Source organism: Aythya ferina (assembly GCF_964211825.1).
Source record: "Aythya ferina genome assembly, chromosome: 2".
In the NCBI taxonomy this organism is placed as follows: domain Eukaryota; kingdom Metazoa; phylum Chordata; class Aves; order Anseriformes; family Anatidae; genus Aythya; species Aythya ferina.
The window spans coordinates 70,414,344-70,558,522 of NC_140297.1; the positions used below are offsets into that span (position 1 = coordinate 70,414,344).

At 41.9% G+C, this 144,179-nt stretch overlaps 2 protein-coding genes across 3 annotated transcripts; one reads left to right on the forward strand and one right to left on the reverse strand.

Moving 5' to 3' along the window:
* The first annotated feature begins 5,124 nt into the window (after positions 1-5,124).
* TXNDC5 (thioredoxin domain containing 5) lies at positions 5,125-27,716 on the forward strand. 2 transcript variants are annotated; one of them, XM_084508775.1, is made up of 10 exons: positions 5,125-5,405; positions 10,554-10,703; positions 12,647-12,752; positions 14,077-14,173; positions 16,049-16,164; positions 18,374-18,460; positions 20,013-20,153; positions 23,602-23,687; positions 26,843-26,972; positions 27,575-27,716. In XM_084508775.1, exons 1-10 carry the CDS (start codon positions 5,191-5,193, stop codon positions 27,695-27,697), a joined length of 1,251 nt encoding a protein of 416 aa, XP_084364901.1. In that variant the 5' UTR covers positions 5,125-5,190; the 3' UTR covers positions 27,698-27,716. The 2 variants fall into 2 exon arrangements, with proteins under 2 accessions (XP_084364901.1, XP_084364902.1); XM_084508776.1 differs by having other exon boundaries at positions 23,605-23,687.
* Positions 27,717-29,125: 1,409 nt separating this feature from the next.
* On the reverse strand, positions 29,126-119,910 carry BMP6 (bone morphogenetic protein 6). Its single transcript, XM_084508774.1, has 7 exons — positions 119,342-119,910; positions 56,717-56,909; positions 41,463-41,611; positions 40,424-40,621; positions 32,451-32,527; positions 30,670-30,780; positions 29,126-30,581 (listed from the first exon to the last, which is right to left on the reverse strand). The coding sequence occupies exons 1-7, from the start codon at positions 119,781-119,783 to the stop codon at positions 30,432-30,434; spliced, it is 1,320 nt and encodes a 439-aa protein (XP_084364900.1). The 5' UTR covers positions 119,784-119,910; the 3' UTR covers positions 29,126-30,431.
* Positions 119,911-144,179: the final 24,269 nt, after the last annotated feature.

A 144,179-nucleotide genomic window follows, 5' to 3' on the forward strand; every position in this document is an offset into this window, starting at 1 on the left:
TATGTACTCCTCTCCTGCAGCCAGTGTAGAGAGCAGCTATTGAAAGTGGGTTTTGTGGCCATCGTGGTCAGAGTCCCACAGAGATGGTGGTTGGCCATCACAATGAGAATACATTTCCTCCAGAAGCAAGAGTGCTCCCTTACCATGAGATTGCTCTTTCCTTTCTGTGCCATTTTCTAGGCTGTCAAACTCCTAATGTTTTGTGGGTGGCAAAATGACGTCATTTTCTTCAACAGCTTGTAGTAATTTCCACTCCCAACCCTCCATGAGAGGTACAAATTACCAAAGAAAAAGGGCTATAAGCTTACAGATGGCAGTATCGCTTTTCTTTTCCATTGAGATCACAATATCCTTCTTTCTAGCTGAATGACAATTGTGCTGTCACAAAAATTACATAATGCTATGTCCCCTGAGAGGTTATGCTTTAGGATTCAAAGGACAGCTGTCAAAATACAACATGCTCTATTCTGGGCTTTGGAAGTCTCCTAAGGAGGTTGTGCAGATGAGGCTGGCTTTTATTTTTTTATTTTCCGCATGGACTATAGATAGAGTTAACAGAGGAATGTAAATTAGAAAACTAGATTTACATGGCAAGTTAAGTGATATGCCTGAGATACAAATGACACACTGAAATAACCCGTGTTTGCTGTGAATCATGGGGGCCGCAATCACGGCTAACACAAATTGCAGCACTCCATTGAAACAGTGCAGTTTAGTAATGTACAGTAAAATGGACTTTTCCCCTTATTTTGTATACTTTCATGCCATCCAATGTGTAGTGAAAACGTCTCTGATTTTCTGGGCATTGTCTGATATCTCAAAATCAGCTGTGCTGTAATATAGTCCACTGCTGTGCACTGGTACCGAGTACTGCTAGTTGCTATGAAGAAGCACTAAATCAGAGAGCCACAGTGTGGTCTCCCAGCATGATTGGGTGGGAAATAATCCTATAGATTTAGACATTTCCCCAGACAAAAGAAAAAAAAAAAAAGAGGAAAAATGTTGGAAAATAATCTTGGCTCTTGGCTTGGATAAGCCAAATACAGAGTTACATTTCTATTTGAATTAATAGAACAGAACAGGGCAATTTTATGAAAACCACAGTGACTCCTAAAAGGTGATTTTTATTTCATTTAAGCTGAGTTTTATAAAGAAGTGTGTATACACTGTTTTCATAAGATACAAAGATTTATTTAAAACATTTCTAAGTGACAGAAGGCAGCAAAGCTAAACAAGGCCAATGCAGATTGTAAACCTTGAGGCTCAGCTTTTCCTGCACAAATGATTCTTAACTGGACTGGATGACGCCTCTGGCATTTCTTCCCTGAGGGTCTCGGGCAACTTCATGTTTTTCCTCACTGCTTCCAGATATGAGTATTCGCTGTTGACAAAACTTTAGCTGTTATTGTAAAACATGTCGCAGAAACAGGAAGCTCTTAACAAAACAAGCCTGCTTGTAGCAAAGTCCTCAAAACTGAAGAAAATAGAAGTGTGTAATGAGAAGCGGAGAAAAATAGAGCAACAAAATTGCTTCAAAGGGGTCATTTTTCCCACCTGCAAATGGGGGAGGGAGGGAATTCTATGTTAGGTGGGAAAAAAAAAAATCTAAATTGAGTAACATAGAATAGTATCAAGTATGGCACAGAGGTGTGTGTATGAAACTTTGGTTTGCAGCGCATCTATTTCTAGACTTTAGCATGCAAGCCAGTCACTGTAGACTGTTTTGGTTGCCAGCAAGCAAATCACATTAAGAAAACAACACAAAACAAAACAAAACAGAACCATAAACTGAATGCATACATAATATCATATTTTCAAGTGATGGCTATAAAACGGAAGTAGTTGTCTGTGGCATGAATGGAAGGGGAAACATCTGCAAAATACACAAGCTCTTAGATAAGATGTTAATCATATTTTAGGGATACATTTAAAATCAGGGATGAGGCATCTAAGATGTACAGGCATTAAAAGACATTTGCTGCTTAGCTGTATGGGAATAGATGAGAGCATGATTTATTTTTTATTTGCCAGTCTGACTTGTGCAGAAGATTTGTGGGACAGTATTCATGAATGAATGAATGGGAGACGTTGGCTTGTTTAGTCTAGCAGAACAAAAGTTGAGAAAGGATGCTATTGCTACCTCCAAACACTATCAGCAAGAGGAAAAAAGTATTTCACCTAAAGGGCAATGCAGGCACAGGAATGTCCTGGTATAATTAGCAATTATAGTTCATAATCCTAGGCAAGGAACTAACTTTCAGAGTAGTGTAGGCAAAACTATCTCACTCATCTTAAAATAGAGGTAAGAACATTTATAAACAGGATTATATGGTGCCATTATCTGGCAGAACAAGGACCAACCTCTGTAACCTCTAAGGTCCTTTCCAGTCCTCAGTTTCCTTGGTCCTATCAAACACTTTTGTCATGCCTATTGTGATGTATGTTCTCCCTGACCACCAAGCATGTTCCTTGGCCAACCACCACATGCAGAGAAATAACTTGTTTGTAGTGTGTATCCTCTGTGTATCACGCAGCCTGCAAAGGTTTCAAGATTAGTTCTGCTTCCGAAAGTGAGTTCAAGCACATGGAGTAGGTCAGGAGATAGGGACTGGGGTGCATGTGCGGGGGTTGTAGGAGTCTCTGTGAGTCAAAATCAGCAGTTCATATCCTAAGACAAGCAACTCTTGCTGATAAGCAATGTAGATTAATTGCAGTGTATTTGCAATTTCCTCTCAATTAAGTGATTAGTATAGATCAGTTGTTGTGAATATCAGCTATGACCCACAGCCTGACAGGCGTTGACACTTCTTCCCCCAGTTGTATGTTGTCACCCAGGACCAGCTGCTATGAACTACTGAGCAGCGAGGAACAAAGGCAGCAAGTGTAACCAGTCACTGCTGATCCATCCCTGAGCAGAAGCAGCAGCTGCTGGTGACTCTTTGTCCTTGGGACTGTTCACCCCAGGTTCTGCCTGCTCAGCTGCTCTGTGGTGGGATCATGTCTGCGAAGAACAGCTCCTGGGTATTGTTTGCAGCTGTGAGGATCCCCCTGCTGATGGATTATCCTTGGGGAAACATCTGCGTTATGTGAGGCAGAGGATGGAGAAGCAAGAGGTGCAGTGGTGTTGGCACACTGCCCTTGGAGATGATAACAAGGTGGAAAACTGCAGCGAGGGAGAGGGAACAAGGGTGTTGGTGACTGGGTGAGGTCTTCTGCGCACTTATCTGACATGTGATGAGACGTGAGTACAGCTTGGGTTGGGTGACACCTCTGTGGGTGATCCTCCACATTAGCTAAGGAGGTGGCAGCTGCCCGCAGGCCTACTACAAAGGTACGGCCACCGTTCTTCTTCCCCAGCTCTGCTGCAGTCCCAGCACAGTTAATGGAAGTGGGAAGATGAGAGGTAAAAAGAAAGCTTACTAGTTCCAAAGACAGAGGGAGCAAGGGGCTGGAGCGAGGTGGCAGATGAAAAAAAATTCATAATCTGTATTAATTTTATTAGCTTTTTAATGGAGAAAAAAAAGATGTATTTACAAAGGAAATTTTATTCTTACTGTCAGTTCTGACCTAGCAGCACCCCTCTCTGATTAGCGAGAGCTCAGCTGTACTCTGTCCCTATTCACCCGGGGAATTTTGAACAATGATATTTGTTTTTCTACTACATCTCAAAGTAATGCTTATTGCTGTTATTTTTATCTGTTTTGTTTCTTATTGCACATAGGTGGAGACCTTAGTTTTTTAAATGTATTAAAAACGATTTAAAAATAACTTTTCAGTAGCCTATTTTTTAATTAAGATAATAGGATTAAGATTCTAATTTAATTAAAAACTCTATTTTTAAATGCGCTAGAGAACACAGGAAAAATGTACAGAGAAATGTACAGGAAAAAAAGGTATGGAGGAAAGCAGAACAAAAATATACTTGCAGTGAAAAGAAACTAGTGTGCTTAACTAGAGGAGGTGCTTTCTGTGGTTAGAGAACTCACCTGGTTGTATCAGGACACTGTCCTTCAAGGTCTTAAAATTAGTCATTCTCAACCCCTCTTAAGTGTTTTTTTTTTTTTTTTTTTGGGGGGGGGGGGGGATTTGTTGCTATTTTTTCATGCACTAGAGACAGGAAATAATCTACATTTATATTTTTTTCTTTTTGAAATCATGATTAGTCAAACATTGACTTTAATTTGGTTAGTACAGAATTAAGAAAACTTAAACTTGTTTAAAGAAAAGGTTACTGTTACAAAACCTAAATTTGTACTCTGATACTGGTAAGTAATGTACTGGAGAATCTGGCTTTTTTTTTTTTTTCCTAGCTTGGTGATAAATATAGTATTGCAATTGTTTCACGTATATACACAGTAAAGATTTTTTGGAATCTTGATTTTGAGAGAGATAGTAGCTTTCAAAAGCAATTTAAATTTTTCAAATGAAATTATATTTAGTTTTCATTTTTTACTTTTTAATAAGTGATTCTTGTGAGCTCTAATGACGGCCCTCACAAACGTGCTGTTCGGAGGTTGCAGCGTAAGCGACCAGAGGCAGTGTTTGCTCTTTGGGCAAAGAAGAGATGGGTGCTGCACGAGGTGCATGCTGAGGGCAAAGCAAGCTCGCTTCTACCACTGCTCCTGTGGAAGATGCTGGTAGGGAGGCGAAGAGGAAATGTGAGAGAGACGTGTTCAGAAAAGAAGAGCCTGGAAGACACGACATGAAGTGAATTCTACTGCTCTGGACACACCAACATGCAGGCTCCTGGGGAAAGTGGCCAGGCTTTCCTTTTATTTTTTATTTTTAGCGGCCTGCATTGCTGTGTCACAGGCACATGGGCAATGGCAGAGGGGGCCGCACGAGGCCCACAGGCCAGCCTTCGTGCGTGTTTATAGGAATCCATCGGGTCGCGTGTCCACTTTACCAAAACGCCCTTTTTCTTTAAGCAAGGTGGGCCGTCCGCTTACCCCCCCTCACCGCCGCAAACCCCAGGACCTGCAGCGAAGACACAGCACCCACAGCACCCACCCATCTCCCCGCACCGCTCAGCGCCCACCATCGCGGGGTCAGCGTGCCGGGGCTGCCGGAGGGCGGTAGCGAGAGGCGGGGGCTGGCGAGGGGCGGGCAGGGAAGGAGGGAAAGAGGGAGGGAAGAAGGAGGTGGCGGCGGCCGCCCGGGGCTTTCGCCGCTCGCCGCCTCGCCGCTGCCATGGCTCCGCTGCGCTCCGGCCCGGCCTGGTGGCGCCTCCTGTCCTGGGCCGCTCTCGGCCCCGTCCTCTGCGGCGTGCCGGGGCGAGCCGAGCCGGAGCCGGGCAAGGAGCCGCAGCCGGAGCCGGACCCGCACGGGCGGCACCTTTACAGCGCCGAGATGCTGCGGCACGGCGCCGCCGCCGCCCCGCACTTCGTCATGTTCTTCGCCCCGTGGTGGGTATCCCGAGCGCCGGGCGGGCGGGAGGCCGTGCCCTGCCCTGCCCTGCCCTGCTGGGCTGTGCTGTGCCCTGCAGCGCCCGGCCCGGCTCGGCTCGGCTCGGCATGGCCCGGCGCGGCGCGGCGCCCTCCCCGCCCGCCTCTTCCCCCGTTGACGTGGCGGCGGGAGGCGGCCGGGCCGGCGCGGAGGCCGGGGGGCGCTCCCCGAGCCCCAGGGGCCGGGGCTGGGGCTGGGGGCGGGGGGCGGCCGGTGTGAAATGGCGGCCGGCGGCGGCGGAGGGCCCGGGCCGGGCCGGCTGCGGGGCCGCGCGTTTGGCAGCCGGCACGGCCCCGGGCTGGCACGGTCCCGGCCGCTGCTGTGGGACGAGGCACCCCGGCTCCTCACGGCCCTGCCAGGGGGTGCTGCTGAGGGTTTTGTCATAGCGGTGTTTAAAAACTGCTGACTTACGGTTTTCCCGTGCCTCTGGCCTTGCAGATACTTTCTTGAAGAGGTTGTGTGCTCTCTGCTCCGGCAAATAAAAGGATAAGTTTGCTACAAAAGCAGTAGGAAGGGTGGCGTGGTGTCCCCGAAGCCACAGGTCACTGTAGCACGTTATCAGAGCTGGAGTTGTCGCATCTGTGAGACATCTGCTGGGATTTTGCCCTAGGCTGGTACTCCTCACGCAAGAGTAGTTGAGAAGACTCTGACGATAGGGCTTTGTTGGATATTACAGGTATCAAGAGGACAGTGTTCCTTACCTCCGCACATTTCCAGCAGTTGCTCATATTCATCTTTTTTCATCATCTCTTCTACCATTTAAAAAAAAAAATCTGTTTCTGACTTACCGATACTAGTAGAGTTATTAGGAGTTTTGTTGTAGGTGTTCCCCCTCTCCAAGTTCTCTTAAATTTAGATAAAGTTCGTGAAATGATGCCTTTGCAAAAGACACATTTCAATCCTAAGGTAGCCTGTTGGTACATGGTGCCATTGAGGCATACATGTGTCATGCTTCTACTCGAAATGAACTCTAGAAAAGAATTTCCTTTCAAAACTGAAAAAAAATAATTTATTTTGTTATTGCAATCAGCTTGTTAATGCCATACAGAGATATTAAGCAAACACTTGAAAGAGCATAGACCCATAGAATATCCTGAGTTGGAAGGGACCCATAAGGATCTTCAAGTCCAACTCCTGGCACCGCACAGGTCTACCTGAAAGTTTAGACCATGTGACTAAGTGCACAGTCCAAATGTCTCTTAATTTCAGACAGGCTCGGTGCAGTGACTACATCCCTGGGGAGCCTGTTCCAGTGTGCAACCACCCTCTCTGTGAAGAACCTCTTCCTGATGTCCAGCCTAAACTTCCCCTGCCACAGCTTAACACCATTCCCGTGGGTCCTATCACTGGTGTTTATAGAGAATAGGTCACCTGCCTCTCCGCTCCCCCTCGTGAGGAAGCTGTAGACCGCAATGAGGGATGAGCAGATGTCTTCCTCTGAAGATCACGAAAGTGGAGGAAGCCCAACTTGCTAGCAGAGGACCCTTGACTGAGAATAAGGTCAAAGAAATTCCTATGCAGAGCAGCAGTGCTTCTGCTCTGGTCTCTTCTCGGGTGATAATACCTTTGTGTCCTCAAACTTTGACTGACCGTTTCACAGGCATCTGTAAAACCAGATGAACTTTTGTCTTGGCACGCGGTTTATTGGAGACCCTCTGCCAAGTAGGCTGTTGCAAAGTCTAGCATGTGCTTTGTCCTCAGAGTGCATCAGAGAGAGCTCTGGTCTTGCAAACTTGGACCATTCTGTGCCCTTGGGAGGGCTGAGGATCTCTGCCCAACACAAGCATGAGGGAGCGGCGTCATTTGCCAGACTTGTTGCAGCTTCTGCATTTGTTACTCTCACCTTTAGCAGGCCTCATCAACATCTCTGGGTTTCAGCTCCAGGGCCTGAGTCTGGACTCCGCGCGCCTTTTGACTAGCAGCAACAGGTCCAGGTTTCAGGTCCAAGGGGAAGAGAAGGAAAGAGGGAACATCCAAGTGGTTCAGAAAAGGTGCTTAGGTACACCAGTAGTTTTGTCATCAGTGGGATCAGATGATGGTTTGACAGCCCTGGCGTCTATATTAGAACCCCCTGCCCTGTTCGTAGGTGATTCTAATGTACTAATCTAATGCTTCTCACTGGTGCACACATTTTGTCAGTGCTCCCTGCAGCTGTGAGGGAGAGGCCTAGCAAGCAAATTGAGTTAGAATTTTCTTTCAGATTGTTACAGGTGCTGCTGATGTTAGATAATGAATACTATCAGTGAGTTGAGTTGGACAGAGCAAAACTCTTTAATACAGAATTCTTGAAACAAACTTTGCCACAGGCCTCACACACCCTTTTGGTAGCAACAGTAGAGATGACATCCTGCATTTGTTTTAAATATGGTGAGCTACACCAAAAAATAATTAAAAAAAAAAAGTGTACTCCAAGTCATTTACCATCAGATGTCTAAGATTTTTCATGATCAGGCTGTCCTCCTTTGTATCTACAGGTGACAAGGCACAGAACCACGAACAAGTGGCACTAAATATTCTTAAAATTTTAGCCATGCCTATTGCGTGCCTACAGAGAGAGGAGGTTTCACTTAGTTGAACTGAGTCTCAAACAAGTAGGCTATTTTTATTTTTATTTTGACGAGTATAGGTCTTTTCAACATACTCTGGAAGTCCACTGAGCTGAAGCAGACTTGATTGCCACAGTTTGTTGTGGCTGAATTGAACTCTGTTGACTGGATTTTATCTTTGCTGTACTCATTTGTCCAGAGCGGACTGGTCCTTTGTTGCCTGTACAATTATACCTATCCTCAGGCATACAGAACTTTTTTAATTGGGTAATGATTTGCACTATGTCTTGCTATGAAGCTGCCCTAGCTAACTGCAGAACTGTAGCTGTACTGGTGACCTCCAAAAATGTCCTTGCTGCACACTAACTTCTCATAGCCCAGGAAATACACCATCAGGTCCTCTAGGGTAGAAGCACTGATAGTATAAGCAGAGCACTCATCTGTCTGCGTTAGGTAAAGCAGCATGGTGTTCTGGAGATACTGATGCAGCAAAATAATCTCCAGGCACAAGCAATTGTGATACATGGTTGCTCTGAGTTAAAATCAGCAACCAATCTCCAAAATCTTACAAAAAATGTCTTTTCACCCTTATCTCCTTATCTATGTTAGTAGTATAAAAGAAGAAGAGTTTTTGTTGTTGTTTTGTTTGTTTGTTTTTCCAGCAAGCTGGGTCTTTCCTATAGTGCTGCCAGTCTCTTTTGGATCATTTATGATCCAAACATCTTCATTTATGTTTCTATGCAGAGATTATGAACTCTTGCACCTGCCTAGCCCATGCAGGGAAGGAATAGCAGGACTCCTCATTGACTCTCAGGTATCTGCCATCCCCAGTGGGAAAACTAGCTGTTTCTCCAGTCCCACTGATTGATAGGGAGTGATAGCAACAAATGACTGTGTAGGTACATGGGCCTAAGAGAGACAAGTTACATGGTCTTGCTCTCTTTGTTTTTGACTTCTCAATTTTATGTTGTTCATAGCAACACCTTATGAATTCTAGAAAAAGATCTTCCAGGGACTGTCTTGCATTCTGCTTCCTTATGTATAATACTGAATTTATATGTAAACCAAGAATGACTAACAAGTCAGTTACTGATTCAGATATGAACCTTCTTCATGCTTTATTTTCAATTTCAGCTCATATAATCCGAAGAAGAAGGAAGGGAGTGGGGAACTGCATATAGCAGAGATCATAGCGTTAAATATGGATAAGGCAGCTCTGTTCTGTGCTTAAAAAAGGTTTATTACTTGAAATTTCCCAACATAGATTTCCACACTCAGTTCTATATCACCAGGCAGTACTCATTATGTTTAAAATTTCCACAGACATTAGGGAAGGGGACCAGAGAATCCAAAATTCTCCTCTTCAAGCTCCATGATGAGTTGACTGTGGAGGAAGTTCAGTCTGAAGTTAAATATTTAAGGAATACTTAATTTTGGTAGTAGTACATTGTATTCCTTCACCATTACAGTTCAGAATGAGATCGTATTCCTCCACACAGCGGGAATATGTTACCCCCCCCAACCAACTGCAACAACCTTGTTAAGATTGAAAGATGGTTTTATTTTGTGTTAATGATATCAGGGTACCTGTGGAAAGGTGTGAATCCATGCAGCTTTTCTATAAATTGACTCAAAACCATCTGTATATGTGAAATTTTTAAATGGGATCTTTGGAGAGCCTAAGAAGCAATTTACTCTGGAGTCCTAATGCTGTTTTAATTGTTTTTTTTTAAAAGTAGACTTTCTAGGTCATGTCAAGGGCAAAAACAGCTTTCAAACTGCCAGGTTGAAAATGTTTTTAGTTAATCCAATTATGTATTTCTAGATGTCTTGAAGGATTGGCAAAAGCAGCTGTTAAAGATAACTGGAAATCCATTCCTTAGCATTTTTCATCATAGTTATTTACAGGAATAGGGTACTGCTATAATGGCTAGAACTACTAGAAAATTAATGAGAAGAATAATAGCCATTTTCTACTTCCAGAGAGTTGCTGTTAACAGCAACTACAGTAGGCCACTTTTCCATGTATATGCAAACATAGTTTATAGTGTGCTGCAGGGGCAAAACACAGCATTGGAGGATTTTGAGAAACCCTGTTGAGATTTTTAGTGCCTGATGTGCTTCATGACCCATGAGTTACAGTTCCAGTGATGCACACAAAGAGACTTGCAAAGAGACCACGAACCATAAACTTCTTGCCTGCTGCTTAAAAAAACAGTATTTTGAAATGTTGAATTAAAAAAGCTGGACAGCCTCATGTGATCTTTTTCTAGATGGTTAGAAAATGCAGAGAGCTTTTCTAAATAGCCTCACTAAGTTCAGAGGGTGCTCAATAGGCTTTCTCTTGACAATTTTTACAAGGTGTGTTTGCAATGTTGTTCTACATTGCATAGTAGTATTTGCTGTTACTTACTGTAACAGTGCTCAAGTATGGAAGATTTCTAACTTAACTATTTTTAAATTTATCAAAATCTTTGACTGTTCGGTGTATGACTTCTCCATCGAATCATTGCCCTGTAAACAGAGCAGCTACTTGAAAATATTTTGTTCATTCTGTCACAGGTGTGGACATTGCCAGCGTCTGCAGCCAACTTGGAATGATTTGGGAGATAAATACAACAACATGGAAAACCCGCAGGTCTATGTTGTTAAAGTGGATTGTACCATAGACATTCCACTGTGCTCTGAATTTGGTGTCCGAGGATACCCTACGTAAGTATAAAAGGTGGTCTGGTCCTGTTTCTTTTTTTTTTTTTGGTTTTCCATGATCCTCTGCCAGCTTGGTGAAGTTAACTTTTATGCTCTATTTTTTGGTATTTTGGATCACATCTATGTTCAATTTAAGCCCTTTTACCATGTTGCCAAGTATCATGTGATGTATACTACTCTTACTCTTTTTTTTTTTTTTTTTCTATTGAAGATACTGTTTCATGTCCTGACTGTTTAAATAAAGTCCAGAATTTGTCCACTTTTTCTCTTAGAGTACCACTTTCTCAAGCAATAGTACATTTATGCAGCCGTGATGTGTGTCATAGAACTGGTCTGGTCTGTCTAACCACATAGAACTGGTATTTTAAAAAAATAATTTGTCACAAGTTTGTCAAGTACACTGCACCATTCTGAAATAACGCATGGGTGATCCGTTAAATTTTTGAGGGAACTGGGTCCTCATAAAATTATAAATTAATAGCAGAATTTAGCATAGTAGTGGTGATGCTGTACAGACTTTTCTGGGTAATTTTGCTTATATTGGCCTGGGAGAAGTTCAGTTGGAGTTTAAGGTGTTTAAGCTTGTCCTGTTAATAGTGATAAATGTCTTACTGCCTTGGCTTTGATAGGCAGAAGGTGATCTAGAACATCTATGAGAGGTCAGCCTAGTTAGTGCTTTTAGTACAGGTCAGATACCTGTACTCCCTTTTTCCCTGCTAAAAAGGAGCAAGGGGATTTTTTTTTCATTTGTGTCTTCTTTAAAGCTTCTTGAAAAAATTGATTCAACTGCTTTGCTAGTAACTCATCTTAGTGGGTAAATGGAGAATGTAGTCTTCCATAGCCCTTCCTCAGCCTGTGTTTTTCCTTCTCTTGGCTCACTTTGTCTAGTGTTACTGCTGACCCCAGCAATGGACTGAACTTGACGTACACTCATGGCTACACTTGCTTTGACGCAGATGAGTGCCACTGATTACAAGTTGAGAGTTATAAATAGCAAAGTCCTCACTGAAGTAGGAATTGTTCTGAAGGGCAATTTGTGGCTTAGTTCCACTAGAAATATCAAGAAACAATGAATTTTACAACTTGATTTTAATATCCCCAGAAGCAAACACTGGTTGTGTTTGTGTATTTGAATAGTTTATATTGTGGTGCTGTTCCTTATAAAATAGAATGAATGGCAGACACATTGAGTAAGAAAAGAAACTAATGGATATGTATTATCATTTTTGGATAAGTAATGGCTGTGTAATATCACTTGCATTATGTGGCTTTTTCAACATATTCATGTGTTTGTTTTTCCCAACCTGTGGAATGAGCAGAGAGGAAAAACATTTAAAGAACGAAAAAAAAATAGGAAAATGTAATGCAAAATAACAGCTTGGCAAGGGAAGCTGAATCTGGGTGACAGCAGTAATTGAATCTAATTATGATTTGCTTTAAAAGATAAGACTAGGTCAGAAGTTTGGTATTGACCCTTCAGCAAATGCATTTCCAATTTTAACTAAAATATTTAATAGTAAAAGCTTTGGGTAGTTTATGTAGGTAGGTGATGGAGAGGGGAGAGCAAAACAAAAATAATGTTTTTTTGGTGAACTGAAATAGGATTCATAAGCATAACAAGTGATTATCCCCAGACCTGAACTCTGCAGTGTTTTATTTGCTCTTGCTTATTGGTCAAAGTAATATTAAGATACATTGATTTTTAACATGGCATTTCTGTTTACTGTTTTTAAAATCCTCTTTAAAAGCTTACATGGGAATGAAAAAGGTGTCTTAAGTTGTGGACATGTTCTTTCTAGCTGAGAGCAATTTCAGATGCTGATGTGAATAATCAAGAGAGCTGCTAAGCCTGAATTGCTGTGAATTAGTAAAGTATGTTAACACTCTGGGAATGTTTCATGTGCAAAAATTTTTATCTCACTCTTTTCTACATTTTAATCCTTTAGTTTAAAGCTGCTTAAACCAGGACAAGAACCTCTGAAATACCAAGGCCCTAGAGACCTCCAGGCACTGGAAAACTGGATGTTGGAGAAACTAAACGAGGAACCATCTGTAAGTGAAATGGGAATAGGAAAAGGAAATACTTCCTTCTGCAGACTTGCTGATCTGTCGTGTCTATAGGTTAGGTTTCCCTCACTAAGAGCAAATCTGCTTCTGAATATAAAAGTCTGATGGTAGTAACAATATGGAACAATTTTTGTGTCTATCAGAATAATAATTAAAACTGCCATCCTATGACCTGCCCTTGGTTCCTATATTTAAAACTAAAGTGCATAGTGCAATTTTTAATGTGTAGCATTTTGACATTTTAAGATACAATTTGTTGTGTAAATTCCATTAACACCAGTAGTCTATAATGTCTCTAGAGTAAGAAAAGCAATTTAGCTGTAATACAGGATAAACTACATTTATATTGGGCTTAATTTCCTCTTAACAACATGCAATGTCGTCTTTAGCTCAGTTATTAGCTGATAATGTTGTAGCCTACAGAAAGGGTTTTAAATAATCAGTTAAGTAAGTTAAACGAGTATCATCACTAGGGAAAACTAGGAGTTTAGTATTTGTGTATATTAGGTAAGCCTTGTCTAAAATTAATTTTGTTAACTTGCCTAAAATTAACTTTGTAATAGCTGTTTCTAATCAAGATGAATCTATAGTCATTGCTGGTCACAGTTTGAACGTTTATATTCAAATAAAAGAAATTACGATCTTTTTTAATAGCTAAGCATTAAATCCTAAACTAAGAAATAGAAATGTACTTCGCAGTTTTAAAATTATTATTTCCAGTTCTCACCTAGTATCTAGAAAGTCATCTTTTGCTTTTGCCAAGTGCCAATGAGTTTGCTGCAACTTACCTATAAAGTATTTGCACTTTTTCTGTTGTTGCTACCTTCACAGGACCATTAGGTCCTCTTTCCTGCATTAGGGCAGCAGAAAATAGCTTTTTCACTACCTATTTTTAAATAGCGAAAATATCACCAAAACTGGTGGTATTTTTGAGACATCAGCAGATGTGGCTGATATATGAAGCTATAGAGTAAAGTAATCTAAGCATATTAATATACGGTGATGTTTCAAATGCCATAGTAATTAAATAAATGTGGACTGTGACTGTACTACAGCACAGTGAAAGACTGTTATTCCAGTAATTGTTTTATTGTGTCTTTTCTATTTGGTATGCTATTTTGCATTTTGCTTTCAAGTAATAGTTTAGTAGGAAATGTTAAGATACCTAAATCAAGGTAAATTAGGAAGATAGCTTTAGGAATTTAAATTTTCAGAGTGCGGGGTTTATAGCACTACCACAGAAGGGCATGATACAGGAATCAAATACTGTGCATTTACTGAATGAGACAAAAACTTTTCTCATGAATAGGATCCAGAAGCTGTTGCGGAACCACCCAAAGCCCCTGAACCTAAGCAGGGAATGTATGAACTCTCATCAGACAATTTCAAGATGCACATAGCAGAAGGTAACTGTTTTTTCATAAGCACAAGATACCTGCTTACAGAGACATAACTAGTGGGAAGTATGCAACAGAAATGTTAGTTTTCTAGGTACTTCCTTCCCACTTTATTTTCCAGTAACACCTTATGAAAGAGGATGAAACTACACACCGTGTAAAAAGGCTGTAGTTTAATTATGCATTGCACACCATGAGAAAATTTAAGAACAGTATTCCAGAAGACAGTAGAGTTAAGGCCAGATTTACTGTCTGTGCCCATGTGATAACACGAGTGAGATAGATACTAAAGCTTACTAAACTAACCATTAATTAATTAGAAATATTGTCAAGTGTAAAGGAATGTTTTGTGCAGTGAACTTAAAAAAAAAAAAAAATTCCCTGTATGTGTGGCTTAACAGGGAATTACATCAAAATTCTTTATGGATTCTTCTCTCTACCCTCAGGGATACACTGAGCATTAAACAAGTTTACAGTCTGAGAAGATAGTGTCAATTGTTAAGTGTAGTGTATGTGTAAATGTTTTTAAGTTGTATCCATTGGCATTCATACACAAGCGGAGGAGGTATTCTTATGGCGATACCCAGGAGCTGATCAGGTTTATAACCATCTGTAAAGCTTTTGTTGTCTCTGGACTTCGATTACAGAAAGTTCGGTGCTTAAATTTAGCTGGAGGCTTAGCAGTTCTGCTTGGAAGGTTTACTTTTCTTCTTAAAAATAGCCTTTATGTTTTTTTGTGCTCTAGGGATAAAAGATTTTATTTTTGTTTCTATCAGAGAGGAGTGTATATCACAGAGTATGTGATACAGAATAGATGATTTTGACTAGATGTTCTTAATTCCTTTATAAGAAATTTCATTATTCTCTTTATGTGACCAAAGCAAAGCAAGCCAATCAGTATGAAAGTATTTCTGATGCAGAATAGACAAGTTAAACTGCTGCAGTTTACATTTCCTAGTGTTTTTGTGGTATTTTTCATCTGACATTCTTCTGTGAACAAGCCCTCAGACTAGAAGGAAATTCTAGTAATATCAGCCCCAAAGTAGTCTTCAAAGGATTGTAATTCTATTAAAAAGAGTTTTCCCACAATAGCTGTTTTTTCCTTCAAATTATTTTTTTTCTTGTTTTAATTAACTGTATTTTATTTTGCAGTAACAGAGACTTGCTTTGATGTGTGCAGAAGCATGCAGCATCTTGAATTAATAGTGATTCTAATTAAAGGAAATTACATATTCTGCTTCTCTGCAATTAAGATAATACTTTTAAATGAAGCATTAGTATGAGAGCACAAAGACTCTCCTCTCTATGAAACACTATGAAATTCTACAAAAAATTTCTATTCGTGGAAACTGTACAGCACTTTCTGAATAGTTAACATGAAAACACAAAGAGCAGGGCTGGAAGAGGGTGCATTGAAAGCTGAACAAAATTAGTTTGGTAGCTCAGGGACTCAATGCAGTGGTGTTTGCTTAGAGATCTGTAAGTTGAAATCTAATATTTACTTGGATTTATGCTGTTATAAATACATGCTCCTTGGTGGTTCTTTCTACTCTGTAATAGGGAAGTGATTGATGTAATAGAATTAGACATTCTAGCAAGTGGTAAGGTTAAAAATGCCATAGTTTTAATATCTCATTTGTTGGCTCAAGGTTGTGATGCTGTTTGGATTTTCAGGGAATTTGGCAATGCTTTGGGACTGCGTACAATATCAAAAACCTAATTGCAGAAATATTTTGCCCTGGTCTTTTATTCAGAGTATTTCCTATCTTTAACCCAGGAAATACCATGATAAATTTGCAGACTGAGATTAATACCTAGCCTTTAATGGCAGCCAAATTAATTTCAAACGGGTTACATCTTTTTTTATTTTCTTTGACTTCAAAGGTAATCACTTTATCAAATTCTTTGCTCCTTGGTGTGGTCATTGCAAGGCTTTGGCCCCAACCTGGGAGCAGCTGGCTCAAGCCTTTGAACATTCAGAGAGCGTAAAGATTGGCAAGGTAAGTGAAGTAATCTTTTCTTAATCTGAAAATGTGTTTTATGCGAATGAATTTTTCATTCAAGTATCATGATATTCGTTCTGTGATTTAAAAATAACATTCATTTTCTTTGTCAGCTCTTAAATACTTTTATATTCGTAGTTCCTATTTTAATTTTGTGGTGGTTATTTTTTCTTGCACATTCCATATTTCACTCTGTTTTGAAGAGATGTCTGTTTTGTTACAATTGACAGGACTCCCTCATTTTAAGCAAGGACTTGTTAGAAACATCAAATGCTGCTCCTTGTTTTTCAGAGAGTGTTGGGAAAAAGTCTAAATATTTCAGAGGCAGTGAATAATATTTTGAGATTTCTTTTCTTAGGCTTCCCCTCTGTCAGAACTTGATAGACTTAACTGTTCATTTTGAGTGGGAAAGTGACTTGTAGTTTGCCTTTTACAGCATTGGATTTCTTAGCAAGTTTCAGACCTACAGGGTTCTTTAATTTTTTTTTTTTATTTTATTTTTTCTGTTTACCCCCATTGAACTTTCTAAAGGTTTCAGGGGGTCTTTCACCCTAAAAACTGATATCTTGTCCTACTTTGCTATTTCCCTTAGGGATGATAACCAGATTCTGTGGTGTATTTACCATGGGAACTTGTTACTTGTACGTGGAGAGACATCTGTGCAGAGGTATGGAGGTGGTCTGGCAGTTGCAGTTACTGGCTTTATTTGCTGACCCATACCTAAGTCCAGGTGGCTAATGCTGCAAATCTCCCTGTATGTGCCAGCAGTGGAAAACTGACTGGGCTCAGCTTCTGTATCTTTAAACTTTCAGATCAAGCAGTGGTGTCAGTCCTGCAGAGGGACAGGAAATTGGCAATCTCATGTCTCTGCCCTCATGAGTTTTTTGGCTATTACTAGGGGTGATGAGCTTGACTTTTTTATTTGTTGTTTTTTCTTTTTTTTTCCCATGAAACCCTTTTGAAAATTCTCTAGTTCAGATATGCTGTAGATGTACAGAACAGGTCAGCATGGTTAAACTTTAGAGAAGACATATATATACACTTTTTGAGACCTGGTAGATATAAAGCATGATTCCTTCTAAGAGTAAAATATCAGAGGCTAATGCTCCTTTGATACCCTTTGTACAAAATATCCGTATGCTGATTTACTTCTTGCAAACCTGGAATGCCTGATAAAATCATTTCTTAGCTTAATTATTTTCTTGAAGCTGCCATTCTCTGTTATCCAGAGAAGAAAAAAATAAATCCCAAATTTATGTTGTATTCAATTGTCTGTCATGTTCACAGCTACTGTTGCTGATATTTGCTGTGTAATAAAGCCACTAAGGTTTGTCTCCATGCCTAGTCAATTTTGTGTAACTGTATACCTTACAAAACTAATTGAAACACATGCTGGTTGAGATTGTAGGTCGGTAAGTAAACAGGAAACACAACTGTTTCTAAGAAGGCTGAACCATGACCTTCATGTAATCTGGAGAAATAGTGTCTTAACAGCAATGCTATCTACTGGCAGGATTGTGTTTAATCCTTAGAACTGATCTTCAGTGATCTGAAGCAAAGTGTTTTTAATGTCAAATACAAAATCCAAGTCTAGAGAAAAGGCTGCAGTGCTTAATTTATATTTTTTCTTTGCTTCAAAAAAGATCATGAACTGGTAACTTTATAGATTGTTTTATGACAAATTAGAATTGAATGTTGCTGTGCACTTGGAATTTCGCTTGGAATACAGTTAATTTGGTAGCTGTTGACATTTATTCTGATTTTAAAGAGTAGTCGTACATTTTACAAAATGGATGAGCCAATAAATCTTCACTTAAAAGCTCTCTCACATTAGTGTTTTGTGTTGTCTTCGCGGCAATTTTATTCAGATAATTTCCAAGTGCTTATCTCTGATATTTAGTTATGTTTCTGTTGTTCCTTGCTACTGTTTCTACTTCCGTCTATCCATACCTCGCTCCTTGATCCCTCCTGAAATAAAAACAAACATCCACACAGCCTCCCAATTCTATAACCAAACCACTATTTGGAAGAAGACCTAACTGTTCCCAAGACGGTACTTCGCATCAGCTTTTGCCGAGCCGTGTTCATGTATTGTTCATGTATTTTGTTTGTTCATGTATTTTTCTGAGACTTTTAAACATAAGATGATGTTTAACATGTATCTATTTTATACATGGAATGTTTTTTTTTTTTTTTCAAAATGTAGGTTGACTGTACCCAGCATTATGAGGTCTGCTCTGACAACCAAGTTCGTGGCTATCCCACACTCCTCTGGTTTAGGAATGGTGAAAAGGTGAGTCTGCAAGCTCAGCAGAAGATCAGACCATTTTTTCCTGGATAATACGTGGGCTATGCTTAGATCCCGGGGGGGAAAAAATATCAATTTCATATTTGAAAATCCCCTTGTGACACAGAAGATGTTTGAGGTTCAGACTGTTACTGGAAGAGGTATACTTGATCCACAGATAAAAGTTAGAGCTGTTCCGTGCACCCAGTTGACGTTTTTCCTTGTAGCAATTCAAAGAAATATACTGAAGTTATAGGAAAGTAAAATATTTATAAATACCGCATACTTGAACAGCAGCGAACAAACGTATATAAATAGTAGTGTTACTTATCACATGTAACTTGAGAGAGTGCTCAAGTTAGACAAGGTGGCACATCCAAGGTTAGAGGCATTTTCAGTTAGATATACTTTGGTCTGTAAATAGATTGAGTCTGAAGAACAAGAAATGTTCTGCTGTTACTTCGGAATTATTTTCCAGCTTTTTTTATTTTTATTTTTCAAATAGCTACAAAAGGCATGACACCTTGCAAGAACTAATGCCTCAGTGTAGAAAAGTTAGCTGTGTTTTTTTCTCAACAAGCAAGATCATTTTTTTTGGACCCTTTGTAATCACTGAAGTTTAAGTTGCTCTGACTTACTTGAATCAAGTGGAAGAAGAAGACAGGTCACTGCTGTTGTATTTGGTCAAGATGAATCTCAGCTGTTAGTCTGAACAATATATTTCTGTTGACATCAAATTGTTTTTTCTCCATTGGCAGTGTTGGTATTCCCTGGTGACATGCTGCCATCAGAATCATATGTTCCTTCATTGCCTGATACAATACATTTAAAAGTAAAAAACCACAAAACTAAGTCCAACAACTTTCCAATAATGTGACACAGAGATTCCTGGAAATCTCTTCAGCCGCTATTGTAGTTTTCAGTAAGGAGGGGGCGGAGGAGGGCTGCTTCAGCCTTCCAGCATTGTTGTCCATAGTACCATCATCCCCGTTGTCATAACTGAAATCTGGCATCACAACATTCATGTCGGTTAGAGGTAGCAGCAGCCCTGGGAGGAATGAATTGGCATTGACCTCACTCTGCTGAAATGGATACGAACAAGCAGGTACAGGCTTCCTGCATTATTTTAAATTAAAATTCCTTTGTGATATAGACCCCTGCATTGGACAGGGCTCTCACGGTAACAGAGACTACCACCAGATAGCAATGGGTATTTTATTATTCCTTGCAGTAGCTTTAGGTTCACAAAAATAAAACATTAAGAATGCTGACTAGAGAGAGAGAAAGATTAAAGTGGAGAAGTTTCTGAAATTTACTTCTAGATGCTCACTTCTAAAATACCTTTCTCCAAAAGAAATTTTAACTTATTTCCTTCTGGTACAACAGAATCTATGGCAAATCCTGAAGACATGGGGTGAGTAGAATGCCGTGGAGAGGTTTAAAGGCTAGCTAATCAAATTATAAATATGTTTGCAGTTAGCAATCTTACGTTCTTCTGATAAGTATTTGCTAGATTATCTACATATGTACGCTTATGCAAACTATTTGCTACTTGTAGGGTGACCAGTACAAAGGGAAGAGGGACTTTGATTCCTTAAAGGAGTATGTGGATTCCCAACTACAGAGCTCTGAGAAAGAACCACCAGCAAGTAAACCCACAGAAGCCCCACAGCCGCCTGCGGAACCACCCCAGGCAGAGGTAGGTGTTCCCGCACTCTGCGATTGTATAGAAACTGTTCAGACTGTTTCAGCAGCTTGTCCAAGTCTTCCATGTGTTTCTCCCTCTGATAGATTGAACATTTTTAGGTGTAAATGGTACCAAATATCTTCCTACTTTTTAAAAAAGCAAATAATGAGTGGAATCAGACCATAAATCTTGGTGATACTTTTACTAACCCGCTGAATTGGAGAAGGTGAAAAATATCTGCCTCCTTTTTTAATGGTTGCAATAAGTGGTTTAGCCAGAGTGGCATAAATGCAGTCTTTTTTGGTGTGCTGAATTACGGGCACCTGTCTGTGTGACAGCATACTTTGTTGCTATGGAGATGAGTGTCACTTGCAAGGTTCTCACTTGAACCTAAGGAGACAGCAAACAGCACTGAGCCTCTAAAAAAAGTCACTGTCCCATTCTTTCAGCCTATCTGCAGAAACAACAAACAAGCAAAGATTATGAAGACTGATCTAGATGTGTCAGGGTAATGTGTGCCGTGGCAATAAAACTCTTGGGTTTGGAGACTTGGTTGCAGGAGCTACAGGGGTTATGAATGTTGCCAAGGAATTGTCAGGAATAACTTAATCACCTCTGCACAGCTGTACTTCATGTCACGTAATTTTCTGTCTTTTTTAATAACGTCTGCTTTTCATCTGTCATTTTTCTTGCAGCTGAATGTAAAATTGGCAAGGCTGAAAGATCAGGGGTCATTTTAAAGCATAGCTTGTTATCAAACGTGGAGAACACAACTCTGTCCAGAAAATAAGGATGGTGACTTACACTCCCTTGTGATGTAGAATGAACTTATATAATTAAAAAGTGTCTATATTATTAATATAAATACAGTTTAGACCCAGTTTCTCACAAGAGAATATTATCCTTCCCATTTCACTTCTTCCATTTGGGTTACTCGTCTTATATAAGATGGCTAACAAAAAGTGATGTTAGTTTTGCAATTTTTATGTCCCTCAAAAATTATATTTTTTTTAAATCGGCCTCATATTTGGAAGACAATAACAATCTGGTGTTAGTACAATGCAGAAAGTAATCAGTCTTCTTTTTGTTTTTAGAGAAATAACAAGCCACATGTGATGCAAATTCCCACTTATGCCGTGATTGCACCACCATACATGCAAACAGGAAGAGATTGTTGGAGGATTTTTTTTTTCCAAATAATAGTAGATACGGTATAGAACTAAGGTTAGTCTTTGCAGTTTTACACCCCAGCTGTGGATGCCCCCATTTCTTTGTTGCTCACCTTCAGACACTTTGGTTCTGCTTTTCTTTTCATGAGGTTTGAAACAAGGGGCTAGCCCACAGCTGGCACCACAGGCAGCAAATCAATGAGTTCTGGCTCCAAATGTGTGTCCCATTGTGGATTCTCCAATTATATGGGCCAAGTACATGCTAGTACTTTGGCCAAAATTGAACTTTTACATCCATTCAGTTCAGCCACACTTCACTAAATTTACTCAAAAATGATCCAGATGTATTAAGGCAGGGTGACCAACAGATGCCCAGATTAAGTGGTTGCATAAGCTGTATTTTCCTGGCGAAACCAAGCTAAAATGTAGCTGTCTGATATTATACTTAGTTTTGTGGTTGTATAGCTCACAATGCTATTCTGATAGTAATCTACACGTCTTTGAAATGTGTTTTACTATGTGGATCATGGAGAGGACATTTTTTATGGGTTTTGCAGATTTGGTATCTTAGATTGTAAATGATGGATATCATGGTGGATAGTCAGCTGAATATGAGCCGGCAGTGTGCTCAGGTGGCCAAGAAGGCCAACGGCATCCTGGCTTGTATCAGGAACAGTGTGACCAGCAGGGCTAGGGAGGTGATCGTCCCCCTGTACTCAGCTCTGGTGAGGCCGCACCTCGAGTACTGTGTTCAGTTTTGGGCCCCTCGCTACAAGAAGGACATCGAGGTGCTTGAGCGGGTGCAGAGAAGGGCGACGAAGCTGGTGAGGGGCCTGGAGAACAAGTCCTACGAGGAGCGGCTGAGGGAGCTGGGCTTGTTCAGCCTGGAGAAGAGGAGGCTCAGGGGCGACCTTATCGCTCTCTATAGGTACCTCAAGGGAGGCTGTAGCGAGGTGGGGGTTGGTCTGTTCTCCCACGTGCCTGGTGACAGGACGAGGGGGAATGGGCTTAAGTTGAGCCAGGGGAGTTTTAGGTTAGATGTTAGGAAGAACTTCTTCACTGAAAGGGTTGTGAGGCATTGGAACAGGCTGCCCAGGGAAGTGGTGGAGTCACCATCCCTGGAAGTCTTCAAAAGACGTTTAGATGTAGAGCTTAGGGATATGGTTTAGTGGGGACTGCTAGCGTTAGATCAGAGGTTGGACTCGATGATCTTGAGGTCTCTTCCAACCTAGAAATTCTGTGATTCTGTGATTCTGATGTTTGGAACAGCTCGTAATAGAGGAATACGTCTTTACTGTCATTTTTATTAATTTAAGATTTTGTAATTAATAATTAAGTATGATTTCTAGTTTACAAATAATTTTTTAGAGGCGATACCACTTCAACTTAATGGAATAACTTAATTTGGTGAACTAACAGTCATTTACAGTAAAAGTTTATCTAGTACCTTTAATTTGTAATTTCAAGTCTCTCTTTGGCATCCTTTCTTAAAACTCTTACTGGGTTAAAAGTAGAATTGAAAATCCTGTCAGCTGCACTCTTGTTTTTTGCTTTGCTTTCATTTGAATTTGAAGCCTTTACAGGCATGAGATTCACTCATTTATTTATTTTGAATCCCTCCCACCCATAAAAGTGTCACACAGAAATTAAGTTTGTTCTGGTTCTGTGCTGTCATACAATCAGTTAGACTGCCTTTAAGCAATGTGCTATCCTCCCGTCACTCCCATCCCATTGCTTCTGATAACATCAGGAGCAACAATTTTTCACGGCATCTGTGTGAGTATGGTGTGGTGATGTTCTCCTGGCAGGCAAGTATGTGTTTCTGGTAACAGCTTTCTCTGCGTGTGCAGTGCAGGGGTATATAGCAGAGGGAGAGCAGCTGTCAAGACATCTCTAGTATGCCGTAAATACCTCCCTACACTAACTCTCCAGTGGTCGTTGCAGACTTGATGCCAACTGCTCTCAGCATTATTCCTTTGAAACACTTGCATGACGGTGTGTGAAGGTGATTTTTTCCAACAGCTATCAGTTTGGCTACAGGCAGAAGCCTCTGGAAGTAGGGATGCTTTGCTTCTGCAAATACAGGTGAGATTCATAGTGAAATACGTATTTCTCTACATCTCTCTAAGGGAGGAAAGCAGCTAAGGGATAAATGCTAGGTATTCTGCTTTTAATTTTGTTCATATCATCAATAACAACATCTTTCACAGTTTGAATTTCCCTCTCAGGCAGCTCATTTGGCCAATGTTGTACATACAAAAAGTTTTGATTTTTTATTTTTATTTTTTAAGCAGGCTGCAGTGCTCTCTCTGTCCGAAAAAAACTTCGATGCAACCATTGCTAGGGGAATCACCTTTATTAAATTCTATGCTCCATGGTAAGAAGTTTACACCTATTTTTATACCTGTTTTTCAGGATTATTGTTCTAAGCTGTTTGTACATTACTTTTTTTAGGTCTTTTGAGTTCTTTGTAGTATGGTATTTGTCTGGATCTAAAATGTGAAATAATTGAAGAATGTGCATGCTGGCATGAGTTACAGCAAAAATGTTCAGTCTCTTTTAGCTTTCTTGAGATTCCTCTTTGTGGAAAGGCTTACAGAAGCTTTTCTGTGTCAAACTCCAGCTAATGTCAGGGAACAAGGAGAGTGAAGCTTTCTTCACTGGCTTCTATACCTTGATTAGGGCAAGCTGAAGGGAAGCTATCAGCAATGTTGGTTGAGAAAGGAGAACGTGTTGGCCTTTGGGACCTCTCCTGCCACAACCAACCTCTTCTGGAAGTGTTATTTAGCACCTGGAAATTGGTACAGACTGTAGAACTATGGATAACGGGCTGTTACTCTTGAAGTAACTGATGCATATGGTGTAGGTGTAGACATGGAGTGGAAAGCACTAGGGAAAAAACCATCATGTCCTATCTGGTCTCTGCAAATACTGGCATATCCAGCAGAGCGTGGGACTCAAGCTGGGATAAGACCCCAGTATTACCAATTCGCAGAACAAATATTCCCCCCAACACACACACACACACTTTATCTTACTATTCCGTTTCTGAGACAAAAAAAAATGAAAGTTTTAAGTTGCTTTATCTGGTTTATAGACTTCATCTTATTTGTGCCTTGTTGAATTTTGGGGAATTTGTTTGCCATCTTTCACATCCATTGTCTGCTCTTCTAGTCAGTAAAAGAAACCTGGTGTAGGGGGATAAAAGAAAATTCAGCTTAATTTCAGTACCCGATTTCATCACTAGCCATTTAATGAGAGCAGGACATGAAGAATATAGAAAGATCTTTTGTTTGTGGTGGCAGAAGACCGCTATTACATAGCAATGCAAGCAAATTCTACCCATTTTTAAATGTATTCATGAATATCAAAATATTGCTTCTTAACTATGCCACTAGGCCCAACCGTGTTTCTGACTGTAGACTAGAAGTATCAGGGGAAGTTTGATTTTTATATAATCTGAGTGATGCAGTTCTTCTCCAGTCTTTTTTCCCCTTTATTGCAGCATGGTTTGCTGCTTGAGAGCCACTTCCATGTTCTTTTATGTCTGAAAGATCTGCTTTTGGATATGGGAAGGTATCTGCCACCATTGTGTTAGGAAACCACCCTTATCCCACACCCCTTCATGCTCACTGCTCTTCATTCAATTCCTTTATCCTTTCTGTGCACTCTGGGGTATTGAGATTGATTCTGTGCCTGTTGTACTACACCACCAGCAGAACTGGCTGTTAAATTCAGTTTATACCTGTGCACAAAGCAGAAAGATGCCAGTTTGATTTTGCTTGTTGGTAGATCTAGTTCATCATCTGAGAATCTTCTGGCAAAGTTGGATATAAAGATACATACTCCCTTTTTAGTTAATTTTTCTCAATAGCATGGCAACTTAACCATCATCCCCTTTGTGAGATTCTAATGGGGCATTGCTGGCTCCCAGAAATGGCAGGCTGAGAGATGGGGGTTCAAGATGCATTGCAGAGAACCAAGTTCTTAACCAGTATGGTCTCCCTGGCCACAGAAAGCCACCATTTAGGAAAATACTAAGTATATTTATGTAGCTGGTATCCTAGTTTTAGCTCTTAATGTCATCCTTATGTATAGTTACAGTGCACTGCATATAAATGCCCCTTTTCTCTTCCAAGTTGGTTAACTTATGTTGGGCTCAGCAAACACTATTATGTTGCTTGCTAGTTCTGTTCTTCAGTTAGTTCTGGAAAAAAATTAATGGTAACTTGCGTAGTAAGCATACAAGTCATCCTGTTCTAGTAGTATTGTGCATGGTCAGAAACGCTTTTATACTGTTCTACATTAACAAGGTGGTTTAAATATACACAGGCTTGTATTAAGAAAACTTTTGCAGAGACATCATTCCTTATTTTTTGCAAATGCCCTGATCTAGCCTTAGGGCAATTACAGGGCTGTTCTAATTACCCAATTAAGGTGCAGCTGGGTTAGAATAGAATGAGCAATGTAGCCTTAAAGTCTAAAGCACTTTGGGAATTCTTCTTGAAGGCAGTTTAAGAAGTTCAAGCTATGAACTTGGCTTGGCCAAGTTAAAAATATAAACAAAATTAATACTTTACTATAATGCCTGCCATTTTACAGTATCATTTTCTCTTTTGACACTAGTGTTTCACTGTGTGTACTCTGTGGACCACATTCTCAAGTTACTGTATTTACTTATTCTAGAACATCAGGAAATGAAGTAGAAATAGGCTTTTTTTTTTGGTGTTATTGGTGATATCACTGGGATAATTCTATATGTAATGCAAATCAGAATAGGATCTGTTTTTTTTTTCCTAAGTGAAGCTTACGGACTACCACACAACTCCATTTTGGCTCTACCTGAAAGTACAGTGATAGTGAACTTGAAAGTGAAGTTCTTCCCAGGAAGATTATACCTTTTTAAGTGGAAAAGTAAATTAAACTACTAGTGTAGCCCTTAAAAAGAGAATCTATGTTGAGAAATGTTTCTACTAAAATTAAATTTCCAGCATCAGGAGATGCTACATTGCTCAAAGTGGCAATTAGGAACTGGAGGGAATTCAGTAGGGAAATTAAAATCTCATTTAAGCTATCTACTTTAAACCTAACAGGCATATACTACCACAAAAGTCAGCGTTAACTCAGTCATTTTTAAAAGAATTAATTTGTAGTATAGGCATTCTGTACCTCATCTAAAAAATCGGTCATTTCTGTGTGATCTTAATATTCATTTAAGTTGTCTCTGTGCTCATCTTTATTTGGTTTCGTATTCCTCTGTAGAGTAAAACGTTAATGTGCTGACACCTAGAATACCATTCCAGAAGAGACAGATGAAGGCCAGAAACTACTTCAGTGCTGAACTTACATGAAATCACTCACTTTTGTTTTCTTAGCTCATTTACTGACATAATAGTGCAAGGGAGTTGGAGGCCTAAATCATTTGGGGATAGGAAAGGCAGCTAGTTAAACTTGCAGATATTGCAATAAGACAGTAGAGATAAATGGGAAGGTGTATCTGTTAAACAAATCTCTCTCTCTCTTTGTTTCTAGGTGTGGTCACTGTAAGAACTTGGCTCCGACTTGGGAGAACCTTGCCAAAGAGCAATTTCCAGGTTTGACTGATGTCAAAATAGCAGAAGTAGACTGCACTGTGGAACGTAACGTCTGCAGCAGATTTTCTGTAAGTGTGAAAGAGCTGGAAATGAATTGGATAGTATTGTGTTCCAAATGTTAGGGGCTCCAGTGTGCAGCCTAGCTGGCTGCTGGGTTGTGGGTGCCTAGTGACAGTGAAACTGGATTCTTAGCTAATCCAAGGGAAAAAAGGTAGTTGAGATTAGCACAAGTAACACAGTTTCTTTCCTGAATAGTTTGCTTGGATTTGGTCATTCTCACTATTGGATGAAGATGAAGGAGTCCCTAATTTAAGAACCATCCTTCTGTGAAACCACCAAAGCCATTGTGGTAGTCATTGAATAGTTCTGTTCCTAGAAAAAAAAGGTGGCTTTTAGAGCTGGTAGCCAGACAGTTGAAGACAAAGGCGGGAGCTGGCATTCCAGTTGCTGCTGGAAGAACCTAGAGGACCATTTATTTTCCTACTTAAAATTAAAAAAAAAAATTGCAGGTTGGCAGTGAAATTTCTTTTTTTTTTTTTTTTGTTTTGTTATTTAATTGAAATGGTTTATTGGTTTAGAGTGGTTTGGCGGCTTTTCAAAGTCAGATAAATACCAGTAAGTCTGGAAATTACTGACAAATTTCTTTTTTGTGTGTTGTGTCTTCTTGAAGGTACGCGGTTATCCTACACTTCTGCTCTTCCGAGGTGGGAAGAAAGTCAGCGAACACAACGGAACGAGAGATCTTGAATCGCTGCATAGCTTTGTGTTGCGTCAGGCAAGAGATGAATTGTAATAAAAATCTGGATGCTCTATCCCTGGCTGTCTTTGTACAGTGGTTGAGGGATTTAAGTAATTGCTAACTTTTAAATAGTAGGGGGGGGGGGGGTGGGAGGGCATTTTTTTGTTTGTTTTTAGGAAATTGAATGTACTAAACATTGGTATCTTCCCTCTGTGTGTGTGTTAAATACATGCTACCCTACTTGTGAAAGAAAACTAACATGTAGCTACTGTGCAAACAGAATATTTTCAGTAGTGGTAGTGTTACTGCATTTCTGCATTCCCGCTAAGACGTGTAAATGGTTTCCTTTGAGACTAAAATACATTAAGAAAACCAAATTAAGGACACCAGTAGAATATTTTTGTCTTTGGGTTAGATTTGGTTAAAAAGTAATCCTTGCAAACTGCACGCCATTGCTAGAAAGGTAAAAATGGCAGCTGTGTTAACTTCTGCCTCTACAACTGCACTTATAACCTATTTGTCTTAATATAGCTGCTGGTTAAGAAACAGAGAGTCATGGGAGATTGAAAACACACACACTTTTGGAAGATACCAGGCCACCATGAGCTGGTTGTTTCCTGTTAATCCTCTCAGCATTGGAGGTCTAGCCATAATGAAAGTAATGGTACTGTAACATGTGCCTGAACATTACTGCTGCCACAGTGTACGTCAGGTGGATTTTTTTGTAGGCTGTTTATGTCCAGCTCCAGAGGAGTAACTATGCTCTACTTATATAGAGCCAAAGTGAATAGGCGCTGTTATAGCTACGCCATTAGTATTAAATGATGAGTTAGACCTCAGAGCTGGTGACATGCGTTTCCTACCCTAACCTGAATTCAGACTTTGTGCTGACCTGCTCCTAATTCAGAGCACTTATAGAACATCAAGTAGTACAATGTTTAGTTTTTCCATTCAGCTTTTCTACAGTCATCTCAATTAGTTCCCCACTCTTCTTAAGCCTTAACCTTTTTCCAAGCTGTAAGTGTTGATAAGTTTGAATGTTAGGCCCATGCACTCTCTGTTGCCTTGGATTATAATACGGACCTATTCTTTGGTGCATAAGATGCTCCATGTTAGAGGTAACTGAAAGCCAAAGAATGTACACTGCAGATACTGTCATAACACGGTGACAGCTGCAAACCAAGGACGGAATTCTGCCATCCTGTGTGCATAGAAACTCATGGAATGAGTACAGCTACAGGCTAATTTGACTAATCTGTCAAAATGCCAATTTTTGTCCATCATATGGAGTAGGGATTTTTTTCCTTTTTTTTAAATAAAAAAAAGGAAAACAGCAACCAACTTTTAAATCAGTGAAATGTTCCTGGTACTTCACTTTACTGTCTGTCAAGAACCTTTGGTTCTGTTCAGTCTAAAAATGTGTAAGAAAATCCACAATGAAAGCTAAGTGTTGTACTGGCAGATGTATTAGATCAATGTATATTCTTCTGCCTTAAAGGAAGCCTTTATTACCATGTTTTTAACAACTTTCTAGTGAAGCACAATGCCATGAGTTTCTTGTATAAAATCGAAGTGGTACAATTGTTTACACTGAGATTTTTCTAAATAAAAACTTTTTAAAAAAGCAGTCTTTCTATAAATGATACAGCACAATGAATATACAGTGACAAGTGCAATAAATTATAGCTTGTATTTACAAGAAGCCTTTTAAATGCAAGAATCAGAGGTAAGTGCATTTAATACGCATTTAATATTGATCAAAACAATTTGCTATTAGCTTCTGCTAGACAAACTGTGGCTACCATGTGATTGTATCCTTTATACCAGTTTGTTAGTTGCGTGAGTCGAAGGGGAAAAGTTGGCCAAATACTTGAGTAAGTAAATTGCTGACATTCTTTCTTCCTGTAAATAAATTGTCCAGCTAGAGAATGAATGGCCCCTAAACTTTTACATCTGAATTACAGCTAGAGAAGTGTCCTGACTTCCTTCCTGAGTAAGTGGTAGTAGATGAGGCAGCTCCATGTGCGGAGTGGAAGGAAGTTGCGTAAGAACAAGTGTATAAACCTAGACTGCCTAGTCAAATACTGAACTGAAAAGACCAGTCAGGGTCCAACTTCATGCTAGTATTTCTAACACAGGGGGCAGCCAAGCCATCTCACGCTTGCAGCATCAGATTTAAACTGCTTGGAGACCAAGGGACTCAAAACGTTTGCTTTGGCACAATTTAAGATGCACATATCATGACAGGTTTCAAGAGGATACCAACAGTATAGGTGTGGTAATATGAGTCCTTCTAGACAAAAGGCAATTCCTAGCCTTAGGCATTACATATTATTTTGTACATGATGTATGCTCTAAGTCTGATGTACTAACATTTCTTTAGCATCCCTTTCCCTCCCCCCCGAAAAGACTCACTGCTTTAGGGTATCCATCTGGTAAAACTGCAGCACACATCCAAGCAACTGATAAGGCCAAGCTGCTATGTGAGATTAAGACCATCCCAGCCAAGTAAAGCATGTGTGCAGGCATATTGCTGCTTTGCAAGCCCTGGCTCTGCGGAGCTGAGTGGCTGCTGCAGCGTCGGGTTGGGTTTTAAGAATTCCAGCTGTTCGCTCATGCCACAGTGTGCGGTTCCCCAAGCCCTTTTCTTGCACAAGGCACATAAATGGTGTTCGGAAAGCTATTTTGTCAACGTTTTTTTCCCCCCAAGATCAGGTAGTTCATCGAAGTACAGAAGGTAGTATGGAAGTTCATGGTAGAATCACAGAGTCCACGTGAAGACTGTTTGTCAGTGACATCCACAAGCTCTTACTACCATATTCCTGTATTTCTTCAAGATTACATTGGAATTATCATCGAAATAAAGAACTGATATGGCATTTAGTTTGGTAGGTGCACAACATGGTTTGGGAACGTAATCGGGATTCATAAGATGAACCTGTTGTCAAAAAGAAAACACAATTGATACAATGGTAACTTTGAGAAATTCACTTATGGCTTTGGGACAGATCTTTCTGAAGACTTACCAGAGTCTGTACGATGGCATGATTGGTTGCATTCATATGTGCGTTGAGTGGAAATGAGCACTCCCCATCACAGTAGTTGGCTGCATAGCCCTTTGGAGCTATTATCCAGTCCTTTTTAGGAAACAAACAGAACTTGATTGAAATTAAAAAGTTGCCAGCTTCTACAGACAACTGGATGCAATTAAGAGCAGCTGAAAATTTTCCACTAACTTTGTCTTGAGGGTGAAAATGTGTTTTCACTGAAAGTTGTTTTTTTTTCTTTTTTTTTTTTTTTTTTTTTTTTTTTAGTAAGCTGTGACTTTTCCATGGACACACTGATTTTAATGTCCAAAGAATGGTGCATTGCTACGCACAGCTTAACTGCCACAAACTAAAACAGTTTTATTTCTAAAGCTGCTGCTGTGGTGCCTTGTGAGGATTGTGGTTTGGATGCCTTCACGTTCCAATGTTTCCTGCAGGTTAGGCCTGCTGGCTGAACTACCTTTCCTAGGGTCAGTGTAGGAAGTTTCATCTGTCTAACTTCACTGCTGCCGCACTCCCACACGAGGGGAAGGACAGGCTGCCTGAGCGGCAGGTGGCAGGGGACCCTTTGGCAATAAGCAGAAAGCTGTGAAAGGAGGGGATGCTTTGCCATACAGATAATGCAAAGAATTTACAGATTTTTCTCCTGCTGCTACAAAAGAGCCAAAAGTAAATTAAAATAGAAAAAGAAATTGGCCTGTGTGCTAATAGTGCAGAAAGGTGGTTTTAAAGAGCCCTCATTAGTTAACAAGAAACGTTTTTCTTCCATCAGTATCAGGCTCTGCTATCACCCTACAGGATGAAGCACTCACTGGTGCTCTTCTTAAGAGTCTTTCTCCTTTAGAGTATTTCTTTAGAGTATTTCTACTTTAGAGTATTTCTCCTTTACCTGACACTATGTACCTGTGGTAGCATGAATTTTGCTATAGCAGTAACTAGGCAGCCAGCAAATGTTACCACAGCTTTACTAAGTCTGCTGTGTGATTGCTGACGTGAGGATTCTTGGGCATATCAAAACTACCCCTTCCTTTTACAGCTCATCACCCCTTCGTTTTACTTGCTCACCAATAATTTGCTCCTGGGTAAGAGAGCTGCTCTTCATAAAACAGTCACTCTCTTGATACAGAAGCAAGTACTGGCTATGTAAATACATTTGTGGTTTAATGTGGTATATGGGAAGCACTGCAAAGGGCGTGGGGAGGTGTGACTTTGCTAGCTCTACACACACACAAAAAGTGTTGATTAAAAAAAAAAAAAAAAAAAAGGACATTCAGTGAAACGTGACAATAAATGATACTGGCTTGGCCCTAAATAAGTTGCCCTAAGGACCCCTCTAGACCTGCAGCATTACAACTAAAACCAATCTTTGGTCTAACTACTACAGTCAGTGCTAGCCCCCTTGGGGGCACAGGTAAAAACAAAGCTGATCTCTAGAAAAACTTGATTTCATTAAAACTAGTACTTAAACCATTTTTTCCTTATCATTAGAAGCGCACAGATAGGAGCCCTTGCTGTGACTCCCGTGAGTGACAGAGAATGACCAGGTATTTGAATCTTATAAAGTATCAAACTTCCTCTGGATTCTATCCAATAGCACAGCTATCAATATTTATTTGCCCTTCACTATGACTGGTTTTAATGGGGAGGCACAAGGGACATTTTAAAGCATAATGGCAGCCTCGAGTGGAATTACCATGACACTGTTTAGATAACATTTCATAACAAAATGTCTGGTTTACCCAGAGAGAAACATCACACACCTGCCATCCCAAGTCTTGGAAGCTCACGTAAAGTTCATGCTTCCTGCACGCTGTTTTTAAGTCACTGCTGTTGTAATCTGTTAAAATAAAATAAAATAAAATAAAATAAAATAAAATAAAATAAAGAACAAAACAGGAATTTAGGAGATAAAACAGTCTGGAACACACAGCTGGGCAGATGTGTGCACTGCGGGCTCAGCAGCAAGGAACAGCATGCTCCCATCAGCAGCCCAGAGGAGAAGGGTGTTGAGGGACATCCAAAGCAGGCCTGAAGTTTTTAAGATGCCTGTGGGAATAGCGGCACCCACGTAACAGTGACTCCGTTACAACTCCTTCAGTCTCCCTTAAAAACCTGACAAGCAGTGCTCAGAAAACACCTCCCCTAAAATCATTTCTTAAAATTAAATCTCTGCTCCTTCAGCCCGGCACGTGCCACATCCCTGCTGCATGCTCACGGTTCCAGTGTGCACTGCCCCGGGGGATACGCTCAAAATGCACAGAGTTTCCAAGAGCAATATAGAGGCTCCTCGCCACCCTGTACCTGTTAGAAGACATCCTTGCACAGCTCTGATGTCCTGTAGCCAGCAAAGCCACATGCCCTGTCTCAGTCTGTGCCTTCCCCCAAGCCTACCCCAAGCATGGCTCCACATAGTACCTCTGCTCTCAGACCTGTATCATCCACACTCTGTAAAACTCCTTCCCAGAACCCACCAAACCTCTCTGGCAACACGTTTATCTGCAGTTGACACAGGATTTGACAAGCTCTCACCGTTAACTTGCTTCCTGATGCCAACATTGTATACAGAGAAGCATGGTGTACCAAGCCCTGACCCTTACCGCAGCGATGTTTCGACCGTGCAGAAGCTGCTCCGACAGCCCTACAAAATGCAGCTTTTGAACAGTGAGTGGAATTTCCCATCTATATTTGGAAAGAGAGGCGGCTTCGCATGCGAACACCTGGGACCGCGGCGAAGGGAGGACTTTAGCTGTGACAGAGGGGCCTTTCACTCCCCGATGGCTGCCCAGATCCAGCCTGGACAGGCGGTGGCTGAGCATCTCCCCCACAGTGAGAGGCAACCCTCACGCCCAAGAGCATGTGGGAGGGCAAAGAAAAAGCAACAGCCACGATGGGAAGCAAAAGAGCTGGTGTCAAGCATGGTGGGAGCCTGGCTCCCCATGCATGCAGTGACACCGATGTGCTCGTCCTGCAGGCAGAGCCTGGAGCTGGACCAGGCCTCCCAGCGTTTCCACCCAGCGCTTCACCAGACACGCTGCCGCACGCAGGCCGATGCCACACACGGATGCTGATGCCTTGCCCCAGCCAAGCAGCCCCCCGGCGCCCCTAACACTGCGTGAAAGGGCACGGTCCCAGCGCAGCTTTCCACAAGTGTGGCAGCTGGGATAGAAAAATATTTTTAGTGACTTTTTCCTTGGCTCTGAATAAGCCTTTCTTTTTCTTCTTCTTCTCTTCCCCCTCACCCCCCAAGTTTGGGAACTACAAATGCAAATATTTATTCAGAAGAAAAAATATAATACTAAAAGCACATCCAACTGACATTAAGGGCAGCCCAGTGTTACAGCTGGGTACAGTTAACACTGAGGTCTGAAAAAAAAAACTTACACCTCAAAACAAACCTAGACTCCAAACCACCAAAGATTAGAGAGCTGTTTTTAGAAGCAGTTTGGGTTTTAAACTTTCAGGATTGCATTTCAGGCCTTCAATAGCTTTGCTTCAATCACGAACCAGGTGAGCAGAGCTGGCTAACAGTCTGCTGCCACATAAACACACACTATTTCAGCAGTGCCTGGTAGCAAGGATGGAGGAAGGCCTTTCTGTTCAAGCTTTCCACTTTCAAACCAGACATACCCAGCAGAAACCAGGGTGTGGGTTGTTTTTTGTTTGTTTGTTTGTTTGTTTTTTTCCAGATGAAACTTTTCAGTCCCTGAAATTTCTAGCGTGAGATGTTTCTAAATGATATTATTTCTCACAATGAGAAATGAAATGAGCAGAGGATATTTTTGGTGGTCAAAAGCTTTCATTTTAGTCCCTGAAAACATGACTTCATTGTTCTATGGGAAATATGCTGTTTGCTAGGGAAAGAACATCTGTATTTGACAGGGTGTTATGGCGGCTGGTTAGATGGCATTTATCTATTCATAACAAAGGACACAGAACTATGATATGTCCCAAATACAGCTACAATTTACCCTAATTAGCTATGGGAAAGGGGTGAAGTGAGGGAGGCAGAGACAACAGGAGTGGGAAGGAAGGCCGCAAGCAATCAGAAGTTCCAGAAAACAGAGGGGAAAAAATTGTTTAACAAATTATACCAAGCAGAACAATGTGTCCTCTCTCAGTGTGTCCTCTCACTCTGCGTAAAATTGCCCCTAAAAATCCTCAATGTCACCTAATTCATACCTTGCACTGCATGCCAGCTACTCTCTATCCCAGGTGGACACAGCCAGTCCTGCCTTCTCACTTGCCCAAACACAGAGCTCACCTACCTAAGTGTCAACATAATGAACATCCCTTTTCCTGGGATTTGCACTCTCCCACATATAACCCTTACCCCTTCTCTCCCACTTGTTATATTTTTTCTTACTGCATCTTGAGGATTTCTTTCAAAATCTTTCAGCTTCATGGTGGTGCCACATCCATCTGTCAAGCTCCAAATAGTCAGTGATTCCCAAACAAAGTACTGCAATGTTGCACTTCCCTTCCGCTGACCACCTTGACAATGGGGAGCTCTTCCATGGCGAATGTACAGCACCCGAGGTCTGTCACTCCAGGGATTTGCAGATTTGTCTTCCAGTTTGCATTACAGCTGGCAAATACTTGCAAGCAACATTGTCTGCATTCACGGGGAATTGCTTTTAGCCCAGCTTTAGGGATGCTACAAACCTTTAAAAACCTCTAAGCAGTGCTTTTACAGATAGAGGAAAAAATGCAGCAATACACAATGATCCATTTCTTATGGTTTGGGGCTTGGCACATGACCTAGAGACATGTACTCCCAATTATGACCCTGAAAAAAATGGGGTTTTGCCTGAGAGCTCAAGCACACTGATCTACTGAAGGTAGCCTTCACAGCACATTATCTTGACCCAGGAAAGCAGTGTCAGCTGCCCCAGTCCAGTGTGCTCAATGGCCCAAATTGCCATCCTCAGTGCAAGATGTTTCCCAGAGACATCCACTATCCCTGTGAGTTCATGGGGCTGCTTTGGGACTTCCTACAGGCCCACTGTGGGTTTAGCAAATTGTCTCTTCAGTATATTTGGGAATACCAGCTTGGCACTTGCAACAGGTTACAATAAATAAATAAATAAATAAATAAATAAATAAATAAATAAATAAAAGAACACCCCTTTTTCTGCACTCAAAAATAAGCCCTAGGGCAGGGCAGTTCCAGCAGAAGAGCTAGGGCGGCTCCTCTCCATGGGTGCCTGCTCCAAAGGCTGTCTGCCCTCACCAAGGATGCACCGTGACACAAGCCTGCCTTTCTGCCAGCACAGATGTTTCTCTTAAGGCTGGACACTGGCATTTCCATTGCTGAAAGGGGAGAGAGCATAGTCTGACCCTAATGATCTTCCTCCTACAGATAGTTGCACACGAACCTCAGATTTCTTATAACCTCTCCCACGTTAAGTGCTGGCAAAGAAGATATAAATATTTACTGAGGTTGATCTGCCTGAGAATACCCTCACTGCTCCCAAGGTGCCAGTTTACCAAATTCCACAGGGTAATTAATTGCCTCTGTCATCCCAAATAGCTCTGACAGAGGTCTCTGAGGCCAGCCCCTTCTTCTTGGTGTTTGACTTTGGTGATTTGTCCAGATAAAGCTGGTGTAAACCGATCACATAGTTAACAACAGCCCACTTCACATGAAAGTGGCCTGCCTGGGCGGGAAGAAGGGGAGATATGGGGCTGGAGAGGACACGCACGTTATGGCACATGGGCATGCTGGCTGCACCGCATCCGAGACCTCCATTAAATAGATTTTATGTGAGATAATGATGTTTATTAACAAGATCCTTGCCACTGTGAGAGCATTTGGCCTTACTTGCCTTCAGTGTATGCACGCACTGCCCTTTGAGGTATCGAGCTCCCACATACGCAGGGTAGCATGCCGGTAATGGAGTGCGGCACGCACACACAGTGCTGCATGGAAGTGTCACCTTGAGAGCTCCTCTGCTTCTCATCTTATCTTGGGGCCTCCAGGACTGTGTGAATCACAGAACCATAGAATATCCCAAGTTAAAAGGGACTCACAAGACTCCGAGACCAACTCCTGTCTCCACACAGGACTATCCAAAAATCAAACCATGTGTCTGAGAGTGCTGTCCAACACTTCTTGAACTCCAGCAGGCTTGGTGCTGTCACCACTTCCCTTGGAAGCCTGTCCCAGTACCCGACCACCCTCTCAGTGAAGAACCTCTCCCTAATCCCCAGCCTGACCCTCCCCTGTCCCAGCTCCATGCCATTCCCTCGGATCCTGTCACTGTCCCCAGAGAGCAGAGCTTAGCGCCTGCCCCTCTGCTCCCCTTGTGAGGGAGCTGCAGGCCGCCATGAGGCCTCTCCTCAGCCTGCTCTGCTCTGGGCTGAGCAAACCAAGGGACCTCAGCCACTTCTCATATGTCTTCCCTTCTAGACCTTTCACAATCTCCGTAGCCCTCCTTTGGAATCTGTCTAATAATGTTATTGTTCTTATACTGTGGTGCCCAAAACTGTACACAGTACTCAAGGTGAGACCGCACCAGAGCAGAATGGGACAATCCCTTCCCTTGACCAGCTAGGCATGCTGTGCTTGACTCACCCCAGGACATTGCTGGCCCTTATGGCTACCAGGGCACACTGCCGTCTCACATTCAACTTGTCATCAACCAGAACCCCCAGATCCATTTCCATAGGGCCGCTCTCTAGCCTCTCATCCCCCAGCCTGTACGTATAACCATCTGTACCCTTCCCAGGTGCAGATGTTATTAAACTTCATGCGCTGGTGATTGGCCAGCCCTCTAATTTGTGAAGATCTCTCTGCAAGTGAGTCTTGCTCAGAGCAGCATGAGCAGCCAGAAGCTGGATGTTTACACCACAACCTCTCAGTAAGGATGAGGCATGGAGTGGGATGTGCCTGAAGGATGACTTGTGGAAGAGAATGGTTAGTGCCACTGGGCAAGGAGATGGCCACACACACAAACCAGCTTTCAGGTAACCTACAGAGGAGCTGATCACACAGCACTAACGCTTGTTGGAGACTCCCCAGGTCTTCAGGTTAATAACAGGGTCAGCCCAGAGCATGGGCTGAGCCCACTGTAGACGTGGCATGGCAATGGCCTCCAGATCCTGGAGGCAACTGTAGAAAAACACCTGCACTCTCCTCCCACCCACATTGTGCCTCTGTGTCCTGGGCCTGAGATGACATGTGATTTTCTGCCTTAACGGCCAAAAATACTTCCTTTTCTTCCTGCTCATCCTCCTTCTGCAGAAGACCAGAGCTCGGCCCCAGGAATGCATTGACGCAGGACTCTATGTCAAAGCAGTTCATAACCATGGGGGTTACTCAGTTCTGCTTTATATAAGCCAGTTATAATTACGTGTTTATAATTCAGGGAAATGAGCATTCTTGGCGAAAAAATACAGACTATTTTCATTCTTATGCCACAGCCATAACCTTAGCCTCTGAGCACTTGGTACTGACTTCAGGACAAGAACTGCACATCACAGGAGACACAGCAGGGTCCCAGTCCTGCAGGCAGTAGCGTGCTTTAACAAAACCCTCTGGCTCACCAGATCTAGTGCCAGTCCAGCAGCACACTTCAAATGCTCCTAACAGCAGGACTTGAAATGCTTTCCATATTTTGAGAGTAAATAAGGCTTTTTTAAACACAGCACCCCAACCTAAATCACAGCATCATTTGGGAAAGGGGCTCACATAGAGGAGGGATGGTTCAATCCACAAAAAAAGCACCAACACCAACCAGCTGCCTGACTCACCATGAGAGAAACTGCCCTCAAGTCCTGATGGGTAGCACCAATCTCCCAGCTGGTAGAGTACGCACAAAAAATCTGATGAGATGCAAGATACAGTGAAAGAGGAAGATACGCAGGTGGGGAGTTGAGCAGGTGGGGTCCATGTGTGGTCCTGTACCCACCTTAGGTCCCAGTGTGTCTGGGTGCCCCCAGGAGGAAGGTGGCTGTCAGGGTAACCTCTGGGTTCATATTCTACATTGCCCTGTGGCAAAAGCTTCCCCAGTCCTGCTGTGCACATGTGGGGCATGTATGTAGGAACCCACCCAACTAGAAAAGAAAAAAAATCCCTGCAATCTTTTTAATGTTAAAAACCCACACTGGTCCATAGAGCCGTCCCTGTGGGGTCGTCAGTGCCTCTTGGGCTATTAAATCAAACACTTCCTAAGGAGAACAGACTCTGAGAGAGTAACACTTTGAAAGGAAAATAAGCTGACGCTGTCTCTCTTTTCTAAACACAGAAACCAACCAAACATACATCTTAACTTTAAATTCCTCTCCTTTTCCCTGCCTTAAATCCACAGAGGCTCAACTATGCCTTGTTGACTACTGAACTGCCAAATTCCAAGTTTTACATTAAAGCTGTCTTTGAGTGAGAAGAGCTCAAAAAAAAAAAACAAAAAACATTTATGATCACACAACAGCCAGCTATTCCCCCCCCCCTTTTTTTTTTTTTAAATAATTTTATAATCTCATGCCTGTTGTAGTCAAGAAACCAGCAATATAAAAATGGCCCTTTTTGCCAAATATATCTGCTCCCTCTGGAGCTTGGAAACACATCTCCTGATTTAATTGTAGTAAAATCTTGCAAGAAGAAGCCTGCAGAGCTAAGGAGGTGAAGCTGGAGCCCATCCTGACTCTGCTACCAGCTCCTACACGAATAACAGTACCCACAGCTCTGGGCAGGGTGGTTGCTCATTCACTAGACCACGTGGACACCAGCTCCCCCACGTTTCCTCCCTACCCATGCTCCCCAGCTCTACTGCCGGTCTCAGAGAAAAAAGCCTCCAGTGCAGCACCACTGCCAGTCCTACCCATGACCCAGCAGCATGTGCATGACCACTGTGGTGCAGCCTGCCCACTGCCCGAGCACGCCAGAGCCAACGGGTTCACGCTGGTGAAGCTTTGGTGAGACTGGCTCATTTTCCCACAACAAAACTAACAACAAGACTAGCAAAACCACCTCTCTTCCTGGGGGTTTAGTCATGCCTAGATGCAGGAAAAGCAGGGATCCTACTGGAAAAGAAGGGGGCAGCATAAGCAAATTAATCAAGTAACCAGGAATTGGCTGAAATGTTTAAGAGGAAAGAAGGTACTCAATGAATGAAGTCCTGCAGTACTGTGACGTAGGGCAGAGCAGCTGCAAAGCAGTCAAAATGCACAAGGCAAGACTTTCTCAATTTTCATCAAAATTTCAGGGTTGTCCCACCAGCACATAGCAGCACTTGTAAGCTTGTACAACACAGCAACATGCAATCTTTCCACAGCAAACAGGCAAGCCTGCTTGCATGCCTGGAAATGAACCTCACCGTTTACACTATTGTTCCCACAAAGGGAAAAAAAATCTCATGCTGTTCTAAAAGGGTTTTTCCAAAGAAAACCAAATGATGACCCTGCTGGAAACATGTATGAGCAATATGATAGATCCCAGTGTACACTGAAATGGTATCTTTTAAATATAGCATTTCACATGGTGTGATTCTAGGCAAATATTGAATTTCATGGCTGTGACTTCACACAGGGGTCTGTATTCTACCCTGGGTTTGAAAACTCCTGTAAAATTACTTACGTGAGACTCCTACTCCCATCCCATCACAGGTACAACCTGTGCCCCCAAGGAGGGGCACCCCACCTCACATCCCCCTTCTTGCTTTTCCACACCAGTGCAAACAGGAACATCACAAGAGGAGGCCCCAGCTCCCAGACAGAGTGGGTGTTTCATGATTACCTGTGACAGTCGACACCCTGGAAACATCCTGAGCCTGGGTGGAGCGGTTTCGACTCTGCTGCCTGCGTCTGCTTGTTGCTGACCTAGTGGTCCGGACGTGGACTTCACTCACTTTGAAGAAGGCCACCATGAAAGGCTGCTTGTCATAAGGGCCATCTCGCCCTATAAGGCCTGCTTCTCTAGGATTTACACTGAAACCTTCAAATCAAATGGAAAATTGATTGTTAGAGGAACTACACAGTTGGATTGCTCTTTCCAGCGCTGCAGCATCCCAATAAACAGGATTTCCTCTCTTCTTGATCATGCTGTTTCTCTTTTAGCATTAAACCCCCCCCCCTTCTGCCACCATGACCTGTGGACATTTTTACAACAGCACCCCATCCACCATGGACAAAAAGTTCCACCATGGCATCTGGCTCTTTGGTACCCCCTATGAAATCTCTACTCCATTTTAGGCATGAAACAGGTATAGATATATATATATAAAACACAATGACTGTATGTCTCAGGACTGTTTAAGCAGCTGCCAGTGACTGTCTCAGTGGCTGTTTAAACACAAGGAGCAGAGATGGAGCTAGGAGACCTTTGGGGAAAGCAAGAGATGCTTTGGCCGGAGTACACAGATAGGTTCTCAGCACATTTGGGTAGGTGGAGGCTGGCACTGCATTTTCCTCAGGGAGAGCAGTTAACAGTCCTTCTGGTCTCATTTGACCCCACAGTTGTACCAAAATCCAGGATGGAGTGATAAGAAGAAAATATAAGGTTGGAGGCCAATTCCCACAGAAGGAAAATGTCATCATTGTCTTTAGTTGCCATCTGCTCACTTAGATCTTCTCCTTCCCTACTGCTTATCCTGCAACACTCAACTTCATACTGTCTTACATTCTCTCATTTTCTTTTCCACTTTTCAAATTTTCTGTGCTCTGTGAAGTGCCATCATTACAGCCACCCACATTAAATCTGGACGCTGCTAGCACCACTTCCAAACAGCATCCAGGAGGCTCATGAGATTACTCACGTTAACTGGCCCATGACCTACCATCCTGGGTCACCACGCTCAGCTGGAGCCCCATGTTGTGCTGAGGGTTCATCACCCACATGTTACTGGTGGCAGTGACATCAAACTCCAGCCATCCCTCCTCTGAGGCCCACACCGCCCTTGTGTCCAGCAGAAACAGGTCAGAGGATCTGCAGAAGAGAAAAGCAATAACGAGACAGTGATATCTGGGGTTTTCTCCCCTGGCTATCAACCCCCAAAATATGCCTGTTTGTAACAGGAGTTTTTCCACAAGATGCATGTGCTTCTGCATGTGAAATTCAGGATCACAAAGGTTTTTCCACTGTTTTCTAGGCTGTAGGAAAGGAATCTCAGTCCTTAGGTCTTGGTGTTTCTCTATCAGCAAGAGATTCATAAATCACTCTTCTTCCTGAAGAGAGTAATTCTAGCCCTGGCAGGACAGTGGTCAAATTACCAGCATTTCCAGGCATTCAGTGACTTTGGTCAAAGGGTTTTTGTGGTTTCAGTCCAACTTTCACAAGACAGATCTACTACAATTGATAACAATAAAAACAAACAAACAAAACAAACAAGTAACAGGCCAAACATCAAACTGAAGCAAAATGAACCCTAAAGACAGATGGTCCCTAAAGACATTTTGCTCAGGTTTTGCAACATGGATTAGAAAGTGTTGTTCCAAGGATGTTGGTACTGGGTCTCCTTCATGGACTTCAGCTTCAAGTGCTATCAAGTCTATGCCTTTTCTGCAGGATCAAACGGACACTAAAATTCGGTTCAATTAAATCAACTGCAGAAGCATCCGGAGAAATCCTGTTTACATTTTCTCACTGTATTAAATGCATAACTTTCATGTGCAAAAGAGCTACAATTTCTATCCTTAACATATGACAGCATCACAAAAGTGGATACCAGGCATCAGTCCCAACTTCACCTGTCTCTCTCTGTTGATTTTTTTTTCCTGACAATAACTTAATGGAAATGAAAAACGGGATACCTGTCTCTTCAACTAATCAAAGGTTAACTTCAGAAAAAAAGAAGTTTTAATTGAGTTACACTTTATTTTTGGCCAACTGCTATGTCATACTGCCCAGCAGCTTGGTTTACATGAGATCACACATGGAAAAATAAGCACTTAAGTATATTAGGGCTCCTAGTGTAGCTATTTTACAGCGTGAAGGCTTTTCTCTGCCTCACTGGTAGCTGCACGCTGTGTGGTTGACTCAGCAGCCTTTCCCACAGGAGTCTTTGCCATCGCTTCTCCAGCGGTAACAGGGTTCAGAAACAACTCTGACCTTCACCTCAAACAGCAGCAAGTGGCTGGGGCTAGCCAGCTGCTACATGTTTTGGAAACCTTACGGTTGAAAGATATGGGCTTTCCCAGGCAAGTATTTAAGCTGAGGCATTGCTTACAGGAGGCTGCAAACAGCACCTGCAACTGAGACTACTTTTCCCCTCTCTGGGTTAAGAGAGAAATGAACTGCTAGATTATCCCCACCTCTGACTAAGATTTACAGATTGGTCCTCTCCAGTGCTTGACATGGTCTATACCTGAAAAGTGTTTTTCCTAGAAGCTGTTCTGACCTACCCCCTCACATTGATTTCTTTTTGGTTTCCCATGCCCAGTTTCCCTTCTCTAGGTGCCACACATTCCCTTGCACTTGTCTGCTTCAGACAATGTCCCACTGAAGCCTCCAGACTGGAGCAACTTCAGCATTATGTCCGCCCAAACCAAACAGGTCTGGCTGCAGAGCTGCTGGGAACTCTGTGAGAGCAAACTCTGTATACACCTTCATGAACACTCAAGCACACAGGATTAGTCAACTCTGCACAAATTTGAAGAGGAGGCTCAGTTGTTAATACCCGCTGCCTTGCACTTTGTGCACACAGACCTTTTAAGCCAGAAAGGAACACAAGGACCTAGTCCCTTGCCTCTGAACTCCAGGCAGGATCAGATACATCCACATCACTCCTGAGAGATGTTTGCCTGACCTGATCTTCAAGTTTTCCTGTTTTTGGAACTCCACCATCTTCCCAGGAAGTCGAATATATTTCACTTGAAGTTTTTTTTTTTTTTTTTTTAATAAAAATAATTACCCACAATATCTAACTAAAATGACACAACAGCCTCCCCTCCTTAAAGCATCACTGAGTCTTCAGTCCTTCCTTGCAAGCCATATTTTCTAGACTTTATTGTCACTGCTATTCTATGGACCTAGGTTGGATCAAGATCTCACTGATGCTGAGTACAATGGAAAGAATCTTCATGTGTTTCTGAGACTGTACCTCTACTCATACATCTCAGAATAGCATTTTGGCTTTTTCACAAAACTCACTGTTAACTCATGATCACCTTGTGATTCACTGTAATGTCTAGATTTGTGCTGCTGCACTGCAACATACCCAGTCACTTCCTAAGGTGTATTTACATCACTGATTTGTCGTGCCCAAATGTAACTTTCCTTTCTATCAGATCACACTTTTTTCTCCAGACTAGACCTTTTTCACTCTTAGTTTATTTAAAATACAGACTTGTCTTCCAGTGGGTCTCCCCCATTTCAGTGTTCTCCACAAATATAATGAGCAAACTCTCTGACCAAGGTACAGTGCTACCAAATGTGAGTGCTCCACCTTAGCCCAGTATCTCACACTGGCTCTGGACAGATTTAAATGCCTTTGTAAAACAGAGAAAAAGTGACAACTAGGCTTTCCAATCCAGTTAACTCTTTGAAGAAAAAAGAAAAAAAAAAAAAAAAAGAGTTAATACACAATTAATTTTCAACCAGCTTCTCTATTTAACTGGCTTCTGACTTGTCTGAGTGCATAAAGCCAATGATGCAGATTCACCTCACAAGTACTGTAGGTCACATCTGTAACATTCACAGGTAACATGTCCTAATACTTAAAGTCTGTTTTCAGTTAATGTTTGTTACCTGAAACTTGCCAGGCTGCACAACATTTTCTAGTAACTAGTAGCATTTATTGCTAGTTTTGTTTTCAGCATGAAGATTTAAAAAAATAAAATTAAATTAAAATCACCTATTTCCAAAGACCAAATTAAGGAAAAAAAATGAATTTACTTAGAGCCTGGCTTTCCCTAGAGCTGCAGGGCAGAGAAATGTCCATGCTGCTCCTGACAACAAAGTGTACGGTGTCTGATGCTTGAACAGAGACTGAGAGGTCTCCCAGGCTAGGTGGAAGGGATATTACATCCAACCAGGTGGGGAAGGGTGAAGGCCTTGCTGTGATGGTGGGGGACATGTCGACACACAAGGACCAGATGAATAGACTCTGGAAAAAAGCAAAGTCTGCAGAGAAAAAGAAGTAGAAAGTACCTGAGACCACTATGTACTCCATGAATCAGGTCTGTTATTCCTGAGCCAGCATTTCTCCACTTTTAGAAATATATGGTAAACTGCTGGCACCTTCCAGCAGGGATTGCTCACAGAGTGGACAACCTGCTACTGCTACCATTTGTGGCAACACAGCTGTCAACAAAAGCAGTGACAGGCATCAGAGATGTGAATCCCACACCTCCAGTCTTGCCCCGTTACATTCAGGAGCAAATGCAGCCACCTAACTGAATTTGCTTGATTTTTTTTTTTTTTTTTTTCCCTTCAGTCCTGCTTCCTGAAGATCATGGAAAAAAGTATCTATTACACTCTTCTCCCACTAGACTGCAAAATACAGATGGAAGCATGAGAGCTAAAGCTGCTGCCTAGCTTACTCCCACTCCTGATGCTGGACTGCAGGCTGATTTTGACAGGGACCATTTTTGTCCTCTGTCTTTGCTTTCCAGGTTCAGACTCTATGACGTTACCCATTGCAAAAGTTGGAGCACACACAGCAGATGAGCAGGGAGCTCCTGCAAGCCAAAGGGTGTTGCTGGATATATATATATATATATTAAAAAAAAATAAAAATCTGGTGCCAGCAGCTTAACCTAGAGGAGACAGTTTGCCCTCACTGGTATACAATATTATATAACAACTGTTACTACAATGTTCGACCATCTCGCCTTTATTTTCAGCATGCCTAACCTGAATGAGTTTAATTAATGACTTCCATAATAAGGGTGTTGCAGGCATAACATGTATTCATGTATTATTTCTCTGCAGACTTTGCTTTTTTCCAGAGTCTATTGGAAGACGTACGAGGAACGGCTGAGGTCACTGGGCCTGTTCAGCCTGGAGAAGAGGAGGCTGAGGGGAGACCTCATCACAGTCTACAACTTCCTCGTAAGGGGGTGTCGAGAGGCAGGAGACCTTTTCTCCATTAACACTAGTGACAGGACCCGCGGGAACGGGGTTAAGCTGAGGCAGGGGAAATTTAGGCTGGACGTCAGGATGGGGTTCTTCACAGAGAGGGTGGTTGCACACTGGAACAGGCTCCCCAGGGAAGTGGTCACTGCACCGAGCCTGTCTGAATTTAAGAAGAGATTGGACTGTGCACTTAGTCACATGGTCTGAACTTTTGGGTAGACCTGTGCGGTGTCAAGAGTTGGACTTGATGATCCTTAAGGGTCCCTTCCAACTCAGGATATTCTATGATTCTATGATTCTATGATTCTATTAAAGGAAAGCTAGTGTGTGGGAGAAACTGAGGCAATGAGCCTAAAAAACTCTCCTGAGACAAGAGCGGACATTAAGTGGGAAGATGCAAATTAGGGATTCCTAACTCAAACCTGGAGCTCTCTGCTCTGGATCATGGCCATGCAGTATGGTCTCAAATCCCAAGAAAGAAATGGAAGTCTTTCCATGGCCTTCAGAGGACTCTGGAGGAGGACTGGGAAGCTAAGGTCAACAGAGCAATCACAAGTGGCTGCAATAAACAGAAAGAAGTACACAATTTACCGGAGAAATGTGGCCTGTGTGATTCAGAAGGCAGTATTTAGCTCCAGTGTCCCCAGAGAGCAATATGATTTGTCAGATATAAATATCAAATACAACTACTATTCTTAACACCGGCATCCCAATCATGTACTCCGGGCATTTATAGGAGAAACAGCTTGCGTTTAACTCCAGTTCCTCCCTGTCCCCCCCAAGATAAATATTTTGTTAACTGAAACCTCTGTGTAAACCTTTCAACAAAATGTTTCTGGGTGTTAATTCACTTTAATTGAATACTAATTAGATTAGAATTTATTCAAATTAGTAACCAGGTCAAGTGGTTAATCTCAGTTGCTATACTTAGTGAAATGTTTGCATTAAAATAATTTCTCTGTTCTGGGTACACATTACAACATGGAACTTTGCTACAGGAAAAACACCAAAGCTATAAAAAGCTGAATTTAAAGAAGCATATGTTGAGCTAGGTTTTTCAGTTTCCCACCCTCCCTGGCCTTTTTTCCCTGATCGGGCAGAAGTCTTACAGGGAGACAGTGAGAATAAACAGAACTCTCACCTTCAAAATGACCAAGTTAAAGGCCTCTTATTTTAATTACAGAGCTCAGAACAACGTTTTTGGCCCAACTTCAAAGCTCGCAATTACCCAGGTGTTTAAAGGATTGTTACGCATCAACAGCCATTTACCAAAGCATTAATTACTCTAAGTCTCTAAAACTTTCCTCAGCTGAACCTTTTTGTTTACTTTTCTTCAAAGACAAGTTGACATAATAGTCTAGACTGCCTAACAGCAGTTTCTCAAAAGGGAATTTTGAACAGAAGTGTGTGGGATTTACATTTTAATTAACACACTTTCTAAATACTCTTCTGCGTACACTGGATCAGAGTCTTTAGCTTGAACAGATACTGACCTTGTATAAAAATTATTCTGTACATAGCAAACTACCAAGATGATTTGCTCTTATCAACTAATGACAAATAACTGTACTCACAACAGATGCAGCCTTACTGAGTTGAATGAAGCTTCTTGCAGATAAAACCTTGAAATCATCACAGCCTTTTAAAAACTTTGGATCCACCACCTTTCAAGAGATGTAAGTCCTACTGTGATTTTTTTAATGTTTATTGCTTGTAGAACATATGGCATGTAGAGCTTACGTAGAATAAAATACTGTCAACAGATAATACACAAAACCTTAACAACTTAGTATGTCAAATGACCATTACTGCAGAGAGTTAAAAGCACCGTGGAAAATCTCATCCATCAGCACCCATTCATACGCAGAGCTTCAGGCAAAGGAATGCCAGCACCTGCAATGAGCTGCCATGGAAAGCTCTATCATTTTAGTGAAAAGAAAAAAAAACTCAGTTTAACTGTCTTGAAGAATCTATACCATCTCTGGGCCAGGGGAAGAGATATGCAAGTCCTATAAGAATTCATTAGAAATAAGGAAAGAAATTCTAGGCGCTGTCAGCCTGCAGATGAAGCTACTTCCAATATGGAATAGGAGACCAGCAACTGGGAACTAATTTGCAGGAAAAAGCATAAAATGGAGCACAGGGACACACCAGAATGGAGAGGTAGGTAAGCTTGGCTTCACACTGCTCACACCACCAGTGCTCCATCTGATTAAAAACTCCCGTGTTGAAAAAGCTGTCCTGTTTTAAGGCTGCATCTGGCAGAGTGGAAAGTGAGAGCCTAGAGATGGAGGACATGGTTCCCCCACATCAAGGCTGGGGGAAGTTCAGCCTACACATCCGTGATAAGCCCCAGCAAAACCAACACTGATATTTGAGCACAAAGGTGTCTCCCACACCCAGCTCAAGGTTGTGAGCTTCACAGCTTTAGGGAATTAATATTTCACCAACAGGAACAGTAAAAAAGAAAAAAAAAAAGTCCAAAGTCAGGATAGGACACATATTTCTCATTTCCTTGATTAGGATATAAGGACACCAAGGGACGTTCTAGTTGTAGTGATAATTAAAAGTACCACACCTCAGCTTTTAAATGCAATTTGAGCCATGAAGATGGAGGAGAGCGTAAATGGGAAGTATTTATCTTTAAGAGAAGAAAGAAGGCAGTTATTTATATAGCATTCTTTAGTTTTGGTAGAAAAAGCCAGCTGGTTATGGAACCGGTAAGTCTCATCCAGAATAACTTTGACTTTTAAACTACTAAAAACAACCACCCTAAAACACAACAAATCACATACGCTTGGTGGGAGTTGAACTGAAATGCTGACAGACACTTCTCTATAGCATCATGGAAACAGCTCTATCATATACAAATATATGCACACTATATACAAACCTGACCCTAACTTGAAACAGATTGATGCTAGCTTTGTCATTTGTGTTACACAACCCAGTCCAAAATCCAGTTGAGGACAGATATTTATTTTCTAAGCTATAAACACTGCCGGCAAATCAATTTGCCCTTTAGATTAGAAGCTCGGATCGTATTTGTATAAATATCCTGTTGCAAAGAGGAAGACTTTATTACCACTGTAACTGGCAGCTAAAAAAAATGATGACAGCCTTAACTCTTGAGCAGCTGTGCTCAGCAGAGGAACACGGTCCTTAGATGGTGGCTTGGGAGGGCACGCTGATGCCCACATGTGTTTTATCACATAGGAGGAATCTTTCTCCAGTCCTCACTTTTCATTCCAGGTGCAAATGAAACTGTTTAATAAACTTTGACCATTAAGGTACCATATCTTCCTTTGATCACTACCACAGGCCGCTGTGTTTTTCATAGATCAGTTGTTTGGACAGTGTGGGAGTGTTTTGAGGTCTGCGTTAACAGGATATTTACACTTGAAAACACACTGATGATCCAAACCAAGGACTAACATCTTTGATCAGCCACAAACTGCCTTCCCTCCTCACTCCTGACCTGACACCTCACTGGGTGAGAGTGAGGAAGCTTCGAGAAAGAAATTAATGATCTGTTTCCAGAGACAAACTCATTTCCTCCTTTCCCTTGCAAAGGTTTCGCTTACACGGCAATCCACACCCAAAAGGTATCAGAAGTCACAGAGGGCTTTGCTGGTCTCTCCCAAAACTGGTGCTTCACCTCAGAAACAAGCCTACTAGTAGCTGTGCACCTGTATCACCACAGGGAGGAGAGCATAGCTCCCTCCTGCCCAAACACAATGTTCCCACAGCTGTGCCCACGGTGGGACAAGCACCGAAAAGCTAGCACCACTTGTGCTCCTAAACTGGTGCTTTAGCTGACATCCCTGCTTCTGACACATACTGATAAAGAAGAAAAAAAAATAAGAAAAATTCCACACCAGCCTTCAGACAGCCTGGTCTCTGATGGGCAGCAGCACTGGGTGGACACATCATCACCTATTCTGACTCCCACCATCAGCCACCACAGCCCATCTGAATGCCCGAATCCATCCCACCCACAGCAAACCAGAGGCCACCCCAGCACTGCTTCACACATGCTCCATGCTGTCAGAAACCCATGCTGGCCTGTCCTGAAGGTTTCATTAATCTCTTCTCCGCATCCCACTGGCATCTCCAACAGTTTGTGTTATGACAGAACGTGGCCGCTAGCTGTGGCTTGGTTATAAAACAAAAGTTTAGTTTCTAGGCACTATGTTTTTTGACCTTACGAAAGGGTGGAAGGAATGGAGAGATGAAAATATTACTGACACAAGTGAGTCAGTATTAAAAATGTTTTCTTTTTGAAGAGAGAATGTTCTTAAACCACACTGTCCTCAATATGTGTTTCATTGCCTGGAGACTCACGAGTATCGCTTCCATATTTCTGATTGCTTTTAACACAGAGAGTGCCGAGTGGCTCCCTGAAGGTTTCCTGCTGTTTCAATAAGCTTTGATCTCTGATCATCCACTCTTTGTGTACACCCCTACCTAGGAGACAGTCTCAAATGGCCCTATATAATCCTTGTTTTTAATCTCATCTATGCTGTCTGTCAAAAATAGGTTTGATAATTTAGTAGAAGGTAGAAATTTTAAGTCTCAAGTTTTGTTTTGTTTGTACTGTGTCCTAGGGAATTACCAGTAATGCTGTGTGATTCTGCTAAGCAGAACCCATACTTGTATGGGTTCACACACTGACACTCTTACTCCCCTGTGATCATTTTTTTGCTCGAGTAATACTGAATTAAGCCACTTCATTATACTTCATCAGAGCACAGGGATACTTCCATGCTGTGAGATTAAGATGATGATTTGTGTTTACTAAATCTTCCTTCTTACTTATCTCCTGCACTCCCAAACTCATTTCTTTGAGAGGAATGGGCAGTTGTTTGTTTTTGTTGTTGTTGTTTTAATTTATATATATTTTTTCCTCGGAGGTGCACACTGCCTTTCTTTTGGGAAGGGCTGGTTAAAACCCATACACTCTAGCTGCACCTGCAAGAATTATTTGCACCAGAAAATATTTTATTAGCTACATATAACTTGCAGACAACTGTTAACGCCGTAAAATCCAAGATTAACATAGTGATCGCCACTGTTGACTGAACATCTTCTGTGGCCTTCAATGATGAATTTTCCTGACCAGAAGGAGTACTTCCCAACAGAACAAGATGAAGAAAGGTGCTACTTCAACTTCTTATGTTTTACCTGCTAGCTCATGAGCTAGACTTTGAGATCTGTGCAGACTCTTCTTTGTGCAATAAAATGCTGTCAAATGTCAGGAAATATCAGGCTGTTATTCAAGCCATTATTTTAAAGGAAGTGTGACAGAATTTTGTTTGTTTGTTTGTTTTGTTTTTTAAGTCAAAGGCAGCTGTTTTTTTCTGGCTCATTAGATGTCTGCTAAAGTGCAGCAGAAGCCTTACAAATATTTATCAAGTTTCTTCAAAAAAATAGTGCTATTCTGGGTTTTAACCTTCTACAATTTTCAACAGGAAAGGAAAATATTACACTCCAAATTAATCCACTGAGACAAAAGTAAAAGCAAGTGAACTGATGACAAAAATAAAAACTACTCAAAGAATACAGCTCCTTAAGGCATCCCAGAAGAATCTGAGGGAAAAAAAATAAATCAATATTTTTTCCTCCATGAAGAGATACTAGAGAACAACTAAATACAATGTTTTAGTATTAGCAGTGCTGTAAATGTATGTTTGAATCTACAGCAGCAACAGCATCCAGCAGAGTCAGAACTTACACTGAAGGAAAGGCTGAAGGGTGGTAAGCAGCTTCTAAGATATTAAGTGTCTTTTAACAGCTATATACTTTTAATATAGAGAGAATAATTACTAGAGAAGACAATATATATTAATATATATACTCTTATATATAGATACATACAAAGAATACCTACATGTGGATATATTTATACACAAATGCATGTTTTCATATGTGCTTTTATATTCTATATATACATGAAATAGTCCTTTGGGGCAAAAGTACGAAGGGTGAAAAGGGATATCTCCTTTTTACAGCTGCAAAAATCAATGAGCCATGTTTTGCCCCTCTCTGCACAGACAGCGTGACACGTCCCGCAGTCTCATCCGAAGCATGAGTTCCTTTAGCCAAACGTCTCCCTCATTCCCACCAGCAAAAATAAATAAATAAAAAAAGAAAAAGAAACAAAAAGGGAGTCTGGAGGGACAGGATGAGTCAGAGGTTAGCAATGAACTACAGACACTCATCTCTGGGTCAGCAGTTCATGCAGAGCCTGTGGCAGGAGGGATGGTGAACTGCTGGCAGTCTGGACCTAGAGGAAGCTGCCTCACCATTCCCAGTCCCAACGGCACAGCCAGTGGTAGCAGCAAGGAGGACCATGACAAAAGACCCAAAATGTTCACCAATTCCAGGCTGAGAACTCCCTTGTGACCTGTCTGAGATGCTGTCTCTGCCCTGGACGTACAGAGGTCTCCACCTGGCAGTGCCCAGCATGCATGAAGACTGAAGCACCCAGAGCCAAGGGATGTGCCTGAGCTTCACCGCGCACATTTGTGGTGTGTTTAATATAAAGATACAAGGTGAGAGTACAGTTTTGTATAAAAAACAAAAAACCAGCCACCTTCTGAACAAAGATTTTATGAATTTGTTAGGAAGGAGGTATGTCTACCTTGTGCTTTATTCTCTTTCTTGAAGTGCATTACTTGCTTGCTCAGTTTGCTCTAAAATAGTGTGATACACACATGAAAGTTAATGTGTCTTTTTACAAGAGGCAACTGCAAACCTGACATGCTCTGTGTCCTGCTTTGTTGACCATCACAAAACTGCATATCTACCACTTCCATAGATGGCTTGGTAGAGATTTTCCTCCAGCTCCAGAGATGGGTCAGTATTTGTGAAATCTAAAATGAACCAACACTCACAATTTTTCACTCTATGAAACCATAAAGGAACAATACAGCTAATATCTATGGAATCTGCATGACCATCTGACTTTCTTCAGTTCTTTAAGTGGTCACTGAGGTATTCCCCAGAAGACACACGAGCCAACCTGCAACTCAAAGGGCAACGGGAACAACACTACTGTAAAACACATTTTTTACTAATAAGTATATATGCATTATTTCTCTCTATTTCCCCAAAGGCCAGAGTCCCCACAGAACAACTGGTAGCTGTTTGATGAACTCTTCAAAGGTAGATTCTACAACTGGTATCAGGGGAAAGGCTGGAGAAAGATGGGCCAAAAAGGAAAATATTTAGCAAATCTTCACAGAGAAGAGATTAAGCTTTTTAAAACACTGTTATTTCTGATTCCCTTTTTTATTGTAATTATTCATCAGCAGAGTAACAGTTAAAATCCTGATATCCTGACATGCTTCATCAGAAGCAAGGAAACACTTTTGTACCACAGCGTTACTCTGACATTTAATTGACCACACGTTCCCCAGCCTTGCATGTTCCCTCCCTCATCAGAAACATTATTCTTTTGAAATGAATCAATCAAGGTTGCACTTTGTTGTTTTTTTCATCTGTCAGTTTGAACCCTCAGAGCCTCTCTCTTTCACCTACCTCATGGCCACTGAAAGTCCAGGAGTGATTTTGTCCCTGCATCAGCATGCTGAACTTTATTCTGCTCTATTTACCTCAGTGTCAGTCTAGTGGACAGCAGATCAAGGCTGCAATAATCACAATCAATTGCAATAACACTATGATTTTACGCTGGTAGTATCAAGTTGAAAGGAGATACATGGACTTCAGTATGCAAGAGCAATGCAAGCATACATCATCTTTGGTTTAAAACTGTTGCCTTGCATCAGATTCTTGCTGTATGCCAAGACGTCAAAAAGGTCATACCGGGGACTTTCTGTGGCTGAGCCCCATTTAGGGCTCTGCCATGCCCTTTTCCCACAAGGGAAGGACCGTGCAGTGACATGTCCTGTACACGTGTACCAGACTGGTTACTATCAAGCATGAACACCCATGCTCAGCCCTCCTGGGGACAGCACATAGCGGCCCAGAGCAACAACCTCTCACAGAATCATGTAGTTTGGAAGAGACCTCCAAGATCACTGAGTCCAACCTCTGACCTAACACTAACCAGTCCTCCACTAAACCATATCACTAAGCTCTACATCTAAATGTCTTTTAAACATCCAGGGATGGTGACTCAACCACTTCCCTGGGCAGCCTATTCCAATACCTAACAACCCTTTCGGTAAAGAAGTTCTTCCTAACATCCAACCTAAACCTTCCCTGGTGCAACTTTAGCCCATTCCCCCTCGTCCTGTCACCAGGCACATGGGAGAACAGACCAACCCCCACATCGCTACAGCCTCCTTTAAGGTACCTGTAAAGTGCGATAAGGTTGCCCCTGAGCCTCCTCTTTTCCAGGCTGAACAAACCCAGCTCCCTCAGCCGCTCCTTGTAGGACTTGTTCTCCAGACCCCTCACCAGCTTCGTCGTCCTTCTCTGGACTTGCTCAAGGACCTCAATGTCCTTCTTGTAGCAAGGGGCCCAAAACTGAACACAGTACTCGAGGTGCGGCCTCACCAGAGCTGAGTACAGGCGGACAATCATTTCACTAACCCTGCTGGCCACACTGCTTCTTATGCAAGCCAGGATGCTGTTGACCTTCTTGGCCACCTGAGCACACTGCTGGCTCATATTCAGCCAACTATCAACCAATACTCCCAGGTCCTTCTCCACCAGGCAGCTTTCCAACCACTCATCTCCCAGCCTGTAACGCTGCTTGGGGTTGTTGCGCCCCAGGTGCAGGACCCGGCACTTGGCCTTGTTGAATTTCATACAGTTGTCCTCAACCCATTGGTCCAGCCTACCCAGATCCTCCTGCAGAGCCTTCCTACCCTTGAGCAGATCGACACATGCATCTAACTTGGTGTCATCTGCAAACTTACTGAGGGTGCACTCAATACCCTCATCCAGATCATCGATAAAGATATTAAAGAGAACTGGCCCTAGTACTGAGCCCTGGGGGACTCCACTAGTGACTGGCCTCCAACTGGATTTAACTCTATTCACCACGACTCTTTGGGCCCAGCTACCCAGCCAGTTTCTAACCCAATGGAGCATACGCCAGTTCAAGCCAGGAGCAGCCAGTTTCTTCGTGAGAGTGCTGTGGGAAATGGTGTCAAAAGCCTTACTGAAGTCAAGGTAGACCACATTCACAGCCTTATCCACCAAGTGCGTCACTTTGTCATAGAAGGAGATCAGGTTCTTCAAGCAGGACCTGCCTTTCATAAACCCATGCTGACTGAGCCTGATCGCCTGGTTGCCCTGCAAGTGCTGCATGATGACACTCAAGATAATCTGCTCCATGAGCTTCCCAGGCACGGAGATCAAACTAACAGGCCTATAGTTTCCTGGGTCTACCCTCCAGCCCTTCCTGTAGATGAGCATCACATTTGCTAGCCACCAGTCGACTGGGACTTTCCCTGATAGCCAGGACTGGCCATAAATGATGGGAAGTGGCTTGGCCAGTTCTTGCAGCACCCTTGGGTGGATTCCATCCAGCTCCATCGACTTGCATACATCTAAGTGTTGTAGCAGGCCACCAACCATTTCCTCATGGATTGTGAAGGCCACATCCTGCTCCTCATCCCCTTCCACCACCTCAGCGTACTGGGTATCCAGAGAACAACTGGTTTTGCCGCTAAAGACTGAGGCAAAGAAGGCATTAAGCACCTCAGCCTTTTCCTCGTCTCTCATCACTAAGTTTCTTCCCCCATCCAGTAAAGGATGGAGATTCTTCTTAGTCGTCCTTTTCGTGTTAATGTATTTATAAAAACATTTTCTGTTACCTTTAACAGCAGTATTCAGATTGAGCTTCAGATGAGCTTTGGCCTTTCTAATTTTGTCCCTACACATCCTTACAACGTTCTTACAATCCTTCTGAGTGGCCTGCCCTCTTTTCCAAAGATCATAAACCCTCTTTTTTTCCCTAAGCACTAGCCACAACTCTCTGTTCAGCCAGGCTGGTCTTCTTCCACATCAGCTTGTCTTTGGGCACATGGGGCAGACTGCTCCTGAGCCTTTAAGATTTCCTTCTTGAGAAGTGCCCAGCCTTCCCGGACTCCTCTGCCCTTCAGGACTGCCTCCCAAGGGACTCTGTCAACCAGTGTCCTGAACAGCTCAAAGTCCGCCCTCCAGAAGTCTAAGATAGCAGTTTTACTGGTCCCCCTCTTGAATTTGCTAAGAATAGAGAACTCTATCATTTCGTGGTCACTCTACCCAAGACAGCTCCAAGAGTAAAGCACCCCATGGTCAAAAATAATAATAATAATAATAAAAAAATAATAAAAAATTCTGTGTTGACATCAGCCTCTGAGCTGCTTGTTTATCAGGTAGGCTTTCCAGGTCCTCTCTGTACCCCTCCCTGCCACTGTAGGAATGGAGGAAAGCGTGACCTGTACTCCTGCTTGTCAAAGACTCATGTACTAATAGTCCCTGTTCCCTTAAGTCCTGTTTGATAGCCTTCAGGCTTCTCTCTTCAATACCATCTCTGCCAACCTGGACTATCAAAAGAGGATAATAGTCAGAGGGGTGAACCAGGTTAGGAAGCTTTCTGGCAATGTCCATGACCCTGGCCCCACTGAGGCAGCAGACTTCCCTACAGGTAGGGTCAGGTTGACAAACAGGGCCCTCTGTTCCCCTGAGAAAGGAGTCACCTACAATGATCACCCTTTTGTCTTTCTTAGTGGAGGCAGTCCTGAGGCGTGGAGTCGACTTCCTCACCCTAGGCATCCTCTTTGGTAGACTTTTCACCTCATCCTCACCCACCGGTCTCTCAAGCTCCAGGGCCTCAGACCTGTTGTGTAAGGGCACCTAGGGAGGCAGGGCCAGTAGGGAGGGGAGTTGCCTGTGACGTTGAGCAGGGACCTGTCTCCATTCCTCCTCATCTCCTAGGTCCCCTCCCTCTGCTCAACAGGGCAGGGGGTCCACCACTGCTTGGGGTATCTCATCCCATTGCCTTTCCTTCAAGCCTTGCAGAGAGTTGCCCCACAGGTCTATCTCCCACTCGCCTACCTGTTTGGATGTTCCTGCAGCACTTGGTAGATGCTGATAAGGAAGGTTTGGTTTTTAAAGCTCTCCACCACGCAGTCCTTGTAGATCCGAAACTCAGCGGCTGTGACAGCCTCGCCCTCAGGAATCTGAGACAAATTGAACTTGAACTCCTTGTGGTGCCGCTGGTGAGGCGTGAATTCCTTGTCATACTCAACTGCAGATGAGGAGAGGGAAGACAAGAAAAAAAGGAACCATGACTAAAATTTAACAACAAAAGGTCTCCTCATGCTGCCACCTGTTCCTTCAAGAAAACAGAAATCATATTTGTTTTCCAAACACAGACTTGGCAAGTGCCAGAAAAGCTTCTGCAGCTAAAGCCTACAGTACTTTGAGAAGATGGATGTTCATCTTCTTTAGCCTATGCCTTTGAGATTTCAGTATTTTATTTTATTATTTTTTTTAGAGAAAAGTCAGCTTTGACAGGTGAAATATGACCATGCATGTTGTTCCTTTTTAGAACATCTCACAACAACTCTGAGGCTGGGACCTCCCCCACCATTTTCCACCTATGGATCTCCATGTTTTTTATGGCATTTCCATAAGCCTCACACCTCTCTTCCAACAGAGGAGATGATTAGCTTCTTTTCATTTTAAGGCAAAAGAGAAAAGCAAAGACAGAATTAATGTTAGCACAAGGTCAACCAGTTCCATAATGGTCCTAAAAGCAGCTGCTTTGTGGCTCCTAGGTTTGTGCTTTTGCTGTCAGACTTCCTTGTGATCAGAGTACGATTAACACGGCATTTATCTCAAGAGTTAAACCTAACCAAACACTGTGCTTTCCTTCCTTTGCAGGAGCTTATCTGAGCCTGAGAGCTGTGAAGAAGTGACCTCTTCTGCTTTCTGTAGTCATCCTCCATGGCCTCAACCCTCCCGAGGTAAAATGTCAAGTATGGATTTTAGACAGGTTCAAACAAAAAGCCCTCCTTCTTCAGGCCTGAGGATTTGCATTTTCTCTGTTTCAGGCTCCCTTTGCAAACTTTATTTCTCATTCCATTCTTATAGTACTTTACTACATCTAGTTATAGTCTGATTTGAATTTATTGTTTATTATTTCTTCTAATTTTCTATTAGTAATTGCTTAAAACATTAACATGTTATGTAAACATACATAATTACACCTTTAAAGCCCTAGGGAGAAGGAAAACTAAAACCAAAATACTGTTCCCACCCGTGCAACTGAAGCAGCATACGTCAGTGAGGGATCAGTCACGATTATATTATCATTAGAGATATGATTAAATTCAAAGAAGGCAGTGATAGAAGCACTGATTCCTTTTCACTTCAGTCTTTGTGCTCAGTTTTTGTTGCCTTTTTTCCCCTGCTCCTCACTGAGACATCAAACTGCAAGAGCATCCACCAGACTACTGTCACAACAGTCTGTGAGGCAAGCCACAGTCCCTGTTTTGCAGATGCAATACTGAGTCACAAGAAGAGTGACTTGTCCACAGACAGGCTTGTGGCAGAGCCAGGAATGATGGCCAACAAGCCTGACTTTCACTGCTTTACCCACAGGTGACCTCCCTGGAGAGCAGAAACCTCTCCTGGCTGCTGGAAACAGCCCATGGAGATTTTCCTCTCTACCTTTCCCGACTGCCTGTTCCTCTTCATTCCCCAGTCCCGGTTTCGTCTGTCTCCTCTCCCTTTCCTTTGGCAGCCCTTTCGTGTGAGCTGCCTCATCTGGCTGGATGTGCATCCTGGCTCCCTGTGAGACACTTAGTCACATCCTTCTCTTTGAAGCTCGCCTGGAAATCCTTTCACCTCCGCATGACTGCCATGGAGCATTTTGTGGGACACCGCGCCTTGAGATGCTGCCTTAAAAGCTGCCACAGGGCAAACAAAACTGCTGTCAAAGTCAGATGCTGCTGCCAATTTTGGCACGCTAGCATTATTAACTGAGCAGTTTGGACATGAAATGACTGAAAGCTGTGGGTGACGACACCCTGAGACTTCCAGAAAGGAGGTGGTAATGCCCAGCATCTCCACCACAGATTGCTCCAAGTTAAATGATGCAACGTCACCAAGCAATTAAATAGTTACCCACCAGTTATGGGTGACCCTCTGAAGCACTTGTCCCTGCTTTTAACCAGGAACAACCTCAAAAATGCTGGGCTAGTTAGAGAGACTTGTGTGGACGCTGGCCAGGAAGGGACCTGAGCTGCCCAGTGCCCAAGTTGCCCCAAAGCACAACACGTCTCCCAAAACAGAGTGGCGATGTATTTTCAGAAACTTGCAAGGGTCCAACCACTCAGAAGCTGCGTTCAGCTGTCTGCAGCAGAGCAACGTGCCCAGCCTGGCTTTGTAGCTTGATGCTATAAGGTGAGAGGATGTAATTAATGGTGAGGGAACGTCTGCACCAGCCGTTTTGGAGAGATGGAGGGGATGAAGCAACGAGTCTCAATTTAGAACTTGTAACATCCTTGCTTGTGGGTGCAACAACCTGCTGAAACCCCCATCCCCTCCTGCCTTGCCAGTGGGATGAGGGAACAATGCACTGCAGAAAGACTGCTTTCCCCCAGGCTCATGGCTGCAGACAACAGGCAGCAGCCCCACTGTGCGTGGTAAAGACCTACAAGAACAAGGGGAAAGATGCCACTGGGATGAACAGCAGACCCCAGGCAAAAACCAAGCCAGGGAGACAGGCAGGGAGCAGGAAAACCTCAATGACACAGGAGAAAAATAGCCATGGGAATGCCCCCACACCTCCTGCCAAGGCATAGAGTGACAGTGCAGAGCCATCCCACCTGGCCTGCAGTGGGGACACAGCGCTTGGTGTGAGCAGAACAGCCACCTTCTGCAGTTACTTGCAGACCTACGCTACAAAATTCACAGTTTAAAAGGGAAATAGCACTACCCCTTTACTAAAAAGTCAAATGCATCCACAAAAGGGAAAAAAAAAATAAATAACACCCAAACATGCACCACTGAGCATCAAAAGTAGATGCAGGTACAGCTTCTGACTCTGAGTACCCTTTCCCAGTTTGCAACTTGTGTGATATGTTACAATAGTATTTTCCTGTTTTTTAAAAAGTTCTTCCTTTCACCCTGTCCTTGTGTGAACACCCCAGACAATCATAGAAGCTGACCACACTGTTTATGGGGGAAGCATTCAAACTGATTTTGTTATCAGAGCTGGGAGAGTAAACAACCTGAAACACACACACAAGGAAACCTTTTTTTTAATCCTCCAGATTAAGTAATTTTGCTTCTTCTTTTACAAGAAATGCACATTCAGAAAAGCTTTATGTATATGGTATCCTTCTCAGATATGTTCAGTGTCCCTGCATCATCACAGGGTGGAAAAAAAGTCTACATTAAGCTTGTATGAAGTAAGTATAAAAGTTTAACGAGTTGGAAAGTTTTTCTGGCTATGTATCTTCCCATGATACAATGGAGGGTGGGTTTTTTTTTCTTTGTGGGAGTGGTGAGATATTTAAGTTCTATATACTCATTGTCACCCCATCAAGTTAATAATCAACTGTTTTCATTCAGCAAGACAGTTTAAAAATATAAAATGCCAACAGTTCTTCTCTGGGGGCTTTTTACCCCCTGGAAACAGTTCATTTTGAACAAAGAAGTCAAGCTTTAGAACAGTAAAATTTGGAAAAACAAGACCCAAGCTGCTGCTTCCCAGGATTACCCAGTTTGTATTGCTATCACATTACATCACATCAGATGATCTATTATTCAAAACGCAGATGGCACATGCCAAGATGCAAGGCAAAAGCAAAAAAGAGAAATCATTTCTCAAGCTGCTTTCCTTTTCTTTCTTTTTTTTTTTTTCCTTCTCTCCAATGGGAATTTGTTCAGGTTGGTCTGCCCAGCAACATGGTCAATCCAAAGCTGATTTTTGCCTGAGGATGGACATGTGCAAGTTCCATCTTCACAAAGCCCTTGCAGAGAAAACCAGACAGCTCATGGCTGGGCAGATTGAACACCAGTGCATCAGGAACAAGCCAGGCTAAAATAGGGATGGTAGGGTACTGACACAAACTGTAACCCTCTAAAATTCATCCTCAGGGTCACCCTCATTCTAAGCATTATTACCCATTGGTTGAAGTGGCTCCTTGGAGGCTACAGATCCAGGTTTGCATGTTACAAGCAAAATAGGGTCCAAACTATGGGCTCCGGGAGTTGCCCCCAAATTTTCATTAAAACTCTCTCTGAGCAGAATGGATGAGCACACGCAAATAGTTAACAGAGAACTGTGCCAGTAGCTCTTTACATTCCCCTTTACAAATATTTTTAAATACTATACAAACACAACACTATTGTTGAGCAGTTAAAAAGGCAAGAATGTCAAAATTAGGGTTACTGTGGTTTTGAATTTTGTGTATTCTTATTCTAAACTAGTTTTGCAATGGCCAATTTCAGCACAAGATGTCCTTAGTTTAAAAATAACATACTGCTTACAGTACTTGCTACTTTAAAAGCACTGCACGAGGATAATAATAAAAACAAAGTTAATTAAGAAATTAACACATTTTATCTGTCTTGGTAACTATACCATCCTACTTCTATTTGAGAGTGTCACATACAGCTTTCACCAAGGGAATCTAACCCTGATGACAGTCATTGAAATGAACTCTTCTTGCATGTAGGAGCTTTCAGGATTTCTTTGGATCTGAAGTAACTAGTAAGCAGAAACAGGACAACAGTCTTTTCCGATTAAACACAATTTTCTTTTAGAATAACAACATGACTAACGTGTCATGATATTTGGTGTCTTTCTCAAGTTCTCAGATGCTGAGAAAGTGTTAGGTCAGGTGTTCAGCTGACAGTCTCAACAGTGTCTTAAGTCTTTAGGTCAAGCTCCAGGAGCTAAAGCCAAAAATATTAAAATATATACTCCAAACCTACACCTCTAAAAGCAAACATTTTACATGTATATATTATCTGGGTAGGTAGTTATAATCTCTGTGGCAATCTGACTCCTTGGAGGGGGAGGAGAAGGAGAGTTGACACAGTTGACACACAAATAGTTGACACACAACTATTTGGGTTGTGGCATTCTTTGTCCATCCTGTCCCCAGCAAGCCTGAAACTTCCGAAGAACCTTTTGCACTGTGCTTTTGAATTGTGCTTCAGCAACGACTTGGCTTTGTAGGACCACACTCCAGCAAAAGCAACCAGCATTCATGACCTGCTTATAGAGAGTGGGTTTTCCACAAGTATTCAGGAATTAAATTTGAGTACATATACAAGACATTACTAGTCATTTCTTCTCAGCCTTCATGACCCCATCCCTAATAAAATGAGAAAGCCCCTAAAACTAATAAATAAATAACAGCAAAAGGAGTAAGAATCAAATTATATGGCAGGATTAATATAGAAGTTAACAGCACTTTTGTAAGTAATTGAGTAACTGATGCATAGTGGGAGAGGACAGAAGAAAAGATTTCTGGCATGCAAGCTTTGTACATGCAAGAAAAGGTACATTTCAGTGTAAGATCTGGTCTCCATTTGGGTCTTACAGTTTGGTTCCTATGTCAAAAAGTGTGCTTATCTAGACCATCAGGCACCAGGACCTACAAGTTTGGAACCTCCAGCAAGTCTTTATTTAACTCTGAAGAGATGTCCAGGACAGACCTGAAGGCTTGTCTGGATTTTCTGAACATACCAGGTCAATCTGAAAAAAGACATCAAGTCTCCCAGTTAACCCAACTGTGGAAACAGTGCAGCTCTTACAGATTAAAACTGACTTTTATTACTAAAACACAAAGTACAGTGTAAAAAAGAACAAAGAGTACTCCCCAAGAAGTACAAAGCACCCATTTGACTTCTTATAATGGGAAGAGGAGAAATCTGAAAAGCTTCATGCCTTCTTTCAGCTTGTTACAGGGAACAAGCATTGAGTTGTACACTGAGTGCACCTGCAGATGTTTCATCTGTAGGCCAGCAAGCAGAACAGCTGGCTCCTGGAAGCAGTGAGGATACATCAGGGAAAACATTGCTGCTGCCTCTTGTTCACACTTAACTGTAGTGCACACCACTGCCAGATGGCCATTGGGCTCAACAGCCCTGTGCTCTTACCACTGCAATGGCACTCCAAATCTGCTACCCCTTGAGGATAGCACTGACCACTTCTTTCCAGTAAGGGCCCAAAAGAAAGCAAAATCTCCTCGTTCTCCAAACTAAGATCTACTAGCAGACCATTTTACAGTGAGCAAGAAAATTCTTTCAAATAGAAGATCTGAAAGATGAGATGAGACATTAAAATAAAAGGTCTGAAAGCAAGGTGGGGATCATCTTGCTGTCAGCCTAGCACCTTTACATGCCTTCCATGATCACAGCAACTCTGAACAATCCCTCAGGGTCTCAGAAAAGACTGCTTCTCTCCATAGCCATGATCATGGTGGCAGCACCATTCCCTATGTCAAACACATTCTCCACTGTTTCTAATGTCACCGTGAGATGTGTTATGTCTCCCTAGGTCTTTTTCTTCCTCCTTGAGTTCGTCTGCCTCTCAAACACCTCTTCTGGACCTGCAGTACTGCATCTCAGACACCATGAACAGACCAAGCTCTCTCCTGATAGACAAGGGCACGTTGAAGCTCACTGGACATAAATAGTGAGCCTTTCCCATTTGCAACTGCTTACACTCTTCACAATAAAAGCAGCTTTTAAACAGAAAGAAGCCAAGATACATATGGCTGAATTCAGTATTACACCTGCTGTTTGTCCCTCTGAGTACAGCTGAGGTGGTCTAGAGACAAGGGCTAGCTACGCTACCACAAATGTAACGCATTTGGAAGTTAATGCCTAGATAGATTAAAAATAGTGATAAAAGATTCAAGGCCAACAAAACTCCAAAAGGGCGCTTTCTTAGAAACGGCTGTAATATCACATCTGGGCCACCACAATATAAAGTGGAATTATTCCACTAACTTCAGTGGAACAATGCCAGTTTACATCCGATGAAAACCTGGCTTTATACTCCAGAGCTGCGAGTGCCAGAAGAGAATGATTCGGAAAAATAACCCGTCATTAATCCAACCCCAATGTAATTATGGAGATTAAATTTAAACAATAGCAAATCACTCTCTAAACATAGCATTCTGCAGCAGAGCTTCAAAGGAGGAGGGCCTTCTACTTTTGGATGAAAAATACAACTGAGCTCCTCTTTGTCTCTTTGTGCTGGGAATCAAGCTGGAACTGACTTGTAAAATCAGATTAAAAGAGTTGCACAACTGCTTCCTTTCAGGATTCCTGAACCAGAGAGCCATCTAAAAATCAAAATAATGCACTAACTGAACATAAAATACCCATAGGACAGCAGAGAATACTAAAGGGTATTTCCACACTCTCCACCAAGATGCCTACTGTATGGCCAGCAAGGCGTTCCCTCTGCAGCAGGCAGGACTGGGGGCCAGCTTGCATCAGCATGTGCAAAAGCAAGGAGGGGAGACATCCGGGGATACTTCACGGGGCTAAGTGTGGGAGGCTGCCTGCAGACCATGGGCATCTCATCCACGGCATTAAATTTTGGGCTTCCTGTGCTGTCCCCTTCTTTGCAGAGGCAGCTTCCTCATACATCTCCTCCCCACAGCTTCCGAATACAAACATTAATGAAACTGGTATTTTCTTTCCATATGCTGGCACATATGCCAGGTCCCTGTACTGAAAACAGTGTTGTGTCTTAGGGAAACAAAACATCTTTCTGCTTAAGCGATGCCAAATTGCTTTATCAAAGGCACTACTGTTTGCATTTTTGTGGCAATATTAATGCAGTTCCCACTGAGAAGCTGATAAAGACCCTGACTGCACAAAACACCCCTCTGGAATAAGTGATCCGCAGCTATTTCTGTATCAAGTTTCCAAATAATTTATGATTAAAATAACATTATGCTTTCCAAACCCCATGCATACTTCACAGCCAAGCTTCGTACAGGCAGAGGCAGCATTTGTGGGAGCAGCCAGTGCCACCCGCCCAGTGGCAGCCACAGGCAACCAACAGCACTCTGCTGCCACACACAGAGGGGTGAGGACACCCCTGCCCTGCTCCTCTTCTCTCCCTTGGCTCTTTGTTTGCACCCGTGGCTGCTTTTCCTGTCCTCTGGGCTTGACACAGGTCATGCTACATTTGCTGCTGGAATCGCCGCTCACGTGGCAGCTCCCTGCAGTTGTGCAGCTGCCCAGGGCGCATCGACCGGATCCTGAAATGTTTTCAGGGATTTTTAAACAGTGTAGCAGCCGCCTGTCTTATCTTGCATCCTCTCTGTAAATTATCTGCCCTTCAGTAGGAATTTAAGGCAGTCCCAACCAATTCACTTGTGCGCTTGAGATAAATAGCTAAATTTCAAAACTGAAGTTGTGCAAAGTGGAAAACATTTTTAACTTCATTACATTTCCCTCTTCCCTTTTTTCCAGACAGCTTTAGTATTGATCAGCAAGACTGAAAATCAACTAGCAGCAAGCAGGAAAGTGGGGAACATAAAAATGTTTGCAAGCTACATTCATTTTGTTGAGTGCTCATCTCTTTGCATCACAGGCAGTTTTCCATGAAATAGCCCAGCTGAAAAAGATATCTCCTGACACTACACAATCACTCTCTGTAAAAATAGGGTCTGCAGCATTTAAGATTTTATAAATTATTGAAAATGTTTAATCCATCACTCAATAAAAGTCCTTTGAACACTGATACACATAAAAAAGTCAGCTGTGCTTCAAAATTTGCAATGCTCTTCCAAAGCCTACACAACTGAGCTGCGACTGGAGCATCACTGACGTGACTTGTGACTCCTAAGAACACTGTAAGTTGTGTCACTGAGCATTAGATTTAGTGTTTAGTATTTTACACAAGGCTCCAATGCCAAATGACTGCATGATGCAGTGTCTGGCCAAAGCAAGCATCTCCACGCACCACTTAAGAGCAGGGGCTTTAGGGAGTTCACAGGGTACTTGGTGAAAAAATGGCAGTAAGAAAAAGAGAACTGAAGGACAACAGAATTGTTATCAAAAAGAGAAAAGTGATACAAGAAAGGCAGGAAATACCACACCCAGTGAGGGCAGAAATGATGGCAGGGTTAAGAACAAGTAAGACCACTGAACAGAGATTTCAAAAGCTCTCAGTGTTCAACGGGATCAAAAAACAGCCCTCTGGGAGAGTCAAGGGGACAAGATGCTACATCTCTGAAGACTGAGGACAGAGAAGGTGTGATGAGTTTGAAGACATTTGAAGGTCATTCCTCCTGGTCATGTGTATTTGTCTAAGGAATAGTGTGATTTGGTAGCAAACCCCCTCACTACTTCCATTTGTTGCTCATTGGTTTTGCACACCAATTTGGAGGAAATATCTTCAACGCTTGACTAGGACTGGAGGCTCTGAACCACCACTGAGGTCTTGCACCACCATGGCACTAGAACAACCCGTGCCGCTTGTAGAAGCCAGATGCTCAGAAGACATCAGACCACTCAGAAATACCAGAGCACCCTTGCAACACCCACTGAATTAAAAAAAAAAAAATAAAATAAATAGTATCACATTGTTTTAACAACCTGCATAGGGATAGAGAATTTTATCTCTTAAAATAAATAAATAAATAGATAGATCTTTAAAAAGAAATAAGTTAAAAACTTTTTTTTTTATTAAAAAAAAAAAAAAAGACAAAAAGCCCCAGTTTCCCTAGCCTCTTTTCTCTAAGCCTTCCTTTTCCATTATTTTTCACATCCCCATATCCCCCAGTGACCAGAAGCATACTTGGAATGCTTCTGTCCATCTGATAAAGAGATTGGAGGCTGCAGCCCCATGTCAGGCAAGGACCCATGGGGCACACAGTTTCTGCTCCTGGCCACAGCTCCCAGCACATCAAAAGCCCAAGAGATACAACGCTTTGGGGAAGCTGGGAGAATCCCAGTCAGGGTGGGAAATGATAGGAAAAAGTAAGGCTTGAGGAAAACCACCATTAAAAGAACTACTAAAATGGGATTTGTGGAATAATCCTTAGTTCCACACAGTTGGCCTGACTTTAACACAGTAGCATAGCTGGGTAGTTCACCTGAAAAACATCCAGCAGGAAAAGGGACAGCCTCTGCCAAGTTCTTTCTCTTTATATATTTTTCCTTTTTTTTTTCCCCCCTCTCAGTTTCACCAGATACACAAAGCAACCCTTACAATCTAGACATTTAAAAGTTACATACAACTGGTCTTAAAGTAACAGCACATAATTGACTTGAAGTGCACAGGTTAACAATTAATTGAGGAAATTAAACCTCACTGATTTAAAACGCAACCCAGTAAGTAGGCATTTCTGACTTTCAGCCTATCTTGACCATTTTCCTTAAGTGATCAGGGACCTGAAAACAGCAGTTAAAATGAACAAAAGGGAATGTGTTAAAATTCCCAGCAGAGCTGCTTGCCCACAAATTAATTTTCAGACATTTGGCTTCTACATCTTTGCTCTTTGCAATTCATGTCCCGGCTGTTTGACGATTTGAGCAGTTTTCTGCCCCACCCAATGCAGCCTTGTCATCACTGATTTTATTTTTCCGCTGCTTCTCTCTTAGTAATGCCCTCCTCTCTTGCCTTGAATGGTCACATGCCATCCTTGGACAAAAACATCAAAACCCTGACAATTTTTGGTAAAGATAAATATATATAGAGAGAGAGAGATTTAAATAAGAATCCAAAACCAATTTCAAATTTTGGTCTTGAAATCTGTCTTTTATCCTTTGTCGTGCTTTAAGTGTTTTTAATGTTGTCAACAGCTGAATTGCCCAGACACAGAATTTGGTTTATGACTCAGTGGCAAGCACATTGCTTACAAAAAAATTCAGCCTTTTTAGAAGTCTTTTAATTTTTTTTTATTTTTTTTTTTTCAAGTTACTGCAACATGGCAATGCTATAGCTCTGACAGTGTAAGAAGGACTCCAGGGAGACAGCTGCTGTACCTGGTTGATTTTTGGTTGGATTTCAGCAAGAAAACGATCAACCATCAGAACGTTTGGATTAGGCTAGATTTTCAGCACACTCTCTTTATGAACATATAGACAATAGGGTAACGTGACAAGTAAAAACATTTTCAATGCACATGCATGAAATCATTTTTACCTCTGACCACTAAACCAACCTTAAAAAGTGGTGTTCTTGCCTGCAAGAACGAGTGCTTTTACTGCAGTCGTCCCACACAGGCAGCAAGGTTTTGGGTAACATTTGCATACAGAAGAGAGTCCGACAATGATATTGCATGTCCTAGGAAAAAGCTTCCTCCAGTTGAAATAGGAACACGGGAACTTCAGTGTTGTGTACTTTAAGTTATTAGCTGCAGCTGCTATCATACTTGGAGAAATCTCCAACTCAGAAACAGCAGCGATGAAGCGCTCCAAGATGAGTAATAATATGCTTGATATTAAGGGAGGGGGATAAAAAGGCTTTAAAAATGCACTCTCTGGTAAAATAACAGTCTCTGAGAGAATTACTAGGCAGAAAACAGTGCAGGATACCAGAAGGAAAACACGCCACATTTAAAGTGTTGTCTCCATTAAACTGAAATTGAGGCAAAGGGGCCAGCATGGAGAGGAAACCCCTCGTATTTACCTAACCGTGTGAATGCTAATGTTCACATGTGTGTTGTAACAAGATTGAGGACTTTGAAAGCTCTAATCAGTAGGTGCATGAGCAAATATTTGTTCTGATCCATTCCAACTCTCTGTGGTTTGTAAATCCCCAAGAAAAAAAAAAAAAAAATCAGCAGAATAAACCAGTCTAGACCACAGATTTTGGCTACTTGACGCTATTTAGAAAATTACAGGAAAAAGGCCAACTTCAAGGAGGTTTTTGTTGGTGGAGATTTCTGTTTGTTTTCTGGAGACCGGTGAATACCTGATTTACACACATTCACCCAGGTAGCCTAAGAGAATCCATTAATCCAGGCATTCTTTAAAGCCTTGTCACCACAATATAGAATTCCACATAGGTGATGTCTAAGCAAGGTGTTGATATATACAACCTCTCAACTCCTTCTGACCCACGTTTTCATCCAATGGCATAAAAAAAAAAAAAGTAAAAAAAAAAAAAATAATAATAACACCTTTGTATTTCAAGATACTCAAGAGTTTCTAGCAGCATTATTTCTCTTCTTGTTAACCAAATGCATGGAAAGAATCACTTGATGATGTGTTTTCATCAGAGGAAAATCTGAGCTGGAAAATACTTTAGATAGAGGGCTAAACTTATCAGGGATAACATCCATTCAGTGTTAGAAGATCTTTCCATCCAGAGTTAGAAATCCTTTTCTATGGGACACAGACAAAGTTTCTGCCTTTGCCATGTGGAAAAAATCAAAAGCTTGAGCAACCCTGCTTCAGGCTGAGCCAGAGTCTGGGTGAAAGAGAATTCTCAGCAACTACTGTGGGCATCAATGTAAGGCAGGGCATGTAATAAAACACCGGTAAAAACAATAGGTTTCCTAACAAGTATTTCTATTAGAAATACTTATCTAATAATTATGATCTTCATATCTTGGATTACTTTTTCAATTAGGGAACACAAAAAACTCAGATACTTTTAGTGGGAAGACATATCTGTGTTCAATAAAGACTAGCTTTCATTATAAATATATATACATATATGTATATAAATGCTGATGCTCAACAACTGTGAAAGTGATACAAGTCTTTCTGTGCATCTGTTTTAACCTCACATTCCCGGTTCAAATTCAGGAAAAAGTTTTTTTTCCTCTGCCACATCTTGCTGTGGCTTCTTCACTGATGCTTGGGGTGACAAGAGCAGTGCTGATGCAGCAACAGCAGCAGGAATACTGCATTCAATGCATCATTTGCCATAGGACCTACACAAGTTGCATCTCATCCAAAACAAAACAAAACAAACAAACAAAAAAAACCCTTTTGGGTATGGATAATGGGCAGCCTGACTGATCTGAGGCAGGTCTATTATTACCTGTGATTTACTACAGTCATAGATTTGACTTGTCTTGTTGTGTCACGAATAAATTCTGATTGGGTACTGGGGGATTGCCAAGTGTAAACATCAAGCTCTTTATATGGGTATCATAAATAGTCCGATCATTAAAAAATAAATAAATAAGCAAGCCAATAGTCCTCTGCACACAGAAGACAGTGCAGTGGAAAACCTCTGAAGCTGCCTTCTAATCTAAATTCTGCCACCAGAGCTTCCTCCTGTTCAAGCCATCTCCAAAAGAAACTAGGTTTTGCCCCTGCTCCCCTGTTGAAACCTATTTTAAAAGTCATTGTTTCCAGAATGGATGGGACAGAGAAAAGAAAAAGTTTACAAACTAGTCTATCCACAAATAAATAAAATGTTAGAAGGATTTGTCAGGGGCCTTTTTATTTTGTTTATGTTGCTAAAGGCAAAATGTGCACTGATGAACTTCCCAAATTAATACATACACAAGGGCAGAATCAAATGCAAGTTGCTTCACTTCAAATAAACTGTAGTTTTTACTACTGTAAAACAAAATATCTCCATAAATTGTCTCTTTGTGTGAGCAACCCTACCTGCGTTACAGAAGGACCTCAGGATTCTTAAGAAAACAGAAGCAAAATTTGGTGCATACCTCCTATGAGGACAGGCTGAGGGAGTTGGGGTTGTTCAGCCTGGAGAAGAGAAGGCTCTGGGGAGACCCTACAGCAGCCTTCCAGTACTGAAAAGACAAAGTGGAATGGCTCTAAAATGAAAGAGGTTAGATTTAGATTACTTATAAGGAATAAATTCTTCACCATGAGGGTGGTGAGGCCCTGGCACAGGTTGCCCAGAGGAGCTGCGGATGCCCCATCCCTGGAAGTGTTCAAGGCCAGGCTGGATGGGGCTTTGGCAACCTGGTTTGGTGGGAGGTGTCCCTGCCCATGTCAGGGGGTTGGAACTGGGTGATCTTTAAGGCCCTTCTGACCCAAACCATTCTTTCATTCTATAATCCTTGCAAACAGTGAATGGAAGCAAAATAAAAGCCAAGAAAAATTAATACAGTGAAATGCCTTAATATTTTCTATCTGCTGATACACACAAACAGCCAACTCTCGAGTCAGCATCTTGTGCTTAACATTTGTAGGGTTCTGCATGCAGATTGAGAGAGGAGGCTGAAGCTACATTTCTGTATAGCTCAGATAAAGCTGCAGGGGCATTTTCACTATACCCTTCGTCATCCTCAAGGTTCATGTTTCTTGTACACACAGCTTTAATGTTGCACTTCCTGATATGGATTAGTTTTCTTCTTCAAACTGACTGTTCCTGAAAGGCTGCACACTCTTAAATAACCAATATAGGCTGATCCCCCCTCCCATGCAGCTGCCTTTGCCAACAGAGTTACATGGAACGGTTTTGTTTGGTTTCCACATTGTTAGAAAACAGAGCTTTAACAACGAACACTACTGAATAAGCAGTGACATTTTCCTGTTCTTCTTCCTTTAGAAATTACTTACAAGATTTACGAACACACCATTATGGCTCAGACATCTTGCAGGTAAATATACACTAGATTTGGCAATGCCCTGCTTAAGAAGCCAAATGCCTCTTCCATGGATAACATTTTCCAATGTTGAGACACTCCATTTAAGTCTTAGGTGTTCAAAGGGTGCAAAAGCGCTCATCAGCTGCAATTGCCACACACTTTCTATTTTAGAGCATTAAACAAGGCAACAAGGCCTAGAATCCATAATTCTTTGAAGTATTGCAACCACCCTGCTTTTCACAGCATCTAAATCTCTTTCAGTATCTTTGCCTCAGCATTAAAAGACAATGCTCACAGGAGTACGCCTAGTGAACCCCAAAAGCCCAGGACTACCACAGGGCTAGAAATTGAGATGCCTTTTCCCAAACTCAAACACCTCAGAGGGGATGCTATTTAGGATCAGACTGGGACCAGAGTATAACAAAGTTGAACTAGTGAAAGAAAAATTCTGAAGAAAAAAAAAAAAAAAGTTTTGCTGAAGCAACAATTTTATGCTTAACAGTACACAAAAACTCAAACTTGTGAGAAAACAGAAATTACTATATGAAAAGAAACAGACTAATTTCACCTCAACTAATTCTGAGGATACTTAACTCATTTTTCTTTTTTTCAATGAAATCAACTTGCTCCTAAGAAATATTTCTATTCTAAGCAGAACTTTGTTTTGCAATGTGAAACAAAATTTAGTCCCAAGTGCTCACCCACTCCCATCTGCAACCCCAGCTGCAGTTCTGGGTGCTTCCTGGGGCTGCCACCTCCACCAAGAAAAGTCCCAACCTCACAGGGAGATCAGACCAACATAGGGGAAGAAACAGAAACCCACCACAATTCCCCCAAAGCAGCATTAATCCCTGTTCTAAGAAGACTAAGAGCATTGGGCTGTACAGTGGTAGCACAGTACTTTTGACACGCTGAAACACCAAAAGTCTTGCACACACCTCTGCTCTTAACAAGAGTCCCTCAACCAAAAGCAGTGCAGGAGAAGTTAGTTTATTAACTGATGTAACAACCACACCCTCCATGAACCTGCAGTAGGGATACATTTATCAGAGCATTGTTAAGAGTCCCATAAAAACCCACTTCCACAAAGGAAGCTCTCTCTAAACTATTTTACCAATTGCAGCTATTTGTTCCTGACATTAAAAAACAAAACAAAACAAAACAAAACAAAAACAGAAGTCTATTTGCTTTTGGTATTAAAAAAATGCTGTGGAAAGACCTTGGGAAACCAGAATGTAAATTATTTTGCAGCTTTCCTCACAATGTTTTTTTTTTTTTTTTAAACAAACAACTAAATATTTTGCTGGAATCTGTAGCAAATCTATATTTTTTAATACCAGTAGCATGTTGGACAAGAAAGGCAATTTCATGCTGGAAAACACTCGACTTGATTTTCCTTGTTTCCCAATAAAATTGGCTGACCTTTATTTGGCTGCTTACCAACATCAACTAAAGACTGACATCTGCTTTTTGATCTATGTGAGCAATAGAAAGTTTTCATTTGTTTAGATTTTATTTTGCATTCCTATAGATAGTAGAAAACTGTAACAAAATTTTGCACTTGCAGGAAGTAGCATTCAGCTCACAAGGTATAGTAGTAGACACTCAGAGAGACTAGAAAATAAAATCACATCTCCTGAACAAATACTGCATAATCTATTCAGCCTCTTAAAAATGGCTACTCCTGCAGCATTTGCCTGTGTAAGCAGACATTCATTCTGTTGCTCTTGAGTTCTTACCTCAGTTGGCCTTCATGCATACAGTTCATTCACTCTCAACTGAGCTGTTTCTTTTCAAGTATATCGTCCCTCGTGCTCTTAGACACTCAGTAAAACAGCAACAGTCAGATGAGGTGTAAAAGCTAATGCTCATATTGGTGATGAGAGACTGGTAGGTTGGTATGTCTGCACAGATGTACCATGCAAATTTTAAACACACTTTCTTCTTGTGTGTTGAGTTTGCATCCACATCATAAAGCTCTTAGGTCTGCTATACTAGCAAGTATTATCGAGGGAGGGAAATGGCTCTGCATCTAGCTGATACACCCAGTGCTATACTAACTCCAGGAAATCAACGCTTGTCTCCACCAGGAAGGAAGAAGAGTCTCCGTGGCATATACGCTCCATTCACTTCCCTTACCTCCTCAAATAAGAGACTAAGACAATTCTTTAAAAATTAAATTCACATAAAATTACATACTTTTCATTTCACACATCACATCACTTGTATACTGCATTCTCACAGACCCCTGGTGAGATACTGAGTGGGGATTATGCTTTGCTTCTTCCTAGCATCCCAAGAATTTAGACAGGGAAGCAGGTTCCCTAGTCACCCCCAGCACCAGCAGAGCAGTGACAAAGTCCTGCTTTAAGCTACGGAGCAAAGAGCATCATCAAAGGCACAAGAGGTTTGGAAGCATGAACTTATGCACATCATATTTAGTTCTGAAGAGTTGGGCAAGGACAGAAAAAAAAAAAAATGTTTTCAAGTTATTTGTAAGCCAGTTGTGAAGCACACCAAACAGAATCAGTGGAGCTATGAAAAGCTTTTGACAGTGAAAATGGGAATTTGGGCCTCTCTTACACAGGCAATGCAGGTGAGAGGTATGATGGAAGACTCTGCCAACTCTGTGAACCCCATGGCACTTTGGGACATAGGCTTGGAGTGCTGGCCCAGTTCCTAGGGGCAAGAGCTCAAACACTGACTGTCAGTTTCTAACTGGCTTAAAACTACACACGATGTTGAAGAGGGTTAAGCCACCTGACTAGAGGTAGCCAACTATGCTTTGAAACAAAGCCTTTTAAGACTAAGAATATTCGTGCTTCATGCTACTCTGCTCAAAGAGCTGGGGGTGGAGTGAAAACAGAGAAGACAAAGCCCCTTCCATAAACCATGGATTCAGCTGACCTTATGTCTACAAATAGTTTAAATCCCCAGGAAGAGCTTGTGAATGCCCAGCATAAATTCCCCATTCTTTGTCTATTGAACCTTTTCCTATTCTTCCACCCCCCAGTCCAGATGGGGCCTCAACTTCAGATATAAACCAACTCACCAGCTGCAAAACCTTAAAAGAGATACAATAAATCGTTCCTCAGGAAAAAAATAAAAATCTCTTGCCATTGGCTTTCTCCTGGGTTCTGAAAATCCCTAATGGGTGGTGAGTGGGATGTGGTGAATGGTCAGCAGTGTCTCCTGCACATACACATTTTCTGCACAGTCCTCTGAGGAGAACAGCAGTTGTCTGCATTTGATTTCCGAGCCACATTTTCATCCTTTTCTGCCTGCACCCAACCACAAAGAAAAATAACATCCGTGCTGTGCATTCTTTTCCCAATTCTAGAGCTGCTCATCCACTTCTCCTCAGGACAGCTAATCTCCTATAAAGAGCTTCATCTCACAGAACAGCTAGATAAGCTGGGATGCGAATGTCAGGACCGCCAGCATTTATTTTTTGAGGGACTGCCAGCCAAATTAGTGCTTATGGGGATGCCAATCTATTTCTGCCTGACAAGGGTTATACACTGAAACCACTTCTGACAGCCCAATTTAAACTGCATAGAGGAGATGGCTGGGGATATAGCAGGGGGCAAAGCCTTTCCCAAAGTATGCATCAAAGATGACTGTATATATCCTGTCACTGTTTGAAAGTATTGGAATTTTTGCCAGATTCTGTGTGGTTTTCAAAAGAAATGACTGTACGCTTTTTTTACAGACTCAAGATTTCAGAAGTTTAAGGAAGCATCAGAAGTAATGAGAAGCGGATGACGCTGGTTACTGTGGTTCAGCCAATTGTCCAATTCTCCCTGTCTCTCAAAGTAAATAAAAATAGACAACTCTAGTGCCGGCGGTGAGGGGGAAATATCAACATGTTTCTTAGCCTTCTGGTTTCCTAAGAACAAATGTTCAATTCAAAACAAAAAAAAAATTTCAAAACCAGAACCTCAACCGAGCTATTTGTAGCATTTAATTCAGAGTAACAGATTGTGACATGCTGGCTTCAGCTTCAAGACACTGAAAAGGTCTCAGAAATGAAGATTTATGAGATTCATAATCCTGTTTTAGAAACATCCTTCCATTAGGCCTTGCTGATCGGAATACATTCTTTGGCACTCAACATATGAATGACAAGAGCCATGAGAGGACCTTGACAGATCATACATCTAGAAGAACGTTGATCTTAAATTTTAAGACATTCATTTAATTGTGCTTCCTTTTATTAAATCATATAAAAAGAAGCCACAAATCAATATACACTAATTTAACTCATCATCCCACTGTTTTATACAGCCACAGAACTCAACGCTGACATTATCTATGCCTTTCTGAAATAAATTTGCCAGTTACTCTAGCTTACAAAAAGGTTTGAACGAACAATGCTGCCACCATAAAAATTTGCTCCTCTTAGATTTTATACCACATAGACTATTGCATTCCTTTAAAATTATGACTAAGGCAAATTGTCCTCATGCCACTCCAAAAAAGTCTGTGTATTAAGCTATTTCTTAGCTAGTCTTTTCTACATTATTAATACACGACAAGGCATGATGAAACGCCACAAAAGTAACACTCTTGAACAGATACAAAAGCATACCCATTTCTTCTTAGTTACTTATTTTAGACACCCACCACTACAGTTAGAAAGTCACAAGTCAGCAGACATACTGTGTGGTACGTCGGAAAGCCTCATCAATGGTTTTTTGTTGTTGTTGCTTGTTTTTTTAACAGATGTAACAATATTTTTTGAACATGTGGGCATTATGAAAGTATCCTGTTTGCTAGCTTTCTCCACAAAAATTTCAAGAATATGCTGGAGAAAACTCTCTTCTGAATAAGTTGGTTTTTTCCCCAAAAAGTTTTAGTATGCAATATGATAAATGTGGAAAGTAAAGTCAGAAATGGGAAAGTATTGGGCAAAATAAAGGGCAGTACTTTCTTGCTTGACTTAGATCAGACATTTGCCCCAAGACTTGTCCAAGACTGACATGTTTGTGTAACATAATTCACCCTGGCAATCTTCAACGATACAAGAGCAATGACTGCCAGGACCACTCTGCAAAGAACAATAGGATCTGAGAAAAATATGTTCTTCTGATTTTGTTTCAGTTCTCCATTGCCAGCAGCTGTGGCACACTGTATTCCTTATATCAAGGTAAACATCAAAAAGTCCCATTCACAGACATCCACAGGGTTAATTTTGTATTCTCAAGGACTTTAGTTTTAAATGTATTACATATTAATCGTAGGCAATGTTTTGAGCCATAGTGCTGACCTGACCCATTAAAACAGAGCAATCCCTATGGGTGAAAAGCGTGTAGTCTTTTTAACCTGACACTTCACACTACAGCAGTAATGAGACTAAAACCCAAATGAAGTCATGTGTCACTTTGACTGGAGATAAATAGTGCTAACTCTGCTTTACTTGATGACCTCCCATAGTGTGGGAAGGCTCAGCCTGAAATTTTTCGCATACATATCTAAGACATTGAAGCCTTTGTGGCATTTTTCATTGTACAGTACTTTATGCTCTCATTTGTGCTCTTTGATGATCTTCTCTGGGATTTTGTTTTGCCTTAAATGGTTCTACAAGTTCCTTTCTGAAACAAAGACTGTTGAACCCACTGTTGATGCCACGTTTGTTTTCTTTCATCATAATGAAGTATCATGTAATTGATTCACAGTCACTCTCATTACTTGAAAACTTCAGCATGATCCTAGCTGGAAAAGATCTGGTTTCATTCCAGAGTATCTGATGCATCTGCACAATTAAAATGCCATCTATTTTGAACCACTTAAAACAGAGATAAGCTATGAGAAAAAAAGGAACCTGTGGAATGCAAAAAAAATATTAGCATCTGAAATTCTCAACTGTGTAAATTGGTCATAGGGGAACAGTTAAATCCAGTCTCCTATGCAAGCTAATCATGGCCCAGATAACAATCTTATCTGTGCTGAATGGACGCAAAGCTTCTCTCGTACCTGTATATCAGTATATGATTTCATTGTCCAAAAAACACAAGGCCTGAACCACACATTGTGAGGGACGTTTACAATGAACTCACTTGTAGCAGTTCAGCACAACAAGGCCAAGTGAGTGAGCAACTGAAAAATTCTGGTTTGTTGTAAAGGAAAATATACATTTCTCCCTTCCTGCTTCTAAAGCAGGAAAACAATAGGGCATTAAATGCCACAGATGTTTCAATAAATGTGAAGTTTTTACGATCATCACAGAAAGAAAAAATAAAGAGAAGCCCTCAGTGACAGCTTCCACCACAGCAGCTAACGTAACATCCATGTTGACCTCCGCAGAAGCAGTGGAGGATGCAAAACTCAGTGTAAGTGAAACTGGCTACCATTATTTCTGACCAGTTAATGCAAACCTGTAAAGACTAAAACAAACAAACAAAAACCAAATGCTATAAAACACTGAAATAAATAGGTGTGTGTGGCATAGTACAGACTATGTGCTAAATGTTCTCCATTGTAGTTTTGTTTCTTCCAAATGCTCTTCTCTCTCCCATTCTTCTGGTCCATACCAGGAGAGTTTCAAGATGTTCGGTGGGGCATGCAGGCTCCCCTACATCACGTTTTTTCCCAGGGTTCAGAAAAACAATACCAATCCTCCCTAACAATACCCAAAATTGTTGTATTCCATTTGCTAACATGACGTTAGCTAAGCAGACTTTAAATCGTCACTCATTCAGACTTTAAGCCAGCTAAGCAGACTGAAAATGAAGAATGCAAAAACTTTATTGCAACAGAAACAAGATAAATCTTTTGGGTGAATGAATGAATCTTCCTCCATTGTTCTGAGAAAAGGAGCAGCCAGTTTCCCAACCCAAAGGCAAACAAGAATGGCTTCCAGGAGTTTAACAGGAAAGACAGAAAAGGGATGAGCCAAGAACCACAGGTTCAAAGGGCAAGGCCCCTTATGTTTCTTAGGGGAGATTACATGATTTACATAAGGTCAAAATGGAGCCAGAGTTTGAGCTGTGATCTGAATTCAGATGTTTTTGGAAGACTCATTATTTGACACAGTTTAGAGTGTTTCATCTTATCAGAAGAGAGCCTGGGAGCCTGCCTTGGTGTTCCCAAATTACAGAGTGCTCAACTAACCACATGCCCTGCAATTCCTCTTTTCCTCCTCCCTTCAGGGCTTTCAGGGACAAGTTTTTCCCAGGACCCCCAATCCCATCCAGCAATAAACAAAGTGGGAGTGGTATCGATCTCCTGCACCCTGGGAAAGCAGAGAATAACCATCTGGGACGGGGGCTTGGTAGTCCATACAATATCCTTAAGATTCCCCCAGCATCATCCTAGTGGTAGCATGCACAGACTCTGCTGAAAACCCACCAGCCAGGCTCCTCATGCCAATATGGATTCCCACAACAGCTACCCCCAGTTACATCAATACAGAGGACACCTCAACATCAGCATTGGCACTGAAAAAGTGGTGTGGACAAAGTCCTCTTCCTTTTGAAATGCCGTCTTTCCCCATCCAAGCAAAGCCTACGCACTTCAGCTCTACGGAAGAATGAAGATTCAGTCCTGGGGAGCATAAACTTTACCCACACATTGAAGGCTAGTTGTATTTTTTACAACCCTGATGTACTGAACATTGGAAAGACTTTTTTCCTTGGGACTTTTTTGAGTGGGAGGAGGAATAATTGCTTGCTCTTTGGAAAAAAAAAAAAAAAAAGAAAAGAAAAAAAAAAAAACAGTAAGAGATTTTTGATGTAAAAGACTCTTGAGCATTTAATAAAGTGGAAAATAAGTCTTTTTTAAAATAAATAAATAAATAAATATAGCCTTCAGTAGTGCCTGTGCCAAAGTTAGACCTCTTCAGAAGTAAACTCGGTTCATCAGGCAAGGATTAGTGGATTATAGGGAGAGGCAAGGGAGAGATTACCCACCATATCTCTTGATTAGATGCAGCTACTCTAATTCAGTGTTTGCCACAGTATTTTTTAAAAGGTCACGCCAAAGTACAGCAGTGAAGGACAGCAAAGGTGGACTTGGGGGCCAGCCCCATCATGGGGCAAGGATGCAGGAGGTCAGATATGATCTTGGTGTTCTGCAGCATTCTTTTCTCTGCAGCTTTCAAAATATAATCTGCAGATTAAAATAGCAGCTTTACCTCCTGTTCAGTCCACCTCTTTGCAGAAGTAGAAGGAACCCTTGTCTGATTAAATTAGTATTTTATATTGGGATGTGACATCTTGTGCCTCTTCCCTTGGTTTCAGAATTTATTTCAGCCATCATACTCTATCTAGTGGCAATCCTACTTCTCTCTCTGTGGAAGCTTTTTTCTCGTGCAGCTTGCTGGCAAGGCCTCATCTTTCCCAACCTCTATTGACAAGGATGCAAACTTCTCAGTCCAGTGCTGCATTTTACACACAACAAAACAGCCTCTTAAATTGGCCTCACAGCACAGCTGACTGAGGCTCTGGCTCACTGCAAATCCTGGAAGCACAGCAGGAGCCTGCGTGGCAGGGCTGTTCACCTGTGCATTATTTGACTGGGACTGAAAAGGCCCACTGCCAGCATTTTGCCCTGGATCTGAAAAATCTCATCACATCAGTGGAAAAGACCCTTCGGAGGTGCTATTAACCACCATTATGGAGAAGGGAGAACCAATGCCTGAGGAAAGCACCACGTGGGCTAAACGGAGACACTATGCCAGAAGCCCAGAGAGACAAGTCCCAAAACTCTGTCTCAAAATGCTCAATACGACACACACACTAAAAGCTGCTTTAGCTTTCAGCTAGATCAAAAAGCAAGACAAACTTTTTGGCACAATAAAACAGAAAGCAAGCAAGGCTTTATCATATGATTCCAATCACAGACAAGAGGCCTTTCAGCCCTCCAGAGATTAGCAGCATTGGTTTGGGGTGGAATAACTCTCCATTTCTTTGGAAGTTAATCTGTCTAATTTTAAGGGGGGGAGTAGGAGGGGAGGGGGCTCTCCTCCTCAGGAGATAAGCTCCTTTTATAGCCTTGGAAATTCTTACAGCTGCCAGGGGTATTAATGAGTCTCATACACACAGCATTATCTCCTTTGTTTTCAGCAAGAGCAAACCTACAGCTGCAGGCAGCCCTCTTTACAACCATCACCCAACAGGCAACGATCGGGTCACACCAGTGACAAACAGGTTCTCTCAAAATGTTTCCCCAAGCATTGCCGGATTGTTTTCATTAGTTTACAGGAATCTTCCATTTGTGTTTTTTAATAGGAGGCAAGGAAGGTTTCAGCATTTCTTTCAGGCATAACTGCATTTCTGACATGTTAATTGCTACTCAGAAAGGCTGTAATTAGCCAAGCCTAACATCATTGCACTCCATGTCTATTACTGAAATCATACTTGCAGACCAATTAAAGAAGCCCCTCAGCCATCCGATGAATAAGGTTGGGCTCCTTTGACACGCAAAAATCTTTTGTAGTGGGCATGACTACTTGGAGGATGCTGCTGGCTCTTTCACCAGTTGGATGAAGTCTCCTTCTCAAATAAAAGTTTACAGAGAGAGAAGACCAAAGTAATTCTGCCCCTGACAGAACAAAAATAAAATTACCTGGGGAACATCTTTGAACAGCATCCATCCCACTTTCTGACCAGCTATGCCTCACCACTCTGTTTATTAACAAAATTACTCAGTTTGCACTGACATTTGAAAGACCACTCATGTTCAAACCTCCTCAGATGATTTGTGTCTTCTAACACTCCTTCTAATCATCCTTCATTTGCCAATAACCTACAATTTTGGCCAAATCCTCACAATATAAGCTCCAAACCATGGAATTTAGACAGAACCAATGGGCATGTTATGGAGCCCACCACCTTCCTGTGACTCCTCTGAACACCATCACCTCCTAACTTAACTTCCATCCCTATGTACTACTTCCCTACTACTGTTTCTATCACTGTTTCTACTAGAAACTATGGTTTCTACCACCATTTTCTTTCCCTGGGTGCATGACAGGGTGCTCTCTTGATGACCACCAGGTGGAAGAGCTACCCTGCTAGCAAATGTCTGTTTATATCAGATGATTTGGTGTATACCCTTAACGCAGTATCTGTACTTGCTCATTTTTGATATGCTGACTCTTCTTTGTAATTGGAATTTACCCGTGACCTCCCTTTAACTGCTTGAAGTAAACAATGCCACCCCAAATGCTTTTGCCTCCTGCAAATTCTTAGCAGTATCTCTTGACCCAGATTAAGATAATCCTCCGACTAGATAGAGATTTACTGAAGCTGCTGTGAAAACACAGAGGGATTATTTTTAGCAACATATCACCATTCTGTAACTTGGTTGTGGTATCTGCCATGGAGAAAATGGTTTCCCGAGCAAGGTACCTCCTTGAATTCTGTCTGTGTTTTGGAAACAAGTCCTCAGATGTGACTATCAGTAAGTTTTGTTTCTTCATTGCTGCAAGTGATGTGCAGAGCAACTGCAGTGAGTGAGGGGAGTGAGACACAAAGTTCTTATGCTTAAATAATGTTTCTTCCAAAATACATGAGGTGTTTTACTCTAAATTGTTTGAACAGCAGCATAACAATAAACTGAAAACATTCTGTCTTCATTCCTGACTTTTTCAGCTGCTTCTCACAAATATTTGAGAATATTTTAGAAAAAGAATTATATAGTCAACACATGACTTGGCAAAATCCATTTCTACTCTCACTCAGTATTTAATCATAGTAGACCACAACATCAAACCCAAATTATTTCCCCCTTTGCCACAGAGGCAATTGTACAGGTGCTTCTGAAGGTGAAATTTACTCCTAAAACATTGACAGAGGGGAAACAATTTTCTCTTCACCTGGATTTGCCTCCCTTAAGAAGCACTCAGAGCTAATCAGGCAAAATCCAACTTCACAGTGTCACTTCTCACAACTATCTCTCTGTCGGGTTTCAAAATTCCAAAACCCAATGAGAAAGAGCTCATCTTAGGTCTAGCAACACATGGTAAAACCAGAAATAAAACTTTTTAGGGGTTAAGAAAAACAAAAGCAAACTCTCCCATAGCAATTGCAAGCCAGGTTTGAAAAACACAGATTTCTGGTTATTTTGATATATTTAAAAGTAAGCAGGATGCTAAGTTGCAACCTTAGTCAAAGTACCCACTATCTCTGCAAGTGTTGGCAGCCTGACCTATGAGAAAAACGGCCCCTAAAACATGAGCTTACTTATGATTAAGGCAAAGGAAAAATGAGAGGTCAGATCCCATGGCAAAACTCAGGGGAAAAAAAAAAAAAAGTGTTTCTTAGGGAAAAAGAAAAAGAAAAATATGCAGCTGGTAGCCCATCAGGTGTTAGCCTGGGGGCTAATCATTTTCCTGAGCTCAACACCTTATCCGCAGGGGATGCTGTGCTGAGGATGACTCTGTCACTTCACTGGAGAAGCCTAAGCAGAAAATACGGCTGTTTAATCATGCTCTTTCCTATACATCTGACACACCTGCTTCCTCCTCTGACTAATTCCCTTTTCTGGTGGAAATATCTGGTTATGAAGACAGCGTGGGCACAGCAAGGCAGCTAACTGAAGAATGCATTTGCCACCAGTCCATAAACAAGGGTAGTAATCGGAAGACCAGTAAGAACAAACAGACCATTCTTCAGTGCCAGCATGATTAAGGAACAGCTGCAAAATACAGGACCTATCCCAAAAGCCAACAAAACGAATGGAAGCTTTTCCACTGGTGGCCAAAAATCCCAATCCCAGCCTCAGCAAGAGTTTCATTACAAACACTGGGGCGTCTCCCAACCAGTGGTGCTGCTCACAAGCCCTACTGATGCCAAGGACGGCTGCAGGAGCCCAGACCAACCTCAAATCAAGCTGGGCAGGCTCTGTTTCAGATTCTCCTGAGCTCACTCTACATGCAGTCTCATTTGACTTTGGGGTAAGCACTGGGTGGTGCAAAAGAAAAGAAAAAGAGCACCCATCTGCCTGCAAGCTTGTCGCTCTCCCTGGGAGCCTGGAACAGCTTTGTGACACATCCCTCCACTTCCTAGATTTCTGTTATGTATGGAGAGAAGAGGCATTTTGCAGAATTATTTATGGGTGGGATTTTTAAGAATGCCTGAAGCCTTTGCAAGGAGGTCCTGTGATCCCAGCTGACGCAGGAATTCATTAGTCTTCATCTGTTCATGTTCCATGTCAAATATCTTAAACCAAATCCTAACTGACTTGTGGTCCAAGTCAAGATACCAGCTTGAACATTCATTAAAGCACATGTGAACATCACACACAATGCAACACAAAGACAGAGGCTAAAAAAAAGTTACTCAAACTTGCCTTGCATAATGAACGTGTGTATAAAAAGCTCTCTGACCAGACATTCATGATGATAAAAAAGAGCATTTCAAATGAAACAAACAAATAATAATAATAATAATAATAAAATTAAAGGAAACACCAGGATTTTTGCCTTCGGTTTCTTCTAGTATTGTTAAAATGTGCTTACGATGGTCTTTACATATTTTTCTGATCTCCAGTTACTGCCTGAAGGCACCTCTGTGAAGAAGAGAGTTCTTCCCTCCCCCTGCCTCTACTAATATCCTATGCTATAAAGCTCTTTTTTTTAAAGAAGCTAAGACTGAATGTAAGATTTAGTTCATATATCCAGAGTTGCAAGAAAGTTCTTCCCTTTCTTAACAATAGTAAGTTCGTTGTGATGCAAGTTTGCTTCTGAAATGGGGGCATTTCCAGCATCTGTCACAAAGATTTCTCCTTACCGGCACTGCCTCCTTGAGGCTTGCCCTGATCGAACAAACTCCACTTGAGAAGTTTGCAACCATTCACAAACAGAAACAGGAAGGGAAGCACCTGTTCCCAGTCCAGGTTCATGAATGTCGATATGAGGAAACTGTCTCAGGTGGAGCCCTTCCTGCCAACCACTGCAGAAAGGCTGATGAATAGACACTGGGATTCAGCTACTTTCTCACCAGGTTGAAGAGAGAGGACACCCATGGAACACCACAGCAAAGCATGTATTGCTGCTGCCCATCCTAAAGCTGCCTTACAGGACTGCAAAGGAGGATCAGGTAGTGGTAGTGGTTCAACTCTCCTGCTTTGCTATGAAAGACATTCATTTTTGCAACAGTGCAAGTGTCTTGATTGCAACTTGCTTTTTGCTCAGTGAGGTGGAGGGCCAGTATCAGCTTGGGTCATTGACAGGTAAAGAAGTATTTAACACCTGGTTTGGCAGGCTCCTTTCTGCATCTAGTTTAGCTTCAACAGTAAACTCTCCTGGACTGATCCCTGTGTAGAGTACCTTGCACTGTGAGAAGACCAATTCGGATCAAGGCTTCCAGATGTCACCATAACACAAACAAAACAGCAAGTTTTCAGATGAAAAAACTTCTCCACCTCCAGTGGTAAGCCTCATAAAGGTGCAGGTATTTCCAGAGAATTGCTTGAAGACTCAGGAGCAGTAATTTGCACATTCATGACTTTATAACTGTCAACTGACGTTTCCCTAGCTAATTAGAATGCGTACAAACAATGTAAATCAAAGATACTAGGGCATACATCAAATTTTAATGAGCTTTTGGAATCAAATTGTTTGGAAACCTAGCTTCCAAGTCATATTTAATACACTATAATGTTTCCAAGAGGGAATAATATTTTCTGCTCTAATTCTATTATGTAAAAATATGTTTTCTCTGCCAGTAAAACATATGGGACAGCTTTTCTGTTGTTAATAAATGAAGTCATGCAGTACAGATTTTCACATTTAGCATTCTGAAACTAAGCCCTTTTTGGTCAAAAACTGGGCAAAAAATAATCCTAAGCAGAAGTAAATTAATTGTTTTCCCATCATCTTTTTAAAGAGTGCATTTACATACAGTATTTTTTCTACAGTCACGAAATGCAGCTGTCATGGACAAAAAAATCTCAGTGCAAATCTCCCACCTAGGTCACTAACAAGTCTGTGAGAGGAGGGTTTGTAGAAAGAGGTTCTCAGGAAGAGGCATGGTTACTCTTCTCAAGGTAAATGGAAGAAAACAAAGCTTTCATTCAGTTGAACATATATTCAAAGTTTTGCTTTGTCAACCCATGAATGCCTCAACCCTGAAAAACAGTATTTGTCACACAAATTCCACCTGAACTTTAAGGAGTCACCTCCAAGTATTCAGATTTAAGCATGAGCCTGAGCTTTTGTGGAATTCAAAGCTAAATCTGGAGCAACTAGGTTTTAAAGAGAAAGAGGAGCTCCCTTTTTAAGCTAGCAGCTGGGCAAAACTGGTAGGTCTGTGTGAATGGAAAAAACAAATCAGACCAGTAATTTATCAGGAACAGAAGGTGTCTTACATAAGGATGTCAAAAAATCCTTATTCTAACTGCATAACAAAACCACAAAAGTGTTTTTGTTCTGAAGAACACCTTTGCAAATATGAGAACTGAATATACCTTTCTAGCCATATAGTGGCTTTTGTATCAGACTTGCTAATGCTGCAAACGCCATAATACTGAAGAAATTACAGGAAAAACTTGCTGTATAACAGAATCCCAATAGAAGAGAAGCATCTCAAATGCCAACAAGAGCAAAATGTGGAAGTGAAGAAAAATTAAACCTGAGAGCTGGTCAAAACTACGTAAACCTTCTGTGATACTTCTATCATATCAAAGCTAATGGTTTCTAAATATCTTGCTCGGTTCCAGATGGCTTTGTGCAAGGCTTCCTAGAACTGCTCAAATCTTGCAGGAGTACAGAAAACATCTAAAAGCATCAGCTTTCCTGAGCCCTTTTCCCCTCTACTCTACAATACTGTATGACCTACATATTAGCCAAAGATCTCAAACATGACCCACAGCAATTGCAGATAACCAATGTGTGTCATCAGAGAGAAAGACACTTCCTGACTTCCTCCACTTCTGGGACATCTGAAAAGGCCAGCATTTTTTTTATTTCTTTATCTGAAAAGAAAAAAGTTGACATTTCAACACTTCCAGCTCCAACCAGACCCACCTCTGGTTATTATGGCCTGCTTGTATCCTCCACATTCAAGAACTAAGCCAAAAGAGGACTCGAGTGGGAATTCAACACCACCCACTGTAAAACCTGGGAATTCTCAACCACTTGTAAAGCAGTAGGCTGCACAACACATGGGAAAAGAAATGATTCATTTCTGATCTAACTGCACAAGGAACCTGGACAAAAGCACTCCTCTGTGGAAGAAAGGTGCAGAGACATCCCTGCACATCCTTCTCTTTTTCATGAGTGCTCTGAGTCCACAGCCACAGGGACAAGGTCCCATTCCTCAGCCTTCCCAGCATCAACCCCCTGCAGCCCTCTGGTTTCACAGCTGCACAAGGACAAACTAAGACAGCAACAAAGCCCCAGGTCCTGCTCCATCTCCAGGCAAGAAAGAGGTTTGTTAGGATATGGACCACTGCTGAGCACATTTCTCCAGAAGTCCAGAAGCATCTTCAATGCAGTTTTTTGATAGCAACCAAACCTGTGCATTTCTCTGGACAAGGCAGGACCCTTGGGAGCAGAGACCTCAACCACAGACTCTGCTAAGGATCTCCAAGAAATCTCTCAGTGCTTTTTCCTTCCACGCCCAGTGCTGCTCCACGTACTCTGTGAAAAGCCAGACCATGATGGCAATTTATTAAAAGAAAATTGTGGAGTCTTGTGCTTGGTTTTGCAAGACTGTGTGGTTAATTGAACTCAGCATGAAGGGCAACGAGTGGAGTCCTTCTATGAAAGAGTTGCACAAAATGCAAGCTCATTTAATCTTGTTTCCTTATCCACCAAGAATCTGAGCTGAAAAATTAACCTTATTTCTTGGAGTTGCTAACTTGTCACCAATAATTATTTTCCTAGACTTGACAATGTGATGACGAAACAGCTGACAGCCCCTCTGAGCTAACAAAGCCAGACCCAACCCTCAACAAACTCCCCTAGTGCCCTCCGATCCAGGTGGTCTTTGAAACCTGGAGTTAGAAAATTGGAAACCTCATTTAGAAAAGACAAACCCAGGTTTATTGGCCTTGCAGGACATAACCAAGTAAGGCAGCAAGGAGCCAGCAGCCCCCTGTAGCACACGCCCGCCTGTGCTCCTCCAAAACCAAGGAACCACCACAGAATAATAGAAAGAAAAGCAGCAGATGGAGTATATTCACTTCTGATTTTGTGAACAAGTTGAGGAACAAACAACTTGGTTAAAGAACAAGTAGAGAAAAGATTCATCTCTCGACTTTTCTTCCCCTTCTCCCTTCAAACCATCTACAGAAATCTGTCTGCTGAAAGAGTGTATGAATGGGAAAAAATCCTGCTCGTGAGCCAAGGCTCGAGTCGCAATTGCCATCAGACTTTTGACTGCTGGCCAAATAAGGCTCTACGGCTTGTTTTCATTCTTCCTGCTTCCTATTACCTGGGATCTAAACATTTAACTATCAACATTGGACAAATCTCCATACACCAGGAAGCACCCAGGGATGTGCCAGGACTGCAAGTGCATTCCATGCGAGCACCCAGGGATGTGCCAGGAATGCGAGTGCATTCTCCCCCAGGATGATGGATGCAGGGATTTTAATCCATTTAAGCACCACAAGTGGGATAAAGACCAATAAAATGGTGTACCCCTGAAGCTCCCACTGCCATGGAGGAGCACTTGTCCCTCTCCTTCCCAGGGCATGAGGGCTGCAACCTGCTGAGCTGAAGCCCTGCTGGGGTAGCAGGTGCTGCCTCCGGCTCCATCCCGGGGCCCCGTACGAGGGCTTTCACGGAGGAAACCACTGCCAGGGCTGCAAGCCGTGAGCCGTCCTGAGGGGTTTGATAAATAAAGGAAAAACAGACGAAAGAAGGGAAAAGCAGCTGTTTGGAAACGAACTGTAAAAACATCTGTAGTGCACCACCAACCTTCCCTAGCTGCAGCGGTGGAGGGTTTTAAAGGGACACAGCTTTGCAGCAGGGGACTAGGGCTTTGCAGACACCCTGAGACAATGCACGCTGGTACCCACTGAATCCCCAAAACAAAACAAAGGAAAACAGAGGACACGGAGCTGTGCCTCCACAGTGAGCCCTCCCCTACTGCATGTGGGACTATGCAAAAGAAGAAAGGAGGAATTAAACCAGAAATGAAGAAAAGCCTTCAATAATGCCATCCTACACCTCTGAGAGTCCCCCCAGATGACGCTCTATTTCACAAGTGGCATTGAGGGAAGTCTAAAGAGAGCTCTGTGGCATTTTAATTTACTGCTGGAAGGATGGCTGCACTACTGGAAGCGATTAGTTCACACACGGACGGCTCCGCTGCTGCCCGCGCTTGACTAGCTGAGAACATACCAAAGAAACATTAAAATCAATCTATTTGGCTTCAGCGTGCATCATTCCAACACAATTTTATGCATTTGCTTCAGACTTAGCAGGAGGGAGGAAAAAAATAAAAAGATGGTTCAAGGGTCTAAGTAGCTCAATTTATTTTTCAGTAACTAAGTTACCAGAGGCTTGTAGGGAGATTGTATTTATTTTTTGAAGGAGGCTCCAAGTTGGCAGAGAGGTCCTTGGAAGTACATATTTCTTCACGTTCGCTTGATCTCAGTGTGTGGAGATTCACTTAACAGCTGTTTTATGTGCAAATGTTTTTTCAGGCATGTCCTCCCCAACCATAAACAGATTTTTAAAGGAAACCCTCTTAAAAGAAGTTAAGAAACAACAAATCTCTGAGCCTCTTCTCACCCAGACCTGGAGATGAGATGCAAGCAAAGCTCAGAGGGTCTTTAAACTGCAGAAGGTTGTTTTGTGCATTTTTTTCTTTTTCTTTTTAATATATCAGTCCTACAGCAGCCCTTACCAATACAAAAAGCAACTCTCTGACCTGCACACAGCTGTATTTTATCCCCCCCCCCCTTCTTTTTTTGACATATATGTGCAATATCTGCGTTAGGTATACCTACATTTAATCTTTCCTTAAATGACAAAAACAACTAGATTTTTTGGCAATGCAGAAAGCAGGAAAGGCAGTCATTTTCAAGGGCTGCGATGAAATCATGTAACAGTTTGGCTGCTACACAAACCAAGCATACACGTAGGTGTGTATATGTGCACACATACAGAAAGGGATGGGGAATTCTGGAGGGGATGCAGACCATCACTTCCCACTATTTTCTGAGACACAGATCTCACTGACAACACTTGGGGCTACTTCTTATGGACATTACAAAGCCAAGGTCTTGAACAAAACAAAACAAAACAAAACAAAAACAAAAAACAAAGACAAAACAAAAAACAAACAAACAAACAACAACAACAAAAAAACACTTAAAGGCACTGCATGGTATTACTAAATAGTATGTGTTAACTTTTTCAGACTCTTCAGAACATGACAGAACCCATAGGCTGGGCTTCAAAACAGATATATAAATTGTGCCTCTAATGATAAAAGATCAAGAATACCAGTAGGAAATAATAGATGCAGAACTGTGTTGAAACACCAAAGGAAAAAAAAAAAGAAGGAAAGATAAGCCATAGTTTGAAGAGAGTGACAGCCAGCACCAGAAGCAGCACCTCTAAGGCCACCTGGAGAGCAAGGCCAGCAGATCCTGGCTCTGACAGGGCAGTCCCACATCCCGCATCCTTTGGTAGCAGAGACAATGTTGAGCTATCTGTCTGGCTTTCTGCTTCCAGGATGCCATTCCAGACATTCCCTCACCTCTGACGGCTGTTATCAGCCCCTCGTTGTGCCGAGTGAAGCATCTGTGGAGCCAAGCTCCAGATCAGGTCTGCAAAAAGGTCAGGCTAATAAAGAAAGAGGGAGCAGGGCCGAAAAATCAATGTTAATGCTGATGCTGCAGTTTGTTGGTACAGTGAATCCAGCTTTAAAACTCTGCTACTACCAAATCAAAAATGTGACGAAGAACCAAGACATAGTAAAAATTTCCTTTGGCAGTTTAAGCTTGCTCTTCTCTTTGCTACCGTTTTGACTTTGGATTGGCAGGCTCCTGGCCAAGTCATCTGTCAGCCTGTGACTCCCATAGGCAACATAACGCCAACATAAAAGCACCAAGGTAGCATTAAATCCCACGTTGTCTGTTCAGAGTCAGTCTAGATTGCGCTCATGCTGTAGTGATCTGGTCTGGGGCAGAGACCTGGGGCAGGACAGCAGATCCTGGGCTGAGTCATTGCCTCACATGAATGACTCGGCAGGACAGTTGACAAAGTACTGATGAAATCTGCTTCCTGATTTTAACAGTGCCATTACCTCTTCTGTCCCAAGCTGTCAGCCAGTAATTAGGATCTTACAGGTTGTTTCCATTAGGAGATGAAATCAGAGCCAGGTATAGAGCTGGCGGAAAAACAGGATTTCCAGTTGTCAGGAAATTTTCATTTCTTTCAAGCATGGTTTTGGACTGTTGGATGTGTTCTTTGTGCTGCTGAGGATGTTGGTTAGGATCTCTGGTTATACCTCTGCAGCAACTGGGGACCCCAGAAGCCCCAGCACCTCCCACCACAGGGGAGGGCAGCCCCATACATCTCCAATGAAACAACTGAGGCTCAGCTGCTGGCATTCCTACTTGCTCTTGACAAGCATTTACTTGAGCTTATGAACCTGATTAACAGTGGACTTATCCTTATGCAACGTGGATCTATACACACTGGAGTTCTCCAACGTCAACATAGCCATTTGTATCCCCCAAACCACCAAAGAAACTTACATCACATCTGTTCTGAACACAAAGAAATAATAAATGTCCACAACAAAATTTAAGGTCTGAGATAAACCAGCAGAAGCACCTTCAGGAAGAAGGTGGAAGAAGCAACCTCCTTCTGGAAGTCCGCTGGCCAAGGAATAGAGGAAGGACGTGCGCTTCACTGCAGATACCTCCCAGGTAAGCCAGGAAGAGAGAACATGAGCCAGTTCAACCTAAATGTGATCATTTGATGGCTCTGAGAAATGCTTTGCGTGTACTGGAATTTTGTGAGAACCATTAAGTATCAGAAATAGTCCCTTAAGATTAGTGATATAACAATTCCCGTCATGGTCGCTTTTTCTGAAATTCACCATGAAAGGCATCTTTCTGCATTTTGTCTTGTGAAAAACAAACAAAAAAAAATAATAACAATGTTATTGAACTAATACTTAGCTGCAAGTACTTCCCCTGGAGAGCTGCTGTTCTCAGAACTACTGACCCTACAAGCATTCACCTAGCCAAAAGATATTTCTCCTTTTGCCAACCTCCACTTGCCAGTTGTCAATGAGTAGTTTGTGAACATCTCAACACTGTTAGTTGGCATCACCCACCCCGATGTTTTCTCCAACTAATTTCCCGGGGCTGTCAGCTGCAGACTGACAGCTCACAGCAACTGTTCACTGTCCAACCTACTGGCTTGCCTACCAGATGCTAAATCTGCACCTTCTTGTCATTCATATGTACTCAAGATCTACTAAAAATCTCATTCTCTCATGCTTAACATCAGCAATACGGAAATTTTCACAGGCTGCAGGACAGGAATGTTTCTTTCTCCTGTTTTGCTCTAATAGTTTTCCAGTATAAACATGTTCTAATTCTAAATGTCCTTTTTACTATCCCATATTCAACCAAGTTTTAACCTCTTTACCACCATCCCTGCCAGCATATTCACTTATTTGTGTGCAACAAACATAGAAGGAGGCACCAATACAGTTACATAAATTATTTTTGTGAGCAAGGTTTCACAAATGAGCATGTGAAAACTTTTATTTATTTATTTATTTATTTATTTATTTATTTATCTTTAACCAAATTTAAGTCCTTCTAGTTAACTGAAGTCAATGTCATAAAACATTAAAGGCACTCCTATTAATATCTAGCATCACCATGATTCACATTTTCCAATACAAGTATTTAGAATCCAGGTCCCAGCAGCTCGAGTATCAGTATCTGTCTTTTGTGTCCACAGACTCCCAATGATCAACTCACTTGACCAGCCTCCCCTGAGAACAAAGACATTCTTTCAGAATCCAAAAATACACACGAAAACACAGTGTTGCACCCAAAACATAGCATGCCGTGTGTGGACTGGGGCCAGATGAAGCAGCTCTCTTGCAGGACTGAGGCTCTGCAGGGGCTCTGGGACCTCTCCCAGGAGGCTCTGCTCACCCCACAGTGGGATGAGGACCCCATCCCCTACACCCAGGGTCCAGCAGTGTCCACAGGTGCCATTGCAGTTTGTGCTGGCAACAGCTTGAAGAGTCATTTCAGGACTTTCTAATTCTGTTGTAAGGTCTCCCTCCAGCCTTGAACCAGAACTTGGCACTAAACAACCCTGAACTAGGACTGGATACTTTTATTCAAAGCAAAACAAAAACTTGAAACAGCTGTTTGCACTTTTTTTTTTTTTTCCTAATTGTAGGTATGTCCAAACCAAACAATCTTGCCTCAAAAGGTTACCATTTGTGTGAGCTCTCATAACACAAAGCCAGTATTAATAGTGTGCTTAGCTTTTTATAGGCCCATAGCCTACTATTTAGGTATATGCTCACAGAACTTTAATGAACAGGTCTAAAAGTGAAATACAAATACTGGCACCTACATGTATCTCATTGCCTAGTGCAGAATCTGCTCAGCTGACTCACAGAAAGGGTTCTCCTGCAGTCACAGTGCAGTTGATGCCCAAGTACAACCACTAGTTGCTCGTCATCTCCTTACAGAATAAAGGAGTTTTATCATGAGTCTTGTAATACACTTTGTTTTCATTTATTGAAAATCCTAAAATCAGCCAATGAAGTAAAACCAACTCCTTTTTTAGTATTAAAGTATATATATATTTCTACTTTTCTAGCCTTCCAGGGGAAAATTCAGAGTAAAAAGAAACTTGCAGGCTCCAAACCCAAAAGCAAGGAAGAAAAATCCTAAATGTCTTGGCTGACAAAAACAAGATGACCTGAGGAGTTTGATCTTTCTTTGTTCATTTCTGCTCTTGAAATACACACAAAACAAAGGCTGGCAATCCTGCTCCCTGCAGTTTTCATGTGGGAAAATTGCTCATGAGAGCAAAATCACAAAAAACTGTAGCTGTATGTCCATGGCAGTCTGTTCACAAACTCTTGCCCTGATGACAGGCCACCCTAAGGCAATGCCTGGATGAACCCTCCCAGAAGTGGAGACCAGCAGCAGGCGAGTGAAGGGACAACTTCCAATAAAGACTCCCAACGCTGCTCTATGACAAGAGAAAAGGCTGAAGGATCTGCCTGTTTCAAATGCTTCATCAAAATACACAACGACTGAAGGCTGAGACTGATCCTTCAGCCTGCTAACTGATACTAAGTCATACTTACTTATTTACTCGCATGCTTCAGCTTATCCCTGTGCAAAGCAAGGAGCTACCTTCTAGGCCTTCTTGGTCTCTCTCTAGTTGCCTGTAAAGTACTTTAAATAGAAGGTTATGTATGTATGTGACAAATGGCTCGTCAGTTCTGTTGTGCACTGAATAGTTCATCACAAAACAACTAAATTCTTCCCTCAGGTGCATGATGAATTCACCCAGAAGAAACTGTGCAATCAATCCAGTACATGAGGAAATGTTCTTTCAGGTGCAATCTCAGAGATGACAGTAGGTTCAAAACTATAATTCTTTTCAATTAGTGGTTACCTCATAGAATCATTTGGGTTGGAAAAGACCGTCAAGATCATCAAGTACAACCATAAGTCTGACATACCATGTACCATCACTAAACCATGTCCCTTACTGCCACATCCACACGTCTCTTAAATACCCCCAGGGATGGGGACTCCACCACTGTGTTCTTTCAGGTTTTTGAAATGTGAACTCTGTACTTGAGAAACCAAGGGACAGAGAGCATTTCCCCACAGGTTTCCATCATTGTGTTGCTTATGAGCTTTGTGTTGCTTGCACCGTGAACTGGGGAAGCACCACACAGACCATGTCAGCATCTAGTTTTTGTGAGACAGTGAAACAGCCTTACTGGACTAGAGCAAAGACTCAGACAGACCAGCATCTTATCTCCAAGGATGGTCATGCCAGCCAAGGTCATATTTAGGGATGAACATAGGAAAAAAGAATATACAGAAGGACCTGAGCCCTAGTACATACTCTTCTAGCCATCAGAAACTTAGCAACTTCCTAGGAAATGCAGATCATCACTTGTAACAGGAGAATAATATATCTGCTGGTAGCTTTTTTGAGCCATTCACACTCCTAGCCTCACCAACATCCTTTGGCAATGAAATCCATAATACTGATACGCATACAAAAAGATTATTTCTGAGAGGCAGGGGGGGAAATTGCACTTGCAAGACAAACTGAACATAAACATGGACTGATAAGAAGATACACACAGCGTGCAGACAGATTGGAAGCCAACCATAAGTTGGTAAAACAATAAATGCATGAGAATGAAATTAATGACAAAAACATACGTGCTGAGATAAAATCTGAGAAAGACAGCTAAGGAATTTTTGAAGTACTGTGCAAGAAAAAGTTATGAAAAGGCAAGATCAGTATTGTGAAATAAATGGTTATGCATGACTGTACTAAAAGAACTGATTTTTCAATTATTTTCAACAGAAAGCAAGAAATTTGACCCAAACTATACTAACCTAGGCATTTTTTTTTGCATTCCAGAAACCAACCTTCGAAAGATGGTACTTTTTCTCTGGTGTGGCTCACAGTGCATGAGATGCATATTTTCTGCATATTTTTATTGGGCTAAATATTTTAATTATGTCCATTCTGTCTTTTGAATGGTTCTCTCATTAAAACCCTACTCTTGCAAAAAGAACGACAACAGTTATGCAGAGATCCACTGGCAAAAATAGACTCAAGATACCAACTATGTAGACCCAACTGGTGAACCAGGGTCATACAGAGAAAAAACTCCAAAATTAAATAAATGAAAACTGACATTTTTCATTTTTTAAATATTAAAAAAAAAAAAAAAAGGCAGAGGGCTGTTAAAAATGAAATAAATTTCTACAAATTCCCACTACATATTCAAGTAAAAGGATGGGAAAAAAAAAGTTTTCTTAATGGCAAAGAAACTCTTATTTTTTCGTTTTCTTTCCCTTCTCTTTTTCATTTCCCTTTCAACAGAAAAATTAATAATGACCTTAAGAAGCCCAAGTCATAACACTTCAGCTCTTTTGTTAAAAAAAAAAAAGTTAGAATGTTAATTTTTCAAACAAATGACCAACAGTGATGCTGAAATCCAGCAGTGCAAATCATAACAAGCCATACTTAGGCAAAACCAAAATCATCATTGACCAGAACAAATCAGAAAGATACTTCTCACCTGTGAAGGTAAGAGGTATTAGGGCAGCTTTCAAGCCAGGTTACATCTTGTTGGTGCTAGTAGTTGCTTCACTGTGACTTCTCTTGTGAATAATGTTTCAACATGCATTCCTTCCTATGGGAAACTTGACCTACTTTACTTACACTTTATAAACAAAACAAAACAAACAAACAAAAAAAAAGTAGTATAGAACTGAATAGAAAAAAAAAAATCCAAATTCAACGAAGTGACTATGTCAGAGAAGCAGCAGGTATGTATAGGTGATGTTCCCATATGGTCCCTTCAGCTATACATCAGAAAAGAGCACACCAAACCCTCCAGTTAGACAAAGGGAGGGAAACTACAGAGAGGTGACCCACAGCAAGAATACCTGAATCTGAAGCCCAAGGGCTTCTATCCCCTTCTTGCAGATGCTGTTGAGACTTATGTCAGAGCACCATTGAAAGTCAATGTCAGCAAAATTACTGCAGCTTGCATTGGAAATCTGTCTGCTTCAATAAAGCATTGCTCCTTTATTGCCTAGGTAATTCAGCATCTCACAACTCTTAAGAACATTCTTTAAATTTCTTTAATGTCACCATATACTAATCTTTACACAAAAAGCATTGCATTTCTGAAAGTAATATAATTCTTCAAGGTGTACATATATAATAACTTATATGCAATTAACCCATTATTTGCACAAGCATACAGGTACCAATGCTGTCTCAACTACCAAGGGTGCACAGCAGCACCCTTGCACATAGCACAGAAATCCGAGCTGCTCCAGCAGTGCTCAGAAGTCACATCTCTCATTCCCACACTCATTATCCACCAAGGGACTCATGCAGAAATGCTCTTGCCTCCCACTTGACTGCTCACCCATTTTGGACTCGATGATCTTGAGGTCTCTTCCAACCTAGACAATTCTGTAATTCTGTAATTTTACCAGCCCTGACTACCCGTTTGTCTCTCCCCATCCCTCCTTGGCCAATGTGGGCACTCACCCACAGACTCTGGCTGCTTTCCACCCCAGCCTGGCTTACCACTGGTCTCTTGTTGCCACCATGGAGCAAGGGCCTCATTTACTGTCTGAATTCCTCACTGCCGCGTCAGAAACATGTATTTCAGAGGAGCCCATGACCATCCATGCTCACCCCAGCACCCACTGTGTCTAACCTGTGAGGTTCAGCAACTTGTCAGTGCCAACCACTGGGCATACAAAGCAAGCCTAGAAGACACATCTTGAATGTTGGCTGGATTGCAGTGGAGATGGCTGGTTTTTCCAGGGCAAAGATAGGAAGCCCTAGACCTAAGAAGGAAACCTCAGCCATCACATAATCAGTGAACAGGAGACTTGAATGGTAAAACATGAGACAGTAAGGGTGCGACACCGTACATAGCCTCCCACACTTGTCCACAAAAATGTGACCATCTCAGAATTATCTTACCAAATGATGATCCATGCCACAGCCAAACAGTGGTCCTCCACTAGCTTATGCGTTGCCTTCGATTGCTGCAGATGGCACACAGCAAACGAATGCAGATCTGAGGCTAACTTCACCTTTACTGCAATAGATGGCAGTACATTATCCTTTTTAATCTCCTTGGGCAACTTCAGTGTATCTTTTGTCCCATCTAGTCTCAATGATTTCACAATGATTAGTCATAGGAGAAAGGCCAGAAAGAAACTCCAACACACATGGAAGACTGTGCTCCTCATCTACGGGGAGCCCATAAGCTTCCCTGCAGAACCTGCCACCAAATGCAACCTCCAAAGATGCCCACAAGCAAACAGCATATGAAGGAAATGGCAAATTGCCTAGTGCCATAGTGACTCCTGGTTGTGTCATTCCCCTTCCCCCAACTCTTGCCACCCCCATCCCCCCCCCAAAAAAAAAAAAAAAAAAGAAAAATTAAAGGAAAAGCTTCCTTTCTGCTTGTGTTTGGGCTTTGCACTGAAATACAGATTTGTCTGCTCTCCTTATGTTCAGCTGACCATCCTAAATTCATACACCCCCACTCTCCAAAAAGCATGGTGATTCTTGTACATTACATGGAGAACAACCATCAACAAAAGTCCATCATTTTGTAACACAACTGATCCTTCTGTTCTCCACTGAGCAAACAATTCAAACCATCTATTGACATTTCATGAACAAATATCCAAGTTCTAAACTCAGACATCACTAGTGCCTCATTTTCTGTTTCAGTTTCAACCCTCCCAGGAACATTGGAAGCAAGATTAGGCACAGAAGACTACAGTGTGTGTATATATAAATAAATTTTGTCTGATTCTTACATTTCCTCAAAGAGAAAAAGCACTTAGATATGAAATACCATTAAATGCATATTCCTACATAATTGGTGCATAACACTATTTTTCAAATAATTTGTTTAATGTGGGTAGCTGTGTATTTATCTGTTAATCACTGTGCATTTTGTTACTTTATCCTCCACCCCTTTTGTTACTCCCATCATCCCGTCATATCCTCTTAGCTGTCAAGAGCAGATCTGTCTTCTCTGTTATGTACGGGTACAACGCCCAGCGCAGAGCAGTTCTCATTACTAACTCCAAGCACTGCTGTACAAGCAATAGCAATTAAGCCCATGAATACATAGATAAATTTCTGAAGAGAATATACAATTTACATAATGACACAAATTCACAAAAATGTTGGTTTCGTGTTGGTCAGAACTGCAAATGCTAAATCCCTCGAGAACTTCCATGTTTTACAGGGCTTTTTATGGTGAGCTGGGACAGAAGTGAGAAGATGACAGACTAAAGCCAGCTCTTAATCAAATACAGATTTACCTATGGAGCACAGACCAATGACTGGCAAATCATAGCAGAAAACTTTTGTGAAACCAAAATGAATCTTGGTGCAAACTGATTCTCAGCTCACCTGAAATTAAAATAAAACCCTTGAAGAAAACTCTCTTCTGTTAGCCATCGTGTGTTTTTTTTTATTACCGGTATGTGGGACACTCCCTGCTAGAAATTCCTGCTCGTCTGGGTGGAGACTGATGGCTTCTGAGCCATTTCTTCACAGAGTCTGAACCACCCACATCTACCAGGAAAATTTATTGTGATGAATAGACCTATTAATACCAGCTTCACCCCACCCTATACTGCTTCAGAGTATGGAAACTTGATGGATGTATCTGGTTTTGGTTAATACGCCATGACTCTCAAGTTTTACAATGGGAAGGCAGGGGAAATGCATAATGTATTTTATTGTAGTATTTTGGCACATTCTCCACAAAATGGAAAATTCAACCTATCAGGGATCCAATTTGCAGTCTTTACTTACCACAACTTAAAGCATTTTTTTTTTTTTGCAAAGGTTACTTTCTCTGTTCTTTGCCTCCTTGCTGAGTGAACTGGACAAACCCAATAACCTCATGTCCAATTTATTATGTGGTAGTACAGCAAAGGCATTAAGTTGTTTTCTCTACACCCTGGACACTGCCAAGAGCAGCCTCAGGTCTTCCCAAATTCATGACAGAAAACTTTGTTCCACTTGGGCCCCCATCTCTCCATCAGGTCCTAAAAATTAATACCAGAAGGGACAGTCCCTTTCCCCTACTCAGTCAGAAACTTATAACCAGAGGGGAAAGGTGGAGCTGGCAACAGAGAAGAAGGGGACCACAGCACACAGAGTTTTGCATGGGGATGTTCTCCAGAAGCAGTTGTGAATGCCTCATGAATTTGCTCTCCCCTCAGTCCATTTACTTTGGTGATGAAAGGGAGAAAATGCAAGGCTAGCCATGGTTAGCACCTGTTAATTTCAGGACTTAAATGCTGATATGCAAAGCAAAGGTATTGTAACAGGAGGAAAACACTACACTGATACGACTTAGAGGAAGACATTCACACAAAGACAATGGCTTTGATTGCTGTGTGCTATCCTGCAATTACAAATATCAAACTAAGGAGCAAAGAAAATAAAAGTAAGCCATAAATGACAACCACAGTAGCAACGAAGCCAAACCCAAGCAGCAGGATGGGACTGAACTGCTTTGGTTACAAGGCAAAGGGTAGGCCCAGAGAACCTAAGAGGAGAGAAAGAAAACATAATAGTGTTTCTGAACATACACACCTCATTTAAAGTCTGTCTCTCCAGGAAAACCAAAAATTAAATTTCATCTTCCACAGGTCAGCTGAGGCTGTTACAAGACAAGAGCCCTAACACCACTTGCAGTGCTTCTCCAAGCTGGCTTTTGGACAGGGGTGCCCAAAGTGCCAGGCCTTGGGTGGGCTCTGTAGGGAAATCCTCTCCTAAAAGTTACTCATCTGGCTCCAAGCTGCTCAAAAACATTACTTTTCTATGTTCGCCTGACATGGCAGGAGGTACTTGAAGGACACATCCTCAGGAAGTAAGGGCTTCTTAGCACCGCATTCCAGAAGAGCTTAATTTTTATCCTTACTAGTGTAAATACCAAGAAAGCACTCAAAGCCAGGTCTGGACACTGAACTGTCAGTAGCAGCTGTTAGAAACATGACCGGGTCCTACTTCTACTTCCCACCTGCTTCAGCATCTTGCTCCTCCAGTTAGAAAACAGTGAGCATCAGAAGTGGGGAAGGCCAGGAGGACTGAATAACATTCCAGTCCTACATTTCATAGTGATACAGACCAGCCAGGATCCTGGGGCAGAAGGGAAAAAATAGCATTACTCTGACTCCACTTTCTCTAGGTCAACCGATAGTGCCATTAGTACAACTGGCACCCAGCCACAGAACTGAGAAAAAGAGCAACTGGATGCTTGTGAGGAATGACTGAATACAACTCTGATGTCTACATAAACAGACCAAAACATTTGGCGGGGTTCACAGTGGCCAAACCACATCTGTTAACTGCACCAGCAGAAATTGTTCAGCGCTGCAATGGGCAAGAGCCCCAAGCTCAGGCTGGTTCCACTGCAGATCTTCTGAACAGTTTGGGGCCATATTGGCAGAGCCTTGTCCATTTATTTTAGATTGCCAGCACTAGCCAGAGGGAACTGTTGGGAAGCCCATAAAATTAAGTTTCCTCTTCTGGTGTCAACTGATGAAGCAGTCTTCACTTGCTGACCTCAGTCATTGTAAAGCACCCCCGCCTGCTGTTCCAGAAAGTTGCTGGATGTCAGTAAGCAAGTTGACACCTAATTGTTAAACTCAACCAAGTGTTTTAATTAAGGGAAGAGTGTCTTTAAAACAAACTCTTAGAAGAAGGCTTTGGCCCACATTCAGGAAAGCACTTAAGTACAAGCCTTAGACTGTCCCTATTCAGGAAAGCATGTGCTTAAGTGCTTTCCTGAATACAGATATATTCCTGCCCTGGGGCCTTAAAAGTGCACTAAATAATAAAATTTATTGCAATTTGACTTCATCATTTTCTTGAAATATTTATTTAGCTGCTTCTTTATTAAGAGTACAGTCACTGAAATTCTTTATCTATTTAACAGCCCTTACTATTCACTGATTGTAATCCAAGAGACAGCCTCTAAATGCTGTTTCAGTTCAGCTCTATATTTTCCATCACTGTCATTCAAATATATCTTGTTCATGAGAAATATCTCAATAAAACCAGTTACCTTGATACAGGGTACTTACTGACAGCATATCATTTGATATTCACATGGATAATTTCACATGGAGTTTGAGGTCAACTTCACTCTCAGTAATATTCAATAAGGATATAATTTCAAACTTCACCTAAACCAACACTCATGTCCGAAATCTTTACTGATCAGTGACATTCAGCCAGTGCTTCTCCAAATATTATCATATGTTATACCAGTGTAGATGTCACAAGTCAGGCCAAAAAGCCAAATTTCAGCAAAAGCTGATCCTTCCACCGTAGCCAATGTACAGAACCTGCATTTTTTGCATCTCTTACAAGCTACCTCCAGTATTTTTCCTCGGCAATTTTATATTTGCCTAAGAAGAAGCCAATTGCGTTGAGCACAAGGGCTAAAGTGTGTGAGCACACACACAGATGTATCTACAGGAAAAACTCTGAGAGGATGCAGGGTATGTTTTATCCTAATTGACCACTATTCCTGAAGCTCCTGAAATTAGAAACTGAAGCTGAAACTGAAACAAGGCCAGAGCTGTCAAATTTTTTAGCACTGTCAGTATGCAATGAAGTAGGACACAATCATCATTTTCACTGAATTTGTTCGGACCATAGCTTTTTCTATCCACCTGTGAATCATCAAAGATTGACCCCAACTAGAGAAGAGCCTCAGTGCATCTCATGGCAAAGGAGCCTTCTGGCACACAATTACTGAGTTACTGACAGTGACTAACAGGCAAAAATAATGACTGCAAGGGCTAAGACCAGCAAGGAAATTCTCCTCAAACCAAAACACAAGGAGAGTTTGCTGTCAGGTAAGACTGATGACAGTCCACCTTGTGCCTGGGGACGTCACCCGGCACCTCTTTTACTGCTGGAAGGACCTAAGGCACCTTTGTTGATCTCTCCTGCTCCTGGGCATGTCCCCCCATCGGCAGGTGTGGGTCTTTTACTTCTTTGCTATTAATTGTCTTCCAGGGTAGGTGGTAGGTACAAGTCTTGTGACCTTCAAGAAATGTGCAGGATTTCTGTGGAGCTACAATACAGTTGCCTGTGATGGCCCTGAGGATCCTTGCTGGTGACATCATTTTACCTTTCTTCCCCAGATTTGGGCTTTTTGTGTGCACCATTGCCTCTAATGAAAGTACCAATTATTATTCCCTAGCTTACTAGCTCTGCACTCCAAGCACACACAGAAATACAAAAGCAGTGGAATGAGGACATTTAAGTCTATCTAAATAATCTGCAAAGCAGAATTTAAAAAGTGTTCAAAGGCTGAGAAAAAAAAAACAAATCCTCAGGATGAATTCTCTTCTGACTACACATAGAGGCAAGTGAACATATAGATGCCCCCAGCTGTGACCAACAGGTGCCTAATTAAAGGAACACCCTATGACAACCACATGCATTTCATTTGTTCAGGCGGCAAGGTTAACAAAATAAGCTTAGGGAATGAATGTTGCACAAGCAGAATGACTTAAAAACGAAAAAAAGACCAGTCAAGATGAATCACACGCCTCAGTCAAACATAGGAAAGTCTGCTTACTTTAAACTTGATTGTAATTGGTTTCCCCTCACCTTTCAAAAATGTATTTACAAAGGAAAACAGTATTTATGATGTAAGCTAAACCACGACCATTTTATTTATCTGTTATTTCAGTTTTTCCTTAAGGCTTGTGTTTAAAGACAACGCAGACAAGCCTACTCTCAACAGCCTCTTAACACACACTGCTTTTAACAAGAGAGAATAAAGAATATTATGATCATTTTTCCTAGAAAAGGAGATCACAAGAAAAGCATAATAACACCATTTCCTCTTCGGCGGCTCTGTCAGACATCCCTCGCAGGCACCTCCAGACAGAGCCTGCTTACCACACGGCTGCCTGGGGAGATGCCAGGGGATGCCATGTGGGAATACTGAAAGGGGACAGGGCTCAGAGGATCTGATGAACAAAAAGGCTTTTGTGATGGAGAGCCTGCCTGTTTTCTCAGCTCCATCAGTTGATCTAATGAAGATAGTAAATGTCTTGCCCCTGTAAACCTTGACTCTTCCATTGCAGCTCCACTTTCATGGCAATGAGATGCTGTTATGAGTGTTTACACAGGTCTGAATCATGCAAACTAGGAGACATGAAATAAGAGGTAAAATCATCAAAAACTTCATCAACAAGAGCTGTGGTTTCGTCCAGCTGGAAATGTTATTTTTAGAAAATTCAGATCTCTTAGGCATCATCCTTCAAGCCCACATTTGTGTTCTTCCTGCCCCAAAACTGCACGGATGAGAGCAAGGACCCATGCACACACACTTTCCTCCAGTCCAGCTCATTTCTCCTGCCCCCAAGATTTCTCTCCTCATTCTCTGTGGCCATGAAGTCAGAAACCAGCTCCAGTGACTGTCTGTACATGATCCACTTGTGACCAACCACAGCATCTGCTTTGACATCAGTGGAGTCTTTCAATTCAGTCTGTGATAGTATCAGACAGTCTAAGGCTTTCCTTGCAGGGTTTTTCCCCAGTTATGCTTATAACTCCAGCCTCAGACAACTCAGGCTGCTTTCACAGCCCATCTGCCTCAAACAGCACTTTATTATTATTATTTTTTTCTACTTGAGTACAGCTTGGGTTTATTCAACCAGAAAGAGCAGAAATAGCAATGGGCACACTTCATGTCACACATAGTGACAGACGAGTACTCTGCAGCCCAAAGACAGTAGTTTCCAAAGAGTTCAGACTGAAATTCCTTAGGCTGTCTGGATAACTAACTTAAAACCTTCCAAATCGAATCTGGGTTGACAGACCACATGCAATTCTGCAGGGGATTCCCCACTCCCTCCACCTTGTTTCTTCAGGTCCCAGCAAACATGAAGGCCATAGTGGGAGATGCCTGGGGAGTCCTGACAGCAGCAGAGACCAAGGCAAAATGAACATGCAGCTCTGCTATGGCTGCTTTAACTCTGAATGTGTGAGAGGTAGCAAGGAGTCCCACCAGGAGACTATGATAGAGCACTGGCAAGTGGTTTGGTGGGGTTTTTTTTGGAACAATTTCCCATCTGCATGAATTTCTGCAGTGGGGAATTGATACTGACCTCAGGTAACTTCCCAGAGAGAGGAGGGTAGTAGGACAAGGAAATACGTGGAGTGGAAAAAAGCCATGAATTCCAAGAATGAGAGTGAACATCTCCATCCAGGTCATTATGACCTGGGCTTAGTGCACAATCCCTAAAGTCATCTTTGTTTTTGTTTGTACTTGCTAAGTTCAGGTTTTGCTGTCCTTACTCCTCAAATAGCATCAATGAAATCTATGAGACTAGATTTTAAAACTACTGCCTCTGAATCTGGCAGTAGGCAGTACTTTGAGCAGGAGAAACACGCTAGAAAGCCATTGGTCAATATCAAAGCCTTCAAGTTTTCTTACTGTTCCTTCACATTTTTGTAGCTTTTTAGAATTTTAGAAAATTTATCTAAATTAAAAATAACATGTTTATTTAATCATGATCTCTCTCTCTCTCTCTCCCTCTCTCTCTCTCTCCCCCTAATTGCTAAGAGGACCTGTCGTACAAATCCAAGTTTTCTTCCATCTCAAATTGGTACAGTCCAAAGCCAAGAATACGTATGTTGCTAGCTGGAAAATAAAGTGCTCTTGATTCCTAACTTTATTTTGGACAGTCAACTCCAAGTTATTAAAAGCCAAATTCAGTAGTGAGAAAATATATATAGCTTCAGCTGTTTTGTGTGGGTTTAAAGTAGTATTTGCTTTATGAGTAAGAGATTCAATAATGCATATATTTACATAAAAATAGTTTTGACATTTAAGTTAACTTCTTGCCAGGCTGGTGCAAAAATGGAAATGTAAAAAGCATAAATGCAGAAATGAGCCCCTATGCTGTAAGTCTGCTATTTACAGTTTTTTTTTTTTCTTGGCAGTAAGACCTGAACGGTATGTTTTATAGCACTAGACCTAGCCACTCCGAGTCAATTTAGTGTTTATGGAAAGTGCCAGACTGACAGTTCAAGAATTAAATTCTCCACACCAGAATATGGTTTAGCAGGGGCAACAACAAAGAGCATTTCTAGAAACCTGGGCCACTGAAGTGCCTTGGTCATGTTCTGTAGACATGACAGAAGTCAGGATAGCACAACTGAGTGAGCAGCAAGTTGAACACCCAATTATCTCCTGAGACCAAAGAGGCTTCTGAAGAGGGTGACACCACTACATGCCATGGGAAGTACACAACAAAACACCTCATGTAATTTGAAGTAAAGCCCCAGATGGCTACAAAATCCCTGAAACTTTCGAACTGGAGCTGCTCAGATGAAGACTTCTATTTCACACAAGATTTTATGTTTGCAAAACATGCATAGATTTGAGGAAAGAGACAATCGACAATCTGCCACTCTTGTGTCTTCTAGGCAACTGGCCTCCCCGGAAAGGACAAGCAACAGAAAGCCAGGAAATAACAGAAACCTGCCTTGTTTGCAAGTGCCCTGAGCAAAGCATACATCCTCCCAGCAAGACACATGAAGCCAAGCCGGTCAAGGACCAGGCACACCTCCTGACAAAAAGCCCTCACAGGTACCACCAGAGGATGATTCCTTAACTCCTCCAACAAGTTATACTTAGCAATTTATATTCTGTCTTATCTATTCTCCTTTACTTTCCACCTGAACTATCTATCTCCTTTAGACTTCTCTTTTCTCAAAGTGACAGAGGAAAAGAGATCTCTTTAATCCTAGGTGAGGGTAGGTGATGCACAATATGATGTCATGCAAATTATAGGAGCCCAACTGTGCTAGGTTTTGGGATGACTGTACAGCAGCGACTAAATAATTGATGTGATGGACAGAAGAGGTTGGAAACTGTCTTTTGTACTACAGCAACCAAGACTGTTTCTTACTTTTTTTTTCCCCAGAGCAATTAGTCAGCTCAAGGATGTCAAAACATGTAACTGTGCCACAAGACAAATTACAGTGTAAGTGCCGCTGTATTTGCCAACGACATAGCAGGCTTTGCCCCACGTTCTGCAGGGTTCCAAAAGGCATTTTAATAATGACAAAATAACAGACAAATAAATTTATTTATAAATAAATAATAAACAATATTATAAATAAATTATATTATATTTATAAACAAATAATAAAGTCCGGATGACCAAACTGATGACATATCAAAATGAAAAAGAGAAATATAAAATATATGTGTATACATTTGTTAAGCCTTCAGTCACCAATTCAGACCCTTTTACTAAAAGTTCACAACTGGCTCATCAATACTTAGTACTCTGACAGTCTCGACTAAATGGCCTGGCAACTAAAAAGTCATCGTTGCATTCTAGTTATCCAACAGCATCATAAATAGAGGAAAACAGAAACAATTAATCAGAGCTGAGGATAGTCTTGATCCTTACTGCAGCCTCATATGTTACATATTTTTTCTGCTGTGATCTCACTAGCAATGCATCACTGTTTTTAACCACTCTGAGCACTGATTCTATGCTCAGCAGCTGTGTTTGTTTACAGGGCTAGAAATTAGCACAGGACAAATGGACTTTATCCAACTGAAATTTTTTTTTGGCATTTTCCACTACACTTCACAATATATTGGTCCTCATAGTCCAATTATGTATTTGCCACTGACGCTGGCCAAGGAGAGCAGATAAGCAAAGATGGTGCTTGCTGTTACTGCATGGGGAAGCTCCAAATGCAGGCTCCCTGATTGCTAAGCATGGTTAAGACACCTGTAGCCAAGGAAGTCCACTACTGTATTGTTCATGCTTTTTTCACTACAAACATAAAGAATGTCATCATAATCCATCCTGCATTTTGCACCATGCCAGTTCAGTAAAAGTGATGAAATCCAATGATATTTTATACTTAGAGAGACCTGTCAGTGCCCTTCATACTCATAACTGGCCGGATTCCAATTCAAAAAGCCAATTCCAAAAGACTGTTAGCCAAACTTCAGACAAGTCAGTCCTAGAACCATTTTCCACTTCAAAATCCACATGATTTTTAACAGAAAGTTACTTAAAAACAAATAAACAAGCAGTCCTGTGCCCTTATGTATTTTTAATCTCCTTGACACTTTTCTTATAACCGAGCTGGGGAGAGGTTTGGTTTTTCCCTGTCCCATTTTATGATAGACACTTAAAAAGGAGTTACTGGACTTACTGGGATGCAACAATGAACAGTCCTGCCCTAGCTCTCACATGCATGAAGGTAAATATATTTTTAAATGTTTGCCCTAATTATTCAGAGTATTTTTGCAAGTGACCCATATTTATGCTAGAACTTACACAACAGATAAACACAGCATGCATCAAGTTGTAGTTTACTGACTGTTTATGTCTTCCACGCTGCTACAAACACTCCAGTCCCATTTTATAAACTGTGTCATACAGAAACTATCAAACAGCCTTCTGACCAGCTGCTGAAATCCTGGTATTCAAACAATTTCCCCATGCAAATATTCAAAACTGTCCACTAGTTCATCACCAAACCTTAATCATGCACCCCATTGGAGAGAACATGGTTAAAAGTACTATGAAACTTTATGAAATTTATGTTTTCTTGGGAACCAATAAAGCACATTTCTGGGAACAGTTGCAGGGCATTTCATTTCTGAGAGACTGCATCTCCCTATTTTTAACTTTGTTGCATGAAACAAAGTACATATTTATCTGACAATTTCAAATAATAGCAATTATGATGTTCTGACATCACAAGACATATGAAGAACGCTGTCAAAGTAATATATTGCACTTTGCTGCGTAATTATGTTATGTTGGAGCAGAGTGTTGGAAAACTTAGTATAATCATTAGCTGAGTGCTGAATGTTTTGATTGTCAGACAGGTTGTATATGATGCAAATATATGACTCAGAAATGATTTCACATAAACATTTTGGTAACAGTAATCTGACTCATAACCTCCAACATAGAAAATAACAAGCTTCACAAAACATCTGTGCACTCAGAGCAACCCAGCCTCACAGCAACCTTTGGAAACCTTGCAGTGCCAAAAAACGAGGGAGCCCAGTCTCTGAAGACCCAAAGCGGAGAGGTGCTGAAATCCACCCTCCCAAATGAGTCAAAGCACCTGGGGTCAGAGAGCAAGCCCACAGCAGGGGCAAAGCAGGCTGCAGTTCCCACCGGGCATCTCTGCCAGACAGCCGCGATATTTATTCTGTCTGATAGCCTGCCTAGTGGGCATTGCTTAGTTCAGGTCCACATTTAACAGGGAAAACACACGAGGAAAGGTTTGTTGTTATTCTACTCGAAGTCTTGCCATGTCAAGCATGACACAATGCACAATTCATCCGCTATTTATTTTCTCATTCATTACGAGATGGACAGCTTCTTTCACTGCCCCTTTCTGAAGACAAATGTGGGGTCTTGAGTGACAAGGAGGATTTAATGTCTGTTATTTCAGAGGAGGTTTGCCATGTTTATTCTGGAAAGTACCATGAATTAATGAACTATCTCTTCAAGCCCCAGTGAAGCTGAGCTGCCAGCTCAACGGCTGCCAGAAGCAACAGAATGTTTTGGGACCCCATAAAATTATTTTTACTGAGACTAGTGATAGCAAAAGCATCAGGCGGACTCAACTTCAATAGCTCCTGCAACATAAAGGAGTTATTATAAGGGCTTCAGCCATTACACTGTGTTGTTTTTTTTCAGAGATTTTTAACAAAACTATCAGTTAACTCAGAACACCTACTTTTAGCCTCCCTGCAGCATGGATATTGCTTTACCTAAAAAAAACCCTTTCACTGCCTTCATGTTAACAAAAGTCAACCAAACCTTTTCTAGGTTCTCCAACATTTTCAAGTGAAAATCATGCCAGCCTGTGACCTCTTTCATCTTTCCTGTTGAAATCCTTTTGGACACTAGCCTATGCCTATGTACCAGAGCTTCAACACACACATAAAAACAGAGCTATTTTCAGAAAAGGTTCAACTGTTGTTAATTCGATAGACATTAAAAATAGAACTGCATTCAAACATAATCTTAGCTCCCCAGACAATATTAGTAACCTGTGAGAAAACTGTCAAAAGTGGGGAGAGCTCAGGGCAGGAGATGCCCCCAAATCCCTCCCCTCCTGGACAGACTCAGGGTGGCCCAGCTGTGCTCATGCCCACGCAAGCCCACCTCTGCCCCATGCCATGTACTACACAGGATAGGGCAAATAGTACATGTCAGGTACAAATGGACAACTGGTGAATATTTGTGTTCAGAGAGCACCCATAAAAGCAGGAGGTGATACAAAAGCCAAGCTGCTTACAAGCACGGCTGAAGAGCTGTGTCCCTGAGGGAGGGTGCCCACAGAACATTGTGCAACACTGGTGAGGAAGGTTCACCATCAGGGAGGACCACAGCACATGTAAAGTGAGAAGCCGTGGTCTCCAGATAACTGATGCTGCAACCTGGGGGAGGATGGGTTTTGCCAAATAAGAGTGTACTGTGCGAGCCACCTGGGGGCCTGCCAGGCCAGAGATGTGGTTTCATGGTTAGATCAGAGGACCACGAGCACGAACCTCATGGACCTCATCACAGCCCCCTGGTCTGGTCGTGCCCTCTGAGCCTCCATTCAACCATTTGCAAAATGAGTATAATGGCCATTGACATTAGTCAGAGCACACTGTAAGACTTCGATGCTTGTGAAGTATTTTCAGGCCCTGGATAAAAGATGGTTGTATCCTTGCATTGTATAACAGGCAAGGAGGCCTCCACATCCTGCAGAATGGAACATTTTTGGAGAGGATGGCTGCTACAGTCATTAAAGTGTAAAAACCATCACATGCTAGAGACAAAATACAGACATCTTGAAGTGAAAATATCTCTTGCCCTGCATTCAGCAAACATTTTCTCTCCAGCTACCTTCCATAGCATACTAAGCAGGAACTTCCTTAAGTATGAGAACTTTTTTTTTTTTTTGGTATCCCTCCTTTCCTCATTCCCTCCCTCTCCCTCTCTCCCTTCTTTTTTTTTTTTTTTTTTTGGGGGGGGGGACGGGGACGAGGTTGGAGGGAACGACACTTTAACAGTGGAACGACACTTTAACAAAAAAGAGATTGAAAGAGCAAGCCAAGAGATTCACAATCACTAAAGCTTGCAGAACATACAGTGAATTTTGGCAGGACATGCATGTTTATTCTTTTCATATGCTGTTTAAATTATTTTTATAAACAAGTCATTATCTTGCATAGCCACTGCTTTGTCCCTTTCATGTTGAAGACGTTTGATGTTACAATAATTAAGTAAAAGGGTCTGCATGCCTGAAATGCGGTCTCAGGATGCTGGTTTGTGGGCAACAGAGACTGCTGCTTTTCTAAAATGAAGGGTTTATTTTCTAGACTTCATCATTTCAATCACATACCTGGATTCTGTACTTTCAGATCAAATCTTTGTACAGATATCCAGATACAAATTACGTAACTAGCTTAACTTTTAGAACCATGCTCCCACCATATTGCACTAAAGATCGTGCACAGCTGAGTCATGCACTGCAATGAGAAAAACATATTTAATGACAGGAACTATTGCTGAATCGATCCTGTTCATTCATTATGAATTTGATGCTTAAAAATAAGCACACATCTTCTTTCACTCATGTATGTAACTGGGATTTTGGATCTTCTGGTTCTTCATGGCTGTTACTGAGATTTTAAAAGCCTGGCTTGGTGAATCACTGCTCAACATTCCTCACTAACCCATAGGAACATGCCTGAGATGTAAGCTTTGATCCCCAGTTCTTGGGTAAACGAGGATGTCTGTATGCTACCCCTGTGCAGGACAGAGCCTTGCATCCCCTCCAGCCTGTGGCACCCAGAGGGTGTTCTACTGCTGGGACCCTAGGGGAGCCAAGCCTGACCCTGGCAAGGTGAGGAAGGTCAGGGGAAAGCTCTAGGTCTTGCATGCAAATGTATTGAGGAGATGGGCTTAATCTGCTTTGGATATAAGGGGAAAATGTTTCAGGATGAAGGGAGTGAGTTACTGGAACAGGCTGTCCAGAGAAGTTGTGGATGCCCCACCCCTGGAAGTATGTTCAAACCAGGGTTGGATGGGACCTTGGGCAACCTGATCTGGTGGAAGACGTCCCTGCCCATGGCAGGGGGGTGGACTAAATGATATTTAAGGTCCCTTCCACCGCAAATTATTCTGAGAGTCTATCACACCTGTACTTAAGCAGAAATAAAGCCCCATCCACTTCTTTATCCCCCAGTAAAGATCCTTATTCTACATACTTTTAATGAGGTCTGAAAAATACGGAAGTTAGACTACACGTTCATGTCTAAACAGCTTTTATTACACAGTTTACGAAGACGAAGGCAGACAAGTATTTTGCGTCTTGTAGATGCTTGTTATGGTTCAACATTTTTTCCAACTAATTTGGACAATTTTATTCCCTGTAAGAGGACTGGGATTGACTGTGTACAGTTTTGCTCTCCCTGATTCATCTCTTAAGCGTTCTGGAAACTCCAGGGAACAGCGGTCAGGAGACACAATGATGCAATACGGCTCCTCCGTTTCAGACAAAAACTACAGACCCCTTTCGCCAACACCTCTTTGCTTATGGGCGTGAATATCACAGCCTGCCCACAAGCTTTAATCTGTTCTCATTTTTTACATGATCCTTGTTGCCTGGTGTGAAGCTAAACGACTACACTTCAATAGACATTATGTCACCCCTTAGCCCTTACACAAACACAGTGTCTAATACCTTGACCATACGCACCACGCACACGTAATGCAGTAAATGACAAGATAAGAATGTTGCCTCTGCACTTACATGAAATAGCACAGTTTTGTGTTTTAAACACAGCATATTTTACAGCCTGCACCTGATAAAAAAAAAAAATAAAAAATAAAAAATGTGGCTCTCCATTCACCCCAGTAAGTTTTCAGTTTGATCAAATGCATCTTATTTACATGGGAGTTTCAAGCAGTTGATTCATATGTCTTCCTTACTGCTAATAACTATTAAATTATATGGTGCGACACATCTTTGGAATACCATTTGAAAAACACATTCTCATTTACTATCAGGAAATTTAACTTCTTCAGAACAAGTGTTAACCATGCCTTGATTAATTTGTAAAGCTATTCAAGCCCTGAAGTACATCTGCACACTGAGTGTATTTCAAATACTGCGCTTCTGTTTTCATTTTCAAAATGTTTTTATTTATACACTAATATTTGACCTATGAATATTCCAAGTTTACATGGAGCCAGCTGTTCTAAATTCTGGTTATACTGAGCATTCGTGCAAAACATCAGGTGATATCATTGGATATTTTTAAGGGGAAAGTTCACAGGAAAGCATTTATGTATTCTTGTGATTAACACCACATTGGATCAAAACAGTCATGTCTAGCTCTCTTAAAATACAGCTACTGTTTTAGTTAGCAGAACACTTCAGCTCTGTCTACATTATACTTTTTTTGCCAAAAAATCCCACTGTTGCTATGACTGATTCAATTCTGTCATTGTGCTATGATGAACATTGCAATGTGAAAGAGAGAGCTGCAGGCAGTTCCGTCAAAATCTTTATGCCCTTAAAAACAAAACAAAAATCATCTTATGCCATCACAAATATATATATATATTTATATATATGTATTTATATATAAAAATATATGTATTTAGATATATGTATAATATATACGTATACTTTATATGTATATGTATAATATATATATATTTATGTATATGTATAATATATATATATATTTATGTATATGTATAATATATATATATATTTATATATGTGTGTATTTATATATATATAAATAAAATCCACACCCTAAAACCCACCCAATCCTATGTTTCTGTCTCCTGGCCTTGGAATCTAACTAATTGAAAGTTCAGGAAATACTGGCCCCAGTCCAAAGTGGGTTTTATAAATCAAACCACAGCATGACCCACCAAACACCCTTGCAATCCCAGCAAGGCTCAGCTCCCTTAATTAAGCATTTTTGGTTTATTTTTCCCTGCAAGGCCTCTGCAGCAGCTGCATCCCTATGCCCTCCCAAAAAAGCCACCATCCTGGGAACCAGCCCCAGGTGCAAGGCACAGGGCCGCAGAGCTCCCTGGGAGGAGGCAGGAGGCTCCTCCTCCTTGTCCAGCCATGAAAGGTCAAAAGAAACAAGTCACTGGCCAGTTTTCACATGTATCAAAGCTGGTGAGTCCCAGCCTGGATCGCCCTCTCCACACATCAAACAGAAAACTTTGGGATGACCCAGCATCACCCTCCAAACCGTTCACACAGAAGAGACTTTCTGGACCTTGGTCTCCCACACACTGGTGTGATGCCTGCTAAAGCAAATGGGACTCTCTTAACCACGAGTGATTTTCCCATCCATGCAATACCACAGAATCCCAGAAGCATTCAGGTGGGAAGGGACCCCTGGTGGCCACCTGGTCCAACCCCCTGCTCAAGCAGGGCCACCCAGAGCAGGCTGCCCAGGTGGCTTTTGAAGATCCCTATACTGTCTGTTCTCTGTTTCACATCACTACAGAAATGGCCAAACGGAAATGCTAATCTGTTGGTAGGTGGAGCGTACTTAAGAGCACTGCTGTGCCACTGCTGGGAAACAGCAGAAACACACAATGGTACTGTTTATGTCTCAAGTAACTCGTACTTTCCTCTAACGCTGCACGGGTTAGCAATGATGCAAGATGACTTAAAAAGAATCATGCCTCCACAGCATGGAAAGTCTAAATACCACCTTCCTTCCTCCTAAATCACAAACACCACTTAAAAGTTTATATTTAAAACTATGAGAGAGAGCGTCACCACCACGATGTGCTAGGCCAGGTTGAGCAAGGACATGCAGCTCATTGGCAAAGGCACAAGCCTGCAGCAAGAACTCCCTGCAGGGGCTGATCACAGGACATCCACGATGGCTGCCCAGGTAATTTGCTGATGAAACATTCAGCTGAAGGGAAGCTCTGAAAAGAGCACCTTTCTTAAAGAAGCAGTTTGGTTTCAGCTTTATTTGAGTGGCAAGAAGAATTAGGAAATGCTGCTTTCATATTTTCAAAATAAACAAACACACACACCTAGGTTTGTATTCCAAAGTGCAACTTCTTATTTACATACATGTACAAAATTTGTCTTGAATTGATCAAGACCACTTTGGCACATACTTACTTTTTCTAATTACAATTGCTTTTTTATCTTTTTTCCCTCACCCACATTTAGGACAGTGTAAATTTTTAAGCTCTAAAAAGCTTTCAGAAGATAGAGAATAGTCCTGGCTAATCCCACGTGATCTGGTTCAAATAGCTCAGTCCGGATGACACTGACACCTGGATATACTGCTTGGATACAAATGTGGCCCTCCACCAAATTCGACACTGCAGATTTTGATCAGCAGTTTCTCCTGGAGCCACACATCTGTCCAAAGCCAGAAGGATTCCTGTAGTCACCCAAATTTATAGCCTGAAGGAGCTAAGGACTCCTAAAAAGTCCTTCTAAAAAGGGAAAGAGCAATCAAAGGATGACAGCGGACTGTTTGCCTTTTCTTTAATCCTGTCATCAGTCAGCTACGTGCCAGCAGGCAGCTAGCAAGCAGAGACTTCAGGAAGACGACATACATGAGGACCTTGAGCTGCATCAGTTGAACAGCTAATATAAGGCTGCTCTCTGACACTTGGGATCTGTCTTGGCATCAAAACCCAGCACACTAGTCTTGGCAGATATCAGTAAGCTTATTCCCATCATCAACTTCATGATTTCTAATACTGGCCTGCTCTGGACACACGTGGAGGAGGATGCTCGCATGCCGAGAGAGCGAGGCTTTACACAGCCAGCTGGCAGCACAGTCAGATACACAGCATCACACACTCCAGTTATTCCCTGTGAGTAGATGTCTTGACCTTTACAACATGCGGCCAAGAGTATAAACAGATGGGATGACAGTATGAATGGTAAGGTCCCATCACTATAATCACGCCACGTCCCTGATACATCTTGGTTGCTGAATTCCATATCCCCCGACACCAAGCACGATAGCATGTAATAAGACAGGTAGGCTGATCAGATGCTGCAGAAGAAAAAAATTCAACTGCTTTAGAAATGAACATGGAGTCCTGCTTCCTTCCCATGAAAAGTCATGGTGCTTGTGCATAAGTGCTTGCCATGGATTTATGCAAGATTGTTCCTAGAAAGAAATCTGGATAGTGCAGGCTGCCAAAAGAGATGAAGAGATGATTTAGAAGACACCACATCCATAAGCTGCTGCTTTGTAGGTAAGCCGAGAGAGTGAATTTGTACAGCAAACTTTACATTGGCAGGGAAGACAGTAATTGCCTGGGTTTTGGGGATTCGAAGATTTAAGAAGCTTTTTAACACGGCCACAACTCAAATAATGCAGAAAAGCTTCAGGGATGATCTGGGTTTTCCTTGGGTTTGTCCTAAATCTTTCCAAGAGACCTGTGGGTCTTTTGACATATAGGTGTGAGCATTTTCTCCCAGAAATAAAGTGATACAGTGAATTCATGCTGTTAGGCGGCAACAGAAATGTGCAATACTGCGGATAATCAGCCATCACAACTCAAAAGTGTGTTTTCTATGGTAGTTGTCCCTCGAATTTGGATTAGTTTGGACTTTGCTTGCATTGCTATCTGGCTGTCAACAGCCCTAGATTTGGGTTATTGTGTGTTTTTTTTTCCCCCTTCTTAGGGGAAGCACACATATTCTTCTCAGTGTGGTTGCCTGGATAGGGAATCACAAGGATAAGAGACCAGATAAGCTTCTCAGTTTTGATCAAGATTGTTCCTCCCATTACACAGGGAGTAATTCTGTTAACAGTCAAATTAGAAAAGCCTTCCAGAGTCTTGTTTCTGCTGTTATGAATTGCACATACCACTCTCTAAAGGCATCAGCTAGTGAAACAGGGACCAGAGAACATCTCCCTTTCACTTCAGCAATGATGATTCAGAGGAAACCAAGGGGACATCAGATCAGTCACAGCCCCCGGCCCATGCCTGCAGTTTGGTTTGAATAGTGGCTCCTCTTTCCTCATCTCCCTGGACTTAGAGAGCAGGCATTTGTTGTGAGGGACTTGATACATCTCTCACTAGAGCAGCCTTGGAAGAAAAACAGGACACTTGCCTGAGTCTAGCCCTCAGTCCAGCATAACTCTCTCAAAAAGCAATATCCATACCAACCCCAGGTCATACCAAGAGGATAAAGAAGAGTTAACCCTACTAGGTGCCATGAGGAAGGTATACTAGTCAAATAGGAAATATTAACACATTTTTCTTCCCCAAAAAAAGCACTGTGTCAAGATGTGCCTGTGCCACATTTAGATCAGGGATGTTCCTGAAGAGGAACGGTTTCATGAGGTTTCATTCGTTGATCCATAACACACCCTCCAGCACCTCAGCCCCTGCTGTACAACCATTCCCTTGGCACAGAATTTTGGTGCCCGGGTTGATCTGATAAACCTCAAATAGAGAGATCCAAAACACAGATGTTTCTATATGAACTCGATATTCAGGCTTCCTATGAGAGAAATGGAAAGAAATAGGCACTATTTGAGTGCCTCGTCCCAGTTAAAATGCCTGAAATCAGATACTTTGGGGATCATCTTCCCATAACAGGAAGCAGGTTTACCTGGGGTAGCCAGTAATTTCTATCAAAATCTGTTTTGATATCTATATTGACAAATTAAATTTATTCTCTAAATTATATGAACTGGTTTGAATCTTCTGTGTGTTTTCACTTGCAACAGAAACAGACACTTATGATACTCTCTGGTACTGCTTCCCAGGTGCCTAACAAAGTAAAGTGCTATATATATCCTAGGAATGTTGAATTCTCCAAGTTTCCCTGAAGTTAGCCCCTCAAGGAATTATTGACCACATCTCACAAGTCCATACAACAGTGCAGACATCACTAGGTATGCAAGACAAATCCCACACTCTACACTTTGAAAATTGTAGAGTAGTAGTTCCCCAATATCTACAGTAGTTCCCCAATATCTACATGCTTCCTTCATCCACAAGCACCTTCAAGGCAATCTGTGTGAGGTATACTCAAATAATACCACACACCTCTAGTTCTGAGAAAATGGCAAGGGCCACTGAGATCTCTTCGGTAGCTTGTCACCTCAGTAACAGAAAAACAACTCTTTAAGGTTGAACATGGACACAGCTATTCAGAAGCTGATTATAACCAAATGCAAGTCATTATAGGAGGCCTGACCCCATGCAGAAATATAAATTAAATAAATAAATAAATAAAATCCTTCTGGCAGGATTTGCTTATAAGGACACTTAAGCTGTAAGCTTTTAGAATTGCTTGGCATACACCCCCCTGGAATAGTCAGTGTCCTTGAGGGGCAGGGCTCTTCCCTTTCTGCTCTGGTCCCCACCATCCGTGTCTGCGTTTTCTAGACTACATCCTAATAAACCACTCCAATAGATCACAGGCTGGTTTTCACCCATTGCACCTTCAGTTTCCATATCACAGTATAACTTCTGGCTTCCTCTAGTCTTCTGCCATGAATTATTGTTTGTTGGAAACAATAATTTCATACACACGTGAAGAAAAAAAAAATCCCTGGCAAGTCAGAGGAGCTGCAGAGAACAACTGAAGAGTTCTTTGGTTTCAGTCAGTTGCTCTGCAAGCACATTGGTAACAAACAATCATGTTCAATGACATTACGGTTTATGACTCGGAACTTGGAAGTTGATGAGAAATTTCTGCAGTTGATTCATACTTCCTGAAACTCCTAACCAGCATTTCAATTGCGCGATTTTACTACATTACATGAATAATTTTCCTTGTTGTTACATAAGTGTCTAGATAGAAATTATTAGAACTGATATGAATCGTATGAATACATTTATTTTCAAAAGAAACAAATTCTTTCAGGTCTACTGTTTAATACTGCTTGCCAGATGCTTTATAAAGCTGGGTGCTAACACCTAAAAACACCCCATGCTCAAATTTCTCCCTGACATCAGCTCCTCCAGGAACTGCCCGGCACTTTGCCAAGCACCCCTCAAGAAAACTGCTGTGGGGATTGCTCACAGAAAGCTACAGGGACGATGCCGTGCTTACTAAAATCACGTGCTCCATGCACGGGTCTCTAAAGTCCCCAGGACAAAGGAGAGAGACGCCGGCAGCAGCTCAGTTTGCCCGAAGGACAGGCAGATTTGGAGAGGCTGGGAGGGGAGCAGCGCAGCAAAAGGGAGCACAGAGGTACCTGCTCTCTGGTTGCAAAATCCACACGCTATTTCCACGTGTCTCAGGGGCTGAGCTAGCCACAGATTCTGCTGGCTTTGCTACCAGCTGGTTTCAGGACGCTGCACTCAAAAGCAGCAAAGAAAACACAGCGCAGGGGATGCACCTCTGACCTGCCCAGGGAGTTCCATCGGGTACAAAAATTTCCCACCCCCAGGGACTAGGGCTACATCTTTTCTAAATACAGATACTATGGTACAGAGCTGTTGAACACATCTACCAGTGCTGATAACTCGGATGGATTTCCCACTCCTGAGACGTACCCTTGCTCTAGATTAGGAAACACATGAAATGCACACCAGTTTGTATCTGTCAAACACCACAAGCTGTTTGCAGGTGCCTGACTTGCAGCTCTGCAACCACTGGTGAAAAGATCCAGTTTTCAGCCGACTCACTGCTGAGACGCTCGAGCTTCACAGGAATTCACTAAAAAAGGAACTACAATTTGCCAACTGAAATATTTTCATTCTCCGCATTAGGCTGAATCTAATTACACTGTTTCCTTATAATTGCAGGCTAGCATTCAGGGCTCCTTCAAGTAAAAAGCTTAATGGCTTTCCCACTGAAATTCCCACCTCGGAGCCCTTCGCAGCAGCAACATGCTGACAGCATGATTTGTTTGAAGAGCAGGTTGACGTCTAGCAGAAATTATTTCAACATTTCTATCACATTCCCGGGCTTGAGCACCAGAACAGCTGACACGGAGTCACGTATTCATCCCCGCACTATCTCGGACGGCTCAAAAGAGACGAAAGGGACAGCAGGGGCTAGCAGGGGAGGCACTCTGCCCCAGCTCCGGGAACATCGGTGCAACCTGCACTCCCGCGGCTGTGCACGGAAACCCGGGAGGAGTGCTTTTAGCCCCAAAGGGCTCTGAGTGTTACCATCACAGCAAAAATGCAACTTTTAATGATTTATTATTATTATTTCTCTGTTTGGGCACCTTTAGCTGCTCAACTTCGGAGGGCGCGGAAGAATGCTTCGCCCTCCCCCGCGGCAAGCCCCGCGCAACCCCAGCGCGCCCCACTCCGTTCCCACCCTCCGGCCCCTCGCCGCGCATCCCCGGCGAGGACTTGCGCGGCCGCGCAAACCCCCCTGCTCCGCACCCGCGCAGCCTCCACTCACCCAGGTTGACGAAGCTCATGACCATGTCGGCGTCGTTGAGGAAGGCGCTGTCCTGCGCGCTGGGCACGGGCACGGGCACCGGCTGGCGACCACGCCGCTCCGCAGCCGCGGTGCCCTCCGCAGCCTCTGCCAGGGCGTGGTAGAGGCGCAGCATGAAGCGCGGAGCCGCCGGCAGCCTCCCCGGGGCCGGGGCCGGAGGCTGCCGGGGCGGCGGGCGCGGGCGGTGCGGCAGTCCCAGGACGGAGAGGATCTCCCGCTGCATCTCCCGCTTCTCGTGCGACTTCAGCCGCCGGTAGAGGAAGCCCGAGGAGGCTGCGGGAGGAGGCTGCGGCGGCTCCCCGAGGCTGCCTCCCTCCGCGGGCTCCGCGGAGCGGCAGGAGCCCGGCAGCAGCAGCAGCATTGCCCAGCAGCAGCAGCAGAGCCAAGCCAGCCGCCGCGGCATGGCGCCGGGCCGGGCGGAGGCAGGCGAGCTCCCCGCTTCCCCCCTCTCTCCTGGGGCTCCCCGCAGCCCTCCAGCCTCTCCCTACCCCCCCCGGCCCCCCGCGACACCCTAACGCCGCGGGCCGGCGGGGGGCAGCCGGGCCAGGGGGGCTCAGCGCTCGGCCCCCCCTCCGCCGCTCATCGCCGCTCAGGTGAGCCGGGGGGCTGCCCCCCGGCCCGGCTGCTGGGCGCACGGCTCAGCTCGCCATGCCCGTCGGGGAAGCAAGGCGAGGATGCTGAGGGTGATGCTGAGGACGAAGAGCGGACTTTGCCCCCTCTCCGCGCTGCAGCCGAGGGGCTCCCCTCCCGCAGGCTGCAGCCCTGCTCAAGCCAGCCCGCGGGGACCGGGGCTGCAGGCGGCCGAGGCAGATCAGCAGCGCCCCCGCCTCTCGCCGGGGCGGGCGGCCGCTCCTCCGGGGCGGGGAGCCGCAGAGGGCGCAGGTAGCGCGGCCCCGGGGCGGAGCAGGGCGGGGGGAACGGGGAAGGGGCCGGGGAGGTGGGCGCCGGCCGCAGGTTGCGCCCTCGGAGCCTCTGAGCAGCGCTGCCCCCCCCCCCCGAAACCAACGGGGATTTTTCGCTCGGAGGAATAAAAGTAAATGGGGTGACGGGGAAAAGCGGCTCGTTCCTCCTGTCCGCAAGATTTAGGGAACGCGGGTTGTTTGTTACGGAGGTGGGTGGGCTGCTGCTCGTCTGAAAACATCCTGCGGTGAGCGGGTGCGTCAGGTCCTTTTTCCGAGGACACCCGGCAGAACTTAGCACAGGACACGCACTAAGCACAGATGACCCCCTTCGGGTCACTGATCAATGCAGTACTGATCCACACGTGTGTTTTGGGACAAATGTTCTCCTGCTGTAAAGGAACAAGCCGGTTCTGACAGAAAATATCTGGGATTGGAAGCTCTGCTTCCAGCTCCTTCGCAAAACTGGAATAAAAACGAACACCCTTTAGTGGCCGTCGGCTTGATTGAGAATTGGCTCTTCCCTGTGCTGGCCTCTGACTTCAAGGATCAGCTTCAACTCTGCTTGGGCTGGATGAGTAAATCCAGGCTAGCCCCACTGAAATCAGTGGAAATGCTCTGGGTTTGAACTGGGATAATTTCATAGGAGTTGGCCCTGAGAATAATATCTGGACCATTTGAAGTCACTGGCAAAATTTCCATTAACTTTATTAGAATCAGAATCTGGCAATAAGCTCGTATTCAGTTTCCCAAAGACACAGCTGAGAATATTCAAGACAGAATATGTTATTTGCAGAAGCAGAGGTTACACCGAACGTTTGCTTATGTGCAAGTTAGGTTACAGATGAGTGCTTTAACTCCACCAGTCAAGGAACCATAACATTGGTTATTTAAACCTTGTTTTGGAAGGAAAAAAAAAAAAAAACGTTTTTAAGGAGATCTGAGCACAGATATCCTTTTCGGGGTGGAAGTGAAGAGTGTGGAAGTCACTTTTGCAGCTGGCCTATTTTTCAGTTTATGCAGATACTCTTTCATTTGAAAGCAAGTGTGCATGTGACAGCATGGACCCAACACACTCTTTTTGCTATACAGGACCCCATTACCTTCACATGTCATCCCCTAGGCAGTAAGGATGGCTGTTCCAGGGAAACTTTTGTACTGTGCACTTTTTTTATCCACTTTTCTAACTAAGCCTGGGGCTGGTTTGATTAAAGGGGGAGAGGCAGCAAGCAGCAAGGTGTGGGGTGCTGCTAAGAAAACCCATGTTTCCCAAAAGTGAGCCCAGTGCACAAGCTCTCCTGCATCTCTCTCAAGGCCTTTTATACATTTGTCTTCAGAGGGGCATTCGGAGGCTGGGGAGGAAGCACAGGAGCTCTGGAGTCAGTGTGAGGAGGATTTCCCAGGCAGATACTTATCCCCAGGGTGGTCAGGGAAGGGAACAGCCGCCTCTGTGGCATTCGCTTTCCAGTCAGTCACTTTCCAGTTTCCAGTTTGGTTCTAGTTTATGCTGCTTTATCCGGCAAGACTTTGTAGCTGCTGCTTCCTGTTTTGACAGCTACAGAGGGAAGTACCACATGATATGGTTAGCTCTGAAGAATGATCCCTTTGGTTTGAAGTGTCCCCAGCTCCTCCTGAAGCCAGGCAGAGGTGGTGCATGCTTAGCAACAGACAGCACTAAACTCCAGGGCAGCTGCCATGCATTTTTGCTTCCCTGATGCTAAGTAGCAAATGTGTATCACCTGTATGTTTTTATTCTGAAAGAAAAATATTTGGAATGTTTCCATTTGCTTGTGGGTTTATGCGGTAAATAGCAGCTGTAATAACAGTTGGCAACATCTGGGCATCTGAGCTTGATGTGGTCTAGGGACATAGGCACACAGTGAACCTTCAAGTACTTCCCTATGAAGTTACCTTCTTGTTAAGTTCCTGCGTGTAGCTAGGAAGCTAATCGCCCTCCTTAGTAAGTCACTGCACTTTTTGTGAATTTTCATTTAAGTCTTAGATTTTTTTCAGCAATGCTCCCCAGAGATGTAGGCTGCTTACCCCTGGAAATGCCTCTCGTGTAGATGTGAATGTACTTTGGGTTTCAGCTAATGTTATCAGAACTAGAAAGAATTAAGTCTTCCCACAGCTACAGATTTCAGATATCCCTGCCATCTGAAAATGCATGTTTCTGAAAAAGGATGTGAACACTTCAGAAGAGATATGAATACCTAATTCTCTGGAGGAAGGCAAAGGCTATGTATTATGTAGTTGCTGCAGGCTACGACACACATTTTAAGAGTTAATTAAACATATACTGTAGTGCTACTGGCAGAATTTTTTGTTTGTCGTGTAGCCTTCGTAGCATGCACGCTATCCAAAAGCTCTGCTGTAACAGTTACTTTCACTCAAACTTTCCTTTCCCTGCCATATCTTCAAAAAATGTTGTGGATTACAGACATTTGGGTATCTTTCAGGTCATCGGATTTCCCTGCTCAGGAGGGACATCTGGTGGCCAAGGGGAGAAACTTGTGTCTGTTTCTGGAAGCTTTTCTCATCGGCAAGTTGGCAATAAAGACGTTTTTCTTTTTCTCTGAAAACAAACAAACAAACAAACAAAAGATGATAATTCAGACAGATCTCTTACCTCTCCCAGAAAAATCATCATTTACTTTTCTGCCTGTGAGCCAAACGTCAGCCCGCATTCAGACACTCACACCTGCTCAGTCCTTTGTCAGTCACATATTGTGAGCGTGGCCATTACCAGACCTGTTCGCCCACAGGAATCCTGTTCCAAGATATGGCATGTGGCCCGCAAGGATTAGCTACAGCAGTTAATTTCTTCTGGTAGTGGCGGTGTTTAGGTTGTATGCAATTAAAGCCCTGCTACCTATTTCTAGTTGAAAATAATTCATTTGGTTTTCATTTGTCTTCGTTTAGCAAATCGTTCATCAATCTTATTTAAGCAAATTAGACTTCTTAGTTGTTTTCTACACAAGTTAGGAGGAACAATTCCAGGCCTGTGAAGAAGTGAAATGGAAGAGATGTAACTTTTTAATAGGAAACTTTTAGTAAAAAAATACATATATACTGTAGAAAATTGAGAGGGTCCATGACCATGCAGTTATTGATTATTTTAGGAAAGCAGTGCCTTACCAGAAATACACCATCTCATCTTTATTCATAAGGAGGTATATGCAAAACCTGTGTCAATACTCTGAGGTATGCAACATCCCAGGTACAACCCTAGCAAAATGGTACACCCTGGATTTAATTTTTCTTGGGACTAATAATAATTATTGAACAGAGCATAGACCTTGCTATTCTACTAATCAGGCAATTTCCCCCATTCCCTTCTCCACCTTCTGGAAACAAAAAAGGCATTGGATTTTTATAACCTTACATTCCTACCTTCCCTCAAGCTGAACCATCGAGTGCCAGAGACAGAGTTGCCAAAGCACCTCCAACAAAGCCAGTCTTCTGCCCTGAGGGGGTCAGCAAGGACGCTGCAGTCAAGGAGTTTCACGCTTGTATGGCCAAGCAGAGGCAGATTTATTTTTTCATTTTTTTAAAGCAACGTGGAGGAGTAATAAGGTAATAGAGAATTGTTTTTGCATTCTTAAAAGAAAAAAAAAAAAAAAAAAAAAAAAAAAAAAGAAAAAGAAAAAAAAATATGTTGTACAATAAAGACATAGCTGGAATGGATTATTTGCACTTGGAGAGGTTGAAAATGCAAACACGCCTACTAATTTTAGCGCATTCGTTTCCAAGGCCTACTTGTGAAAAGGGAAAGAGAGGTTTAGTATAATCTTAGTTCAAAGATGGAAGCAGGCTAAAAACAGCACTTGCTATGAAAGCTCAAATTTTTCCTTTCATTTGATGAACTTACTTTCTCCACTGCAATTACAGACATTTGAAAAATAGTAACAACATCTTATTTGCACATACCAAACCACTGCTTTCTTTACCTAGAAATCTCAGCTAAAAATATGTAACGATGATTTCCCAGATCAGAATACTATAAAAATGGTTATAAATATTAATTCAGTAACACAGCCGGACCACTATCCTTGAAAAAGCAAACAGTTAAAAGTGAAGTAAGTCACAGCATACATTTCACAAACAATTCCAACTCTGTTTCAACCCTGTCCACCATCTCCACCCTATCAAAGACATACTTAAGAGCTAACAATTATAGCTTAAAGTTTATTTGAAGTCAATAGTATCAAATATTAAGGGAAACTGACCTACGATGGCAGCAATAAAATAAATATTAATATATCATATCATATCATAAATATATTTTCTCTGAGCCTGTTCATGGTATTTGGTTTTCATTTTATTTTTACTAGTAATGTGCTTTCTGTTTAAAACCAAGAAAAGTAAATCATTGACCATACAAGGGAAAGAGAAAAATCTGCTCTCTACAGCCTGTGAATTAGACTTTTTAAACTAAAAGTTACATTTTCTATGTAGGATTGAGATTAATGTAAGTGAAGGTTCAGAAAATATAGAAATATATTAGCCAACAAGAGGTAAGAGTCTACCTTTAGCCTACATAAAACAAAGGCCAGATTTTAATAACACTAGGCCCCCATTATTTTAGTTGTCACAAGAAACAACAGTAGGAAAGATGTACCTTGTAATCCATACAAGCTGGACTGCAGGTGTGCCTGTGTTGCAAACAGACCTTCTTCCTCTGTGCAGATAAACCCACGTATGTTGCATACTTGTTCCACAAGTACAAAAAAAAAAAAAAAAAAATGGTGCCATGTCCAGCCTGTACAGACGGCTTCAGAGTGGGCGTGGGTACTGGATGAAATCTGTGAAGTTTTTGTCCTCCAGTGGAGTCTCAGAGAAAGAACTGAATTTCTTCTGAACGATGCCAGCTAAAGAGGTACCTCACTGAGAGCACTTGAATGCAGCAAAAAGATGACAAGAGAAGTTCTCATGCAATTCCCTGTGGGTGACAGATGGCGAGCTATCAGCCCATGTCCCTCCTCTAATGCTGTCTGACATAGTGGGCCAAAAAAGTAAATGTTGATACAGGATAGCTCATAACGTGATGATGAATGGGAAGACTGTGATTTTAGCAGGTAGATCATGACCTTTAGCTCACATGACATATAATGAATGGAGGCAAAAATGTCTAGATGATAGGTTAAGGTTGGGAGAGGATAAAGAGGTAAAGGGGGGGGGGGGTCAGCATGTTGATTTTCACCAAGACTCTGTTTTCAAATATTTGTTCTACAGCTGTGTTCTAATGTTTTAAATTGGTAAACATGTATCAGTAACTCTTAACTCTGGCTTACATTTTTTGTTTAGCAATTAATTTGTGTTTGTTCTTTTTTAACAGAGCTGCACGGAAGAAAGTTTCTCAGATCAGTCCAACTTTAAGCCTTGGCAAATGTAGCAGGGGATGATACAACTGAAGTACCCTCTCTCAGACATGGAAAGCTCTTACAGAGCTTGTATTACCTCCCATTTCTGCCCTTGTGCCAGTGGATATGCCAAATGGTGAATTCCTTGAGCTCATAAAAGCTACTATAATTGAGTAAAGAAGCAAGAAAGCTGGGAAAACATGTGAGGTTTCAAATGCCACTTATAACCTCAGAACTTGCTGTGAGTTATGACTTGAAGATTAAACTTAGATCAAGATTAAACACAGGTTCAGGAAGATTTTAATCCAAACAGTCTATCTATTATAAAGCCAAATGCCCAACAAAGTTGGGTTTCCAGTTTAATTCATATTTTCTTGAAAGAGGTAAGACACCAAAGACAGTGCAAGGTATCTGCATTGGCCAGTTACTAGAATTAGTGAATAATTTCTGTTTCAATATGATAAGGATGGTGTTCAGGTGTTTTCCCCCAGATTGTATACATTTTTAAACAGATAAAGGAAGATAGTAGTTTTGAGATACAAGGGACTGATCATCACCTTTTGGTTTGTAACAGGGAAAAAAATATATATTTTAATTATAATATTAAGAATAGCTGTTAAAATTGCTAACAAATATTGCAAAATAGGCCTAAAAAATATGCTGATAAGGACAAAAATGGAAAAAAAAAAATCTGAAATCTTACTTAAAATAATTCTGATGAGCTCTGCTCTGACCAGTGTGCAAAATATGTCTTTTCAACAATACTTTTCAATAAAATTGGGATAGACCCAAACAGCATGAGGCCACAGCAGGGACTGACAGAATTCAGTTTGAAAATACATACACTGCTCCCAGCAGCACCCCATACCAGAAGCAGCTGTACTTGATCTGTCCCCATCTCACCTATTGGCACATAGAGACAAGCCTTCAAAGGTGATTACCCCTAAAAAGCCTCCAAAAATAAATCCCTGAAACTGTTCCTTGCATGTTAGGTTCAGCAGCTGTTTCACACCAGAAATCCAAGTGGATTGCACCCATCCCACCCAGACCCTAGTGAACATCTTCCTCTGTGTGCCCATGGCTCATCTCCAGTGCACTGGGAATGATCCCGAGGGGGACAGGAGGTGACATTTTGGACCAGAGCAGTGGGTGGGTTTCATTGGTGCAGCTTCATGCCCTCTTGCTGCCATCTCCAACACTTTCCTTTGGCCACTAATGAGTGCACCCCCTTCTTGCCACAGAGCTACCATTTTTCTTGTGGCTTACTCTTGGGGATAAAACACATTTCCTATAGCTTCTTGCTGCTTACAGCAGTCGGTAAACACAATGTGGTTTCGTTCACATTCACTTTAAAAGACACCTCATCCAGTGCCAACCCAAACATGTGTATTTTAGGAAAGTGCAGGGTCTCAGAAGGCATGCTACACAGGATAGCAAAGGCATTTGCAGGCATTACGAGCTGTAGCAGCTTGAGGAGCTTTTAAAAAACTATTGTTTTATAGCTGATCCTTTTCTTCCATACAAACAAACCAAATTTAAACACTCCTCCATCTGCCATGGAGGATATATTTCAACACCTGTATTTACTGTCATGTCTGATGGATTTATGGATTAGTTCCTTAAGGGAACTGAGTTTTCAGCCAGGAGGAAGGGGGACAGGGGTGGTTCCCAAATGCCATTTAACATTTAGACATGAAAGGTACACACTGCAATAATAATTTGGTGAACAAGTCAGGAGATGAGCTGAGGTAAGCAGTGGTAATATATCAGTTTAAGCTGAAGAGAAGCAGCTGCTACTGTACACTAGACCAGTTTCTGTGCCAGTTCAGAATGAGGTAACTCAGAAGAAAGAGTCTTCTTTTTGCTTTCTACAGGAAATGCTTAGAGACTGCTAGAAAAGATTTTTTTACATTTGCCTGCTGGCGGTAGATCCTACAGTGATCACAAAGAGATAGAAATGTGGTTTCTTTAAGGACTATTAGAAGAAAGCCTTGTAAACATCTATTTGTGTGTTCTTAGCCTTCTCTAAATTAACAAAATCTACTCCTTGGTGAAGCAAAACTGATAACCAGCTCTTAATGGCATTGCTTATGAGAGCCTTCAAGTTTCCGAAGCAACAGCACGCCTGCCCTGCCAGCTTTGCCTTTGTTAAAGTGCTGGCCCACAGCAGAGCTCAAATGCTGTGCCTAGGCCAGCTCACGCACCAACTCCAAAACCTCTATCCCCACTGTGAAATAAAGCCCAAAGCTCACCGCCCCTGCGATGTGGGCCACGAGGTTACAGCTCCCAGTGCCCAAGCCAGGAAAGCCGGTTGCGATGGAGTGATGCTATGCTATTGGGCTGTTGCATAGCATGACCACTCCCTCAAGCTAGGACGCCTACACAGGCCCATACAACACAACTGGGAATACAGCACAGGCACGCAATCCCAGTTATGAAAACTGGGATCTTGACAAGTTAGAGGGCTGGGCAATCACCAACTGCATGAAATTCAACAAGAGCATGTGCCAAATTCTGCACCTGGAATGGGACAACCCTGGCATACAAACTGAGGGGACAAGCAGCCCCATGGAAAGGGAACCCTGTGGAAAGGGATCTGGAGGTTCTGGTTGATGACAAGTTGAACACGAGCCAGCAGTGTGCCCTGGCAGCCAAAAGGGCCAGCCGTGTCCTGGGGTGCATCAGGCACAGTATGGCTAGCTGGTCAAGGGAAGGGGTTGTCCTGCTCTGTTCTGCCTGGTGCGGCCTGACCTTCAGTACTTTGTGCAGCTTTGGGCACCACAGTATTAAAAGGACTTAAAACTATGATAGGGTCCAAAGGAGGGCTACAGAGATTGTGAACGGTCTAGAGGGGAAGATGTATGAGGAGCAGCTGAGGTCCCTCAGTTTGCTCAGCCCTGAGCAGAGCAGGCTGAGGGGAGGCCTCATGGCAGCCTGCAGCTCCCTCATGAGGGGAGCAGAGGGGCAGGCGCTGAGCCTGGGGACAGTGACAGGACCCGAGGGAATGGCGTGGAGCTGGGACAGGGGAGGGTCAGGCTGGGTGTTAGGAAAAGGTTCTTTACAAAGTGGGTGGTTGGGACAGGCTCACCAGAGCAGTGGTAACAACACCAAACCTACTGGAGTCCAAGAACCATTTGGATGATGCTCACAGGAATATGGTCTGACTTTTGTGTGGTCCTGTGTGGAGCCAGGATTGGATTTGATGATCCTTGTGGGTCCCTTCCAACTTGGGATATTCTATGGTTCTGTGATTCTGACTTCCCCTTCCCAGCCCCAACAAGCTGTTTTTGAGGGACCAAGGCAGTTATCTGCTATGCATCCAGGGTTCTTTGCCTGTACATAAAAAGATGATTTGCACAAGGTGGAAAGGGTAGCACATGACGTATTGTTGCTGTTTTCATATTTAACAAGTGGAGTACAATAATCAATAATGTAAAACAATAAATAAGTAATGTCAACTAGAAGATAGGAGTAGCTTAAAAACAAGTACCTCTGGTGCATAGGAGTAGCTTGCCTGCTCTTAGAAGCCAGCTCAGCTCAAATGAGTTTGGGGGAGAATAACTGCAAAGCCACATCTCCTTTTTTTGCACTGGGCAGGCAGGAACATAGAGAGCAAAGGTTTTTGCACCATACTTGTCCTTGGCTGTCGGACTGACACACAGCCAGCTTTGCATCCCTTATTCTGCTCTGTGTCAGGGGACTCTTGCAGCAAAAGACAGTCTCAGAAATGAGCAACAGAAGGGTCATTTCCTGGCACTTTTTAGATATTTGATGTAACTGAGCAACACAGTTTAGACACTGAAAGCTGCATAGTTGCATTAGCAATAATGCTCTGCCCAGTCTTTCTGGCCCAAATGCTATGGCTACTCTCAGGCTCATTCAACATGAGCTGGAGTGGTGGGAGAGGCCCTGCAAATGACTGTTGTTGCAGGATCCTAATCTTCCCTGCTTCTAAATTAAATGTTGTTGTTACTGCTTTCTGGGACTGAGTCCCTGGGCAGGGAAAGCTCACTTCCACTCCAATGCTATCTTCCAGTGCTGCTGGTCTGTGCTAACATCCACACAGCAAGGGAACCATTCATGATCTTGACAGCTATCTCAAGCAAAAAAAAGTGCTGGTGTTCAGCCATGCAGACAGTCCTGTTCCAAGACATAAGATCATAACAAGGCACTGGTTGATGTATGGGGACAAAGGTAGTGTGTGAATGCCTGCCAAGCTGTGACACAAATGGGTTGCTTCAAGAACACCCTCAGTGGCAGCCTAGGAAAGGGCTCTGCTCTTGTTCCTGGATCTCTGCTGATGTAAATTTAAAACACTGCTCATTACAAAAGGCTACCTGAAGTTTTAGTCAGTTTTTTCTAACTGCTGAGCAGAGCTCTGAGTGGAAACATATAGCATTCAACTCATGAGGGAAACACTTCTAAGAGAACTTCTTGCTTAGAGTAATTCTAGTCTCCTGCAACGTCTTTATTTCACTCGGCTTTGAAGAGATAGAGAAGGCAGATAATTAATTATAAAAGACGGTTAAAAAAAAAAAAAAAATCAGTCAATCCAGAGTCTTAAATCCCCAAGACAAAGCTGATACACCAGTGACAGTGTATGTGCCCTTGCTAGCATGGAATCAAACGCCTACAGCTGATCTGCATTAGAAAAGCCTCTGTTCATCTCTCTCACCCAAAACGATAGGGAAATCCGTTTCATTTTCTTCAAACCATACGACAACATTTGGTAAGTTTTGTTTCCTCCCACTTAAAATAAAATAAAGTAATAAAAGATGATAACAGTCCATCAAGTGATGTTCCAGTTTCATTTATATGATGTTCAGAACAGTTTGTGTCAGTAAAAGGAATGGGTACTTGAATGATGTATTATGGTTAGCAGCCTGCTGGAAGATATATTTAGTTTAAATACTAATAATAGCTTAATAGCAAGGCAAGATAATGGGATGTGACAGATGTTGGATGTTCTCTCTTTGCACTGTGCCAGATGTATACTTCAGATTACTGTTTGCATCACGAAAGGGCCCAGAGGCCTCAGTTTTGGATTCAGGGCCTGGATTCTGCAATCAGGTTTTCAATCCCTTCCCCTAAATATATAAATGACAACTTATTTTTATCATGTAATCAGTATTTGGTACCATCAAAAGGTTCACATGAAAAGCCATTTATCTAAACCACACAGGTAACATGGATTGGTGAGGTGAGTGGTCCAGATCTAAACAGATCTAAAGCTCCTGTGGGATCACTTCATTTGGGCAGGCAGGACAGAATGGCAATTAGAGGAACCCTTTCCAAGAGCAAAAGCATACAGATATGATAGACTCATTTTTTGAATTAAGTGAATGCCAGGAATGCTCTACACAGTTGAGCACTATCATTAGAAAGGTTTGTTTTTTTTTAGTATTTACCTTTCAGTTTGGTACCTGAACAGGAAAAATAAATAAATAAATAAATAAATAAATATGTATATATATATATGTAAAATGTCAATCACAGGTTCATTTTGTAGAAATAACATTGAAAATGAAAGTGTTGACTTCTGCATTTTCCTGCCAGGAGTGATATCTTACACTCATTTCAGTTATTTGTCAGTAGCACGAATTCAGATGGGATTTCTAGCCACAAACAATGCCCATCCCCTCATTGGCTTCCATCACTGCAAATACATTATTGTCGGTCTGTATTGTGACCTCAAACACTTTTTCTTAGACTTGCCACCACCAACAGCATTTTACAGAAGCTATAATTTAGTGAATCACTGGGCCAATGCTGAAGGAGCGGGAGTTCAAGCTCACATCTCCTTTACTTTGTTGCCTCTACAAAACTGTCAAAAGTAAAGTACAGAGATCTTCTGGGTGTCTGTATAATACACAAAGTAAAATCTGCTTTCCCAAAACTCTCCAGATTAGGACTATATCATCAGTACATGCTGAGATGAGATAAAATGATGTTGGTGGGAATAATTCCCAAGAATCAGTACTGTCATTCATATGGCTGCTCTGTGACTTGGTAAGTGACTGCACACTTTGCTCTGGCACCAAAGCTCTAAGGAGTTGCAAGCTGCAAGCATGTAGTCTAGTCATCCCCTGTCCTACACATAGGTGGTCATTCAGGGCTGAATCCCTCAAGCACCAGAGGACATCCCCACTTCAGGTCTCCAACAGCACCCCTCTGAGCTCCTTACCATCATCAGCTGAGTGCCTAGCTATCCCAGCACTTGGGCAAATCAAGCTTACAGGCCTCTGCAAGAAAGAAAAGACTCGTTTTCACCTGGAAAACTAAGGAACAGCGATAATGAAACAGTCCTAGCAAGGAAAGGAAACCAAGAGCTGAATCCCATTTTTCTGATTCCCATTTAGAGCCCTAAACATTTGTCTATTTTTCCTCCAATAACAGATTCAATCTGTGACAGGATTCTGACATATGGACTTTTTTTTTTTCCTGTAAGTTTTTTAAGTATTTGGGTTTTGATCAGCCACTGTCACCACCACATTTCTTCAAAGAGATGTTCTGAACTGTTCTAATGAGCATGAGCCGCAATCTGAAACAGAGAGAAAGGGAGAAATGGTTCACAGATCCTCAGAGCTACCATGCGGCTATGTGGTTGTGATCAAAGAGGATTGCATATGACAACAGCAGCACTTAAAAGAGATCTTAAGAGTTGCGTTTTCTCACATGATGTTTTATACAACCACACCACTTTGTTCTCAAATATTTGAACAGGTTAGTGACAATGAATAAACTGCAATAATTATAGCATGACAATATATTGAAGCCAGTGTGGTGAAAGTGCTTTGTATTCCCAGTCATCCTACAGTCATCATCATCCTCAATATCTGACCGTAACTCAGATCCAAGATAGTGCTAGAATAAACCATGCTGCTAACAAACAAATAATTAGATGTATACTTGATCAACTACTTCCTGTACAAAGAGGCCCATATGTTGGATATACTACAGTGTCATCAATAAAATTGTTGGCTGTTTAAGTCAGAGTGCACAGCTATCTGTGCTGTGAAGAATAACTGCAACATGACAACTATTCACAAAGGTGTTCGTTTGTTTGCTTTAGTTCAAGCCATCCATGAATTAAAGAAATTCAGCTATCATACATTAAGAAAATTGTACTAACAACAACTAATAAAAATTTTCCTTTATCTCCCACCAAAGGACTTCCTAAAAGTCAGGGGAATATCCATAAGAGAAAGATTACAGTTCTCTCTTTCTTCCTCTTAAGTAAACTTTTTTTTTTTTTTCCAAGTGTCTCAAAATAATGTAGACTCTATTAAGTTTTCTGCTAAAAGACCAGTGAGATACAGATAAATGCATGCTTGATAAAAAGCTATTAGTTACTCTGGCAGTTTTTAGTTAGTTCTCCAAACCTGTTGGTGAGCATGTCTCTGAATGAGATGGTATGAGTATGGTACTGCTCTCAGTGTACGAAGCTGCACGAATTTTGTGGCATAGAGCCTTCCTGCCCTCTTCTCTGAAGCTTACCCCTTCTGAACAGCCTATTCCTCAAACTTTCATTTGCTTCCAAAAATCCTGTGTCAGGCTCTATAATCTTGTGACTCCCCTCAGTCCCACGTCCAATAGGATATTTCTTACAACAAAGGAAAATACTTCAACAAAATGCCTCTACACACACTGTTTTTGGATGATTTCTTACATATTTTTGTCTTCAAAGGACGTGGTATGGAAAACACTGGGATAAACAGTTTGCTTTGTTTGTTTATTAAAACGGAAAGTTATCTTTTTGTTTAATTTTGGGTAAGCTATAACAATCCTTTGAGCTAAAACTTTAATAAAATATGTAACATTCTTAGTTTTCCACTGCCATTGTCTGTGTCTATGCACAGACATGATGAGTGCTATTAGAGCTGGTTCAGTAGAACCAATGACTAAAATCATAGCCTGCTCTCAAAGCTGCTCTGAAAAACTTCCTCCACAGCTTCCCCATGCTACAGCCCCTTATCCCAATCCCTTTCCAGTTCTGTTTTGGGCTGCCTGTGTTTTTTCTGTCTGTTCAGAGGTGGACCCAGAAGTCCCCATCTCTTGCATGCAGGAGGTCAGTACCTCCTAACTCACCTCCCTTTGACACCATGACCAAGTCACACTGAGTCCACGACTGCTCCTACCCCAGGATACTTTTCCTGATAGCCCCTGACATCTGTATAGTGACAGCAATCTATATGAATATTAGCCATAAACATAACATCCAAAGGAAAATGAGTTATGAAAGGGTGTCTTTTACTCATTGTCACTGCAAACTGGTATGTTCAAAATACAAACTAAAATATATTTTATGACTATATTCAAACTAATTACTTAAACTATTTAACTGACCTAATAATGGATTCAGCTGTGTTGCACTTCTAATATATTTGGCCTTTTTAACACATGTTCAAGGTCGTTTCAAATTCCACCTCTTTGCACTTATCACTACATTAACTGAAGTCATTGTAAGGTGTCTTGTTTTCCAAATCTCCATTAAAAATACAGCAATTAAAAAAGGAGACAAAAGAAAATTTAAGGGTAGTGAATTAGGAGGGATTAGGTCTTATGCTCAAGCAGGCTTGTAATGTTACATTTGCAAACCTAGAGCATACATAAACCAGATGCCTATGGGTTTAGGAATGCAATTTGCCAGAAAATAAAGGTTTGCATATATAAAATCTGCATGTATGCATACGTACACAGAAGAGAAAGTGAATCTGACAGCTTGTTTTAGATATTCAGCATTTGCCTTTTCCATAAACACTTCATCAAAAGTCACCAAAGTGGTGTGGAACACTCTGAAGAGCTCTTCCTCCAAAGCATGTCAGTCAGCTAGAAAAGATACTTAAAGTCCACCAGTACTGCATATCCATGTACTTAAACAGCCACTGCTTAGGAGAACTTTGGTTATGAAGAATGCCATTGATATTTTTTTTTTTTTTTATGTATGCATCTATATACTATGTTTATACAGGACCTAATTCTGCAGAAAAATACTCCAGTGGATAAATCAGATAGAGGATGCAAAGATGTAAAAGACCTGAGACATGGAGTATTTGCAAGCTCATGCATTACAGTAATTCTGTCTGCAGCCATTGCACTTCAGCTAATCCTGGATTTGTTTTGGTCAGGGTATGTTTTTATCAGTACAGTTTGTTTAGCTTATTGGAGACAGCTCTAGCATGCAACATCCCAAGCACCTATTAGTGCAATAAAACTGAATGAGAGTCACTCCTGTTTAATCAGAACTGTATCAGGGAAAAGGCAATCAAACAAACACTCACCCAATGCCAAGGATTGAACTGACAGTTAAGCGAGTTAACAGATATGTATTTCCAAACTTAAAACGCAGTGGCTTCCCTACACAGGCTAAATAGTAACTACAAGCCCAAATATATCCTCAGGTACATCTACAAAACTCCACTTCTCTCCCCAGGAAAACTGTGTAAAATCTAATAGCATTTTGTCTGTTAACATTCATGTGATTGTAGGATAAACTTGAGACAAGTGGTTTTCAATTCTTCTTAATTTGAAAATTGCTAAAGTTGTGGTTTAGATGTTTTTCCTGATTGTTTGTTTTCCCAGTAGGAAAAGTGCAGCTCTGCAAGCAAATTTAAGCCTACTAGCAGATTTGGTTTTCTTAGTTACTTTGCACAGTCTTAGAAGACATCTGCAGAGCCCCTAAGATCCAAGTATCACAAGTTGAAAATCTTTATTTTAAAAAATGCAGCTGCACAAACCCCAGACTGGACAGTGAGGATGTCGTTATTGGTTGTCATGTAGATAGCAGAGAAAACCCTGTTTGATTTCCCCAGCCCAGGCTAATATTTTTAGGTGCTAGCAGCTTGAAAAATATATATATTTTTTTTCTTATATAATTGCAGAGTGAGGAAGAAAGTCCACAAGCATGACACTTTCCTCACTACCTTTTCCATTGATTCACTCCTTAGAACAGAACTGAGCTTTGAATTAATGTACAAATCTGACAAAAGACAAAACAACATTTAAATTACCCTTGATAAATACCAAGTCAAAAGTAATTACTTCTATTGTGGCTCATTAAGAAGACATTCCTTTAAAGCTTTAGAGTTAAATAATGAAAGAGATGACAGAGTTAAGATTCAATGTGCTACTGTGCAAACGTTTGTAGAATGTGCAGACAGTATTTTCAAAACTTTGGATCTTTCTCTCTGTATTTCCAACCTACTTTAGTTTCTCCTAGCATCTATTTACCCACAAAGACAATCTCAAAAGTTTTGCCACACCTCTGACAAGTCTCCTTGAAAGGTTGTCCTTTGCTGAGCATGAGCAACATTTACTGCAAAGCAGCAGGTATGTGTCAGTGGGAAGCTGCAGGTCCAGAAAGGCAGGGCAGAGCCCAGCACAACCCATGAGCACATACGGACCTCCAGGCTGGGCATGGCTTGTCTTCCTCCTCATCCTCCACCACTTCTCAAAGCAACAACAAAGATCCATGTGAAGAGGCTCTGTCACAACAGCTGCAGTGCCCTGGGCAGTGTGGTGGAGCCTCCTGTTCTTCACCCACTGGGGCAAGAAGGGCTGTGAGGGGCTGGGGATGCAGTGAAGGCAGGGGATCTCAGGGGCTGGGGTAATGAGCAGAAACTGGGATGGCTCCTGGGGTCTGGTGAGCTTTGCTGGGGGAACCAGGCAGGCTGTGAAGAGTTGCAGAGAAATGGTAGGGGGAAAAGGAGTATTCGATTTCAAGTCTTAAGCTGAAGACCATGGCTACTCGAGCTGAGCTTAGAGGGAAGATATGTGTAGAGGATGGGTTTGAGTTAGGTGAGTTAGCAAGGAATGGATGTTGGACTGTAGAAGATCCAAGCCATTACATAAAATACAATGGTTAGAGTAGGAGGGTGGTCTAAAAATGCTGGATAACGCTGATGACCACTGAATGAATTCACATACTCAAATTATTTTTTGCATTTTGGTTTTGACTACGTGTCATAACCTTATAACCCTGTGGCTACAGTAAGGGAAGAGAGGATAACTAATTTATCATGACTCGTCTTTAATGTATTTAGTTTGTTCTTTCCACACTATTCCTATCAGAAAGCTGTTTCAGAAGCTGAGAGCTCTGATACAGGGAACACTCCTATTTCTTCCTATTCGATGCAACAGTCTGCAGGTGGAGAGTAAAGAGTCACAAAAATGCAATCTATATTCTCAACGTGGCAGTAACTTTAAAAGCAGGATACAGCTTTTAGACTGTACCTTTCATTAGACAACCTCAAACCTTAGAAGGCTGTAGCAGATTCATTGTTGCCTTCAGCAAAAGAGGGAAGAACAGAAGTGTGATGCTATTTATGAAGGTCACTGCACAGCTTTAAACAGCACAATTATTTTGCTCAGTGGAATTATGTTGAGGCTAAGATTCACAGGATTCCATGAATAAAGCATCTGGAAAACTTACTTTCAGGAAGCAAACCCTCTGTATTTGTTACATAGCTTTGCCTGTCAAAAACCAAGAACAATCTCCAAATGAAAGAAGCTGCTACAAATTTCAGGTGATACAACTGCCCTGTTTCCATTTCAACTGGAAAAGCTTACTAACCTTACTGGATCTAGCATTACCTAAGGTGAGACCAGAAGAGATATAGTGTTGGGCCAGTAGATACTGATACCTGTGAATCCAATACTGATACCTGTGTATCTAATTCAACCGTTTGCTTTCTGAAACTGTATCCCCCTGCATTGCTTTTTATTAACAGGCCATTATGAATGTGCTTCTAGAAAATTTACTGCTAATGGAAATGTAAACATGTCTCTTGATATTCTGTAAAATGATTTATAAAGAATTGAAAACAATCATGGACATGCAGCAGTGAAGACATCAGAAAGTGGAAAAAGTCACTTGCCCAATACTCCCTGCCTGTAACAGACCAGTTTGTCCCAAGCCTCTTTTGAAAAAAAAGTCCTTCCACTGCCCAGCCACCAACCACAGCAACTCTGAAAATATAGGTCACATTTTTAGGAGTAAAATGATGCATTTGACTCTATAATTGGAAGTGGAGGCAGCTCTCCTATCATCTTTGCAGCAGATGCACTGGAAAGAATTGAACCCATGAGAATAGAGGAGTAAATGATGTGTTTTAACACACCAGACAAATCATGCACTCTGATTGCTACCAGCACTGCAGAAGGACGTTGTCTGAAGAACTGGATCAGGAGATTTTGCTGGGTGCCATGTCATCTTTGTCCATGCTTTGTAGTATACCCAGATCAACATAGACTCTTTCTTAGGGGCTTCAGTCTAACTCAAATTTTTAGTAAGACAGACTATATCCACTACACTGATCCTGACAATGTTTAGGCAACAACACACATATCTGATGATGATTACTCCCAGTTTGTAGTGAAAAAGATCATCTAGGTAGGAAATTTTGTGCAGAGGAGACATTCTCAGAGATTATATAAGTCCCAGATTACCCAAAACTCTTAGAGCTTTTGGAAAACCTGTGACAAAATTGCGTAGGTAGGTGGGTGTGAGGTGAAGAACAACAGATTAGGAACATATGTTTTTTTCTCTACAAGGCAATAGTTGTGACACTCTTATATATGTGACATGCTTGGTCTGCCCAGAGCTACCAAAAGGTACTCTGTCACTTCTGTCTACATTTTCACAGAGAATTTGCAGAAGACATAAGGCAGCCAAAACTAAGTACAAGGGTATAGTCAATAAAAGAACAAGAATAACTCAATGTCATGTGGTGAAATCAAAGTTGTTGAACTCTGACTCATCTTAAAAGATAGGAAGACACTCAGCTAAAATAGGTATTTCCACTGACCTACAGAAACATGATGATATGACAGAGAAAAAAGTTTCAGAAGACAATTTATTTATGTCTTAATGACATTTAAAACAGCTATTACTAAGTTAGCTGAAAAAAAAAAAAAAAAAAAAAAAAAAAAAAAAAAAGACTGGCAAATTGGAAAAGATCAACCTTTAGGTCAATCTGACAGATTTGCTATCCTGCTTGTGGAAAAATATCCCTTGCAAAATTTGAATTTCACAGCTGGAGGAGAACACATAAGCAAATTTAATGCAGAGCATAAACTGTTGGTTGTCACCATCAACAACCACGTACAACCAAAGCACACCATGTAAGTAAGAAATGACCAGCCTCTCTATGTTCATTTAAAGTCTCATGGAAATCCAGATTTACCAGCAAAAATGGGGTGTCTCCACATGACACAGGGCCGAAGTTTCCTTTTAGATCTATGCTAAGCCACATAACAGGGCATGTTAGAAAAGGGTTAAATGGCAGATCTTAGAATCGTGTCTATCTTTCAATAGCCTCGGCATAGCAGCACTGCATTTCCATTTGAACTACAAATGACCCTGTACACACAATCATTTAATTCATATTTATATAAACAGAGGGTACAGTATGTATAATTTGAAAGATTTCTGGGAGGGGATGCATCATAACTAAACTCCTACTTTTCCCTTGGGGAAACAATCCCATTTGGTTTTAGTTAACTTCAAAGGAGAAAAGTATTTTCCCTTCTGTGTCAATAATTTAACAGAAATTTGTCATTTCTCTCCACAAATCAAACTTTCAGAGTTGCCTTAACTGTTAAATGTAAAGCAGCAACACACACATAAGCAAAGTGCACACCCACCCACCCACCCACCCGAACATACATAGCAAAACAACTGAAACACAATGAAATGCTCCTGCAGCAATTTCTAACCATGGAAATTGAGTTTAGTTTCACTGAATTGCCAGAAACCTCTCCACACTGGGGAGTTGTATTTCCAAGTACATACCATGGGACCAGGACCTTTGGTGACATGTTGTTCCAATTTGATTGAGGCTGGGTTGTGGGCCAGCTCTTTCAAATCATAACCAGCACAGAAATTACCTCCTACAAAACACGGCAGAAAAGATAGACTGTGCAGCAGTGAACCCAGGAAAGCTTCATTTTGTCAGTGCAGCTTTAAACATTGTTAATTTTTTTCCCCTCTGAGTTTGTCCAAGACCAAACTTTTTGGGGGGAGTCTGAAGGGACAGTCTTTGCTTTTATTTAGGAATGCATGTTGCCCTGATTGACAAATTCAGGTGTGTTTTTGTTGTTATTTTGTGGGTTTGTTTTTGTTTTTGGGGGGAAGGGGGATGTATGAACATTCTGAGCAACAGATTTATGTTAGAAAACCTTACATATAAATCTTAGGCAACCATCACATTTTTTCAACCCACTTACTGTCTGTAACACAAAGCTAGGAAGGCATTGTATTCAAAAAGACTCAATAGGGAAAGTGCAGTTATGTCTTTTTTCTATAATAAAACATCAAGTTTAATTCATAGCAAGTCAAACTCTCTCAGTTTTAAAAATCTGCACATTCCTTACACAGGCCCTATAAGAAATGCAACTGTACCTCAATGGAAGCATCTTTAATCCTGGATGACACAGGGCTGATATTCCCATGCTTTCAGATCCCTGTCTGTCAAAATCTCAACGTGATCATTTTGCAAAATTTGCAGCTGAGTTCAGCTAAGATCTTTAGTACTGGCTTCCTGACTTGTGAAATAAAATTATTTTAGGTCAGACTACAGCATTTCTTAGTGGATTATAATATTCAGTAGATCTGTCTAAACATGGCGAAAATATCTAACAGCTAAAAATATGTTCATAAGTACAGAACAATCATATATCCTGCTTTCAAATGTTTTCATTTCATTTAGAAATTATCTGAATTATAAAATTCAAGGAGGCTTTGGGGCCTATAAATTAGTAATATTTAGAGATATAGGGCCAGTACACTGAGATAGTTTCCTTGACATATCATCAGGATTACACTAATTTAAACTAGCTGAAAATCTGCCTCATAAATTAAGATATTTAAACAGGAAGTAACAGTTCTATCACAGGTCTTTCTTTCAGCTGTATAAAACATAAGCAAGAGAAGACAAAGTACACTATTCTTACTTATATTAATGCCTGTTTATACCATTGTGGACATTCAAAGGTCCTTACAAGGGCATAACTTATATCTCAACACTGCAGGGAAAAGTCATAGGATATTCTGAGCAGCTTGTAGCAGCACTCCTTTTCTCTCTAATAGCACTATGTGCTCAGTTACATCCATTTCCTTAAGACTGTAATATATTAAATGCTCACCTAGGAGGTTTGGAGGTTTTTTCTGTTTGTTTGCTTTCTTTTTGTTTGTTTTGTTTTGTTGTTTTTTACACCTATTAAGTAGCTTATTAGAGACCTAGTGAATGGTAATGAAGCAAGCCATAAGCATTAATGGCTATAAGAGAGGAGAAAATTGTACAGGCATCCTTATTTCATCTCTCCCATAGTCTGAAAGCTTCTTTCCACTCCTCATTTTAGTGCTTCCTCACCCAATTCAGCAATGAGGGAACAAGACTCTTTCCTAACTTTTTTTTTTATTATTATTATTGTTTGTTTGTTTGCTTGCTTGCTTTGCTTTGTTTTGTTTTGTTTCCAGATGTTCGCCACCTCCAAAAATCCTTTTTTCACTGGATAAGCACATGCCTCAGCATGCTGTGAGAGTCATGAATCAGTACTCCTAAACTTTTAAATGAACACCCTTGCCTTTTTACCTTTGCCCAAGCAAACAGCTCTATCTGTTGGCCTAAAAAGTTTCACATAAGGCCCTGTCCCAGCAGCAGTCAGTGTATCCCCTCAGGTACAGAGGAGATATGCCAATTTATTTCCACAGAAAATTTTGCTCAGTACTTTGCAAACTGGCAGGTCTGAATCCATGATCTGAACAACGCAGGGATGAAGGAAGGATGGAAAAAGCATGTGTCTGCAGGGAATGGTAAACTCATCCAAATAATTTCATTCACAGGTAAATGGCACTCTTTCCCATTGTTGGGATCTGTGCTGCTCAGTTACTACCAGTATGATACAATATTTCAGTGAGAGAACAAAGTGAGGGACTTTGTATTTCTCTGAGGAAGAAAGCACCCTTTCAAGACACTGATGCACAAAGGAGGGTTGAAAGAAAGAAACCAAGAAAGTCTGAATGCCTGCCTCCAAGTACTGGCAGCTTTCACACCCAGCTAAACCAGGTTACAAATAAGGATATAAACAGCCAATTTGATCTTTAAAATAAATGGGAAAAAAATATTCACATGTAGGATGAGGTAGAAGTTTTGTCATTGTGTGTATGAAATCAAGAAGTGAAGATGAAACAGTTTCTCTTTTTTGTTTTGTTTTGTTTTTTTTCACTGGTGGCAATGCGAAGTTGTGTCACTGCAAAATGAACAACAAGGGAAGTTTTGCTCCAGGACAGAGATTCTCCTCAAAAGACAGTATATTGTCTCCTAATGAGGTGGTTTATCTGTCAATAGATAAAGAATTAATTCATGCTTTTGGACGGACATGCTTCTGAACTTTTTTTGGGCACATTGGGAAAGATGAGGATGTATTCCCCTGAGCACAGGAATATGTCCTTATAGTGAAAGTGGAAAAGTACATACAACAAGCAGAGCTGGTTCTTTATCTTTGAGGTGGTCAATATGAGGTTGATAGAAGGGAAAATATCTCAGTATATGAGCTTTTCCCAGTGTTCTGGTAGATTAGTTAACACATATGCAAATCTCTCATAAAACCAGTTATTGGAAGACTTTAAAATGGATCACTTAATGAATACTGAGAGTCAGACACAGCTGTACATATCTACACAGGTACCTGGATCCCAGACTGAAACGAGATTAAATGATAACCAAGAATTTTTTCACCCACAAGTAGTAAATTCACCCTAACTGGTAGAAGCAGATGCTGATACAAAATGAACTTTTTATCTTTTTATTCAAGCATACAGTGTGATTGAGGTGAAGAAAATATCAGGTGCAGAAACAGAAAAAGGAAAAAACAAAACAAAAAAAGTGGTTGAAGTGGTTGAAAGAAATAAGTGGTTGAAAAGATATCACAGAAATAATGCATGTTCTGACTAAATGAGTCCCCAAGAACTGCTCGTGTTAAAAAGTACTAAATTCCTGTCTATGAAAGCCCCATGACAGGGTTCAACTATTGCAGATAGCAGGTTTTAAAAACGATTAAACGATTGTATCTGATGTAAGGTCTGGGGTCATTAAACCATTTACTGTGGACCAGACCTAATAATGTTAGAAAGTATGTACTAGCCAGAGACTCCAAACTTGTAAAATTCCCAGGGATTTACAGGATCAGGTAAAAGCAGTTGTATATTCCAAATTGACAATCAATACAACAGTTTATAGTAGCACTTATACCGGAAAGTAATAGTTTACTTTCCAGTATTGCATCCAGTGGGACACAGAATATAACATTTTTCATTTCTTGGTGGTTACTGTCAAAATGCATTTAGTTTTGGGGAGATGAAGAGGGAATGCACAAAGAAGTGTAGAATAATTATGTGTTGAAAATTAAACCCAGTTGTCTGAAATGGGAAGAACAATGTAACGTACCAAAGGAGGTCTAAAGTGTTTTGGCCAACAAACTTAGAGGTCATCCAAGACAAAATATTTTGTGAATGAGAGGCAAAGGCTGTTCTGTGCAGTGCCCTCCTCACCTTCATTCTTGAGTTCAGATCTATGTTTAACACTGTAACATTCAGAGCTTATTGACACAGTGCTGTTTCTCTCACAGCTATCCAAAAACCAGAGGGTAATGTCAGAAAACACATATGCAATCCCAAATTTTTAGTTCGTAGCTGCGTGTATGTGCTGGACTCCAGAAACAGATTTTAAAGAACAAATTCATATTCAAGAGTGTCATGAAAGACGGAATGTTCTTCCAGCTGTAGACCAACCGCAATGACAGAGTTAGAAAGACTAAGAAACAACCTCTCCAGGATGGCTGTGGAGCCAGAACTCTACTGGCAACACTTCCAGCTCCTAGTTTGCATCCTGTACAAACCTGCAGGAGGACAGTCTATCTAAGGCAAAAAGGGGTTGTGTCCACCATATGGAACATCTGAATTATATTTCTTATGCAGTTGTATTGTCAGAAATTCCAGTTACCCCTCCTAAGAAGCAGTGGGAATAAATAATTGCCATTATGGAGCATTCATAAGAAAATGTGGTACCTGAAAGGTAGAAAAGATGTTGTATATTTTGGTGCTTCAGCCATCAGGGGTATGATGAGACTAAAGAGGTATAGCATGTCCTCACTGTGATTAAAACATCACTTCCCAAAAAGCTAATATAACAATTTAATGAAGTAAGATGCTTGGCCTCTTGGTGGTGAAGATTCTTGCCTAGCATCAGCATTGCACTGATTTTTCTGGTAATCTGCCCCATGCCCTTTTCTTGCACCCTGACTGATTATTCCCTGAAGAGGTACTACATTCTGTAAAGACATGTCATTGGAAAAGGAATAAGCACAGAGCCAAAGCAAGTCTTGCAATGACTGGTGCCAAGATGAAGGGGTACCCAAAGGGAGGTTAGGCAAATGTTGTAATTTGAGTGTTTTGGACAAGGGAGGATGGTATGTGCTTCTCAAAGCTGTGTATACACCACAACACAAAGGAAGACTGCAGGCATGCAACTGCCATGT

Excerpts from the sequence above, each read along its gene's own strand:
- TXNDC5 (XM_084508775.1), top strand. The coding sequence starts at position 5,191 with ATGGCTCCGCTGCGCTCCGGCCCGGCCTGGTGGCGCCTCCTGTCCTGG. Across the intron at positions 5,406-10,553 it reads GTCATGTTCTTCGCCCCGTG|GTGTGGACATTGCCAGCGTC; the intron begins GTGGGTATCCCG and ends ATTCTGTCACAG. Across the intron at positions 18,461-20,012 it reads GGTTTAGGAATGGTGAAAAG|GGTGACCAGTACAAAGGGAA; the intron begins GTGAGTCTGCAA and ends TGCTACTTGTAG.
- BMP6 (XM_084508774.1), bottom strand. The coding sequence starts at position 119,783 with ATGCCGCGGCGGCTGGCTTGGCTCTGCTGCTGCTGCTGGGCAATGCTG. Across the intron at positions 56,910-119,341 it reads CATGAGCTTCGTCAACCTGG|TTGAGTATGACAAGGAATTC; the intron begins GTGAGTGGAGGC and ends CCTCATCTGCAG. Across the intron at positions 30,582-30,669 it reads ATGCCATCGTACAGACTCTG|GTTCATCTTATGAATCCCGA; the intron begins GTAAGTCTTCAG and ends TTTTGACAACAG.